This window comes from Nycticebus coucang, chromosome 8 (genome assembly GCF_027406575.1).
Source record: "Nycticebus coucang isolate mNycCou1 chromosome 8, mNycCou1.pri, whole genome shotgun sequence".
Taxonomy (NCBI): domain Eukaryota; kingdom Metazoa; phylum Chordata; class Mammalia; order Primates; family Lorisidae; genus Nycticebus; species Nycticebus coucang.
In genome coordinates, this window is record NC_069787.1 from 81,279,296 (window position 1) to 81,401,191 (window position 121,896).

At 41.0% G+C, this 121,896-nt stretch overlaps 1 protein-coding gene across 1 annotated transcript; it reads right to left on the bottom strand.

Annotated features, from left to right (window-relative positions):
• Positions 1-33,306: 33,306 nt before the first annotated feature.
• Positions 33,307-121,453, bottom strand: DCLK3 (doublecortin like kinase 3). Its single transcript, XM_053600529.1, has 5 exons — positions 121,126-121,453; positions 62,611-64,463; positions 39,371-39,503; positions 36,415-36,582; positions 33,307-33,890 (listed from the first exon to the last, which is right to left on the bottom strand). The coding sequence occupies exons 1-5, from the start codon at positions 121,205-121,207 to the stop codon at positions 33,697-33,699; spliced, it is 2,430 nt and encodes an 809-aa protein (XP_053456504.1). The 5' UTR covers positions 121,208-121,453; the 3' UTR covers positions 33,307-33,696.
• Between the last annotated feature and the right edge of the window lie 443 nt (positions 121,454-121,896).

The window sequence follows — 121,896 nt, forward strand, 5'->3', positions numbered from 1 at the left end:
CAGTAGTACCAAAGAAGATGAAATATTTGGGAGTTTATCTAACAAAGGACGTGAAAGATCTCTATAAAGAGAACTATGAAACTCTAAGAAAAGAAATAACTGAAAATGTTCACAAACGGAAAAACATTCCATGCTCAAGGCTGGGAAGAATCAACATTGTTAAAATGTCCATACTACCCAAAGCAATATACAATTTTCATGCAATCCCTATTAAAGTTCCACTGTCACACTTTAAATATCTTGAAAAAAATAATACTTCATTTTATATGGAATCAGAAAAAAATCTCGAATAGCCAAGACCTTATTCAGAAATAAAAACAAAGCAAGAGGAATCACACTACCAGACCTCAGACTATACTATAAATCGATAGTGATCAAAACGGCATGGTACTGGCACAAAAACAGAGAGGTAGATGTCTGGAACAGAATAGACAACCAAGAGATGAAACCAGCTACCTACCGTTATTTGATCTTTGACAAGCCAATTAAAAACATTCAGTGGGGAAAAGATTCCCTACTTAACAAATGGTGCTGGGTGAACTGGCTGGCAACCTGTAGAAGACTGAAACTGGACCCACACCTTTCACCATTCACTAAGGTAGACTCTCAACTGGATTAAAGATGTAAACTTAAGACACGAAACTATAAAAATACTAGAAGAGAGTGCAGGGAAAACTCTTGAAGAAATTGGTCTGGGCAAATATTTTATGAGGAGGATCCCTGGGCAATTGAAGCAGCTTCAAAAATACACTATTGGGACCTGATCAAACTAAAAAGCTTCTGCACAGCCAAGAACACAGTAACTAAGCAAACAGACAGCCCTCAGAATGGGAGAAGATATTTGCAGGTTATATATCCGACAAAGTTTTAATAATCAGAATCCACAGAGAACTCAATCGTACTAGCAAGAAAAGTACAAGTGATCCCATTGCAGGCTGGGCAAGGGACTTGAAGAGAAACTTCTCTGAAGAAGACAGACACATGGCCAACAAACATATGAAAAAAATGCTCTCTGTCCTTAATCATCAAAGAAATGCAAATCAAAACTACTTTGAGATATCATCTAACTCCAGTAAGATTAGCTCATATCACAAAAATCCCAAGACCAGAGATGTTGGCATGGATGTGGAGAAAAGGGAACACTTCTACACTGCTGGTGGGAATGAAAATTAATACATTCCTTTTGGAAAGATGTTTGGAGAACACTTGGAGATCTAAAAATAGATCTGCCATTCAATCCTATAATTCCTCTACTAGGTATATACCCAGAAGACCAAAAATCACATTATAACAAAGATATTTCCACCAGGATGTTTATTGCAGCCCAATTCACAATTGCTAAGTCATGGAAAAAGCCGAAGTGCACACTGATCCACGAATGGATTAATAAATTGTGGTATATGTACACCATGGAATACTATGCAGCCTTAAAGAAAGATGGAGACATTACCTCTTTCATGTTTACATGGATGGAGCTGGAACATATTCTTCTTAGTAAAGTATCTCAAGAATGGAAGAAAAAGTATCCAATGTACTCAGCCCTACTATGAAACTAATTTATGGCTCTCATATGAAAGCTATAACCCAGTTATAACCTAAGAATATGGGGAAGGGGTAGAGGCATGAGAGGGTAGAGGGAGGGTGATTGGTGGGATTACACCTGCAGTGCATCTTACAAGGGTACATGTGAAACTTAGCAAATGTAGAATATAATTCTCTTAATACAATAACTAAGAAAATGCCAGAAAGGCTATGTTAACCAGCGTGAAGAATATGTGTCAAACTGTTTATAAAACCAGTGTATGGTGCCCCAAGATCGCATTAATGTACACAGCTATGATTTAATATTAATTTTAAAAAACTTAATTGAACCCCCCATGCACATACACAATTATATTGTAGTCTTCGGACTGTGCAGTTTATGTGCAATTCATTTTTTTTCAGCCCTTACAAACCACATACAAAGTCAGTGCTTTTGTCACCCCAAATTCCAGAAAAAAAAATCCCTTAGTTTTAAAGGTACAAGTACTAAGTAACTTACTCGGGTTCATATCATTATTAAATGGCTGAGTTCAGGCTTATATACATATCTCTGTCAAAACTTCAAAAATGTATGATAAATTAATCACAAATTGTATGTTGCTTTGGATAAAATCATTGATTATAAAAAAAAAAAAGGAAAAGGGAACACTTCTACACTGCTGGTGGAAATGCAAATTAATACATTCCTTTTGGAAAGATGTTTGGAGAACACTTAGAGATTTAAAAATAGATATGTCATTTAATCCTATAATTCCTCTACTAGGTATATACCCAGAAGACCAAAAATCACATTATAACAAAGATTTTGTACCAGAATGTTTATTGCAGCCCAGTTCATAATTGCTAAGTCATGGAAAAAGCCCAAGTGCCCATCGACCCACACATGGATTAATATATTGTGGTATATGTACACCATGGAATATTATGGAGCCTTAAAGAAAGATGGAGACATTACCTCTTTCATGTTTACATGGATGGAGCTGGAACATATTCTTCTTAGTAAAGTATCTCAGAAATGGGAGAAAAGGTATCCAATGTACTCACCCCTACTATGAAACTAATTTATGGCTTTCATATGAAAGCTATAACCCATTTATAGCCAAGAATATGGGGAAAGGGGAAAGGGAGGGGAGGGGAGTGGGGATAATCTTACATTTGGCAATGACTTTTTAGATACATCAAAGGCCTGATCTATGAAAAAAAGACTGGATAAGCTGGGCTTAATTAAAATTAAAACTTTCTATGTGTGAAAGACACTGTCAGGAGACTAAAAAAAGAAGCCATAGACTGGGGGAAAATATTTTCAAAAGACATATTTGATAAAGGACTATTATCTAAAATTCACAAAGACACTCAATAATAAGAACACAAACAACTCAATTTAAAAATATACAAAGATATTAATAAATACTTTACCAAAGAAGATGCACAAATGGTGAATAATTATCTGAAAAGATGCCCCACATCACAGGCCATCAGAAAATTGAAAATTAAAACAATGAAATATCCAACATTAAACAGCACGTGGTGCAGAATTAGAGCAAGATGGTGGCCGAGTAACAGCTTCCTTGCATCTGGGCACCATGAGTCTGGGGAGATAGGCATCTCTGGCTGGCATCTCCAGGCATCTCTGGCTGGTGGGATCTGCCTATCATCACCCCTGCGAGGATACAGGGAGTCAGCGAGAGACTTCTGGACCCCAAGAGGAGGACTAAAACAGTGGAAAACTGGCAAGTGGTCGCATGTGCTCAATACATCTAAACCCGCCCGCACCTTCCACAGGCACAAGAACTTAAAGAGCAAGAGGAAGTGAAAGGAAAATTAGGGCAAGGAAACAGATAAAAGAAATCACTCATGAGGAAGAATCAGCAGAAAACTCCAGGCAACATGAAGAACCAGTCCAGAACAACCCCGCCAAGGGACCATGAGGTAGCTACTGCAGATGATTCCACCTATGAAGAAATGTTAGGAATGACAGAAAGGGAATTTAGAATACACATGCTGAAAACAATGAAAGAAATGATGGAAACAACGAAGGAAACTGCTAATAAAGTAGAAAATAACCAAAAGGAAATCCAAAACCAGAATCAAATGAGAGATGAATGATATGAAAAATATAAAAAGGATAAAGCAGAGCTAAGGAACTGAAACAGTCAATTAGGGAACTAAAAGATGCAATGGAAAGTATCAGCAACAGGTTAGACCATGCAGAAGAAAGAATTTCAGAGGTAGAAGACAAAGTTCTTGAGATAACTCAGATAGTAAAAGAGGCAGAAAAGAAGAGAGAGAAAGCAGAACGTTCACTGTCAGAATTCTGGGACTTTATGAAGCGTTCCAACATACAAGTTATATGAATTCCAGAAGGGGAAGAAGAATGCCCCAGAGGAATGGAAGCCATACTAGAGAATATTATAAAAGAAAATTTCCCAAATATCACCAAAGATTCTGACACACTGCTTTCAGAGGGATATCAGACCCCAGGTCACCTCAACTCTAACCGAGCTTCTCCAAGACACATTGTGATGAGCCTGTCCAAAGTCAAGACAAAAGAAAAGATTCTGCAAGCTGCCAGGAGTAAGTGCCAGTTGACCTACAGGGGCAAATCCATCAGACTGACCGCAGAATTCTCTAATGAAACTTTCCAAGGAAGAAGACAATGGTCATCCACCTTTAATCTACTTAAACAGAACAATTTCCAGCCCAGAATTCTGTACCCTGCTAAGCTAAGCTTCAAAATTGACGGAGAAATCAAATCATTTACAGATATACAAACATTGAGGAAATTCGCCACAACAAGACCAGCTCTACAGGAAATACTTCAACCTGTTCTGCACACTGACCACCACAATGGATCAGCAGCAAAGTAAGAACTCAGAAATTAAAGGACAGAACCTAACCTCCGCACTGATGCAAAAGATAAAACTAAGCAATGGACTCTCACCAAATAAGATGAATAGAATACTACCACAGTTATCAATTATCTCAATAAATGTTAATGGCTTGAATTCCCCACTGAAGAGACATAGATTGGTTGACTGGATTAAAAAACACAAGCCATCCATTTGCTGTCTGCAAGAAACACACCTGGCTTCAAAAGACAAATTAAAGCTCTGAGTCAAGGGTTGGAAGACAATTTTTCAGGCAAATGGAATTCAGAAGAAAAGAGGAGTTGCGATCTTATTTTCAGATACATGTGGATTTAAAGCAACTAAAGTCAAAAAAGACAAAGATGGTCACTTTATATTGGTCAAGGGAAAAACACAACAAGAAGACATTTCAATTCTAAATATTTGTGCACCCAATTTAAACGCTCCCAGATTCTTGAAACACACCTTACTCAGTCTGAGCAATATAATATCTGATAATACCATAATAACAGGGGACTTTAACACTCCTCTTACAGAGCTGGACAGATCCTCTAAACAGGAATTAAACAAAGATATAAGAGATTTAAATGAGACCCTAGAACAACTGTGCTTTATAGACACATATAGAACACTCCATCCCAAAGATAAAGAATATATATTCTTCTCATCACCCCATGGAACATTCTCCAAAATTGATCATATCCTGGGACACAAAACAAATATCAACAGAATCAAAAGAATAGAAATTTTACCTTGTATCTTCTCAGACCATAAGTCACTAAAGGTGGAACTCAACTTTAACAAAAATGCTCGGCCCCACCCAAAGGCATGGAAATTAAACAATCTTCTGTTGAATAACAGATGGGTGCAGGAAGAAATAAAACAGGAAATCATTAACTTCCTTCAGCATAACAACAATGAAGACACAAGCTACCAAAACCTGTGGGATACTGCAAAAGCAGTTTTGAGAGGAAAATTCATCGCTTTAGATGCCTACATTCGAAAAACAGAAAGAGAGCACATCAACAATCTCACAAGAGATCTTATGGAATTGGAAAAAGAAGAACAATCTAAGCCTAAACTCAGTAGAAGAAAAGAAATATCCAAAATCAAATCACAGATCAATGAAATTGAAAACAAAAGAATCATTCAGAAAATTAATGAAACAAGGAGTTGCTTTTCTGAAAAAATAAATAAAATAGATAAACCATTGGCCAGACTAACGAGGAATAGAAAACTAAAATCTCTAGTAATCTCAATCAGAAATGATAAAGGGGAAATAACAACTGATCCCACAGAGATACAAGAGATCATCTCTGAATACTACCAGAAACTCTATGCCCAGAAATTTGACAATGTGAAGGAAATGGATCAATATTTGGAATCACACCCTCTCCCTAGACTCAGCCAGGAAGAAATAGAGCTCCTGAACAGACCAATAAAAAGCACCGAGATCAAAGAAACAGTAAAAAATCTTCCAACCAAAAAATGCCCTGGTCCAGATGGCTTCACTCCAGAATTCTATCAAACCTTCAAGGAAGAGCTGACTCCTGTACTGCAGAAATTATTCCAAAAAATTGAGGAAGAAGGAAACTTCCCCAACACATTCTATGAAGCAAACATCACCCTGATACCAAAACCAGGAAAAGACCCAAACAAAAAGGAGAATTTCAGACCAATCTCACTCATGAATACAGATGCAAAAATCCTCAACAAAATCCTGGCCAATAGATTACAGCTTATCATCAAAAAAGTCATTCATCATGATCAAGTAGGCTTCATCCCAGGAATGCAAGGCTGGTTTAACATACGCAAGTCCATAAACGTTATCCACCATATTAACAGAGGCAAAAATAAAGATCACATGATCCTCTCAATAGATGCAGAAAAAGCATTTGATAAAATCCAGCATCCTTTTCTAATTAGAACACTGAAGAATATAGGCATAGGTGGCACATTTCTAAAACTGATTGAAGCTATCTATGACAAACCCACAGCCAATATTTAACTGAATGGAGTAAAACTGAAAGCTTTCCCTCTTAAAACTGGAACCAGACAAGGTTGTCCTCTGTCACCTTTACTATTCAACGTAGTGCTGGAAGTTCTAGCCAATACAATTAGGCAAGACAAGGAAATAAAGGGAATCCAAATGGGAGCAGAGGAGTTCAAACTCTCCCTCTTTGCTGACGACATGATCTTATACTTAGAGAACCCCAAAGACTCAACCACAAGACTCCTAGAAGTCATCAAAAAATAGAGTAATGTTTCAGGATATAAAATCAATGTCCACAAGTCAGTAGCCTTTGTATACACCAATAACAGTCAAGATGAGAAGCTAATTAAGGACACAACTCCCTTCACCATAGTCTCAAAGAAAATGAAATACCTAGGAATATACCTAACGAAGGAGGTGAAGGACCTCTATAAAGAAAACTATGAAATCCTCAGAAAGGAAATAGCAGAGGATATTAACAAATGGAAGAGCATACCATGCTCATGGCTTGGAAGAATGAACATTGTTAAAATGTCTATACTTCCCAAAGCAATCTACCTATTCAATGCCATTCCTATCAAAATACCAACATCGTACTTTCAAGATTTGGAAAAAATGATTCTGCGTTTTGTATGGAACCGGAAAAAAACCCGTATAGCTAAGGCAGTTTTTAGTAACAAAAATAAAGCTGGGGGCATCAGCATACCAGATTTTAGTCTGTACTACAAAGCCATAGTGCTCAAGACAGCATGGTACTGGCACAAAAACAGAGACATAGACACTTGGAATCGAATTGAACACCAAGAAATGAAACTAACATCTTACAACCACCTAATCTTCGATAAACCAAACAAGAACATACCTTGGAGGAAAGACTCCCTATTCAATAAATGGTGTTGGGAGAACTGGATGTCTATATGTAAAGGACTGAAACTGGACCCACACCTTTCCCCACTCACAAAAATTGATTCAAGATGGATAAAGGACTTAAATTTAAGGCAGGAAACAATAAAAATCCTCCAAGAAAGCCTAGGACAAACACTGGAAGACATTGGCCTGGGGAAAGACTTCATGAAGAAGACTGCCATGGCAATTGCAACAACAACACAAATAAACAAATGGGACTTCATTAAACTGAAAAGCTTCTGTACAACTAAGGAGACAATAACCAAAGCAAAGAGACAACCTACACAATGGGAAAGGATATTTGCATATTTTCGATCAGACAAAAGCTTGATAACTAGGATCTATAGAGAACTCAAATTAATCCACATGAAAAAAGCCAACAATCCCATATATCAATGGGCAAGAGACATGAACAGAACCTTCTCTAAAGCTGACAAACGAATGGCTAACAAACACATGAAAAAATGTTCATCATCTCTATATATTAGAGAAATGCAAATCAAAACATCCCTGAGATATCATCTAACCCCAGTGAGAATGGCCCACATCACAAAATCTCAAAACTGCAGATGCTGGCGTGGATGTGGAGAGAAGGGAACACTTTTACACTGCTGGTGGGACTGCAAACTAGTACAACCTTTTTGGAAGGAAGTATGGAGAAACCTCAAAGCACTCAACCTAGACCTCCCATTTGATCCTGCAATCCCATTACTGGGCATCTACCCAGAAGGAAAAAAATCCTTTTATCATAAGGACACTTGCACTAGACTGTTTATTGCAGCTCAATTTACAATCGCCAAAATGTGGAAACAGCCTAAATGCCCACCAACCCAGGAATGGATTAACAAGCTGTGGTATATGTATACCATGCAATACTATTCAGCCATTAAAAAAAATGGAGACTTTACATCCTTCGTATTAACCTGGATGGAAGTGGAAGACATTATTCTTAGTAAAGCATCACAAGAATGGAGAAGCATGAATCCTATGTACTCAATTTTGATATGAGGACAATTAATGACAATTATGGTTATGGGGGAGGGCAGAAAGAGGGAAGGAGGGAGGGGGTGGGGCCTTGGTGTGTGTCACACTTTATGGGGGCAAGACATGATTGCAAGAGGGACTTTACCTAACAATTGCAATCAGTGTAACCTGCCTTATTGTACCCTCAATGAATCCCCAACAATAAAAATAAATAAATATATAAATAAATAAATAAAAATGGAGACTTTACATCCTTCATATTAACTTGGATGGAAGTGGAAGACATTATTCTTAGTAAAGCATCACAAGAATGGAGAAGCATGAATCCTATGTACTCAATTTTGATATGAGGACAAATAATGACAATTAAGGTTATGGGGGGGAAGCAGAAAGAGGGACGGAGGGAGGGGGGTGGGGCCTTGGTGTGTGTCACACTTTATGGGGGCAAGACATGATTGCAAGAGGGACTTTACCTAACAATTGCAATCAGTGTAACCTGGCTTATTGTACCCTCAATGAATCCCCAACAATAAAAAAACAAAAAAAGAAGTAAATCAAGAGCAAAAATCAGAACATTGGAGATCCAAGTGTCCCCACCAGCCTGACAGCAATCAGCTTCTAATGCAAGGCTGGTCGTGTCACCACGCAGCGTCTTGCTGCCTTATCTAGGAGATGGCACTTCTTTCTGCCTGGGATCCCAGTTTTCTCTGTTACACTGTAGAGACACCTCATTTATCAACCTATGATTGAGGGTTAAGTGAACTGATAAACAGTCCTGCTGACATAATGCACAACTAATCTTGTCCATTCTCCAAGTACAAATTCAATTGTTTTAATCATCACCGTGTATCAGTGGCACCTTCTGTGACACCCACTCTTTCTATTTATATGTTGAAATAGTAATATAAGAGACACTACAAAAATTTTGGGTGGCGCTGTAGCTCGAGGAGTAGGGCGCCAGTCCCATATGCCGGAGGTGGCAGGTTCAAACCCAGCCCCGGCCAAAAACCACAAAAATTTTGATATACAGAAAAATTAAGAAATTTAAATCATTTTGATTACTGTATTTCCTCAAAATAATCACCATAATAGTCTATGAACTTTTGTATTCTTATAAACCATTTTTGAAAACACTCTTTCCACTCATTTTCTCCAAGTGCTATAAGCTCACTTTCATAGATGTGAACAGCTTCTTCAGAGCTGGAGAAGCTTCTTCTGTGTATGCAACTTTTTACTATAGAGAAGAGGAAATAATGAATGGGGACTATGGGGTGGATAGTCATAACTTTAAACCCTGTGGACTCCAGGAACTAAATTGTGATGCTGGCTGTGTAAGCAGACACATTGTCATTGGTGCAAGATGGTCCCTTCAGTCCCATCCTTGGATGATATCCTTGATTCTTCCTGAAAACATTTAGTAGGCATACTGTTGTCTACTACTAAGCCATGACAGTCCTTTGTTCCTCTAGGAGAACAGTTGCAACCTGACCACTTTTGGAGAGGAAAGTTGGCACTGTTCTCTTTCTGACACTTCGGAGATGATTCACTTTTGTTGCTGGATTTTCATTGGCCAAAAACATCCACACTATCAACTGACACTTATTCTCTGGGTCAAACTGGTAAATCCAGTTTTCATCCCCAGTGTCAATGTCTGAAATACATCTAGACTTGCCTCCATTGAATCCAACCAGCATTCAACACAGATATGCCTTTGTTCATCTGTCAAAGTGTGAGGCACCCTTTGGGATGAAACTTTCCTGATTTGAAGATAAGCAGGATTTTGGACACTGATGGTGATCTGATCTGTAGGGCTGCTTCAATGTCCTTAAATTTTGCTCGATAGTTTTTGTGAACCATTTTCTCCATAGTGGCGATGTTTTTCTCAGTCACTGCAGTCACCACACACACACTCCTCTCCTTGTCTTTCATTGAAGTTCAGCCTCTTCTAAGTTCTTGAAACCACCAAAAAAAAGTGAATCAGGAAAATAGTAAGCTCCCTAAAAGCCTGTTGCAAATGCTCATGGCTTTAAGACGCCTTTAATCCACTTTTAAAATCCTAGAAAGTCATCACACAAAAGTGCTCTCTTCCCCGCTCCCTGGCTGATGCCTACTGAGTGCTGTGTGGACAGAAACAAATGAGGCCCTTCCAGCAATATCAATAAGCCAAACAAGTTGGAACTTGCATGGGTGAATCAGAAAGGACACTGTTGTTGACTCTATTTCTTGGAAGTGAAATAATTGACCATAACACACAGTCTGCCTCAAAACTTTTTTAGTGACCTTTGTACATTGTCTTATGTCCCTATGATTGTACCCACAGCAGGTACATAGCTGAACATAGGGGCAAAGCTGAATAAAATCCTGTGTCTTCCTTGCAATGTCCCAAAGGGAAAGCATGGCAAAGACACATGATTAGCTGCTAAATATACTGAGCGGAGAGCAAAGAGCTTCAGGAGCCCAGAGATCCGTGGATGCTAGGAAAGAGAAGGAATGGGAAAACATTTGTCTACAGACTTTAAGAGTGAAATGATAGCATGTTTGGGATTTGTTTAAAAACTCTCCAACAAGATTAGCAAAATGTTGCTAATTATTAAAACTGAGTCCTAAGTTCTTGAAAATTATTATTTTCTCTATTTTAGGACGCATCTGAAATGTTTTATTATGAAGGGGCAGGTCTTTTAAGCAAACTATGCATCATGCTCATCCTAAACACTTGGCACATTACCTCGTTCAATCTTTAAAAATTAAAAATCTAAGAGTGAAAGTGAGCTTTCTAACTCTAAGAAAACCTTCATGGAAAGGTGGATTTTGAATTGGACTTTGACTTATAGGTATAAAGGCATTCCAGGGGAAAGAGTATCATGTATAAACCCCCTGAGATAAGACCCAGGAGTTGGGACTGGTGCTATGAGGAGATGATTTCACAACTCATGAATATACATTTTATTATCCAATTACCACAAGCCAATTGTCTCATCACCTAATCCTAATTAGCCATGAGTAAACTAATACAGGCAGATCAGTGAGGCTGAGAGTCAAGTATTGGAATAAAAGAAAAAATGCTCATCATCTTTAATCATCAGAGAAATGCAAATCAAAACTACTTTGAGATATCATCTAACTCCAGTGAGACATGCTATCATTTCACTCTATATCACAAAATCTCAAGACCAGAGATGTTGGTGTGGATGTGGAGAAAAGGGAACACTTTTGCACTGCTGGTGGGAATGCAAATTAATACATTCCTTTTGGAAAGATATATGGAGAACACTTAGAGATCTAAAAATAGATCTGCCATTCAATCCTGTAATTCCTTTGCTGGGCATATACCCAGAAGACCAAAAATCACATCATAACAAAGATATTTGTGCCAGAATGTTTATTGCAGCCCTATTCATAATTGCTAAGTCATGGAAAAAGCCGAAGTGCCTGTCAATCCATGAATGGATTAATAAATTGTGGTATATGTACACCATGGAATATTATGCAGCCTTAAAGAAAGATGGAGACTTTATCTCTTTCATGTTTACATGGATGGAGCTGGAACATATTCTTCTTAGTAAAGTATCTCAAGAATGGAAGAAAAAGTACCCAATGTACTCAGCCCTACTATGAAACTAATTTAGCTTTCACATGAAAGCTATAACCCAGTTACAACCTAAGAATAGGGGGAAGGGGGAAAGGGAGGGGAGGGAGGGGGAAGGGGGAAAGGGAGGGGAGGGAGGGGGCAGGTGGGTAGAGAGAGGGGGATTGGTGGAATTACACCTGTGGTGCATCTTACAAGGGTATATGCGAAACTTAGTAAATGTGGAATGTAAATGTCTTAGCACAATAATTAAGAAAATGCCAGGAAGGCTATGTTAACCATTGTGATAAAAAATGTGTCAAACGGTCTATGAAACTAGTGTATGATGCCCCATGATCATATCAATGTACACAGCTATGATTTAATAAAAAAAAAAGTATTGGAATAGAAGAATCTATTCAAGTGTCTTAGAGAATAAAAGAAGGACTTGAAAATATGCCATGATTTGCTCTGTCTCAGCCATGTCCTGACTCCAGTATGAGAACAAGGGGGAAGCTCTGGCCTCTCCTAACTTCTAGAAGAGTAACAGAGTAACTTTCCTTTCTCCTTCCTTTTTCACTTCCAGATCCTAGGCAAAAAGTATTTCCTGAGCACTTAACAGCATGCCGGGTACCAGGCTGGATGCTGAAGATCTGGGGGTCCTATACACAGGTTCAGCCCTCCAGAGCTCCAAGAGGAGATTAGCATCCAAGAAAGGTGAGCAGCAACACAAGTGCAGAGGGAGGGGCTGCCCGGGATTGGGGCTGCGTGGAGCAAACAGAGCCTGCATTCCACTAGGAAACACAGACAGGGCTTAGGAAGTCAACAACAACAGACAGGGCCACTCAGAAACAGGTAGGCATGTTGAAGATGTGTTTGGCTGGGAAATGAAGGTAGGAGGTTTTAATTGAAGGGTGGTAAAAAAGAAGGTTACAAAGTAAAAGAAAGATTGCCATTCTAAAGGTAATGTAAAGCTACTGATGTTTTCTGACCACAGTGTAGAGAAGTGTTCATATGCATTGTTGTAGATCACACAAAGGCCAATTTTTTATACCTCCCCATGTCTACACTCTTTTCTATGTGACTTTTCAATTCCCCATGGAGGCATGAGTAGAGCATATTTTCCTACACTTCAACTTTGGAATGAGCTATAAAACTTGTTTTGACCAATGGGATCTGAGCAGATACATGTATGACACAAAGCTGGGATATGAAATACGCTTTTGTAGTAGGGCCTTTTCTCTTGCACTTCTGATGTCACCATGACAAAGACATCCCCTGGATAGACTGATGCTCAAAAGAGAATGAGAGACCCACAGACTTGCAATGAGAAGTGAAGTTGCCCAGCCATTGCAGCCAAAAAACCACTCAACCACTCAACCATGTGCTACTCAGATCGGTCAACCTCCAGTCAGCTCATGAAACATGAGCAAGCCCAGCTGAGATCAACACAGCTGGGGTCCCCCAGTGTGCAGGGGTCCCTGAGCTAAATAAATGCTTTTTGTTGCAAGCCACTGACATTTTTGTGGTTGCCCATTGCACATAATAGCTGTTTGATATGCTTACCATATTTCCCTCCAGAAAAATCATGGAATATCTTATCAAAGAGCCTAGTCACTTCATGGTCAACCATGAGCACTAATGAGAGGCTAAGGCTAGAAAGTATTTCTCTCTCCTCTTTTCTTTCTTTTTTTTTTTTTTTTTTTTTGTAGAGACAGAGTCTCACTTTATGGCCCTGGGTAGAGTGCCGTGGCATCACAAAGCTCACAGCAATCTACAACTCCTGGGCTTACGTGATTCTCTTGCCTCAGTCTCCCGAGTAGCTGGAACTACAGGTGCCCGCCACAACGCCCGGCTATTTTTTTGGTTGCAATTCAGCCGGGGCCGGGTTTGAATCTGCCACCCTCGGTATATGGGGCCGGCGCCTTACCGACTGAGCCACGGGCGCCGCCCTCTCTCCTCTTTTCGTGGAAGGAAAGACAAGAAAGAGTTGGGAACAACTGTGGAAAAGGGATATTAGACAATGTGCTTATACCCTCCTATGTACTTGACCTGACCTAAGTCTCTCCAACAATCATAGAAGTTGGGAACGTTCTAGAAGGATACTGGGAAAATTTCAGCCAATCCTGGGGAGTTGACAAGCAAACTGCCCTAGAAAGGTAAAGAGTATAAGTCAGTAAAACTTTGACACCCTTATATACATATAGACACAACTTTGAAACCTAAATATTTTTGAGGCTTTGCAGTGTACATGGATAAAAACATTTTCATCATATAAAGGGAAATTTCTTTTATAACAAATTGATCTTTTTCAGCATATTGAAACTCACATATCTGAAGTGATAATAGAGTATCTTGGGCATATTTAACACATTTTAGTTTTCTAATTTTACACTATTGGCTGACCTTTAATATTTCAAAAGGTTAAAATGGCACAGGCCACACAACTATCAGCAACTCTGTTATTAGGGGAAAAAAATCTGTACAACTTGAACATTTCAGTCCTGAGATCTTATCTCCTTTTTGTGACAGCTAGTTCCAAGCAAGCTTGGGTAAATCAGTCTTTCATATCTCTTACTTTCCTAATCCAAAAATTGAGGCCATTAGCTGGTGAGAGAAAAGGAGAAAGAGCGAGAAAGAAAAAGTTAGTTGTCCCTGTTCAAACCCTAACAAATTTTCTCTTTCTCACACAGATTGGGCAGACATGAATGCAGAGTGGTTTGTAAAGCTCAAGTGTGGCCACAGCCTCAGAGTTGGCTCCATGCCCCTGGCCCATCATCCTTCCAGAAATTCCATGACAGCAGATGTGGCTCAGCTCATGTCCTGCTTACTTCCAGAATGGATACTCTCTCTGGCTGAATCTGCCTATGGGATGAATCAGAAAATTCCAAGGCAGCAATTTGCCAAAGCCCTTCTAACTTTTAGGACAGTTTTATGCAGTTTTTAAAGTAGCATCTTAAACAAAATGGACCTTGTCAAAGTGTAAAAAGCACTCTTTTGTGCTTTTCTGTAAGCTCCTCCATGGCTTTACCTTATCCTTCAGCGTTGTTCAACCTCTAAGCCTTTTCTCATTAATACCATCATCTTTTGACCACCTGACAGCCTCAGTTCATCCCACTCCCCCCACCCTCTTGTCCTAAGGACATGGACCACTCACGCTCTCTCTCACCTGATCTCTGGGATGGAGTGCAGCCACATCAGGGAGACTGTGTGTGCATCAGGGACCAGGGCTGCACACTTTAGAAATTACCCACCAGACTTGTCATTGCCATGAGCAAGAACATCTTGTGATGATGACATGATCCTTATCTTGTCAGATAGAAATATCCCATTTTGAGAAACTAAGCCTAACAGGGCAGAAAATGAGAAAGATACCAAATCCAGATTGTCAGGGAAAGTATTTATCAGAAGCCAATATAGCTCCAACCCCTTGGATTTAAGTTCAAAGAGCAAGATGCAGGCCCGGGCATTGTTGTGCTTAGCAAAACTCAGTCACTCCCTGATCAGAGACCAGCTAGCTCCCCAGGCCAGATATTAAGTGCCCTGTTGACCTGGACAGATTCCCAGATAATGTCTCACCTCACCTGGGGAAGGAGGGACCTGATGCTGTCTACAGCACCATCTGGTGGTTTCTACGTGTTGTGCTAGCCTACAGAGCCTGAAGATGCTAACAAAAACTGAACAAAAGGCTACTCCCTGAAAGTCAAAGCTTCATTCTGCCTTTAATTCTTTCTCTCACCTCTCACCCTTGTTTAATTGTTAAGATTTCTCTGCTCCTTGTAATGAGCATGGTGAGAAAAAACTTAGACAATCTCCAGTTGAATTTGAAATAAGGCAATTTACTCATTTTCTTTGCTAGGGTGCATTAAACATCAAATCAGCCAGACCCACTGTTGGAATATACAAGGATATGTTCTTTTCAGCTTTACTGGGTATAGACAATGATTATTTCCAGGTACAAGTATTCACAAGGCCCCTGCCATGATAACTCCTGGTCTTCCCAGAGAAATCACAGTAGACAAAAGGGGCACGGAATGTTCTGAAAGTGAGCAAGAAACAGAACTCTGGAGCATCATAAGCAAAGCAGGCCATTAAGATACTGCAAACACTTAGCAAAGAATACTTCCTTGAGATATTGACCCATGTTTAGCTCAGTACTGTTTTTATCTGCTTGAATTTCATGCAAACAGCCTTTATAATTCTTGCCTCAGGGTATATTTTGCAGAAAAGGATGCAAAAGCTACTGAGGTTGGGAGCTCCTCTTCTTGTCCTCTGCAATGGCCTCCTGAGGAGGAAATAATGGGTGTCCCACAGATGGAGGGGAAAGAGGGAATTCTGTGGAGAGAGAAGGGAGTGCAGGGTAGAGTTCCTTATGTTGGGGACTGCATTCCATGTAGTCCATAAGATTCCAAGGGAATACTAGGGTAAGGGGGATGGATCAAATGACCCAAAGCACCAGGGCCCCTGGCCTCACCAAAGAATCTGGTAGCTCAAGCTAAATCTGAACAGGTCCTACAGACTGGAAAAATGAATTAACCAATGTTGACTCATGACTCATGAGTGGTGAGGCCTCGCCTTTGCTAATCATTGTGAATGACCCCAGAACTTTGACACGACCCTAGGGTAGAGAGATGCCCACAGTAACATCTGAGGTGAAATTTTCTGTCAACCCAGCATAATGAGGCTTGAACATTGGAAAATAAAGCAAGATGATCTTTCCTGCACACTCTACAGTCTACATCAAAGACTCAGATTTATACCACCCCAAACACATTGGCAGGATTTTGCCAAACATGCCACCAGAACAGTGATTCTCAACTTCCTAATGCCATGACCCTTTAATACAGTTCCTGTGGGTCACAACAGGAGAGAACAGCTGCACTAGAATTACAGGGACCCAGGAGGAAATATAAAATGGAGACTTAGCACAAAGATTCAAAAGTAAGAAATTAAAATCCAAGAAGCCTGTGAGGGCTTCCAGTGTCTCTGAGATTTCAGTTTCTCATCTTTTCCAGACAGATCTAAGGAGAGCAATTTTCTTTCCTTCTGATACAAATTGTGTTATTCCATTCCCCTTAAGATCTATAACCAGTTTTGCTCTCAAAAAGCAATTATTTGATCGTGAAAATTCATCAAACCCAACGCTTGAGATCAGTGTGTTTTATTATATTTAATTAGCTGTCAACTTAAAACAAAAAGCCACACTTGCTACGAGAGTCCCTAAAATCTGGAAACCTAAACATTTATATGTCATCAAAGATCTCTTCAATCTTCAGAAAGTAAACTACATACATAGTAGCTATACTTCCACACTTTAAGATGCCCTGTATTTGAGTTAGGTTATTGGAAACTGAATATATATAATATTCTCATTCTAGAGCATGGCTTGAAGCAGTTTCGACAACAAGGATTACTTGGCAAGACAGACCCAGGGAAGCAGACCGCAGCACAATCCTGGTATGGCAATATACATAGGATTTGTGCTGTGGTGAAAAAATATGTCCATTCTGTTTTTTAAAAAAACTGGATTGAGAGAGGAAGGTCTACGCTCTATTACCTATCCCCTGTATTCTCTTGAGAAAGTTTATTTCTCCTCCCTGGGCATTAGATATTCATATGTAAAGGAAGTAAGACAAACAAGGTAATTTCAATGTGTTAAATTTTATGATTCTGTATTTATTCTCTCCAGAAAAAGACTCAAGGTGATTTTCTTTATAAATCATGTAAGTGAGTCATCCTATAAGTGAACATCCCTAATAGAAACCAACAGTTATTGAGGGCACATAGTAAATTGAGAACAAAGTGTCTTACCACCTCTAATGCCATTGAAGAGAAATGTATGCTGGGATTTTCATGTTGCTAAGGTTAAAATGACCATATTTTCATATTAGTGGCCTCTTCAACTGATTGTGGAACAGAACAGAAAAGACTTAATCCTCTGTGGTACCACAGAATTGACTCACTAGCCTGTAAGCATGGGCTGCTGGAAGAGGACTTGCTTAGGAAAGTCCAGACTGCCTGTGTCAAGGGAGGAAACCAAAGTCTCCCCAGCAAACCACTACCTACCAGGCTGAGGCCAGCATTGCTTTTACAGCCTAGGAAAAAAACTGAATGTAGCCCCAGGACCAAAGAGCAGCCCTGTCATCTGCCTGTGCTTCATCAGGCTAAGATTGGTTGGCTCCACGCAGATAAGATCATCACAGAGAGAGTTTTTTTGTTTGTTTGTTTGTTTGTTTGTTTTTTTAAGATTTAAAAGCAACTAACCCACTGCAATGCAACATAAGCAAATTGTATCCCTTAGCACACCAATACACCCAAGACAGCAGGTCTCAGTGTGATTCCAAATGTCAAGAGCACCACCTGCTGCCCAGTCTGTGAAAAGTTCTCATTTGTCCTTCCTTTCTTTTCATCATCAAAAAATACTTTCATGGAGTGAGCCTCAACTGGATGAGTATGATGGGGATACAAAGTTCTCCCCATAAGATTTGTGAGCTGTTTGTATGCTTTTGAAATTTTAGGATAACTTTGAAAAGTTAAAACAAACATATGCCAGGTTACCAGACTGATAAAGGAAAGGAAAATCATCAAATCATATTCCAAGCTTTTATTTTGAATTATTAGGACAATGCTAGGAGGTTGTGTCAAGTGCTACTATTAATAGTTTTGCTGTTGCAGGTTAAGGAAGTAGAACAGAGATGGACTAACTCATTAAGGCAGCATTTACACTGACAAAAGTCAAATGATTCAGCTGTAAGCTTTATGATAAATACAGAAAAGTGATGTTAAGAATTAAGTCACACAGAGTTCACGAGGATATAAGCATATCTAACTCAAAGGAACCTAAGACAAAACAGTAAGGAGCATATGTGTAGATCAAAAGATAATTTACTGAAAGCAAAACATCATCTATCCCATTAAGTTGATGTAGAACTATTGATGTAGTTTTATTTGAAATTAATGTGTAACTTTGTTTTGCTATTATGATATATTATTAATTACAAGGATAAGAAACATATACCTACTGTTTTTGAAATATTTGTTTCATTATATAAAATTATTTAGTTCCTTCTAACTGGTTTTCCTCTCCCCCCCATACACACACACACATACACACAAAGAGTATTATTTGTTCAATGAGCTAATAAGTGATGTCAACACAGAGGGTTTGCTAGAATTTTCTCCCTCTAAAAGGATCTAAACATGACTCAGTATTGGTCAGATTTGGGCTGCAATAGTGCTATGCTGTGTAACAAACAACCGCAAGGTTTCAATGGCTATGATAACAACCACTTGTTTTCTCATTCACAGGCTGCAGGTCACATAAGACCACTCTGCAACAGTCTACAAGCCAAGATCAGTCAGCACTACGTGTCTCTCATCTGTGAACTGGAGCTTCTCAGAGCACACTCTTTTTGTGGTCCAAGGGCAGAAGTATAAGAGCCCAGACTAAACAGGCAAAACACATTTAAAGCCTCTGCTAACATCAGACCTGCTCACATTCCATTGGCCAAAGCAAGTCACACAGCTGACATCACTAGGGTGGGGGGCAAATTGCTTTCATAGAGGCTAGGGGGAAGCCAGGACAAGGGCTAAGAGTAAAGGTAGAAATGTGAGCAAATAATACAATTTACAACAAACCCACATTTTAGAAATACTGCTTTTTTTTTTTTATTTTAGAAACAGAGTCTCACTTTATCACCCTCAGTACTCCTGGGCTTAGGCAATTCTCTTGCCTCAGCCTGAAATACCGCTTTTTTAAGAAGGAAATATTTATATTCTCATTTTAAGAAGTATCTATGTAACAAGAACATTTGTACCACCTTAATAATTTGGGAAAAAACTTAGTACATCCAACCAAGTGGTAAATTAAGTTCATGCATTTTATTCTCTTCTCCCATTTTTTTTTCTTTTTTTTGAGACAGAGTCACTATGTCGTCCTGGTTAGAGTGCTCTGGCGTCACAGCTCACAGCAACCTCAAACTCTTGGGCTTAAGCAATTCTCTCACCTCAGACTCCCAAGTAGCTGGGACTACAGGTGCCTGCCACAACACCTAGCTATTTCTGGTTGCAGTTATCGTTGTGTAGCTGGCCTTGGCCGGTTTGAACCCGCCAGCCTTGGTGTATGTGGCTGACGCCATTAACCACCGTGCTACAGGCGCCGTGTCCTCTTTTCCCATTTCTGAAATCTCTATCAAAATAACGAAATAAGTGTAGGGGTAAAAATTCTAAATCATAGCAGCTTTCACAATAGGAAACCTGAGAAGGGTAAGCAACCACATGCCTAAAACTGAAAAACTGCAGACAAGCAGTTCTAGAAGAAATGCTAGTGCTATGTGAAGTTCTGAGAAGGGCCCAATCCAAAATCAAGTGATGGGATTCCAGGAACCTGGATTTCACCTCAGCTCTGGGCCAAAATGGCTAGAAGTGGAGGTGGATGATGTAGTAATAGGTAGTGGAGAACAAAGTCTTGCAGAGTAGCCCCGTGGCTTGCTGTCATGGTCTTATGGAATGGGACTCTCACCCATTGGGACTCTCGCCCATGGGACCTCAACTATTATAGGAGGTCACCCTGCACTCTGCATGGAGATAGCCAGCCGTAGGGTACATGAGCCCAGCCAAGAACGGTTCCTGCCATGGTGGCCAGGATAGGTGTAAAAGGACCTTGATCTTGGCAGCTTTGGGCTGCTGAAGTAGACATAGAAGGAGAAATACTCAAAGGTGGCACTCTCATGATAAGCTGCATAATCTGAAGAGAGGAAACCACCCACAGACTTTCATAGGAATTGCCTCAGTATCCAATATTATGCAAATGAGACCAGTCTTGTCTATGAGGATAAGCAATCAGAATAATCCCAGGATGTACAAAATGACTCCACAGTTTAAAAGAGATATCCTGTAGTAATTAAAATATTGTGGTTCTGGCGTGAGAATTAACAGGTTAATGAAACAGAATATAATCTAGATATAGAATTAATGAATAATAAAATAGAGTATATAATATATGTAGTCTTTAATTTTTTTTAAAAAAGAGTAAGTTGAAAAAAATTATATCAGGACAAGTGGTTAACCGCTTGGAGGAAAAAATAAAGCTTGCTTCCCTACCTAACTCCTTGTACCAAATAAATTTTGGATGGATGAAATATTTATTTAATAAATGTATACATAAAAGATATTTAAATATTTAATCTTGGTGTAGGAAAGGCCTCTAAGGAACATATTAAAGTCAAAACCCAAAACAGAAGACTGGAGATTCAGAGTATTTGAAGACGACCATGTTTTCTTGAAAGGAAAGCTTACCAGGGGTGTGCCCCTAGGTGATGGACAGATAGGCAAAAATGGCACTCAGGGATGCACTAGAGATACCAATCATTCCCTGCTTTCCCTGCACTCTCCTTTTCTTAGAAAACTCACTGTGCCCTGCACAGGCCAGCCCAGGTACCTGTGGCTACTAGCCAACACAGCTGATTAGACTGGAGACGGACACCTGACCCGAGCTGAGCCAATCAGAGTTTCTACCCCAGGAATTTAGGAACCGGGCCACGTAGCTCTGAGGAAACACGCTGTGAGGTAATGGGCCGAGGGGGCTCCTTGACTCCCATAAGTGAGAAAGAGCAAGAATCAGGAAGCTGGCGTAAAGTGCGCTGGTGTGCAGAGAGGGCACACCCGGTCCAAGGCCTGAGAGCCCACTGGGCCTCCGTGGGAGGGCGGGGCTGGAGGATACGCGCAGGTGACCTATCTCATGATGACCTTTTCCTGGCGAGTCTCCTGGAAATAAGCCCCTTTTCTACCTGAGTGGTTTGGGCTGCTCGTCTTTCTGGAAACGTCTCGATTCCCGACGAAGATGCAGCTTGTCTGGATCCCCGTGTTGGGATGGGGCTGGTGCCTTCCCAAGGCAGGAACAAAGAAGGGGAGTGTGTGGGCGGGGGAGGGGAGGCTGCCGGCTCCGTTCTGTTTGAAAGGGACCTGAACTAGCAATGAGAGCACAACTGGGGACACAAAAAAAGGGAGCACACGGAAGGAAGACGTCTGAGGGCGCCGGCCACGTACACCAAGGCTGGCGGGTTCGAACCCAGCCCCTGCCAGCTAAACAACCACAACAACAACAACAAAATAGCCAGGCGTTGTGGCAGGCGCCTGTAGCCCCAGCTACTTAGAAGGCTGAGGCAAGGGAAACACTTAAGCCCAAGAGTTGGAGGTTTCTGTGAGCTGTGACACCACAGTACTCTAGCCAGGGTCACATAGTGAGACTCTGTCTCAAAAAAAAAAAAAACTTGGTAAAAGAAAACCCTCAGAAACAGCAAATGTGAGACAAAATCTCCCACGGTACTTATGTTTATTTGCGAGGGAGTAGACAAAGCAGAGAAAACAGAGAGATGTTCACTCTTTAACAATTTTTCTGAGGGCTAAAACCCAGGCCCCACTGATTCCCAGCAGAAGAACAGCTGGCTGACTTTTCACAGCCTCATATTGTTTCCCTGATGTTCAGATCTTCCCCGCTGAGAGGAAGATGGAGAGAGAAACACAATGAAAGGAATCACCCCCAGGTTTGAGGACTCTGCTTCCTCTGTAGGATAATAATAGTGCTGGGCTGGAGCCACCTTGAAGTTGAGCCTCTGATTGCAAGAGGGACTTTACCTAACAAGTGCAATCAGTGTAACCTGGCTTATTGTACCCTCAATGAATCCCCAACAATAAATAAATAAATAAATAAATAAATAAATAAAAATAAAATCAAACTTCACTAATCTCATTTTGGGGAATGGAGGGTCTTCTGGAAAAAGTGTTTCTGCTTTTTTCTCTTAATGAGAGCAAAAGTGCCCAGCAGCCTAGAGCCACAGCCAGAAAGTAACAACTGAAGCCTCAAAGAAATGAGAAAAAATAAGAGACCTCCAGTGGGTCATGGGCCATTATCATTTCTGCTGTGATTTTTTTTAGTAGTAAGAGTTTATCAGTTGGCCATGTCTCCATAGCCACAAATCTGAGCAATTTTAATTGCTGCTGATGATTGAGGTGAGTGAGTGAACAAGTGTCCCTTTTTATATATTTATTGAAGACATCAACCATAGTCTCATCCTCCCCCTGGTATTAGAAGCATAAATGTGAGAGTTGGAATACGCTTTAGAGATAAAGCCCAACACTGTAATTATATGTGTGGCTAGATAATGTCTAGAGATAGAAAATTATGGTTTTTCCTTACTGGGTTTCCCTTCCTTCTTTCCCTTAGTTCAAGTTGGTTCTCAGGGTACGTGGCAAGACAGAAAAGAGAAGTAAGCCACAGGATGTATGGTGTTTGTATCCAAAATCCACAGCAGGAGTCATGGTGAAGTGAGTGAGGCATTATCCTCAGGTGGAAAATTTGAGAAGTTACTAAAAAAATTCAAATAAGTACCCAAAAATCCATAATCTTTAAGATATGCCTTTAAATTTAGTGGCTAAGGAAGATATATGGTTGAGCGCACTCTGACCCCAGCCCTACCCAGGGTAGAATTTGGAGATCCATGGCAGGTAGGGAGAGAGAAATGAGTTTACAGAGAGAAATGGAGGAAGGAAAGGTTCTCCCAAGGATCATACAGAAAATGTCTTCCTAGCTTAAGGAAATAGAGAGAGAGAGCATTCTAGACTCTGGAGACTCAGGAATCAATGTGGAGACATAGCAAGGGGTCAGAACCCCAAAGACACATAACCAGCATGACCGTGGAGATAGGACCATATACAGTTGTGCAAAGAATCCTTGGGTCCTAGAGTGACAAAGAAGCAGCAGGCAGCCACTGGGCAAGGACAGTGGGTGAGTCAGCAGTAACCCCATGGGCACTGATGGCTAAAGGATGAGTCCAGTGAGTTAGCACTTCACAAGATACCAGAACTGTGGGCCAATGTGGAGTGACAGCTGAGATCACCACCTACCCACCTGCAGGTTCAGGATACATAGTCAAAATATAACATAATTACATTTACATAAAATAAAATCAGGCAATAATTCTTGCATACCTGTCATTTCAGTTTAATATTAATATGCCTGCTATATACAGAGAAACCAAGGTCAAAAAGTTAATTAAGCAGCTTGCATTAAGAGTGGATGAAACTGTATTTGCTGGGGGAAATGTTAATTTAACATGACATCCTAGGTTTAGGAAGAATTCCTATTACAATCATACTTTCTGTTTCTAGAGTTGGCTCCGTGATGTTCCTGTGTAAATATCTCACTGTCGAATGCCTGGGTGCCTCTGATGATGGTTGACAGGAAATGAGAGCAATCTGAGAGCCATCTGTCTTCTGTTAACCTCACCTCCCACCAATGTTCTTTTGGGAAGCTAGAACTGAGAATGTATACAGCATGCTTCCTTCTATCAGATCAAGAAAGAGCCCAAGATCACATAAGTGAAATTTATTTTCAGATCATGATGAAGTTACTGGCTTTCTCTTGACATAAATTACACAGATTACAATAGAAGACACATCATTTTTTCTACCCTGAATGGTTTTTATAATAGCTAGATTTCTCAATGTAATTTTTCTTAAGGTCAAATTTTCTTCTCCAAGTATATTCAGTGATATGAAACTTGTCAGAACAAATCTAGATATATCTTTATGTTCTTATGCTATTTGATTCCAAGATTCCACCAGGAAGATAGACAGGGATAAAAACACTATAGTATTAACAACAAAATAAATATCTGATGTACTATGTACAGTATCTGTGTAAAACAAAGAATACAACCTAAGGAAAAGAAAGAAACTTACACTATTTATCTCAAGTACCACTGCTTTATGGAAAACAATTACAGGGTTTTCACTGCATTTACTTCTAGATTCTAAGACACCATCACTGGAAGATATACCCTAGATTTAATAAGAGCTTTCAAGCGGGAAAGGAAAGAATATTAAGTATTTATCAATTGTAAAATGCACTCCAATTGAAGAAATGGTAAAATGTGAAAAAGTATTCATGCAATGAAGGAAAACTAGCAGTAGAGATTCTGTCTCATAGAAACTCAGCCATTAGTATCTACCTTAGAGGAAGGGCCACAGGATCCTATACTGGGACCAAAAGCAGAATCATAAAAACTTAGGATCAAGATACAAAAAGGGGACAGGTAAGCTTTTCCAGGTTTCCTAGGCAGGGTGGCATGGAAGGAAGATCCATGGACTTTGATAATTATGGATTCAGATCTCAGCTCTGCCATTTACTACCTGTGTGACATGGAGCCTCAGTTCACTCATCAGAGAATTGGGGATTGCCTCATGTACACAGAAAATGTTTTCTGTGACCCTAGATTTCTCCAGGCACTGATGATAGAGAAGGAACAAAACAGAGAAGGTCCCACCCTCCTGGAGCTTACATTCTAGTGGGGGAGCAAACAAGCAGACAAACAGGATGAGTGCAATCATCTCTGATAATGAGCAATGCATTGAAGGAACTGAAGCAAGGGAGCGGGACAGATCTGAGGGAGGCAGCCTCTCTGCGGAGGCAGTAATGGAGCTGAGACCTCAAAGAGTGGAGAGTGGAGGAAAATCATTCTAGAGAGAGTAAACAACTGGTACAAAGGCCCCTAAAGGAGATGGCTGTGTATGAGACACCACTGAAGTGTTTGTGTGGCTACAGCAGCGATATCATGGGGCGAGGAAGAGGAGCAGAGATGAAATGAGTGAGATAGGAAGGGCCAGGCATTCATCTCTATAAGACACAGTGAGCAATTTGGTTATGTTCTTTTTTTTTTTTTTGCAGTTTTTTGGCCTGGGCTGGGTTTGAACCTGCCACCTCTGGCATATGGGGCTGGCGCCCTACTCCATTGAGCCACACACGCCACCCAGTTTGGTTATGTTCTAAAGGAAGCCATTTTAAGCTGAGAGTGATATGATTAAATTTTTGTTTTAAAAATTCACTCTAGCCTGTGGCTCAGTGAGTAGGGCGCAGGCCCCATATGCCGAGGGTGGCGGGTTCGGACCCAGCCCCGGCCAAACTGCAACAGAAAAATAGCCGGGCGTTGTGGCGGGCGCCTGTAGTCCCAGCTGCTCGGGAGGCTGAGGCAAGAGAATCGCGTAAGCCCAAGAGTTAGAGGTTGCTGTGAGCCGTGTGATGCCGCAGCACTCTACCCGAGGGCGGTACAGTGAGACTGTCTCTACAAAAAAAAAAAAAAAAATTCACTCTAGCTATGGTCAGTAATGCAAGAGATGCCAGGATGGGATAATAATGCCTATACCATGAGGTTGTTTGGGATTAGCTGAGAAAATATGAAGGACCTGTGATAGTGCCTGGCCCCTTATGCATGCTGCTGGCAGTTATTAACTACAAAATACATGAAACTCTGTGCACATACCTTATATGCCATTCAATATATTGCATTTAATTAACAGCTTAGAGGCTTGTCTCCCCAACAAGACTGAGCTACTTGATGGCAGATACTATTCCAAAATACTGACTAGAATTCTAATCAGTATTCTTAGAGCCTGGTACAGGCTTACCTCATGACAAGCACTTCACTCTCTTTACTGAATAAAGGGCTAAATGCATGAATGAATCTTCCTGATGACTGAGAAGGAAACTGCCATAGTCTCTGCTCCTCCAACGTAAGTGTTAAGGCATGGAGCTTCTCCATTTTCATGGAGAAAAATGACTGGGTTATAGATATGGTAGAATGCAAAAATAATCACAAATCCTTTAGCTCCTTCTGTCATGAGGTAGGGCATATTTTCCTACTCCTTGACCCTGAGCTATGTGAATTGCTTTAACCAATAGAATTTAGGGAGAGTGATGTTATTAATTCCATGGCTGAGCCTCAAGAGACCTTGCAGCTACCAATCTCATGCTGGGGAACCCTTCTGCCACCATGTTCCAGGTTAACAAGTCCAGGTTAGGCTGCTAGAGTGTGAGCAGCAGCCATGTGGAGGGAGGCCTTGGCCATCCCACCTATTCCAGTCAAAAATAGCATAACAGAGCCTCAACCAGGACTTCCCAGCTGAGCTTAACCCACATTCCTTACCCACAGGTTCATGAGAAATAATAAATTGTTGTCATTTTAAACCACTAAGTTTGCTTATTATGCAGCATGAATGAATTAACACAGCAGACCTACAGTAAAGACAGAAATCCAGGGCGGTGCCTGTGGCACAAAGGAGTAGGGTGCCAGCCCCATATGCCAGAGGTGGCGGGTTCAAACCCAGCCCTGGCCAAAAATCACACACACAAAAAAAAATAATAATAAATAAAGACAGAAATCCAACCTAAAAGCAAGTCAGCAAAAAAAGAAAGACCAATTTGAAAAAGAGGAGAAAATTCAAAAGGCCATGAACTCCAAAGAATGATAAGACCAAGACTCCTCTTTTAGTCTGAAATGCCAGTAGCATACCACCAAAACAATCTTTTAATGGAGAGGGCCCTCATATTCTGCTGATTTTCTGAGACAGCTAAATCCCCTTCTCTCAGCATTGCTTCAGTTTGCTAAGTACCCATCCTTCTCCCATGAAATGCCCTGCCCACCCCCCTCCTACCTACTCATGTTTCTATAAGAGGTTAATCAACCCTAAGGTGTCAACAATGGCACCAACATTTATTCTCCATCACAAGGAGTAAAACTCCCTGTGTAGCTGAATTGCAAGAAATATAAACCATCACTTTTCCAAGCTCTCGGAATCGGTCTCCAAAGAACACCCAGTCTCTCTGGGCCATTTAAAAACTGTCACAAAAACAGTTCACCTCCAGGGAGTCTATGTGCCCCTGATTTCACATGTCCATTGACATAGACTGACAACATCTGTGAGTGACAGTCCCAGCCAGAAGATAACAGCATGTCCAGAAACAACCCCTAAATGCCACAAACCTCATTTCAACTCCTTGGATTTATAAGAATCATAAAAATCTCCCCAGAGTTATTTTGATCTAGTGTTTTGTCATCTTTATTGTTTTTACAATGCTCCTGCTGTGCCTCCCATGACTCTGAGGTTACAACCACTAAAATAAAATCTCAGTACCAGTACAAATAGTACTGCTCCTATGTTCTGCAACCCCACACCCACACCAAAAATGTGCTGCTTCTCCTTGAATCCTGGAGGTCCTGAATCCTAGGTTGTCCAGGTATAGCAGCATCCCACAATATCCCATAAGCTGGCCCAGGGGTTACCTACAGATAGCTGCTGCAAGTGCCCATGGCTTCCCACTACTCTCCCTGAGGGCATCCCCAGCTATGGAAGCTGGCTCAGGTCAAATCAGGTCAGAAGCAGCAGGGTATTAACATACCAAGAGAATCTCTCAAACAACTAAGGATAAAAGTTGGTGAAAAAAATCCTGACTTTCTTGCCTAGTAGGTGGGCAATTTTGAAGTGTGTTCTACAGTCTCTCAGAACATTCCTAGTGTGTGTAAACTCCACTTACCCACAGAGATCCTAATTCATCAGCGCACCCTTTCTTGACTTTACTCCCTTCTTGGACTTACTTCACCACTCCCTAACCACACTCCCTAGCATTGTCTTCCAATCAAACCATCCACCTACATCCTTGTCTCAGGATCTGCTTAGGGGAACATCATGTCCCCAGAACTGTCCCAGGTGGGCTTATCTTCCTTCCACTCTGGCCAGAAGCATTGCCCTCGTATGCTTCTCTTTTTTTTTTGTAGAGACAGAGTCTCACTGTACCGCCCTCGGGTAGAGTGCCGCGGCGTCACACGGCTCACAGCAACCTCTAACTCTTGGGCTTACGCGATTCTCCTGCCTCAGCCTCCCGAGCAGCTGGGACTACAGGCGCCCGCCACAACGCCCAGCTATTTTTCTGTTGCAGTTTGGCCGGGGCTGGGTCAGAACCCGCCACCCTCAGCATATGGGGCCGGCGCCCTACTCACTGAGCCACAGGCGCCGCCCTCGTATGCTTCTCTTAACTCCTTACTACACCCTAGTTAATCACACAGGCTCAGACCTTCTTGTTGAAACACTAGAACCAATCTCCCCCTTTGAATAACAGAAACCAAAATAAAGTCTGCAACCCCTCTTTGCATTTGCTGATACCCTGGATTATATAACCGAAAGCTTCCTGAAAGCCATCAGGGTTCATGCATTTAGAGAACCCTGGAACAAGAGACTTCTCTGGGATTTGCCTCAGTCTGGGAACCAACCATCATGAGGTCTGCTCCAGATATGAAGGAGTCCAGTCAGGAAGGACTGGGGAAGGCACAGTTGCCTCCTGCGTATACTAACTGAATGTAAGAAATTCACAGGCTGGTTTTCCTGAGAAGCAGACACTGAAAGAGAGGTCTGCATGCAGAAAGTTTATTGGGGACTGTGCCCAGTGTCTGTTGGAGAAGGGAGTATAATGATGTAGCACTGACCAGAAGGCGCTAACTGCGATAACTGAAGCAAAGGCCTCATCCGATCCCACGGGGAGATAGGGGTGGCTCTGCAGAGCTGTCTTGAATTGAGCAAAGAGACCAACTTTTGTAACTCAATTTGACCAGTTATTGGATGGGAGCTGCCCCAGAAAAGGTCATGACTTTGAATGTGGAGACTCAATTTAGCCAAGGACAAGACCAGGAGAACAAATATATTTCAGGGAACTATAAGGCGACCACAGTATCCCTCATATTGGTGTTAATGAGTTTTCAGGGGGAGAAAGGATCATAAACTCCTATGCCACTTGCAGAAGCTAAGGAATATAAGTGATTGTCTCATGATTTCCCAACTTGAGAGGAATTGGAGCCAAGCCACTTGACAGTGGAAAGAACACAAGTCACTCAACAGTCATTTGAAGTGTCTCCCCTGAAAGGACCGACAATGGCTCTAAGCCACTTGTAGATCCACCATCAACTCCAAACCAATCTATAGGTGAGTGGGCTGCATAAGATGTCTAGTGGCCACTGGTATCAAACATAGTCTTTCAGCTTTCATGAAATGGAAGGATTGGGGTCCAAGTTAAAGGACCTTCAGGATAAATATTTCTGTTGCAGAAAGGAATCTTGTTGGTATCACTTATCTACAGGCGTTTGAGATCTCACCTTGCAGGATCATACACAGAGAAGCAGCTGGAAAATAAAGGGGTGATGCCGCTCTGTACTGGCGTCCATACTGGCATCTAGCATTTTTGGTAAAACAAGCAATGACAAGAAAGTCGGGTGTCTTCTCTGAGCCTCATCCTCCCTATCTGTAAAATGGGGCTGATAATCACACCTCTTGGTGCCATTTTTCTAAGGTGGACATGAGATACACATAGAAATTCACTCCAGGAGCTATAAAGAGCTGCACAACTGTCCAATTTTAGAACACAACTTATACATTGTTACTTCTCAGTTATACCCAGATAGTAACATTTGAGTAATTAAAAAACAAACCATGTGGGAAACCATAAGAGAAAAGAAGAAACTTTCATCACTCTTTATGGGAATATAAAGTAATTAAAAATTAAGTTGGCAATATCTGGTCAAGTTGAAAATATTTTCTCTCTACAAAAACAAACTCTCCCAAACATGCGCAAGGAATGCTTATAGGATGATACATATGACGTATTTGGAGTAATAAAGAATTGGTGAGAAACAGCTTAAATATGCATCAGGAAAGAAGCTAAGGAAGCTAAGTGGATTGATCCAAACAAGGTTGAGGAAGTAAAATCCATGGGGATGGACTGGATTCAAGAGTCAGAGACTGAGGGATCAGGGTTGATGCCTGTGTTTTGAACTTGCTCAACATTCCCATTCCCTGAGTTAGGAAGGAGGACAAGGCTTCTGGGTGTTGACTGTGCACTCTGCCCTGAAGAAGTCTGATACCTACACCTGATGTGTAGGCAGCTGGACAGATGGGTCTAGAACCTGGAGGAGAAGTCTTAGATAGAGGTATAAATGGGCTAAGGAAGAAGAGGATCATCTGCAAACAATGAGTGTAAATGAAGCTGCCAAGGGAAGAGTACAGAGCAAAAAGAAGAGTCTATTACTGGTCTTTGAGAAATTGCAACTATATTTTTAACAGATTATTCAAGTATAATTGACACACAATAAACTTCATTTATCAGAAGTATATAATATGATCAGCTTTGATATATGTACACCCATGAATCCAAGATAATGGATTACATTCAAGATAATGATAATATCGATCATTCCCAGAGTTAGCATCTGTCCCTTTGCAGTCTCTACCTCACTTCCTTCTTCATGTCTGTCCCCAGGCAACCCTTGATTTCTATAGATCAGGTTCTATAGAACCTGTTCCTATAGATTAGGTTGTATTTTCTAGAATAGTATATAAATGTCATAATCAGAATATAGTCCCTTTTTGTGACATTTTTCATTTAACCTAATTATTTGAAGGTTCATCCATGCTACTCATGTATCAATCATTCCTATTCTGTGGCTGAATGTTATTTATTGTATGGACATACCACAAATTCTTTATTCTTCATTCACCAGTTTGTGGATATTTAGGCTATTTCTACTTTGGGGCTACCACAAGCAAAGCACCTGTGAATATTGTGAAATCTTCATAGGACATATGCTTTAATTTCTCCTAGGTAAATACTTAGAAGATAAATGTCTAGATCATGTGGGAGATATATATGTTTAATTTTTAAGGAATTACCAGACCGTTCTCCAAAGGGGGAGAATTATTTAACATTCCAAACAGCAATGTACAAGAGTTCCAATTGCTCTACATCCCTGCTAATAGTTAGCCTTTTCATTTTAGTCAGCCTTTTCATTTTAACCATTTAATTTTACCCATTCTAATGAGCATCTAGTGATATTTTGTTGTGGTTTTAATTTTTATCTCCCTAGTAAATGAGGATGAAACTACAACTTTTACAAGTGAAAGAAGACTGAACCTATACAGGAGATCCAAAGGAGCAGACAAGGATGTAGGAAATAACCAGAAAAATGTGGCATTGCAGAAGTCACCAGGAGAAATGACTCAAAGACAGCAGTCAATAGGGTCAAATGATGCAAATTTTGAGGATTTAAAATTCTCTTTTGGATTTAGTGACATGAAAAGATGTTCTGGTAGCAATGGATTCAGTTTCCAAACTCTTTCCACATTTTCAGAATGTGTAACATTTCACTGCCTAATGGGCAGCACCCTTCCCTCGGGGGTCTGAGTCCCAGTAGCACAGGGCCCCTTCTCTGAGCTCCTGAGGTTAAAGCACCAGCTGGTACCTCTTTTCAGTGGTTTCAAGTTTCTAGGGGGCATTATGGGTTTGAATCCCCAGGAAGTTAACTCTGAAATCCAGATTAGTGGGCAAAAGGTTTATTAGGGAGTGGTCTTAGGACCAAAGGGAAAATGTAAGATTGGACTTGGGAGAAGTTGGGCTGTGATGAAGTCCCAGCCAAGGGGTCAGCCAACCCCCACAAGGAGTTCTAAAGATGGAAAGCCCTTCAGCATTGCCCCTAGTTGGGGCCAAGGGGCCAGGCCTTCATACCCTACGTGAACCACTCATTAAATGGGATCTGCCAGGGAAGGAGTTGCAAGGTGACTCTTACCAGCTAAAGTAATTCCTGCAGAGAGCTCACAGCTGAGAGTTTTCAGCCAGCAGCACCCCAAAAAGTTTATATCCTTTGGTCTTGAAGGAGGATCTGGGTGGCACATTATAGCATCCACTATAAGGGTTTCTCCTCCAAGTCCATGGTTCTAATAACCCAATCTTCCCTTGGTTGTCTACCTACAAGTGAAAGACTCTTTCTGCAGTTATTATCTCTAAGTTATTCCAGTCTCTTCTGTGCTTTTCCATTTCCCAACACTCATTTAAGCAGTTCCTTACACTAAATTCTCTAGTGCTATTACTGTTTACTAATACACTCCTCCACCCCAATGCCTCCAGAACTATTAGGGAAGTAGAATAGAAGTAAGAAATCCATACTTTTGACTGATTCTGTGGCCTACTATCCAGGCCAACACAATCTAGAAAGGTCAATTTGTATATATCAAGATATGTTTTTGCTTTCAGCTCCCACATACTTCCAGAATCATCTGAAAAGACCAACATTTTGGTACAGAAATCTAGAACATGTCTTCTGTGTCCTAGAATGTACGCATCACAAATAGGAATGTACCTGAACTCGAATTCCAGTGTAATCCATTCACTGCATTTCTAACATATTAATGCACTGAATGGTCCCTCATGATCTGAAAACATTAACATAGTCACAGCCTGAGTGCCTGACGTCATGTAAAAGTGACTCTAACTCAGGGATAAGTTGGTTGAAAAGTTATATAATTGGGTATTGCAGGGGCAAAACTAATTCTTTGATTTCTTCTTTCCATTTTTCAGATTGCACTAAATCCGATTTTCACTAAGAATGAAATGCTAAACACCTAGATTGGCACATCCTACACAAACAGATCTTGTCAACTAATCAAGTGTTCATCATAACTCTATTTGGTCATGTTGTCTTTAAGAAGACACATCTGAGCTATAATTCCCTGGCTCTCATCACCACCATTAAGAAATAATCGGAATACAGACCCATTTCTGTTATTCAGAGCATGTTTTATTAACACAGAAAGACCACAGTGCACCTTATTAATCTCACAGGGGGAGTTTAGACCCTGATAAAGCACCACTCCTGTAGTACAGCATGAATGTGATTACAAAGAGAAAGCAAAACAAACCATTATTACCAAAACCCCTCACTGATGATAATTCTTACAAAAAAAAAAAAAATGTATTAAAGGCTTCAAATATACAATCTAAAAATTTTACAACATTTAACATTAAAACTCATTTTACTTTTGTAATATGCTTTAAAATCTACTAAGTGTTTCTTCCTCTGACTCTTCAATTATGTGAAGAAACTTCTTTCAATGTTTTTCTCTTGACTTCTATCCTTTTCTTTGTCCTTGAGCAAAACTGGGGGCTGAACAGATGCCTGAGGTGGTGACTACAATGTCTGCTCTGCAACCCTCTTGTGCTGGCTCCGGCAATGGCCCTCGCTGCTGGGGGACACTTCCTTTTGTAGGTTCACCGTGCTGGTCTTGCCACCTGTTTCGATCCAGGGATGCTGAAGAACCTGGTGGGCTGTGTAGCGCTTTTTGGGATCTACCACCAGCAACCGGCTCACCAGATCTTTGGCAGCTATTGAAGGGAAAGAAGAAGGAGAAAATTTGAATGAAAGTGGTTCTGAATTTTTCTTCCCCACATATGAAACAGAACACAAACATCCACATTAGCACTATGTGTTGGCTATAAGGTTCTTTTGTGTTTTAGAGTAGAACAGTCCAATAAAAGGTGGGAATGTGCTATATCTATACTACCCCTGGACTACTGAGAATTTGAAATCTGGCAAGACTGAGGGCCTGAACTTTCATTTACTTTGAATTAATTTACATTTAAATTTAAATAGCTGTGTGTGCCCAGGGACGACCATGCGGGACAACACAGCTCTAGAGTATGTCTGTTCATTTCTCTAGAGCCATGAAGGCAGCCCCACCCCTAACATCCATGGCACTCATGGCAAAAGAACAAATGGAGGCCATGTGTCATATGTTCAGAATATTTTTAGGCTTTAAATGAAAACTAACAGATTGTTAAATAAAATACATTCAATCTTCCTAAGTCAATAAGTATGCCTTCATATTCGTAATACTAAAAAACACGTAAAGAAATCTAAGGAGTAAATAGTGCAAATTTGAAATTAACTACATTGCAAACCTAAGACCATGACTGATTCTAGAATGCTATGGTGACAACTGGTTTCTCTCTGGCTTGCCAGCTCCTCTATCCTGGCTCACTGAGCCTGCTCTTCCAATCACTCAAGAACTAGACAAGAAGAAAACATCCCCCCACTTTTTTACCCTTATTGAGGGGTGCCTCTTGCTCAATATCAGTTGCTCACTCACCAATCACCTCCTTCCCTACACCCATGTCCAGCCACTTCTTGAGTATGGAAGCCCCAGAGTTCTCCTACCCTCTCCATTTCAAGCTGGAAAAAATTCTACCCACAAAGTGCCCCAGCCTACCCTGACCAGCATCATTCCTTCAGCATCCTCAAAGGACCCAGAGGCTGGAAGGCCAGATTTAAGTTGAGAATTCTCAGATCCTTGTCAGATTATGGACAACTCTATACCCTAGCCAACATATCCAAGTTATTCTGCACCCTCCAAACGCTTTGGCACTGTGGGAAGAGGCTGGAAAGAGGTCTCATAAACCTTGGAAATGAGCTTGGGCTATACGGACAGGGAATTCTGGGGTCCCAATGTTGTGGCCTAGATGTGGCTGTAAGAAGCACATCCCACTCACCCCATAGTCTCATTACTCTGTGAGGAGGGGTATGACCAGAGCAGGATCTTTTAAGACCTGAGGCCCAGGACAGGCCACCTATGCCCAAATCTAAATATAGTGCTACAAAGAATTCCCTTCCCCTTCCCCTCCACCTCTTTCTCTCTTTCCTCTCTCTTTTTCTACCTCCCTCCCTCCCTTTCTTCCTTTTTTTCCCTTAGAAACAGGATCTGTCTCTGTCACCCAGGCTGGAGTACAGTGACTCACTGCCACCTCAAACTCCTAGGGTCAAACAATCCTCCTGCGTCAGCATCCTAAGTAGCTGAGGATTATTATACACATGTGCCACCATGCCCAGCCAATTTTTTTATTTATTGTAGAGATGGGGTCTTACTATATTTCCCAAGCTGGTCTTGAACTCCTGGCCTCAAGCCAGGCCTACCTGGAGGCCTACCTCGGCCTCCCAAAATGTTGGGACTACAGTTGTGAGCCACCACACCCAGCTTAGAATGTTCTAAAACAATTTTTGGTCCTTCAATTCCTCAGTTGCCACTGCCTTGATTAGCTCAAGACCCTGACCCTACCTGCAGCAAGCTACCCAGTCCCTACCTTATTTAAGAATAGGGATGGAATGAAGCTTTTTCCCTCCCTCATCCTCCAATACTAGGGAGGAAACAGAAGCTGGGGATGAAGGCAGCTTAAATGGCATGGTTTGGGGAAATGGAAAAAAAAATTATCATTCTTATTCTACTTTTTAAGCTAAGGACTCAAAGACACCAAATACCCAATTATCTAGTTCTCAATTTTACAGGAGTAGTGAATAGTATAGACAAATCAGTAGAGACAAGGGGAAAGATTTCATTTGGAATCAAATGGAATCAAACAGAATGGAGGGCCAAAAGGGAGGAGAATCATGCATGCTTCTAGGTTACTAAAAAGTAACTGAGACTTTCACCCCAACCTTGCAGAGCCCCTGGCTCCAAGTATGTGTGTGCTCGCCCCATAGGACCTTTGATGATGCACATGTAAAATAAGCATTTTCAGTCTGTTCCATTCAGAGAAACTTCTGTATATAAGGCGGCCTTTCTCTTTCCAAATGAGAATTATAATGTTTCTGATATTTCTCAGTTCAGATGTTCTTTAATTGACTTAAGGAAAAGCACTTGGTGATTAGACTATTTTTATTATATCTCAAAGCAAGTGTGTTTTTGGAGTGCTGCGCAAAGCTATATAAAACTACTGAGGAAGTAAAGGATGAGGCATGACATGATGACAGCCTGATTCCATGCCAGGCACTGTACAGGTCCCCTGCGTACCTATTACACATCCAACCTGAAAAACCTAGCTCCCCTTCTCCTACATGGGGAATGCCAAATCTCACCATCAGAGATATTGTCCCAGTAGGGGGGTAGGAACTCAAAGTGGCCCAGCTGGATGATATTAAAGAGTTCATCTTGGTCCCTCTCTGGGCTGCGGAAGGGGGGGAAGCCACACAGCAAGATATAGAGGATGACGCCTGCAGCCCACATGTCCACCTCCAGTCCATAACCTGCACAAACAGAGGCAGAGACACAGTGAGCCTAAGACCAGCAGGATCAAATGTGATGAAATAAATGATGCAATAATGTGGTTCTAAATAGACCTAATAGATCCAAGTCACAGAGGACCTCAGCTCTCAATAACCAAGTGCCACTTCCAAACACGTGAGTGGCCTTTACTAGTGAACCACAACTTGTCTTAAAGCCCACTCCCACAAATGAGGGATACCACTATACCAATGTTACTATACCAATGTTACTCAAAGTTTAGTCCATGAACCACTGCCACTTTGTGATCTTTTATTACTGGTTCTGTGATAAAAAATAAGCACAGAAATTGAAAACAAGTGTTTGGAAACTCTCAAAGCAATCTGACGTGACTGTGACACTCAAATGCCTGATTGGTACACAATCTTGTTAAATAGGGCATAGATCTGGCATTGTCAAAGATGCGGTGTGAGATGAGGTGTGTTCCAGTCACATGCATCAGGACCATGTCTGGGGTGATGCTGCACTGGAAATTTTAAAACTTGGCCCTTCACCAGAGATAGTTTGAAAAGCTCTGGTCTACACCAGCAGTTTCTGTCTCCTATCTATTCATTGCCTTCTCTCTTATTTAAAACATATCACTTACTGGCTTTTTAAATGATTATTAAAAGACTGATGTTTATAACTGTATCCCCTCTCTGTGCACACAAGCACACATGTGTGCCCCCAGACACAGGTAAGTATACTTGTTAAAACAAAATTAGGATCAGACTGCATATATTTTATACACCATTTAATGTAAAAAAAAATTCTTCACAGACATTAGTATTATTACTAATAATACTAATTATTACTACACAGTAACAGCTGTTAGTATTCTCTTTACATGTTGAATCCCTATGTGGTAATTTATGTTTCTAATTTTTTAACAACTGTAAGGAATTTTCTGATGAACACCCATGTATATTAAATATTTGTGCATATCACTATTATATTCTGAGAATAACTATCTAGGAATGAAAATACATGTAATAATATATGGTAAAAGTTCTTTATACATATTACCCAATCATCTTCTCAAAAGTTGTAACAGCACTATATAATATGCTTCCAAACACTTTCTAACATTTTATGTTTAGGAAAAGAATAACACTTGTCAGCTTTAATGTGGAAGTTAGATATTCATTACTAAGCCCCTGAATAAGTTTGTCAAAATATTAAATCATCAGGAAAATATTAAAAGAATAAGTCAGCAATGACCTCTTTTAGCCCATGTTAATAGCCTTTTCTTAGTTCTCCACCATCTTTCATTCTTAGGAGAGACTGAATTTTGCCAGGCCTCCCCCCATCCTCTTGAATTGTCCCTTTGGCCTCTGTGATATTGCACTTTCCAGACCTTCCCTATGGGCTTCCTTGTCCTCTGTTGATCCTGCCCCTTCCTTCCTTCATCCCTGAACTCTTGGCCTCCTTCAATAATTTGTCCTTGGCTGTCCTTCGTGGCATCACTAAGGAGTTCGTTATGTCACCAGGTCAGCCAATCCTGTTTCAGGGTCTCAAAATTCCATACTCAACCTTCACCTCCTTGCCAACTGGACAACTCTGTGTATCTACCTTGATAAATCTACAAAGTTCAAAACATAACTCACTGCACCCCCACATTCCAAAAGAGCTTTCCTTTCTAACAACCTAGCTGGTGCTATGACTAGTGTGTGGCTTTCCCAAGAGGTCATGTTGCCTATCTGCTTTCCTTTGCCTCTTACTCCAGCTCCTCAATGCTTCCATTTATATCTCTGAATTATGCTAACCATATCGTCTGAACACCTCTGTCCAGCCTTCCCATTTGTCAGAATCCAGGCTCAACCTACTCAATCAATGTGTGCTTCTCTCTAGTTCACTGAGGCTAGTCTCCTCAATGTTTCTACCACCTCACCTCATACATGTTATTCTTATCTTGTTTTCTTGATGCTTCTGCTGCTGGGAAACTATCCCTCCCTTCCTTCCAACCACCAACTAGACAACCCAAAGCTTTCCCATCTTACCTAGGGTGGGTAAACTGATTTCTCCTGGAGTGTCACAGTAGTCAAATATTCATATATATTGAGCCATAAAATAATTATTATAGTAGAACCTCTGTAAGTTGACCACCCAAGGGACCATAACAAACTGTTCAACATATGGAGGTGGTCAACATAAGGAACTAGGCCTACTGTACTGGTAAGTACATGTGGTACATGTCTGGTTTAGGAAAAGTAGGTTAAGATGGTCAATATAGAGAGGTAGTCACTATGGAGGTTCCACATTTCCTTTTTATATATTTTATAGAATATGTCAGTAAAATAGCTCATTATCTCCTCACATGAGATACAAATAGGTAATAAATATTCATGGATTTTGAAATGGGATACCCTTTTCCTCTAAATGCAAGGTTGGTGAAGGAATTTTTAACACAATTACCATAATAACTATTTCAATCCTCTCCCATCAGAGGTTGCCACTTGGGTCAGTGGCACAAAGGACCTTGCTTGCTTGAGTTCCTCACCCAATTCTCCACTATCTTTCACCTCATTGTCCTACCAACAAACACACATACACAAACACATACGCCAATGTGTCTTCTGTAAGAAGCTATTGAAGAAACAACTCTCATGTTTTGTTTAGGAGACTGCTTTAAATATTTTCATTAAAGTCCAAGCCCAAGTACCAATTATTTGAAATTTCTGACTGTTCTATATTGAAAACTATTAAATCTTAAAAATAAAACATTTGATAGTAAGTAAGCCAAAATCCCACAGAGTGATATGAAACACTTACCCTTCTCAGAAAGAATTTCAGGAGCTACATAAGTCGGAGTACCACATACAGTAAATATAGGTCTCACCACATGCTTTGCAAGTCCAAAATCAGCCAGTTTCAAAGTGGTAGATTTGTCCTCATTCCGCTGAACCTGTAAAAGACCAAAATCCCCCAAAGCATAGAAATAGTAATGAGAACAAAGAAGAAATATTAAGGAGATGACAAGTATGCAAGGTCAAAATAACCAAACAATAAACCTACATAAGTTTAGGTTAGCCTAACACGGACAAATAAATTTGACCTCAGTGACAAGTGCTCTCACATTTACAACTAAAATACCAATGAGTTTGATTTACTGTGTCTAATATGGTAGCACCATATTGTCATAAGTGGCTATTTAAATGTATTAGTTAAAACTAAACTGAAAATTCAGTTTCTCAGCTGCACTAGGCACATTTCAAGTGCTATGGCCACTCTGGCTTATGTATACCATTTTAGATAATGCAGATAGAGAATGTTTCCATAGTTGTAGAAAGTTCTATTGAATAGCATTAAGTCGAAACAAAGAGAAATGACACTTTTAGCATAGACTAGCTTTAATTAGAACTAGAAAGTGCCTATGAGTGCTGCAAAGGCTGAGCAGGAGGAAAAAAAAGAAAGGAAAAACAGTTGGAAATTAAAATGAAGATGCAGACTAATAAGCAGGAGAAGGATGTTAAATACAGGCTCTAATTAGGAGCCATGGGTTATTAAGAATTAAACAGGCCAGGAGTCTTTGAGTAATTATAGATCCAAGACTATAGTTTAATAGTCTTGTACAAATTTCTTGACTCATCTGAGCCTCTGTTTCCTTATTTGTTAAACAAAAGGAGTGGATTGGAAGTGATAATTTCCAATAAATAGGCTTAAGTCAGGAATTCCATTCAATGTGTGTAGTCTACCTAGCAAAGTACCTCTAGGGTGACCAGTAGTCCAAGTTAGCCTTAGCTTTCCACCAGGCTTTTGGGGAGAGTAGCATTAGTTATTTTTTTAAATAGAAAAAAGACCCAGATACTCTCACTGTGAATGAATACAAAGACTCAACTCTTCCCTTCTTGACCCATCAAAACTTATTCCCCCTGAGTCTCAATCCTTCAAACAAGCCCAGGTAACTGGCCTCCTAATGTCTAGTAAACCAGTTCCCACTGCCAAGATAGTATGTCCTCTCCTCCTGCACCCTCAAGGTATTTGTTAATAAGATGATGATTATTAGAAAAAGTCGGGTCTTAACTTAAACAAATGAATGTCAAGAAGTAGGCAAGCATAGCAACCATTTATTTCACTATGCAAGAAATAATAAAACAAAAGGTATGTCATGTTTCTCATGAAAAAAGAAATAAACCAGCAAACAATGAAGGGGCAAACCCAGTATATCTCATAGCAAATAAAAGACACACTGATATCCTATACCATGGAAGCAGTTTTCCACTTAGGGGAAAGGTTAAATAATTAGGCACAAATCTAACTCTGGCCTCCTTCAGTACTAGCTAGCACCCACACAAGTAAGGTTGAAGAACAACTGTTCAGTATCTCATCATTGAAGCTGATTGCTCAGATTAAAGGTGAACTAACCAGTTAATTAGACCACTATGTGGAAATTTACTGGGATAAATCTGGACAATCTTATCCACTCTAACTGGTGCCTCCACAGCTAAAGGAGAATTTATCAACTTATCTGCAGGTACACACTGTCACACCTCTACTGGAACTGGAACAAAGGTTCCCAACCCTGCTACCACATTCCCAGGCAGCAATGGTGAACTGTGCTTCTCCTTGAGCCCCATCAGAGCTGACAATGGTGGGGGTCGGCCATTCTCCCAGTTGCTCCAGGCCAGAATGAGCTCTCCACACTTGCTTTGGTTCCTTCTAGTGAGTTTGCATCTCTATAAGCAGCATGTGTCTTAATTACTGAGCCTGACTCATTACCAGACAATCTAATCAATGTCTCCATAATTAACCTAAATAAATGGACAGCCATAAATTTAGAATTTATATGAAAATCTGTCTGATGTGGGTATAGAGACAAGCATATCCCAAAAGGGGATCACAGGGGTAATTATCAAAATAATTTAGGCTAGAAAATCTAGTTTGGAAGGAAAGGAAAACAAAATAGTGTGGTGTCTAGAATTACCAGACAGATGATCCACATTAATCAAATTTGCTGAGTAATTTCTGAAACACTATGTCCCTCATGAATATTTGTAAATATTCCCAACCAAATAACCAACATTAAAATCATTTGGCTGATTTAATATGCCAAAATAAGATGTGTATGCCTGTTGCAAAATAACTGAAACATTTTCTTCCTCATGAAAACTCCCAATTCCAAAACCTGGCTCCACTGACACAGTAGCAGATTAAATACTTTGAAAACTAGGACTTTTCTTTTGAAAATTTATTACACCAAATGTCCAGATACTGATGGATATATTTTCAAAATGCCTAACTTCTTTTTAAATTATTTTATGGGCTATCTAAAAATATATTATGCCTCCTCTTGCCTCTTCATGGTTCAGCTTTTCTCTTTGAGTCTCAGGGTCATTTCTTGAGCATTAACAATCACATATGCAGAACCCAGGAGTGGTTAAGATCAGTGGTGTCATTTGTCCCTTCCAGAAAGTGGCTCCATACTGCTTAGTGTTTTTAATTATTCTGTTTCCAGCTTGTCAGAAGTTATTTAATATTTTTCAGTGTTATTGTTTATTTCACCTATATAAGCATTTTAATACACTTAAGGGCATATACTGCATGAGTTCTTTGGTTTATTTTTTTCAACAGGTACCTCACATTCTTAGCTTCAGAATAGTTCCTATCTTAATCCTTGAAATTAAATGAGTGATGTTCTCCTGGAATAAGTTTTCCTCCTAGAATCTGTGGGGCTTCTTAAACCGTCAAATTCAAACCCCCGCCTAAACCAAGATCCGTAAGTCCTAGGTTGTGGACTGGTACCAGTCCCCGGTCCGTTGGGAATCTGGCCACACAGCAGGAGGTGAGCAGCAGCCAAAGGAGCAAAGATTCATCTGTATTTACAGACACTCCTCAAAGCATCACCACCTGACCTCTGCCTCTTATCGGATCAGCTGTAGCATTAGATTCTCATAGGACCATGAACCCTACTATAAATTGCACATGTGAGGAATCTAGATTTGTGTAGTCTTCATGAGAATCTAACATCTGATGATCCAAGGTGGAGCTAAGGTGGTGATGCTAGTGCTAGAGAGCAGCTGCCAATGCAGAGAGATCTGACTGCACGAGACCATAAGTCAATTGCCTGCAGACACTTATTAAAACCCTGTCAGTAAGTGGCAAGTGACAAACTGCATCTGGTGGCAGGGTTTTAAATGGCAAATGAGCATCTTACTTCAATTGCAAAGCTGCATCTGTTAGCAGGCTTTATTGTGGCAAGTGAATTGATGTACTTCAGTTGTACAGCTATATCTGGTGCCAGGCTTTAAGTCAAAACCCAACACTTATTTTAGTCTGCACATGGCCCGCCCATTATTTTATTTACTACTTCCATCCACACCTCTTCCCCATGCTTCACATTTGTCTCAGTCATGGTTTTGGTAAAAAGCTAACCCCAGCAAAAATGAATGAAAAACAAGCATCTCTGGAGAGCTTCTTTGAAGAGGGAGGTAGCCCAATGATGAGACAGCTTCAGAAAACTCGAAGAATGCCAACAAAATAAAAGTTTCATTAGAAAGAAAATACCAAGAGTCCTACTTAAATAATGGGTTCACTGCAATAGGTGATTCATATTCTCCAAGCCCATTTCGTATAATAGGTGGCAACCAGCTATCTAACAAAGCCAGGAAACCTTCAAAACTGCTTTGCCACAGGGACACCAAGCACCCTGCATTAAAAGACAAGCCCTTGGGATTTTTTAAAAGAAGAAAATGTGAACATGAAGAACAGCAACAATTTCTTAAGGCTACCACCACTCCATCAAATGTGTCTGCACTGAGAGCATCAATTGCTAAAGCTAAGAAGCCCTTTAAAAGATTTGGTCCTAGGTGGGCATTGTGGCAGGTGCCTGTAGTCCCAGCTACTTGGGAGGCTGAGGCAAGAGGATCACTTGAACCCGAGAGTTTAAGGTTGCTGTGAGCAAATTTACCATCGCACTCTACCAATCTACCAAGGGTGACCAAGTGAGACTCTGTCTCAAAAAAAAAAAAAAAAAGAGTTGGTCCTGCCTGTCGGTAAAGGATGTTATCCATGAACTTTTAGGACAGGCTGCAATACAAAAGGTGGCACATGTTCCTCCTTTAGAGCATAGTGAGGCATAATTGTTAGAGATGATTAATAAGTCACCACAGTACAAAATCCAGGTTTGACAAGTCTACCAATGTTGACAAGGCAACCATGCTTTTTGTGTGTGATATATTTTTCAGGAGAATGTGCATGAGGATATCCTATGTGCACTTTTATTGCCAATCTACACCATGCTGCAGAACTATTCAAGTCTTTCTGAATGATTACATATCAGGAAAACTGAACTGGTCATTTTGTGTCAGTAAATGCACAGATGGAGCAGCCACCATGACATAAAGGCTTTCTAGTTTCACTACTTGAGTCAAGGATGTCACTTCTGAATATAAGTCAATGCACTGTGTTATCTATAAAGAAATGCTGGCTAGTGGAAAAATGTCATCCAAATTAAGCAATGTTTTGCAGGATACAATGAAAATCATCAGCCACATTAAAGTACATGCCCTTAACTCACATCCATAGTGCAGCTCTGTGAGCAGATGGATGCAGAGCACACACACATCTGCTCTTACACACAGCAGTGAGGTGACTTTCTAAAGGGAGATCACTGGCAGCACATTTCAGTGTCACACAATGGGTCACAAAACTTACTTGTATGACATATTCAACCTGCTCAATATAGTCAATCTGCCACGTTAGGGAAGAATGGCAACTAGGTTCAAGTCAACAGATAAAGTAGCTGCATTTGAAGCCAAACTGGAATTACAGGGCCAACAGCTGAACACTGGGATTTCTGACTTGTTTCAAACATGAGCAGAGATTTTGAAAAAGAATGAGCCAGGCCCTTCTTTCTCTTTTCTTCTTTCTCTCTGATCACCTATCTCAGCTTTCAAAGGGATCTAAGCTTTACTACCCAACCATGAAAGACCCCTGAACTCGGAATAAAGGGATCTGTGACCAGTTTGTGAATTAAAAAAACAGGTGAATTGACTTTGTCCATGCTAGAAGAGGATCAACTGCTTGAGATCACAAATGATGGTGACTTTTAAAGTAGGTTTGAGACAATTTCAAACATCCATACATTCTGGATTAAAGTCAAGGTGGAATATCCTGAGATTGCCACAGAAGCACTGAAAAGCCTTCTTCCATTTCCAACATCCTAGATAGCAGGGTTTTCTTCAATGACAGCAACAAAAACAAGATTATGGAGTAGACTAGATGTAAGTAACACATTTTGGGTATCACTGTCTCTCATCACCCCTAGATAGACTATCTAGTTGCAGGCAAATAAGCTCAGAGCTCCCACTGATTCTACATTATAATGAGTTGTATAATTATTTTATTATATATTACAATGTAATAATAATAGAAATAAAGTGCACAATAAATGCAATGTACTTGAATCATATCAAAACTATCCCCTTTCAGGGATAAAAAAAAAAAAAAGTCTTATATGTAACTGATCACTGACTCCAAAAAGGATTAGGACCACTGATCTAAACAGAAAACTTGTCTAAACATTTTCCTACAAGACTATCATCCATACCTAAATGAAATACCAAAATGGAAAAGATTCTACAACTTCATGCAGTAGTCCATCTCATTTATGGCCAGCTTAACTTGTAAGAAGATCCACCCCTATATTGATTTGGAATTCCACCCCTACCCCTGTTTTCTAAATGTGCCTTTTGGAGTGACCCTGAATAAGGTCACATCCCTCCAAAGATAGGGAATAAGCACCACAATCTCTAGCTTGCTTTCTGTCTTCTGCAAGTCAGCATCTGGGATGGTTAATGTTAACTGCCACCTTGAGTAGATTAAGAAATACCTAGATCTGGTAAAGCATAATTGGGGGGGAGGGGGGGTTGAGGGTGCTTCCAGAGAAGAATGTCATGTGAGTCTGAGTGGACCAAGTGGGGAAGATCTTCCCACTCCAATTGCTGGGGACTGAGACAGAAAAGCAACAGAGGACAAGCAAACTGGTGTCTCTCTGTCCCTCCCCTCCCCTCCTCTTCTCTCCCCTCTCCTCTCCTCTTCTCTTCTCAGAAAAGCAACAGAGGATAAGCAAACTGGTGTCTCTCTGTCTCTCCCTCTCCTCTCCTCTCCCCTACCCTCTCCTCTTCTCTTCTCTTCCCTCCCCCCTTCCAGCTCCACCCACCCCCATATCTAGGATATACTATTCTCATCCTTTTATATGAGAACTCCAGGCTCTCCGGCCTTTGGACTCCAGGACTTAAACTGGTTAGACCCCTCGGGTTTTAAGGCTGAGCTACTGGCACCCCAGGGTCTCCAGCTTGCAGACAGCCTGTCATGGGACTTCTTGGCCTCCATAATCATGTGAGCCAATTCCCCTAATAAATCCCTTCTCACATATCTCTATAATATATCAGTGTCAGTAAATACAGTAAAAATTCTCCAGGTTCTGTCTCTGGAGAATCCTGACTGATACAGTATCTTAAGTACCCTCCAAATATTCCTGACCTGGACTCCCCCCTGACCCATCACCCTCTTCCATTCCTTGCTACTCTAAGAGCATCCCCTGGACCAGCACCATCAGCATCACTTGGGAGCTTGTTAGAATCTTGGCTGTTGCATATGCCCTATACCAGAATTTGCATTTCTAGAGACTCCCAGGGTGATTCATGTGAATAGTAAAGTTCTGGACAGTCTCTGAGTGCCTCTTTTGAAAAAGAATGCCAGAACTAAACACCACACACCATGTATGATTTCATGAAGTCAGTAGACCTCAGGACTGTCAGTGACCGTTACTAGGTGGCCATCGAAGCAGTCAAAGAACCCATTAAATGACCAACATCAATGCCCCAAATTTGGAAATCCTTCCCAGACTTGCCTAAATTGCACTGAGGGGCCCACCTATAGCCTCCCTGCACAACACCTCACCTGCCCTCATGCTACATCACCTTGTCTCTATCTTCTAGTAAATCTAAACTCACTGCTCTGGGTCATGTTCCTGCTGTGGCTCTGTTTTCAGCTGTTCTCTGACTGAGAAGGTGTTAAGATATTACATAGCACTGTAATGACTTACCTGTCTGCAAATATGACCCCTTTCTTTGGCCACACCAAAATGTTCTCCGTTTAATCCAGATGTTCTATCTTATTTATGTCAGTCTCCAAATAACATCTGGATAATCTTAAAACTTTAAGAGGAATTTTTCTTTATTTTTCTGGACAATTAGCTTCTATTTTCTCCTTGGATGGTGCCTCAATTTTAATATGATCTTGCAATTTTCAGCTCTAAGCAGATGATGACAGCAGAAGACAGAGCAAACAATGAACAGCTACCTTCAGAAAAACTAAGACACAGGTAAAAAGCTTGTTTATCTTTGCCAATTATCTTTCCCCGACTGGAGTACAGTGGTGAGATCACAGCTCAGTGCAACCTCAAACTCCTGGGCTCAAGCAATCCTCTGCCTCAGCCTCCCAAATAGTTGGTACTACACGCAAACACTACCACACCTGTCTAAATTTTTTTCTTAATTTGTGTAGAGATGGGGTCACTATGTTATTCAGGATGGTCTCAAACCCCTATCCTCAAGTAATTCTCCCACCTCTGCTTCCCAAAGTGCTAGGGTTACAGGCATGAGGCACTGCACCTGGCCACCAACTTCTTGATCCTTCATGATTCCTAATACTTTTTCCCTCCAATATCCATTTTCAACTGGCTATCAGGATTGATATAATCTTAGAAACCAATTCACATTAAAATGCCAATATCTAAAATCAATTTGTATTTCAACTGCAAAAGACACCATAGTACAAAAGAATGACTGAAAAAATCAGTGAGGACAAAGTATTCCCTGGGACTTGTCATATGACATGCCTATGATATGTCTTTGTTGTCTATATATCATGCCAACTTTTTTTTCCACTTAATAACCCATATCCACTCCATACATATTAATGATATGCCTACTATGTGCCAAGCACTGTCCTAGGTATTAAGAATACAATAGTAAATGAAATAAAATCTTTTCTCTTATGCAACCTCAGCTCTATTAATAAACAATATTCAAATAAATATGTAGTATCAGTATCAGATAATGAATAGTGTTATAAAAACTAAAAGTAGTATTGGGGAGCAAGATGGTGGACTAGAGACAGCTCTTCAGCAGCCACTTGTGGTAAGACCAAGGAACGAAGACTCCAGCCACCTCTGGCTAGGGTGCCCTGCCCAGAAACATCACTTCAGGGACACAGGGAAATAGCAGGGGACCCCAGAAGCCAATGAGGAGGTCAGGACAAGTGGAAGATTGGCACAGAAGGCAAGTGCTTAGGTAGCAGCAGAGGTAACCTGGCCCTCCAGCAGTAGGCTAAAGACAGAGAAGGCCTGTCCTGAAGTGCTTTTTTGGACTTGGGTACTCAATGGAGCTACTTTGGGAGAGCTTAAGCAAGCAAGTGATCTTGAAGAGTACACAGTGGCCAGGACTGAGCCCCTGGGCAGGGTAGAGCTTCCACTTTTTGGCTACTATCAGGGTGCCACCATTGTGGGAGGACTGCCTAAGAGGAAGAGCCCACAGGGCCCTACCACAAGGCAAATTCTGGAATGCCTGCTGAGCTGGACACTCTTGAGAAGACTTGGGGGGGGATCCCACTCCCAGGGAAAGCCACTTTATGCCCAAGAGGCACTATTTGGAAAGGTCAAAGTGTGTCCTTAAGTAGGCTGATGAAAGCTTCAGGCTTCCAGCCCTACAGGGATTGAAGGCAAATAAATCAGGAAGATAGGACCAGGTCTCCTTGGCAACTATATAGTAGCTTCCAGAACCTGTCTTACACAGCAAAATAAGTGGTATGATTAGATCTCCTAACCCCAGAATGAAACCTGTTGTCCAGGCAATGTGTTGCTATACAATTTTTTTTTTCCTTTTTTCAATTTTTTCCCCAGGATTTCTTTTTTCCTTTTTGTATTTTTATTTTTCCATTTATACGTTCTTAAATAATAAGGGCTCCAAGGCTATGGTTTTTCTGCTCCTTTTATTATGTCTTTTGTCAATTTTTCCTTTAGGGTTTGTTATTGTTGTATTATGTTTTGTTTTATTTTATTGTATTTTTATTTTTCCATTTTTACTTTCTTCAACAGTAAATGCTTCATGTTTGCTATGGTTTTTCTACCCCTCTTATTCTTTCTTTCCTTTCCATTTCTCTCCTTTTGTCTTTTTGTAGAGATTTTTCTACTTTTCGTTCCTATATAAATTTCTCAAACAATTAAGATATCCTTTTTTTTACAGCTTATGTAATGTTATTTTCAATTTTCCTTATATACTTTTATTATTATTCTTTTATTCTGATCTGTTTTATTCTATTTCAATTGTATTCCATTTATGGGACAGAGCCTCCCTCTGAGGCCTAGGCTTGGGTGTTCTTGTAGTTTTAACCTTTTGAAGGATGGTATTTGTACCTCCCAACTATGATATATTGCTGATTTTTTTTCTATATTTGGCAAAGGTGGGGTCTTGCTATTCCTCAAGCTGGTAAGGAGCTCCTGACCTCGAAGGACCCACCCAGACCAGCCCTCCAGAGGCCTTGGCAACTATACTTGGCAATTGCACGTGTGGGTCAAAGCACCCTGCTGAAAACTACCATTACTCCCATCACTCTCTTTCTGTTATTCTTCTCTCCTTTTTCCATTTTTTTCCATTTACCCCCCTTTTTTCTCTTTGGCTTTCTTTTCTCCCTTCTTTTCCTTTTGGCCCTATACCAAAAGGAGACTTCAACACCTAAGCAGAGAGACAAGGTAATTTAAAGAGAAGGAGGAAGTGAAAGAAAAAAAGTAGTAGAAGGAAGTGAACAAAAAGAAAACAGTCCTGAGGAACCAACAAAAAATTCCACCTATAAAGAATTCTGGGCAGCTGCCACCACCTCCAGAGCTAGGAATGGCCATGTGGGACAGGCCAAGCTGGAGGCTGGCTCAGCAGTCTCAGGTGCCAGCTTCAGAGGGGGAGCCACACCTGCCCACAGGCCGGGAGCTGGCTGAGGCCAACCACTTTGACTATGCCACCCTCTGTGGCATCTCCCTGTCCCAGCTATTTCCAGAGCCTGAGCAAAGAGGCTCCCATCCAAAAGGAGAGTTAAAGGACAGAAGTTTAGCAAGTAACCTGTGGATTATAGCTTAGCCAAGAGAGAAGGTTGAAGAACATACATCAACCCTGCTGAGGTGAGCCGCAACCCCAGGAATACAAACAAAATGTACAAAATCCATCACCAAGTGAACATGAGTCCCCTCCCCCATGAGAACAGCTTGCAGTACTCCATACAAACAAGTGAGCAGAGTTCAAAAGTCCTCCCATTATATCCCACCATGGCACTCTCCTGCCAGGCATAAAACCATATAAAACTCCATATATTCTGTACCTGCAATTCTGAACTCCCAGCACTCCCTTCCACTCTCACTCTGAGGTCTGGAAGCCTGTCCCCCAGGATTCCAGATTCTTGAGTATTTTCTCTAGAGGTGTGGACAGGGCATGGACTGCTGCTGGTCAATGCTGATTCTGCAGCACGGGAGTAAGGAGAGGATGGTCAGCTGAAAGGGAACCATACAGAAGCGGCAGTGCCCCAAGGCACAGAGCAGCAGCTGCAGCAGCAACAATAAGGTTCATCCCTGGATGCTCCGGAGTCACACCCCCTGTCTCCCTGGGCAACCAGAGGAGGCCAGGCTTCTTCTCTGGTGGCAGCCACTGGCGGAACATAGCTGGGATGGAAACCTAGGCCCCATGAGTAAAGTGTTTGCCTGAGGCGGTACAGGCCTGAGTGGAGCATGGGGACTAGAATACGCACGCAGAGAGCCAGCAGAATCCCAGGGTGGGGCTGACCCAGAGGACCACTATGCTGAGCTGAAGACACACCCGGCCCTCAAGGGATCATTAGCTGAGACAAAGGTGGGCAGGCAGAGGCTGGAACTGACAGCTAACCATGCTGCTCCAAAACAAACCATAGCCGAGACCGGGCAGTGGCACAGACAGGGCCTAAGTCATAGGTTCTGTGAACTCAGCGTCCATTCTGCAGGGGAATATAGCTGGGACAGAAACAAATTCTGCAAAGTTGTTCTGTTCTGTCAGTAACATCAATCAGGGGCAGGGCTGAAACTGAGTGAACAGCCCGAGCCTCCATTAAGCACCCGAGGTTGTCAGGCCTCACCTCGCCCTGCTGGATAGTGGCAAAGAGCAGCGGCCTGGCTGAGAAGACATAGATCTCCTTGTGATTCAGGCAAGCACAAAACCCCAGAGTATCTGCTCATTGGAGGCAACTGAGTCACAGCCCTCCAGGGTTATCAGTGACTGGGTGTGACAGGGGTGCAAGGTGGAGAAGGAGGCATCAACCTTCCCAAACGAATCTATTTGCTGGGTGGGTCTGCCTGACATCATGGAGCACCAGACCGAGTCATATTTGAGTTGTCAACAGGCCCCTGTGGTCTAGTTGCCAGAGACCTTTTGAACTCTCCCACCTGAGACAGGTGCTAACTGAGACAATTGATTTGGACCTCTTGAACTGGGCCAATAGCCCGAGGACTATCCAAGTGGAACCCTGGGTGTGTGGTTGTGGGAAGGTTTGATTTTCCTTTTCCAATCATTGCCTGTCAGGGGCAGGTGAACTATTGCTGGTATTTCTCAACAGCTGAGACTTCAACCCAGACTAACTGATTCACTAGGGTAGGACAGAGACCAGCTGAAAACAAGACAGAGCCACTTAGCCCCACCATACCAAGTAGGTCCCCGGTTTCTCAGGCTGTAGCACTGTACAGGTCCTTGGCAAAGCTCCAGCAGAAAAGGTATAGACACCAGTCCCAGCTTTTGGACAAAGGGCTGGTTAAGCACTACTCCTGGAACCCCAACCCAACTTCTCTTTATCTGCTCATCTAGTCAAACAGTGTAAAATAATCATGGGGTGGAATCAGTGGGAAAACTCCGGAAACATGAATAACCAGAGTACATCAACCCCACCCCCACCCTCAAGGAAAGATATGGCAGACACAACTGAAGATCCCATTCATAAACAGATGGCCGAGATATCAGAAATCGAATTCAGAATTTGAACTACAAATAAGATTAATAGCATAGAGGAAATGTTGGAATTAGAAATTCCAAGAGCATTTCAAAAGTTGTCTCAAAAATTGAACAAATTTAAAGACAAAATCACCAAAGATTTTGATACATTGAGGCAAGAATTTGCAGCCCTCAAAGATCTGAAAAATACAGTAGAATCCCTCAGTAACGGTGGAGAAAGCAGAAGAAAGGATTTCTGACATTGAAGACAAAGCTTTTGAACAGTCCCAAACTCTCAAAGAGGAAAAGAAATGGAGAGCAAAAATAGATCATCCTCTCAGAGAGCTCTGGGATAATTCGAAGAAAGCTAATATTCATCTCATAGGAATCCCTGAAAGTGATAAAGTGACTTTGCAAGGCACAGAAGCTCTTCTCCATGAAATTATGAAACAGAATTTTCCAGACATGCCAAAAGATTCTGAAATTCAGATAGCAGACAGTTTCAGAACCCCAACACAACTCAACCAGAATAAGACATATCCCAAGCACATCATAATTAACTTCATTGAAGTTAATATGAAGGAGAAAATTCTCAAAGCACCCAGACATAAGAAAATCATAACCTACAAATGGAAGAATGTTAGAATGACTGCAGATCTCTCTGCTGAAACCTTTCAAGTCAGAAGAGGGTGGTCATCGACTTTTAATCTCCTAAAACAAAATAACTTTCAACCCAGGATCCTGTATCCAGCTAAACTGAGTTTCATTTATGATGGAGAAATTAAATACTTTAATGAAACTCACATGTTGAAGAAATTTGCCATAACTAAACCAGCTTTTCAGGATATTCTCAGATCTGTCCTCCATAATGACCAGTACAATCCTCTACAACAAAAGTAAACTCACTCAGAAATTTTTGATCAAACTCTAACTTCTACAGTGGCGAAAGGATTAAAAATGTCCACTGTACTTTCAAAGACTCAATACCCAAAATTTTACCAGACTTATCAATATTCTCCATTAATGAGAATGGCTTAAACTTTCCTCTAAAGAGGCAAGGTTGGCTGACTGGATACAAAAGCTCAGGCCAGATATCTTCTGCACACAAGAATCTCATCTTACCTTAAAATATAAATATAGACTCAGGGTGAAGGGATGGTCGTCTGTATTTCAGGCAAATGAAATCAGAAAAAAGGAGGTGTTGCAATTCTATTTGCAGACACAATAGGCTTTAAACCAACAAAAGTAAGGAAGGATAAGAATGGTCACTTCATATTTGTTAAGGGTAATACTCCATAAGATGAGATTTCAATTATTAATATTTATGCACCCAACCAGAATATGCCTCAATTTATAACAGAAACCCTAACAGACATGACCAACATGATTTCCCCAGCTCCATAATAGTCAGAGATTTTAACACTCCTTTGGCAGTGTTGATAGATCCTTCAATAAGACGCTGAGCAAAGAAATTTTAGATTTACACTTAACCATCCAACATTTGGATTTAGCAGACATCTACAGAACATTTCATCCCAACAAAACTGAATACACATACTTCTCATCAGCCCATGCAACATACTCCAAAATCAATCACATCTTAGGTCACAAGTCTAACCTCAGTAAATTTAAAGGAATAGAAATTATTCCTTGCATCTTCTCGGACCACCATGGAATAAAAGTTCAACTCAGTAACAAGGAATCTGCATACTCCTACAAAAACATGGAAGTTAAATAACCTTATGCTGAATGATAGCTAGGTCATAGACGAGATTAAGAAGGAAATTACCAAATTTTTTGTACAAAACAACAATGAAGACATGAATTATCAGAACCTCTGCAAAGGCAGTCCTAAGAGGGAAATTTATAGCACTGCGAGCATTCCTCAAGAGAACGGAAACAGAGGAAGTTAACTACTTAATGGGACATCTAAAGCTACTGGAAAAGGAAGAACATTCCAACCAGAAACCCACTAGAAGGAAAGAAATAACCAAAATTAGAGATTAATTAAATGAAATTGAAAACAGAAGGATTATACAACGGATCAATAAATCAAAAAGTTGGTTTCTTGAAAAGGTCAATAAAATAGATAAACCATTGGCTAACCTAACCAGGAAAAAAAGAGTAAAATCTCTAATTTCATCCATCAGAAATGACAAAGATGAAATGATAACAGACTCCTCAGAATTTAAAAAAATCCTTAATGAATATTACAAGAAACTTGATTCTCAGGAATATGAAAATCTGAAGGAAATTGACCAATATTTGGAAGCACGTCACCTTCCAAGACTTAGCCAGAATCAAGTGGAAATGTTGAACAGGCCTATATCAAGTTCTGAAATAGTATCAGCTATACACAATCTCCCTAAAAAGAAAAGCCCAGGACCAGATGGCTTCAGGTCAGAATTCTACCAAACCTTTAAAGAGGAACTAGTACCTATATTACTCAACCTTTTCCAAAACATAGAAAAAGAAAGAATACTACCCAACACATTCTATGAAGCAAATATCACCTTGATCCCCAAACGAAGAAAAGACCCAACAAGATAAGAAAATTATAGACCACTATCACTAATGAATATTGATGCAAAAATATTCAACAAAATCCTTAGAAACAGAATCCAGCAACACATCAAACAAATTATACACCATGACAAAGTCGGTTTTATCCCAAGGTCTCAAGGCTGGTTCATTATATGTAAATCTATAAATAGAATTCAGCACATAAATTAAAAAACAAAGACCATATGATTCTCTTTGATGCAGAAAAAGCTTTTGATAATATCCCTTCGTGATCCGAACACTTAATAAAACTGGTACAGAAGGGACATTTCTTAAACCGATAGAGGCCATCTACAGCAAACCCACAGCCAATATCGTATTGAATGGAGTTAAATTGAGATAATTTCCACCCAGATCAGGAAGCAGGCAAGGTGGCCCATTGTCTCCACTGTTCTTTAACATTGTAATGGAAGTTTTAGCCATCACAATTAGGGAATAAAAGGCAACCAAGGGCATCCATATAGGGTCAGAAGAGATCAAACTTTCCCTCTTCACAGATGATGTGTTTGTATATCTCAAAATCACCAGGGATTCTACTACAAAACTCTTAAAAGTGGTGAAGGAATACAGCAGCATCACAGGTTATAAAATCAACATTCATAAATCGTCAAGCTGAAAAAACAGTCAGGGACTCTATTCTGTTCACAGTAGTGCCAAAGATGATGAAATATTTAGGAACTTATCTAGGAAAGGATGTAAAAGATCTCTATAAAGAGAACTATCAAACTCTAATAAATAGCTGAAAATGTTAACAAATGGAAAAACATACCATGCTGATGGCTGGGAAGAACCAACATTTTTTAAAATGTCCATACTACCCAAAGCAATATACAATTTTGATGCAGTCCCTATTTAAGCTCCAAAGCCATACTTTAAAGATCTCAAAAAAATAATACTTCATTTTATATGGAATCAGAAAAAAACTCGAATAGCCAAGACATCACTCAAAAATAAAAACAAAGGAGGAGGAATCACACTACCAGACCTCAGACCATACTATAAATTAGTGATCAAAACAGCATGGTACTGGCACAAAAACAGAGAGGTAGATGTTTGGAACAGAATAGACAACCAAGAGATGAACCTAGCTACTTACTGTTATTTGATCTTTGACAAGCCAATTAAAAACATTCGGTGGGGAAAAGATTCCCTATTTTTTTTTTATTGTTGGGGATACATTGAGGGTAAAATAAGCCAGGTTACACTGATTGCAATTGCTAGGTAAAGTCCCTCTTGCAATCATGTCTTGCCCCCATAAAGCGTGACACACAACAAGGCCCCACCCCCTCCCTCCTTCCCTCTTTCTGCTTCCCCCCCATAACCATAATTGTCATTAATTGTCCTCATATCAAAATTGAGTACATAGGATTCATGCTTCTCCATTCTTGTGATGCTTTACTAAGAATAATGTCTTCCACGTCCATCCAGGTTAATACGAAGGATGTAAAGTCTCCATTTTTTTTAATGGCTGAATAGTATTCCATGGTATACAATGGGAAAGGATATTTGCATATTTTCAATCAGACAAAACTTGATAACTAGGATCTATAGAGAACTCAAATTAATCCACATGAAAAAAGCCAACAATCCCATATATCAATGGGCAAGAGACATGAACAGAACTTTCTCTAAAGACGACAGACAAATGGCTAACAAACACATGAAAAAATGTTCATCATCTCTATATATTAGAGAAATGCAAATCAAAAGATTCCCTATTTAACAAATCGTGCTGGGTGAACTGGCTGGCGACCTATAGAAGACTGAAATTGGACCCACACCTTTCACCATTAACTAAGATAGACTCTCACTGAATTAAAGATTTAAACTTAAGACATGAAACTATAAATATACTAGAGGAGAGTGCAGGGAAAACCCTTGAAGAAATCAGGCTGGGTGAGTATTTTATGAGGAGGACCCCCCGGGCAATTGAAGCAGCTTCAAAAATACACTACTGGGACTTGATCAAACTAAAAAGCTTCTGCACAGCCAAGAACACAGTAAGTAAAGCAAGCAAACAGCCCCCAGAATGGGAGAAGATATTTGCAGGTTATGTCTCTGACAAAGGTTTAATAACCAGAATCCACAGAGAACTCAAACGCATTAGCAAGAATAGAACAAGGGATCCCATCGCAGGCTGGGCAAGTGATTTGAAGAGAAACTTCTCTGAAGAAGACAGGCGCACGGCCTTCAGACATATGAAAAAATGCTCATCATCTTTAATCATCAGAGAAATGCAAATCAAAACTACTTTGAGATACCATCTAACTCCAGTGAGACTAGCCTATATCACAAAGACCAGAGATGTTGGCGCGGATGTGGAGAAAAGGGAACACTTTTGCATTGCTGGTGGGAATGCAAATTAATGCATTCCTTTTGGAAAGAAATATGGAGAACACTTAGAGATCTAAAAATAGATCTGCCATTCAATCCTGTAATCCCTCTACTGGGCATATACCCAGAAGACCAAAAAGCACATCATAACGAAGATATTTCTACCAGAATGTTTATTGCAGCCCTATTCATAATTGCTAAGTCATGGAAGAAGCCCAAGTGCCCATCAATCCATGAATGGATTAATAAATTGTGGTACATGTACACCATGGAATATTATGCAGCCTTAAAGAAAGATGGAGACTTTATCTCTTTCATGTTTACATGGATGGGGCTGGAACATATTCTTCTTAGTAAAGTATCTCAAGAATGGAAGAAAAAGTACCCAATGTACTCAGCCCTACTATGAAACTAATTTGGGGTTTGCACATGAAAGCTATAACCCAGTTACAACCTAAGAATAGGGGGAAGGTGGAAAGGGAGGGGAGGGAGGGGGAAGGTGGGTAGAGGGAAGGAGATTGGTGCGATTACACCAGCGGTGCATCTTACAAGGGTATATGTGAAACTTGGTAAACGGTCTGTAAAGCTAGTGAATGATGCCCATGATCATATCAATGTACACAGCTATGATTTAATAAAAAAAAAAAAGACATGAAACTATAAATCTACTAGAAGAAAGTGCAGGGAAAACTCTTGAAGAATTCGGTCTGGGCGAATATTTTATGAGGAGGACCCCCGAAGCAATTGAAGCAGCATCAAAAATACACCATTGGGATCTGATCAAACTAAAAAGCTTCTGCATAGCCAAGAACACAGTAAGTAAAGCAAGCAGACGGCCCCCAGAATGGGAGAAGATATTTGCAGGTTATGTCTCCGACAAAGGTTTAATAACCAGAATCCACAGAGAACTCAAACGTATTAGCAAGAAAAGAACAAGTGATCCCATCGCAGGCTGGGGAAGGGACTTGAAGAGAAACTTCTCTGAAAAAGACAGGTGCACAGCCTACAGACATATGAAAAAATGCTCATCATCCTTAATCATCAGAGAAATGCAAATCAAAACTATTTTGAGATATTATCTAACTACAGTAAGATTAGCCCATATCACAAAATCCCAAGACCAGAGATGTTGGCGTGTATGTGGAAAAAATGGAACACTTCTACACTGCTGGTGGGAATGCAAACTAATACATTCCTTTTGGAAAGATTTTTGGAGAACACTTAGAGATCTAAAAATAAACCCGCCATTCAATCCTACAATTCCTCTAACCGGTATATATCCAGAAGACCAAAAAACACATTATAACGAAGATATTTATACCAGAATGTTCATTGCAGCCCAATTCATAATTGCTAAATCATGGAGTAAGCCCAAGGGCCCATTGACCCACAAATGCATCAATAAATTGTGGTATATGTAAACCATGAAATATTATGCAGCCTTAAAGAAAGATGGAGACTTTACCTCTTTCATGTTTACATGGATGGAGCTGGAACATATTCTTCTTAGTAAAGTATCTCAAGAATGGAAGAAGAAGTATCCAATGTATTCAGCCCTACTATGAAACTAATTTATGGCTTTCACATGAAAGCTATAACCCAGTTATAAGCTAAGAATAGGGGGAAAGGGAAATAAGTGGAGGAGTGGAAGGGGGCAGGTGGGCAGAGGGAGGGTGATTGGTGAGATTACACCTGCGGTGCATCTTACAAGGGTATATGTGAAACCTAATAAATGTAGAATGTAAATGTCTTAAGCAATAACTAAGAAAATGCCAGGAAGGCTATGTTAACCAGTATGATGAAAATGTGTCAAACAGTCTATAAAATCAGTGTATGGTGCCCCATGATCGCATTAATGTGCACAGCTATGATTTAATAATAAAAATAAATAAATAATATGTCAAATGGTATATAAAACCAGTATATGGTGCCCCATGATTGCATTAATGTACACAGCTATGATTTAATAAAAATAAATAAATAAATAGGAAAAAAATGAATCATCTCATAAAAACTTCTGATTTAGAGCTTGAAAACCAACCAATCAGAGTTCACCTTCCCTGGCCAATCAGGACTCAGCTGTATCAACCAACCAGGGCTCAGAGGCATCAATTAATCAGAACTCAGCTGTACTGAACAATCAGAACTGAGTTCCAATCCTTCATTTGTGTAAACAGACTTGATTAAAACGCAACTAGGATTTTACTATAAAACTTGAATTCTTTGTTCGCTGGAATGAACTTTCATTTTACCCCAATGGTTCCCTTGCCCTGATTTGCAAACTGTTCACTAGAGTACAGTCTCTTTCCTCCAAATTTCTTTTTTGAAAGCTCTTGTTCATAGTCTAAAAGAAATTAACAGAAGAAAAATTTTCAATCATCAAGATGACCCAATATGTAGAATTTGGAAGACTAAGAAATTTCCTGAAACCTCTGTGGACTACATAGGCAAACCCTGGAAAATAAATAGGTTCATTGAATGAACAGATACTATTATTGTCCTGGAAATTGCTGAAGTAAATACTAGGAGCCACTCTCACTGACATAAACCTGAAGTCATAACTGCAATGCATCTTGACAGAATACATCCTGTAGTTTTTGAGACGAGTATGTCTCTCATATAATGGTATTTTCGCTGTATCACTGTACTTTTTTTTCAGTGATTTCATGTTATTACTAAAATTCACATTTCTTTATTTTATTAAATATAACTTTACATGTGCTTCATAGTTGTTACCTTTATAAAATTAATGTGGCTAACGTGTAAAATGCTTGGACTCTTGATGAGAAGAGATGGAAACCTTTATCTTAGAAGCTGAGGGTAAAAGAGGTTGAAACTGGAGCTGGTAGAAGTCTTACTGATCAGAGAAAGTAATACATTACAGAACCACTGACAAACACACAATAAGTGAGTCCTTATTTAACAAAGTAGAAGTGAAAGAAGACGTTAGGGAATTCATATCAACAAAATGTCTGAACAGGTTTATTGTAGAGAGAGAATGGACAGGGAGTGTGGCCACTTTATTTCCCTGTAGATTTTCCTTGCCACCTATCAGGACACCAGTCATTGCCCCATCCTACTCATATTCAACAGCTAAGTATCCAAACAAGTTTATCTCTTCCTAGAACCAACAGAAGGCCAGAAAGAAAGTTCAACCTCTGCCTCCAACAAGCTGTGAGCTGTCCCCACAACCCCCACCACCTGGCGTCCAAGGGTCCCTGCTCCAAGCACTCCAGAGCTATAGCACCTAGGCTAGGGGCAGTGAGGGAAATGGAGAAATCAGCACCCTCTATGCCTGCTGAGACGCAGCAGACTGAGCATCCATCTCATTCCGTTCAACCATGTTTCAAGAACGGGAACCCTTCCTTTCCTTCCCTTTATTGTGGAAGAAATTTTCTCAAATGACCCGACTCATATCTGACATCTCCCCACCCAGTTCAACAAGCTTTCTTTGCTCTGGATGTGATCTCTTGGCCATTGGCTATAAATAACCTGGCCTATGTCCTTCACACTCTGTGTGAGCTGGTCTGATCATCATCATTTCTCCAGCTCCTTTTTGCTTCCTCCCCACCTTCCCCAGGGGCCCAGCCAACAACACAGCATATTCCAACCCCTCTAAGGGAGTACCTACTGGCAGAAAAAGCAATTAATACTGATATTTCTGCAAGCTGGAAATTCTTATAATTAAAACTTCTTTTGTGAGATCTCAGGAGTCTAAATAATCCTAAGGGAAGAAAAGTACGAGAATCTTATCAGGAAATGTGACCAGTAGAAATAGATGAACTCACTAATACAGGACTAAAATTTTACTCTAGAGCCCAATTATCAGATATAAATATGTGTTGATTAAAATAACACCATAGGCTTGCTATATTCACTAAAGGGTTTTTAGCAAATTCTGAAGTCTTTAGAAGTAGCAACAGTTACAATCAGCCATGTAATCAAAAGTTATTTCTAACATAATCACTTTCTTAAGCTTAGCAAAGACAGGTCCTAATAGTGACAGAGGTTATCCATTCAAGGAAGAAACAATTAGTTTGATAATACAAAGCTCAAAGCAAGTGAAAAACAATTAATTCCATTCAAGAACATTAATTGATGGATAATAGTCACCATGGTGATATTCATTAATATTGAATCTTAGAAGACTAAACAAATTTGCAATGTAAATATACCAGCAAGTTTAGAGATGGCTATCTTTCTAAACCCAGACAACTATCAAATCCAACATTATCTCTCTCTGAAAAACCAAAAGCGTTGGTATTAGATAAAAGTTAAACTTCTACCATGACAGTATGTTGAACTTTACTCACCTAGAGAAAGAATAAACATGTTTTATATATCTGACAAACCAATTTTGATAAAATGCAAGCTGATGAATTGTCCACAGGAGGGCAAATATATTAAAAAGAATACCACAGAGTTTTTAATTTGTAAAAAAAAATAGCTTTCTTTCACATCAGAAAAGAGAAAAAGGTCTACATATCAATTAGGATCAACACCAATAAATAACTCACATATTTAGACTGAAAAATTTTAGCTACATTGTAGTTTCTCTCCCTCTCTCTCTCTCTCTCATACACAGACACAAAAAATATATTTCATTGTCCCAAATGACTAAAAGTACCTATGTACTGACATTTAAATCCACAAAGAATTACCAAATGATTTTTCAGAGGCAATTAGCTTTGAATATAAATGTATTTCCTTCCAGTTTTTCCACTTCCTCACACAAACTTCTCTATGCAATCTAAAATAATGCTAAACTTTCTCCATTTCAAAAATCACTGACAAGTCTTTCACACAAGTGATAGCCTCAACAGACTGGCTCTAGGACCTTGCCAGAAAATGCAAGCTTAAGCTGTCTCCAAAAGGAAACAATACTATAGCCTAAATGATCTCATTCCACAGGTTGAGACCTTGTAAATCTGTTAAAATGCCTGAAATGTTCAGCTAATAGGACCTATCCAGGCCTCTAATCAGAGTCTCTCCTCCTCAAATTGCTGAAAACAGAAGCGTCATTAAAGAATGCTGCTCTGTGGCAATTCCAAAGTGTCCGTGATAAACAGTGTGCAACACATTGCACATGGAAAATACTTGGGCTCTGACTCAAAAAGTGAGTGAAAAAAGGACAAGGAAACCTAACTAACACAAAAATGAAATTTTTCAGAGAGAATTAGGTGATGGTAATTTTCAGCTCACTCAGGAATCCAGTCCATCGCTTCTATAATTCTATGAATATGGGCAAAAACAAGGTTTCAGATAAGTTGTCAACATAAACCTCGTTTCACCACATAGTTAGCTTGACTCAGTATCAAGCAGTGTTTCATCCTATTTGTAGGAGCAATTTACAGGCAGGCGAATGTACTAGAATTATGTTTCCAGGCTGGGACTACAGCCATGGAAATTAAAGGAAACAAGTTAAAAAAATATGTCCAATAGCCGGGCGTTGTGGCGGGCGCCTGTAGTCCCAGCTACTCGGGAGGCTGAGGCAAGAGAATCGCTTAAGCCCAGGAGTTGGAGGTTGCTGTGAGCTGTGTGAGGCCACGGCACTCTACCAAGGGCCATAAAGTGAGACTCTGTCTCTAAAAAAAAAAAAAAAGTCTAATTGAGATCATTGTCTCTATTGCTATATCAGCAGCAGTTCAGCTTTGAATGCTTACTCATGATATCCACCTCGATATTAGGCATAAAAATAATGCTAGCTGCCACTGACGGAATGCTTGCTGTTTCCCAGGCAGCATGCTACAGTCTTTATGCATTCATTCAAATATTTATAAAGCACCTACCACGTGACCTACCATGTGACAGAACTCCTGTAGTGTTCAGGGTACAGTTTCAATAAAAGAAAGTCCCTGCTATCATGGGACTTTCCAGTAAGAAAAGTAGGAAAATAGAGAAGTAAATATAGACCATATCAGTTTTATTTTTTCAGTAATTTAATCAAAACCAATATATGAACTATAACCAAAATTTTAAATACCGCAACAAACATGTTACTATAACACAAAGGTCATGTTTTGTTATATAAAGGCAGCAGTATGAAGCCATTAATATTTTATTTTATTCCTTATTTTAAAAACATCCTGTCCCATAGCATCAAAAATCAGGACTTACCAAAAGGTTTTCCGGCTTGAGGTCCCGGTGGACGATGCTCTTGCCGTGCATATGGACGAGGGCCTTACATAGGTCCATGATCATGAGGGCAGCGTCAGGCTCGGGGAACTTCACACTCTCTATCAGGGCGTCAAAAAGGTCCCCACCCGGCACGTACTCGAGAATCAGGTAGATCTCAGAGTCCGTCTCGTAGACTTCGTGCAGCTTCACAATGTTGGGGTGGGAGAGGCTCTGGATGATGAGAATCTCACTGTCAACCATGTCCTCTTTGCCCTTGAGCCGGGCCTTGTCGATGATCTTCATGGCGTAGGCCTGCCTGGTAGCGCGGTGCCTGCACTCCTTCACCACCGCGAAGTTGCCGTCGCCGAGCACCCGGCCGGTCTCGTAGTGCTTCTCCACGTCGGCTGCCAGGACGCCTGCGGGCCGCGGCCTCCGGCCACCCGGCCGCTCCAGCCGGCCCTCTTCCAGCCTCGTCTTGGGCTCCTTTTCTGCCCTCACAGGCTGGTCGTCTCTGAGAGGCAACTTTCTCCCCGCTGACATGCATGGCTTCTTCTCCTTCTCCGCGTCCTTCTCTTCTCCCCGGGTCCTAGGGAGCCGCTCGGCGTCGGCCTGGTGCTCTCTCAGGAGCCAGCCACCATGCTTGCTCCTGCAAACATGCCTGGTGTCTTTCTTCCCCTCCTCCGTGACTGGTACAACGTCCCCGAGGTCCTTCTTGGCCTTGGCTGCCCCCTGAGGATGGCCTTCCTGACCCTCGGGGTTTCTGTCCTCTTTCTTGTCAGCACTCTTGCTGGATCTCCTCAGTTCTTGAGTGGGGTTCCTGGGGATGCTCCAGTGGCCGTCACCCTTCCACCCTTCCTCCTCACCTGCAGGGTTTGCCTCGGACGACCTCCTGCAGCTTCTGGTCCTCACTAGCTTCTCCACGTCATACCTTGGGCACTTCCCCAGGTCCAGCTCGCTGGTCCCCAGGGACAGCTTCTCCCTCTGCTGGAGCTCCCTCTCTCTCTTGCACTTCTCACATCTGATAATTTCACCCGAGGTTTTTTCGATCTCCACCCCCAGGTGCTTCTCTCCCCTGGCATGCCTCTCCTCCAGAGTGACTTCCCTGGGCAGCTTGCTACCGGGTTCAGGCTCCCATTTCCCCCTCGCCCACTTCTGGGCCCTCACCCGATCTTCCAGCGCCAGCTCCACAGAGGTCTTCCTGTGGAGCCTGATGCCTGTCTTGCAACTCGCTGGCTCACAGCAGCTGTTGGCGGTTTCAGACTCCCCACACTGGTGCTCCCCTTTCAGAGCCTTGCTATAAAGCCTGCTCCTCAGCCGTGGAGAAGGGACACGGCTGTGCTGGGTCAATGTCAGTGCACGGGCTTTGTTGGGGTATAGTTCTTCTATAGCAACCTGAATGCTCTTCAACGTCAACGGTTCTTTGCCCATGGCAATGAACGCATCCCCTTCCCTGAAGAAATCAGAGACACTCTTGATTTCCTTGCCCTTGAGGTTAAATAATTTCCTCACACGATCATTCTTCCATCTTGGAAAGCCCAAGGCTTCTGAGATGTCTGCTATGAGTTGCTCGAAAGTCTGCACTGACCTCCTGTTGAGGAGCAGGGTGATCTTACGGAGGGGCTGCCCCCCTAGCTTCACCACAGTCACGACCCTGGGTTTCAGCAGGCTATTCTCTCCATGGGACAAGTGATGGTCATTCAGAGGACTGAACAAGGGCACGACCGGGCCCCGGGGCCCCAGGAATGGTTTCTCCAGATTCCCTCTGCCAGCAGGCAGCCAGGAACCTTGCCGTTTCCTCTCTGTGATTCTGGAGCTTAAATACTTTAGAGAATGGTCACATAGGCTTCTATGCCCTGCAAAAGGGAAAAGACAACAGAACATTAGTCAAGATAGGTTCAGAGAGCCCTGGTATTCACCAAAGCTTTACTAAAGATTGCTCATTCTACCATTGCAGTTTATAAGTGTGGTCACAAGTGTGCCTTTATATTATAGGTCCAATCCCTAGCCTCCTCTATGAGACACCAGGTGTGCAGAATAGAGTCAACAATGGGCCTTGAACTACTGCAGGCCTCACAGGGACTCCCAGGATGGACCAGGCCTCAGCAGCCTTCTCAAGGTGATACCAGGCTCTGTGAATACAACTACCACAGCTGCTCCAAAGTGAAATGACCTTCATGGATCTAAAAAAGTACCAGGTTTGCTGCCCAGGAAGCACCAAGAGGCAGGAACATTCTGGAACTTTATTTTAAAAAAACTATCCTTGCCAAGAATAGTTTCTTCAGCTTGGCTTTCAGCTCACTCAAGGTGAGGCAATATGTGAAGAGGTTATGATCACAGGGTTTGAGACAGATGTGGATGTTAATCCTCGCATGGTACACTGACCGTTTATGTGAAGCTGGGCAAATTAATTGCATTTCAGTTTTTTCATCTCGAAAGTATGAATGATACACCTTCCTCCCAGGATTTTTATGAAGAATAAATGAGAAAATGATTACAATTAACACAGTAAAGGTACAGTAATTCCCAGTTACTAACACTGTTCTATGATTGTAATATCTATTTTGAGTTATAATTTCATTTTATCCATAACAATTTATTGATAAAGTAGAAGTCTACTGTGCACAGCTTGATGGACCAACATAATATGACAGGTATTTCTTAAAAGCTCTGACTGAGATTCTCTTGAATTAGCATAGGCATTGAAGGAGGTTTTAATCTAGGTATAGAAACTTCCCTCTCCAGATTGTTTTTTTCTCCTTATTGAAAAAAGGGGGTGGGGAGAATAAGGACATATTAATGTTTAAAGCTTAAATAATAAGAATATAATGAATAAGATAAGACTTTGTATTTCCTTATTGACTACACCCAGCCAGAATTAAGTATTTGAGGCAAAAGGGATTTAATTTCCCCAATTCCTATCCAGGTCAGGTTAGGAAACTAGAAAACAACAGAATGTATAACCTAGTTAAACCATAAAAGTGGGCTGAGAATTATTAAAGTTACCCCACAGGATCCATGTGTCAAATCCTACATGTAGGAATCTGTTGTTTATGCTTCCTTTAAAAAGAATTTTAAAATTATTATTTATAAGTATATTTTAATCAATTTTAGCAGAAATCCCAGTTGTTCCAGGATGAGCATTTTGGCTTAGCATACCAACACAAAATGTTTTTTGTTTTTTTAATTATAACACAATCTGTTCTAAGATGATTTCCATCCAGACGCAGGTGTCAGATGAAATGACAAGGTAGTGGCTGGTACTTATCTTCCCACATGCCACAAATTTATGATCTTAGCAGTCACATTTACAGTTAAACTCTTTATGGACATCTGTTATCCCTTTTCTTCTCACAGTCTCTCTAATCACTCTGCCTCCATTTTTGTCTTAAAGATTAGAGAAAGAGATCTACAGCAATGATACTAGTTTGTGTTTCCTGTATTGGGTAATTAAGGAAGGGTATAAAGGAAGGTGACCATCAACTGCAAGTGCACAATGGTGTTCTCATTTGTTATTCTTGTGTACTTCATACAGAGTAGGACCCTTGATACATATTTGTAAATGAAATCCTGATTATTTTCTCAGAAGATTAGTATAGGGACAGAAAAGGGAACACCTTAACCTATATCCTAGACTGGGGCTTTTCCAAGCAGATGTGGGGAAAGGCTAGGAAAGCCCAAGGGATCAACCACTGGCTGAGGTCATAAGAGGGAGGAATCACTGGGAAAATTCAGAGGCATCAAGAGGCAAATCAAAAGGAAATACCAGGAGAAAAAGCAACCAAGACCGCTTGGAGGACAAGAGTTGAGTTGGGCTTTCAACACTTGATGATGTGGAAGCCACCTAATACAGGGGTGAGGAATCATGATGCACAGATGGACAAATTGTCTACATGGCCATCAAGGTCAGCAGATGAACGTATAACTCAGGTTGGAGAGGAAAACACTGGTAACATGGAGAAATGGATGAAAAGTTGCTACATAACAGTGTCAAAGCCAGGCAGCATGTTGTATTACTGGAGTCTATCTAAATTAAGGAAGAGTGCTATAAAAGAGAAGAGAAATCATTGCTCTGAAGCATCCCTGTGGAGTTAAATTCTGAGCTCTGCCTTCAAAATCTACAGTCCCTGGAAAAGAAGAATTCTCTATTCCACGGAAGAAAGAGGAGAGGGATCCTCAAGGAAGACCAGGAAGACAAGACAGCAATCAGTGACACATTATGGATGCTGGAGCATTTAGCATAGAAGGAAGTTCAAGAGGGCCCCTGAACTCTTCTGAAAGGTCCAGAAAGTGTTGTCAGGGAAGCATAAAGAGTACTCAGAGAACAGAATGAATGCAGGTGGAGTCCAGTATGGTGGTGACTTAGGATTACAAGGATGCAAACCATGAAGGAAAGTGGCCTTAAGGTCCCAAGCCTTAGAACCGTAGGATTATAAGGATGCAAACCATGAAGGAAAGTGGCCTTAAGGTCCCAAGCCTTAGAACCATAGAGTCTGGATATGGCACAGCTGTGGTAGGAGGAAGAGGGGATATCCTCTCTGATCAGCTGTGCTCGCCAGTTTCAGGCAGACCCTTCCTCAAAACTTGCCCTGATCCTGGGTGGTTAGGAGAGCAATCTGCACAATTGAACAAGAAGGGTCTCTACTAGAGCAGTCTCTATCCCAGTGCATGTTCAAAAAGGATATAAAGAGAGAATAGCTTAGCCTCCACTGCACCAACCTCAGACGTGCTTAGTCCACAGCCCAGACATTCACAAACTCATTCCAAAGCTCCACTTTCCAGAGGCAAAAGTGAGAACTCAGCCCCTCATCTCCCCAGAAAAACTGGGACCTACAGAAATTGCACTTCAGAGTCCATCTATATTGCACTACAGGAGAGCACCAGAAAAATGCAAACTTGGGGTGAACCAATTTTTATCCTGTCTCTCACAAGGCCTTCTTCCTCCTTTAAAATTCTTTAAAATAGTACAGAGCAAAGTTTTCTTCTTTCTAAAGTAAGAGAAGGAGTGAGTCAGGAGACTCTGAGTCTCCTGAGGCAAGGAAAGCAAACATTAGAGAGAAGAAGAACACAGCACAGCCCTTGGTCCCTAGGCTCATTCTTCAGGAACATTCTTGTCCCTTATGAGTTAGTACCTTGAGGCCTGGCCTAGAGCCACATGGCCTTGGTACCTACCCCAGTCAATAAGACTAGAAAGCCAGGGCCATCCAAATCTACTCATCTGCAATAACAACATCACTTACAGAATCAGTTAAATAGAAACACATGAAAGTGCCAGTGGTTCTACCAATTTTGACCTATATAAAACAGAACTGTCATACAGCTCAACCTAACACAGGTTGAGCATCCCAAATCTAAAAATCTGAAATGCAAAATGCTCCAAAATCTGAAACGTTTTGAGCACTGAGGCTCAAAGGACTAGTGCAGCGATTCTCAACCTTCCTAATGCCACAATCCTTTAATACAGTTCCTGTGGGTCGCAACTGGACTAGTGGATCATTTCAAATTTGGATTTGCAATGCTCAACTGGTAAATATAACACAAATATTCAATATTTAAAAACAAAACTCAAAATCTTATCACCTCTAGTCTCAAGCATTTCAGATAAAGGCTAGATAAAACCTATAAAATCTGGAGTAATAATCCATACTCTGTCCCTACATCAATAGTAAATAGTTTATGAAGATATAGATAGTAAAGCTTAAACATCGTAATTCCCAATCCTCAGCCACCAAGCCATCTGTTTCCCAGGAAATAACACAGGGAAAAGATGCTTTGTAACAGTCTATGATTCTGTTAACTTCCTATAGCAATACAAATTGGCCTGGACTTGACAATACTGCTGCTTTTGCTTCACACACCCAAAATACAAAGGGTTATAGGGTTTCTTCTCCATGCCAGTCTAGCTCCACACATACAGCAGAATAAGCATTGCTTTTGCTAAGCCACTCCTATGCTCAAAAATCTCTGTAACTCCTTATTACCATCCTCAAGGGCCAAATTCCTCAGCTTGACGTAACCCAGCAGCCTCACCTACCCCAGCCCCACTCTACTCTCACTTGCCCACCCATACAAGCTTCACCATCTAATAAGGCCTAAGACCACATATCTACCCCCTAATTCCCCCATCCTCACAAGTTCACTGTGATAGCTCCCTCCTTGAAGCCCTGCTTATCCATTGAAGCAAGACTTTGCACAAATGCTTGAGACCCAGTTCTAGTACTGGAGTGCAGAACACGTGGTCTTGCCCGCTGTACATCTTGGCTATTTGTTACTTCATCTTAGTAGGTGTCAATATTCTCCCTCTCACCTAAACCACTAAGCTCTCCAAAAGCAGAGACCATGGATTATGAACCCCACACCTTTCTGCCCTAATACAGAGAGAAAGCACTTAAGATTTGGGGAATAAGTTCCTAACCCTAACATCAAACATAAATATCTGGTCTCAGTCTTCCAGCTCTCCCTATAAATAATTGAGTTACTACTTTCAGCACCAGTAGACATCATGCAACAGACCTTCTAAATATATTAAATAAGTGAGGTTAAAAAAAACATGATCAGGAAGGAGCAAGATGGCGGCTGAGTCACAGCTTCCTTACAACTGGGCACAGTGAGACTGGGGAGAGAAGACTCCAGGCATCTTTGGCTCATGGGATCTGCCCAGAAACATCCCTCTGGGGACACAGGGAGTCAGTGAGAGACTTCTGGACCCCATGAGGAGGACAAAAGCAGTGAAGAACTGGCAAGTGGTTGTGTCTGCTCATTCAGTCTAATCCTGCCAATAGCTGACTCATGGAAACCCTAGGCCAGAAGCACGATAACTTAAAGAGCAAGAGAAAGAGAAAGGAAAATTAGGGCAAGGAAACAGATAAAAGAAAGCACTCATGAGGAAAAGTCAGCAGAAAAATCCTGGCAACATGAAAAACTAGTCAAGAGCAAACCCCCCCAAGGGACCGACCATGAGGTAGCTACTATAGAGGATTCCACCTATAAAAATATGTTAGAGGGGAGGCGAAGCATGATGGCAAATGGGACGTACATGTAGCCCACCTCTCCCAAGTAATCAGGTGAGAGGAAGGGGGATCTGGACCTTTTCCCCATGTGGATTATTGGTGTGGACAGACAGCTGGAGACACGCAGCAAATTCACAGATTGCTGTAAATGAGGTGTAATTTAAAACCACAGACTCTGTTGTAGAGATTTTCCCTGCTCGTCCGTGCTGGCCAGCAGGCCCCTCCCTCATGGAGGACAGCAACTTGTAATTCCTGGCAAAACCCAATTGACGAAAATTTATTCCTGAGACGAGTTTAGCTCCCCAAAAGGGGTCCCGCTCAGAGCCACAAGGGGCTAGGCAACCCAATAGAAAATTGAAGGGAAGGGATCCTGCCTAGGAAACAGACATTTTGAATTGTCTGAAATGGCAGACACCTTCCCCCATTAAATAGACTGGACCATTCCTGGTGGGGAATATTGGTGTGGGCTGGCAGTTCAGGCTGTGCGATGAACTGGCGGGTGGCTAGACTCAAAAGTCCAGATTCAAAAGTGAGACTCTGATCCACAAAACCTAAAATAAGGTCTCTGTGCGATGCAGCCGTGGAAGTCAGCAGCAGCTAAAACCGGTGCAGCCAGCACCCTCTGCCACAGCTGATTGCAGTTGCCAGTTTACAGGAAAACGTGGGAGCAGAGTGGAAAGATTTGTGAAGCGTGGACTCCTGCACCAAGTTGGGAGGTTGGATAGGAGTGCTGTCTGGAACAGAGTAGCTGAGATTGGAAAATAATTAGACAATAAACTTTTACAGAAACTCCAAAATGGCGATCAGCCAAGTAGTGTGGTTACGGTGGTAACAGTGTAAACTGTGAACCAGGTATAAGCCTAGGAACCGCTCATAGCGCCACCTGGTGTCCAGAAAGTATATTGCATTATAAATATATTCCTACAAAAGTTGATCCCTAAGTCATACATATAGATGTTAATTTCTACATATATACAAGAATAATATTTTTGTAGTTGGTGCCCTTTCTTTTTTTTCTTTTCCTCATCATTTTGTTGGAGGAGCTATTGTTAATTTTTTTATAATTTTTTTATTTTTATATTTTCTATTTTTAATGTTTTTCCTTCTTTTTTAACTTTTTTATGAACACCACTTTTTTTTCCTTTTTCCCTTCTCGCTTCCTCTTCTTCCCACCTTATGGTTTCTGAGAGTGCTTACATCAGATTTTTAGAGGTTTCTTTGTTTGTTTTTTTGTTTTGTTTGTTTCTTTTTTACCTTTTTCCAATTATTTTACGATTACCATTATTTTTATTGTAGTTTGTTGTTGTTGTCTATATGTCTATGCGTTTCTGATTCTTTGTGCACCTGTGGGCTTGTGTGTCTGGTAGCCTTTTTATCTGTTTATTTGCTCATTTGGTCTCAATGAGTTTGGTGCTTTGCTAAATCCTCAGGTTGGCTATTTTCCCTAACTCCAATTATCACATTCAATAAGAACAAGGGGGCATGGAAGATGACGGCTGATTGGAGCCAGCTCTCAATAGAATCCCCAGTCCAGAGAAAGAGATAATGAACAGAAAGAACCCATCAAAGCCACAGGAGGAGAGCAGAGCTGAGAGATCACACAGATAATTGCTCATCTTCCCTGCTGAGGCAAGCTTTGACTCCAAAGAACACAATTTTCAGTGACGGAGACAAGATGGCTCACTGAAGCCAGCTTTCCACAGAGGCTGCCATCCAGAAGGAGAGTTAAAAGACAGAAATTTAGCAAGTAAACTGGTGGATTAGAGCTGCACCAAGAGAGAAGGTTGAAGAACACACAACCCCTCTGAGACAAGCTGTGGCCCTAAGGGTACAAACAAAAGGTACAAAATCCATCACCAAGCGGATGGGAGTCCCCTCCCCCATGAGAATGGCTCAGAGTGCCCCACAAACAAATGAGCAGAGTTCAAAATATTTGAGTTGTCAACATAACCCTGCGATCCAGTTGCCAGAGATCTTTTAAACTCTCCCACGTGATTCAGGTGCTGACTGAGACAATTGATTTGGACATTTTAAACTGAGCCAATCGCCTGAGGACTATTCAACTGGTGCCATGGGTGTGTGGTTATAGGAAGGTTTGATTTTCCTTTTCCAATTGTTGCCTGCAGGGGGCGGGGTGACTTAATTGCTCATATTTCTCCACAGCTGATACTTCAACCCAGAGTAACTGTTTCACTAGGGTCAGACAGAGACCAACTGAAAACAAGAAAGAACCAATTAACCCCACCACATGAAACAGGTCCCCAGTTTCTCAGGCTGTATCACTGTACAGGTCTTCAACAAGGCTCCAGGGAAAAGTCAAACGGTGTAAAATAATCGTGGGGCGGAATCAGTGGAAAAACTCTGATAACATGAATAACCAAAATAGATCAACACACCAAGGAAAGATTTGGCAGATGTAACTGAAGATCCCATTCATAAACAGCTGACCGAGATGTCAGAAATCGAATTCAGAATTTGGATTGCTAATAAGATTAATAGAATGGATGAAAATTTGGAATTAGAAATTTGAAGAGCAATTCAAAAGTCAGAATTAGAAATTTGAGGAGAAATTCAAAAGTTGTCTCAAGAATTTAACAAATTTAAAGACAAAACTAACAAAGATTTTGATGCACTGAAGCAAGAATTTGCAGGCCTCAAAGATCTGAAAAATACAGGAGAATCCCTGAGTAACAGAGTGGAGCAATCAGAAAAAAAGATTTCTGACATTGAAGACAAAGCTCCCAAACTCTCAAACAGGAAAAGAAATGGAGAACAGAAATGGATCATTCTCTCAGAGAGCTCTCAGCTAATTCGAAGAAGGCTAATATCTGCCTCTTTGGAATCCCTGAAACTGATGAAGTGGCCTCACAAGACTCTGAAGTCCTTCTCCATGAAATTATAAAAGAAAATTTTCCAGGTATGCCAAGACATTCTGAAATTCAGATAGCAGACAGTTTCAGAACCCCAGCATGATTCAATCCAAATAAGACATCCCCCAGGAATATCATAATTAACTTCACTAAAGTTAATATGAAGGAAAAAATTCTGAAAGCAGCCAGATGTAAGAAATGCATTGCCTACAAAGGGAAGAATATTAGAATGACTGCAGATCTCTCTGCTGAAACTTTTAAAGCCAGAAAAGGGTGGTCATCGACTTTTAATCTCCTAAAACAAAATAACTTTCAACCCTGAATCCTGTATCCACCTAACTGAGTTTCACTTATGATGGAGAAATTAAATACTTTAATGACAGTGATATGTTGAATAAATTTTCCATAACCAAACCAGCTCTTCAGGATATTCTCAGACCTATCCTCCATAATGATGACACCAATCCACTACCACAAAAGTCAACTCACTCAGAAACTTTTGATCAACTTAAATTTACACAATGGCGAAAGGAATAAAAATGTCCACTGAACTTTCAAAAAACTCAATACCCAAAATTGTACCAGATTTATCAATATTCTCCATTAATGTGAACGGCTTAAACTGTCCTCTAAAGAGGCACAGGTTAGTTGATTGGATACAAAAACTCAGGCCAGATATTTGTTGCATACAAGAATAACATCTTACCTTAAAAGATAAATATAGACTCAGGGTGAAGGATGGTTGTCCATATTTCAGGCAAATAGTAATCAGAAAAAAGCAGGTGTTGCAATTCTATTTGCAGACACAATAGGCTTTAAACCAACAAAAGTGAGGAAGGATAAGAATGGTCACTTCATATGTGTTAAGGGTAATACTCAATATGATGAGATTTTAATTATGAATATGTATGCACACAACCAGAATGCACCTCAATTTATAAGAGAAACTCTAACAGACATGAGCAGCTTGATTTCCTCCAGCTCCATAATAGTTGGAGATTTCAACACTCCTTTGGCAGTGTTGGATAGATCCTCCAACAAGAAGCTGAGCAAAGAAATTTTAGATTTAGTGGGGAGGAGACAAGATGGCTGACTGAAGCCAGCTTTCCACAGAGGCTCCCATCCAGAAGGAGAGTTAAAGGACAAAAATTCAGCAAGTAACCTGGATTTGAGCTGCACTAAGAGAGAAGGTTGTAGAACGCACGTCAACCCTGCTGAGGCGAGCTGCGACCACAAGGATACAAACAAAAGGTACAAAATCGGAGGGAGAGACAAGATGGCATGTGGAAGACTGACACCACAGCATCTATTTTGTAGGCCAAGTGCTATTTCCAGTACTAATGGACTTAAGTTTCTATTTCCCTGCAAACACTAGGCCTAGGTTTCTATTTCCCTGCAAACGCCAGGCCTCTTCTCGTAAATCACGTGAGCAAAACTTGGAAGCTTGCCGTTTGGAACTTATCTCCACCAAGGCCAGGTTGCTTGGATACCTGGTGATGCAAACTTCCTCCTTCACTTACCCTTATATACCCTGGAAGAACTTTGCAATAAACGAGACTTGATCAGACTCCTGTCTTGTCTCCATTCTTCGCGCCCCTTGCCCCTTCCCATTCTCACCCCCTCCTCCAGGTATCCCTGTCGACTGACCCACGGGCCGGGTTATGTGGCGCCCGACCAGGGATCTGGATACGAGGGAAAATGGTGAAGAAGCTACTGGAGGCAGCCGGCCGGCTCAGAGAAACATCAGGACCTGGCCACGCAGTAGCCTGCTGCGCTGGAACGAGGATCTCGGTGAGTAGTAGCGATCATGGGGCAAGAAGTCAGTCAGCATGAGTTATTTGTGGAACAGTTAAGAGATGCACTCAAGACGCGAGGAGTAAAGGTCAAAATTAAACAGCTATTTCAATTTTTTTGACTTCTTAAAAGAAGTCTGTCCTTGGTTTCCTCAAGAAGGAACCATAGACGAGAAAAGATGGAAAAGAGTAGGTGATGCTTTAAATGACTTTTATCAGATATTTGGACCTGAAAAAATACCAGTCACTGCTTTCTCGAACTGGAATCTCATTAATGATATTATTAGCTATCGCAGTGTCTGTCCCGCGGTTGCGGATGTCATAAAAAAGGGAGAAGAACTGTTACATCAGCACAAAGAAAGGGATATTAAATCCCAAGATCCATCCCAGGATTTTGGGGCTGCTGGAGGCACTCCTCCTAGCTGTCAGCTTAATGAGCAAGAAGATCTTATCTCACTAAAGAGTGATGAGGAATCGAACAAAGAGGAATCAGGCATTCCCAGCCCTTTACAAATTACTGGAAAAACAGACAAAAAAGGGCTAGGAAATTTATCTTAAGGGCTATTGACATTCCTGCACGCCATGCAGATAGGATCACTTGGAAAAGTGACGAGCCTGTATTGGTTGATCAATGGCCCCTCTCAAAAGAAAAATTAGAAGCCACTCAGCAGTTAGTACAGGAACAACTAAAAGCTGGGCATATAGAGGAAAGCAACTCCCCATGGAATACTCCAATCTTTGTCATAAAAAAGAAATCAGGGCGATGGAGACTATTACAAGATTTAAGAGCTGTAAACTCCAGTATGGTCCTCATGGGGGCATTGCAACCAGGATTACCCACTCCTGTGGCCATCCCTCTTAGTTACTATAAAATTATCATTGATCTTAAAGACTGTTTTTTCACTATACCACTCCATCCATTAGATCAAAAAAGATTTGCATTCAGTCTCCCCTCTATCAACTTCAAGGAACCTATGAAAAGATTCCAATGGAAAGTTTTACCACAGGGCATGGCCAACAGCCCCACCTTATGCCAAAAATTTGTTGCCGCAGCTATTCAGGAAACTAGGCTTCACTGGAACTCCATGTACATCATTCATTATATGGATGATATTCTTATTGCTGGACAGAATGCTCAGCAGGTTTTACTATGTTACAGTGATTTATCATCCTACCTTACAAACTAGGGACTTCAAATAGCCCTGGAAAAAGTTCAACTAAAAGATCCCTACCTTTATCTTGGTTTCTACCCAACTGAACCCAGAATTACTAATACTCAAGCTACCCTCAGATTGGACAAATTAAAAACACTAAATGATTTTCAAAAGCTCTTAGGGGATATAAACTGGCTTAGACCTTACTTAAAACTAACCACAGGGGATTTAAAACCTTTATTTGCTATTTTACAAGGCGATAGCAACCCCAATTCTCCTAGAACATTAACAGAAGAAGGCCATCAGGCTTAGCATTACTGCAACAAGCTATTCATTCACAATTTGTTACAACCATAGATTACACTCAGCCCCTGAGCTACATCATTTGTAAAACTTCTCTTACACCCACAGCAGTATTTTGGCAAACTGCCCCCATAATGTGGATCCACTTACCTGCTTCTCCCACAAAAGTTATTTATCCCTATTATCAGGCTATCACGGATATCATCATTATGGGAAGGAAAAATAGTAAAAAATACTTTGGTAAAGAACCAGATATCATTATACAGCCTTATTCTCAGGCACAAATTAATTGGTTATTTCAAACTACAGAACATTGGCCTATTGCTTGTGCTTCTTATTCAGGTAAACTTGACAATCATTATCCACCCAATAATAATTTATTAGTACACATGACTTTGTATTTCCCACAAGAACCTCCAATTCCCCATTGCCCAATGCCTTATTAGTTTTCACAGATGGCTCCTCTTCTGGTCATGCAGCTTACACCTTTAATACAGAGATTGTGCAATTTCAGGTAAAATCAAATTCTGCACAAATTGTAGAACTTCAAGCAGTTATCGCAGTTTTCTCCACATTTCCCAATCGAGCTTTGAATATTTATACTGATAGTGCTTATTTAGCTCATTCAGTTCCCTTATTAGAGACAGCAGCGCAAATCAAACATGTATCAGAAACTGTTACCTTTTTCTTGCAACTTCAAAATCTTATACACCAAAGGACCCTCCCCTATTTCTTTGGACACCTTAGAGCTCATTCCAATTTACCTGGCCCCCTAACTGATGGTAACCGCAGAGCGGACGAAGCCACTCACTTAGTCTGCACTGCCCAAACCACCACAGAGCCTGATCAGATCGCATTAGCCTCCGCTGCTCACCAATTACATCATCTAAACACTCACACCCTTAGACTCATGTTTCAAATTACCCAGTAACAAGCCCACCACATTGTAAAGCAATGCCCTTCTTGTGTAATTCTACTCCCTACTCCCCATCTAGGAATAAATCCTCGAGGTCTCATACCCAATGCCATCTGACAAATGGATGTTACTCACCTACCGGAATTTGAAAAACTCAAGTATGTTCATGTAACCATAGATACCTTCAGTGGATTTATTTATGCCACTGGCCAGTCAGAGGAGGCCAGCAAACATGTCATTGCCCATGTACTAGCCACCATGGCTGTACTAGGCACCCCTAAACAAATTAAAACTGATAATGGTCCAGGATACACAGGACATGCATTTAATGCCTTCTGTAAACACCTCAGTATCAAACACGTCACTGGTATACCATTTAACCCACAAGGGCAGGGCATAGTAGAATGTGCCCACTTATTTCTTAAAAACACTCTAGAAAAAATAAAGAAGGGGGAATGGTACCCTGTTAAGGGGTCCCCAAGAAATATCTTATCCAATTCATTACTCATTTTAAATTTTTTCACACTGGACCAAGACGGCCGGTCTGCAGCAGACAGCTTCTGGCACCCAGATACTAAACGGGATTTTGCCACTGCCCTATGGAAAGATCCATTAGATAATAAATGGCACGGCCCCAATCTGGTTTTAATCTGGGGTAGAGGTGCTGTATGCATATATTCACAGAAGATGGAAGCAGCACGATGTTTACCTGAATGACTGGTCAAACAAGTAGATAACATCATCACCTCTAAATCCAGGGAGCAAGAGACCCCCTGAGAAGGCTTTCTTTCCTTTTCTTTGCAGGTAACTATGACCACCTGGATGTGGCTACTGCTGGGAATCTCTCTCCTGATATGAAAAAATGAAGGTGGTTTCGGTAATCCCCATGAGGTTCGGGCACTCTTAAAAAAATTAACTGGTACTCCTTGCGAGTGCCGTGGTGGCACTTGGAATGGTAAGACAACCCCTCTCCTAAATGTAGATTGTGGTGATAAAACAGCATACTTGGTAATGAGACAAGGTGTTGGTGGAGCACAGGCATGGGTCTGTAGCAAAAAGGCTAAAACTATCCCCACCTCTAATAACAAGCCTGGACCATACCCTTGTATAGAATTCCATCCATCTGTACATAATACCTGTTATGAGCAGGTTCAACTATGTACTGGTACAGATAATAATACCTATTTTACAGCAATCTTGACCAGACATTTTTTGGGGACATTTGGAGGCGAATGGGACACAGTCCCTCAGGTCCAGGGGACCTCAAATAAATATGCCCAATCTGGCTGTCCCGATACAGTAGGAAAAACAGTTTGCTGGAATAAGACTCCACCTGTGCACGTCTCTGATGGAGGTGGACCCCAAGATCAGGTAAGACAGAATATAGTCCAAAAGCAACTGGAAAACATTGAAAACATTTAACTACCATCCAATAGCTTTACCCAAAAATAGGGATGCGAATCTAGACTCCCAAACCCTGAAAATGCTAGACATCACACATAGGTTACTTAATCAATCCAACCCTTCTTTGGCTCAGAATTGCTGGTTATGCCTTCATTTAGGACTATCCATGCCTATTGCTATCAATATTAATTCCATTGAATTATCATCTAATAACTGCATGCCCATCATGCCTTCACCAGTACAACCTGTCTTTTCTGAAGCACCCTGTATTGTCTCCCCTTATAGAGACGACAGTTATGCTATTGATATTGGCATACTCTCTTTGACCAATTGCACTGACATCATCAATATTACTTATTCCCCATGTGCTCCCAATGATATGGTATTTGTTTGTGGCAATAACTTGGCATATACCATTCTGCCCACTAATTGGACAGGATTAGGTACTATTGCCCTTTTACTACCCAATATAGATATAGTCAATGGAAATGAATCTTTACCTATACCATCCTTTGATTATATATCTGGCCGTTCTAGAAGGGCTATCTAATTTCTCCCTCTCTTGGCCACTCTGGGAATCACTGCTGGCATGGCCACTGGTACCGCCAGTATGGACATTGCTGTACATAAATATACTGAACTATCTCAACTTATGGCAGAAGACATATACAAGTCCTATCAGGCACAGTTAAAGATCTTCAAGATCAATTAGATTCCTTAGCTGAAGTAGTACTACAGAATAGAAGAGGTTTAGATCTTCTAACGGCTAACCAAGGAGGCATCTGCTTAGCATTACAGGAAAAATGCTGCTTTTATGCAAATAAATCAGGAATTGTTCAAGACAAAATAAAAAAATTGCAAGATAATCTAGAGGAAAGAAAAACAAAAATCATGGACAACCTGTTTTGGAGCGGGCTAGATGGATTTCTGCCTTATCTCCTTCCATTTTTAGGACCTGTCCTTGGCTTACTAATATTGCTGTTGCTAGGACCTTTTCTTTTTAACAAAGTCATGGCCTTTATAAAACAACAAATTGATGCTATTAAAATGCAGCCCCTTCAGGTTCATTATCACAGACTTGCTATGGAAGATGAACGCATAACCATAACTACTTAGGGGACTGGCTAGTCAAGCCCTACTTAGGGCTCCAACCTAAGACAGGAGCCCGGTCAGATAGCTACCGTGTATCCCATGATGGGTAAGAAGGATCAGCTGAGATGGTAAGGTGGTCCCAACCTAAGACAGACACAGTCACCTCGCCCTCTCGGTTGAGAGCTGGCAAAACTTTAAAGATAAAATGTACATTTAAAAATATTATAAAAAAGGGGGACCTGTGGAAGGCTGACACAACAGCATCTATTTTGTAGGCCAAGTGCTATTTCCAGTACTAACAGACTTAAGTTTCTATTTCCCTGCAAACACCAGGCCTAAGTTTCTACTTCCCTGAAAACGCCAGGCCTCTTCTTGTAAATCACGTGAGCGAAACTTGGAAGCTTGCCATTTGGAACTTATCTCCGCCAAGGCCAGGTTGCTTGGATACCTGGTGACGCAAACCTCCTCCTTCACCTACCCTTATATACCCTGGAAGAACTTTGCAATAAACGAGACTTGATCAGACTCCTGTCTTGTCTCCATTCTTCGCACCCCTTGCCCCTTCCAATTCTCACCCCCTCCTCCAGGTATCCCTGTCGACTGACCCGCGGGCCGGTCAATGGCGGACTGAAGCCAGCTTTCAACAGAGGCTCCCGTCCAGAAGGAGAGTTAAGGGACAGGAATTTAGTAAGTATCCTGGTGGATTTGAGCCGCACCAAGAGAGAAGGTTGAAGAACGCACATCAACACCGCTGAGGCAAGCTGTGATCACAAGGACACAAACAAAAGGTACAAAATCCACCACCAAGCGGACGGGAGTCACCCTCCCCCATGAGACCGGCTCAAGAGCCCCACAATTAAACAAACGGGCAGAAATTAAAGGCCCTCCTACTATACTCCACGGGAGAGACCTTCTAAAAACTGGACCTACCTCCCCTACTAGGGTGCCATGGCGTTCTCCTGCCAGGCATAAAACTGTATAAAACTTTAAAAATCCTTTGCCGGCAACTCTGAATCCCCAACACTCCCCTCCCGCTCACTGAGATCTGGAGGCCTGTCCCCCAGGAGTTCGGATTCTTGGATGATTTCTCAAGGGGAGTGGACAGTCCCCAAGCTGCAACTGGTCAGCGCTGACTCTGAGGCACGTGAGTGTGGAGAGGGCACCCGGCTAAGGCGGAGTCATGCCTCAGCAGCACTTCCCTGTGGTGTGGTGCAGCAGCCCTCCCCGTGCAACAATACGGCCAGGCATAAAACTGAATGAAACTCTAGCTTCCCCCCACTCTCACTCGGGGTCGGGAGGCCTGTCCCTCAGGAGTTCGGATCATTGGGTGATTTCTCGAGGGGAGTGCACAGTGCCCGAGCCCTGACTGGTCAGCGCTGACTCTGAGACACGCGAGTGAGGAGAGGGCACTCGGCTGACGGAGAGTCACGCCTTGGCGGCACTTCCCTGCGGTGCAGTGCAGCAGCCCTCCCTGAGCAACAATACGGCCAGCATAAAACTGAATGAAAATCTAGCTACCCCCCACTCTCATGCGGGGGTCTGGGGGCCTGCCCCCCAGGAGTCCGGATTGTTGGGAGATCTCTCGAGGGGTGTGGACAGAGCATAAACTGTAGCCGCTCAGTGCTGACTCTGGGGCGTGAGACAGAGGAGAAAAGGGTCGGCTGGGTGCCCGCACCAGAGCGGCAGTTCCTGGAGGCAAATCAACAGCTGTTTTTTCTTTAACAGCAAAACGGCTCACTTCTGGATATTCTGAAACCACACCCCCTGTCTCCCTGGGCAACCAGAGGAGGCCACCAGTGAGCAAAGGATTTGCCTGACACTGCTCACAAACCTGGGAAGCTTCCAGGGCAGGGCCAACTCAGAGAGGTAATCGGACACAAACCTCCAGCAGCAAAGATGTTTGAACTCAAAACAGCCTGTCTTCTGTAGGCGATTTTAGCAGAAACAGAGACAGAATCCCACAAAGTTGTCTGTTCTGTTCTGTTCTGTTAGCAACATCAATCAGGGACGGGGCTAAGCCTGAGTGAACACCTCCCTCCCACCACCTGCATCAAGCACTCAAAGATGTCAGGCCCCATCTCCTCCTGCTAGATAGCGGCAGACCGCAGGGGCCTGGCAGAATTCCTTGCAATTCAGGCAGATGCAAACCCCTGGAGTATCTGTTCACTACAGGCAACTGGGTTAGCCATCTGCAGAGATACCAGTGACTGGGTCCGATGGAGGGGCAAGTTTCTATTTCCCTGCAAACACCAGGCCTAAGTTTCTATTTCCCTGCAAACGCCAGGCCTCTTCTCGTAAATCACGTGAGTGAAACTCAAGAAGCTGAGCAAAGAAATCTTAGATTTAAACTTAACCATCCAACATTTGGATTTAGCAGACATCTGCAGAACATTTCATCCCAACAAAACTGAATACACATACTTGTCATCAGCCTATGGAACTTACTCCAAAATCAATCACACCTTAGGTCACAAGTCTAACCTCAGTAAATTTAAAGGAATAGAAATTATTCCATGCATCTTCTCGGACCACCATGGAATAAAACTTGAACTGAGTAACAACAGGAATCTGCATACTCATACAAAAACATGGAAGTTAAATAACCTTATGCTGAATGATAGCTGGGTCAGAGATGAGATTAAGAAAGAAATCGCCAATTTTTTGGAACAAAACAACAATGAAGACACGAACTATCAGAACCTCTGGGACACCGTAAAGGCAGTTCTAAGAGGAAAATTTATAGCACTGCAAGCCTTCCTCAAGAGAACGGAAACAGAGGAAGTTAACAACTTAATGGGACATCTCAAGCAACTGGAAAAGGAAGAACATTCCAACCCCAAACCCAGTAGAAGAAAAGAAATAACCAAAATTAGAGCAGAATTAAATGAAATTGAAAACAAAAGAATAATACAACAGATCAATAAATCAAAAAGCTGGTTTTTCGAAAAGCTCAATAAAATAGATAAACCTTTGGCCAACCTAATCAGGAAAAAAAGAATAAAATCTCTAATCTCATCAATCAGAAACAACAAAGATCAAATAACAACAGACTCCTCAGAAATCAAAAAAATCCTTAATGAATATTACAAGAAACTTTATTCTCAGAAATATGAAAATCTGAAAGAAATTGACCAATACCTGGAAGCACATCACCTTCCAAGACTTAGCCAGAATCAAGTGGAAATGTTGAACAGGCCCATATCAAGTTCAGAAATAGCATCAACCATACAAAACCTCCCTAAAAAGAAAAGCCCAGGAATAGATGGTTTCACGTCTGAATTCTACCAAACGTTTAAAGAGGAATTAGTACCTATATTACTCAACCTGTTCCAAAAGGTAGAAAAAGAAGGAAGACTACCCAACACGTTCTATGAAGCAAACATCACCCTGATCCCCAAACCATGGAAAGACTCAACAAGAAAAGAAAATTATAGACCGATATCACTAATGAATATAGATGCAAAAATATTCAACAAGATCCTAACAAACAGAATCCAGCAACACATCAAACAAATTATACATCATGACCAAGTTGGTTTTATCCCAGGATCTCAAGGCTGGTTCAATATACATAAATCTATAAATGTAATCCAGCATATAAACAAATTAAAAAACAAAGACCATATGATTCTCTCAAGCGATGCGGAAAAAGCTTTTGATAATATCCAGCATCCCTTCATGATCAGAACACTTAAGAAAATCGGTATAGAAAGGACATTTCTTAAACTGATAGAGACCATCTACAGCAAACCCACAGCCAATATCATATTGCATGGAGTTAAATTGCAATCACTTCCACTCAGATCAGGAACCAGACAAGGCTGCCCATTGTCTCCATTGCTTTTTAACATTCTAATGGAAGTTTTAGCCACTGCAATTAGGGAAGAAAAGGCGATCAAGGGTATCCATACAGTGTCAGAAGAGATCAAACTTTCGCTCTTCGCGGATGATATGATAGTATATCGGGAAAACACTAGGGACTCTACTACAAAACTCTTAGAAGTGATCAAGGAATACAGCAGCGTCTCAGGTTACAAAATCAACATTCATAAATCGGTAGCCTTTATATATACCAACAACAGTCAAGTTGAAAAAATAGTTAAGGACTCTATCCCATTCACAGTAGTGCCAAAGAAGATGAAATATTTGGGAATTTATCTAACAAAGGACATGAAAGATCTCTATAAAGAGAACTATGAAACTCTAAGAAAAGAAATAGCTGAAAATATTAACAAATGGAAAAAAATACCATGCTCATGGCTGGGAAGAATCAACATTGCTAAAATGTCTATACTACCCAAAGCAATATATAATTTCAATGCAATCCCCATTAAAGCTCCACTGTCATACTTTAAAGATCTTGAAAAAACAATACTTCGTTTTATATGGAATCAGAAAAACCTCGAATAGCCAAGACATTACTCAGAAATAAAAACAAAGCAGGAAGAATCACGCTACCAGACCTCAGACTATACTATAAATCAACAGTGATCAAAACAGCATGGTACTGGCACAAAAACAGAAAGGTAGATGTATGGAACAGAAAAGAGAATGAAGAGATGAACCCAGCTACTTACTGTTATTTAATCTTTGACAAGCCAATTAAAAACATTCAGTGGGGAAAAGATTCCCTATTTAACAAATGGTGCTGGGTGAACTGCCTGGCAATCTGTAGAAGACTGAAAGTGGACCTGCACCTTTCACATTAACTAAGATAGACTTTCACTGGATTAAAGATTTAAACTTAAGACATGAAACTATAAATATACTAGAGGAGAGTGCAGGGAAAACCCTTGAAGAAATCAGGCTGGGTGAGTATTTTATGAGGAGGACCCCCTGGGCAATTGAAGCAGCTTCAAAAATACACTACTGGGACTTGATCAAACTAAAAAGCTTCTGCACAGCCAAGAACACAGTAAGTAAAGCAAGCAAGCAAACAGCCCTCAGAATGGGAGAAGATATTTGCAGGTTATGTCTCTGACAAAGGTTTAATAACCAGAATCCACAGAGAACTCAAATGCATTAGCAAGAATAGAACAAGGGATCCCATCACAGGCTGGGCAAGGGATTTGAAGAGAAACTTCTCTGAAGAAGACAGGCGCGCGGCCTTCAGACATATGAAAAAATGCTCATCATCTTTAATCATCAGAGAAATGCAAATCAAAACTACTTTGAGATACCATCTAACTCCAGTGAGACTAGCCTATATCACAAAATCCCAAGACCAGAGATGTTGGCACGGATGTGGAGAAAAGGGAACACTTTTGCACTGCTGGTGGGAATGCAAATTAGTACATTCCTTTTGGAAAGAGATATGGAGAACACTTAGAGATCTAAAAATAGATCTGCCATTCAATCCCGTAATCCCTCTACTGGGCATATACCCAGAAGACCAAAAACCACATCATAACAAAGATATTTGTACCAGAATGTTTATTGCATCCCAATTCATAATTGCTAAGTCATGGAAGAAGCCCAAGTGCCCATTGATCCATGAATGGATTAATAAATTGTGGTACATGTACACCATGGAATATTATGCAGCCTTAAAGAAAGATGGAGACTTTACCTCTTTCATGTTTACATGGATGGAGCTGGAACATACTCTTCTTAGTAAAGTATCTCAAGAATGGAAGAAAAAGTACCCAATGTACTCAGCCCTACCATGAAACTAATTTAGGGTTTTCATATGAAAGGTATAACCCAGTTACAACCTAAGAATAGGGGGAAGGGGGAAAGGGAGGGGAGGGAGGAGGGAGGTGGGTAGAGGGAAGGGTATTGGTGGGATTACACCAGCGGTGCATCTTACAAGGGTATATGTGAAACTTGGTAAACGGTCTGTGAAGCTAGTGAATGATGTCCCATGATCATTTCAATAAATTAATATAAAATAAAATAAAATTAAAAAAAAGAAATTTTAGATTTAAACCTAACCATCCAACATTTGAATTTAACAGACATCTACAGAACATTTCATCCCAGCAAAACTGAATACACATACTTCTCATCAGCACACGGAACATACTCCAAAATCAATCATATCTTATGTCGTAAGTCTAACCTCAGTAATTTAAAGGAATAGAAATTATTCCTTATATCTTCTCAGACCACCATGGAATAAAAGTTGAACTCAGTAACAACAGAGATCTGCATACTCATACAAAAAATGGAAGTTAAATAACCTTATGCTCAATGATAGCTGGGTCAGAGATGAGCTTAAGAAGGAAACTGCCAAATTTCCAAAACAAAATGACAATGAAGACACGAATTATCAGAAACACTGAGATACCACAAAGGCAGTCCTAAGAGGGAAATTTATAGCATTGCAAGCCTTCCTCAAGAGAATGGAAAGAGAGGAAATTACTGAGTTAATGGGACATCTCAAGCAACAGGAAAAGGAAGAACATTCCAACCCCAAACCCAGTATAAGGAAAGAAATAACCAAAATTAGAGCAGTATTAAATAAAATTGAAAACAAAGAATTATACAAGAGATCAATAAGTCAAAAAGTTGGTGTTTTGAAAAGGTCAATAAAATAGATAAACTTCTCGCTAACCTAACCAGGAAAAAAAAAAAAGATTAAAATCGCTAATTTCATCAATCAGAAATGACAATGACGAAATAACAACAGACTCCTCAGAAATTCAAAATATCTTTATTGAATATTACAAGAAACTTTATTCTCAGAAATATGAAAATCTGAAGGAAATTGACCAATAATTGGAAGCACATCATCTTCCAAGACTTAGCCAGAATCAAGTGGAAATTTTGAACAAGCCAATATTAAGTTCTGAAACAGCATCAACCATACAAAATCTCCCTAAAAAGAAAATCCCAGGACCAGATGGCATCACAAAGAATTCTACCAAACCTTTAAAGAGGAACTAGTACCTATATTACTCAACCTGTTCCAAAATGTAGAAAAAGAAAGAAGACTACCCAACACGTTCTATGAAGCAAACATCACCCTGATCCCCAAACCATGGAAAGACTCAACAAGAAAAGAAAATTATAGACCGATATCACTAATGAATATAGATACAAAAATATTCAACAAGATCCTACCAAACAGAATCCAGCAACACATCAAATAAATTATACATCATGACCAAGTCAGTTTTATCCCAGGATCTCAAGGCTGGTTCAATATACATAAATATATAAGTATAATTCAGCACATAAACAAATTAAAAAACAAAGACCATAAGATTCTCTCAAGACACAGAAAAAGCTTTTGATAATATCCAGCATCCCTTCATGATCAGAACACTTAAGAAAATCTGTATAGAAGGGACATTTCTTAAACTGATAGAGGCCATCTACAGCAAACCCACAGCCAATATCATTTTGAATGCATTTAAATTGAAATCATTTCCACTCAGATCAGGAACCAGACAAGGCTGCCCATTGTCTCCATTGCTTTTTAACATTGTAATGGAAGTTTTAGCCACTGCAATTAGGGAAGAAAAGGCGATCAAGGGTATCCACATAGGGTCAGAAGAGATCAAACTTTCACTCTTTACAGATGATATGATCATATATGTGGAAAACACCAGGGATTCTACTACAAAACTATTAGAAGTGATCAAGAAATACAGCAGCGTCTCAGGTTACAAAATCAACATTCATCAGTCGGTAGCCTGTATATATACCAACAATAGTCAAGCTGAAAAAACAGTCAAGGACACTATCCCATTCACAGTAGTGCCAAAGATGAAATATTTTGGAGTTTACCTAACAAAGGACATGAAAGATCTCTATAAAGAGAACTATGAAACTCTAAGAAAACAAATAGCTGAAAATGTTAACAAATGGAAAAACCTACCATGCTCATGGCTGGGAAGAATCAACATTGTTCAAATGCCCATACTACCCAAAGCAATATACAATTTTAATGCAATCCCTATTAAAGCTCCACTGTCATACTTTAAAGATGTTGAAAAACTAGTACTTTGTTTTATATGGAATCAAAACCTCGAATAGCCAAGACATTACTCAGAAATAAAAACAAAGCAGGAGGAATCACGCTACCTCACACTACATGACAAATCGATAGTGATCAAACAGCCTGGTACTGGCACAAAAACAGATAATTAGATCTGGAACAGAATAGAGAACCAGGAGATGAGTCCAGCTACTTACCATTATTTGATCTTCGAAAAGCCAATTAAAAACATTCAGTGGGGAAAAGATTCCCTATATAACAAATGGTGCTGGGTGAACTGGCTGGCAACCTGTAGAAAACTGAAACTGAACCCACACCTTTCACCATTAACTAAGAGAGACTCTCACTGGATTAAAGATTTAAACTTAAGACATGAAACTATAACAATACTAGAAGAAAGTACAGGGAAAACCCTTCAAGAAATCGGTCTGGGCTAGTATTTCATGAGGAGAACCCCCTGGGCAATTGAAGCACCTTCAAAAATACACTACTGGGACCTGATCAAACTAAAAAGCTTCTGCACAGCCAAGAACATAGTAAATAAAGCAAGCACACACCCCTCAGAATGGTAGAAGATATTTGCAGGTTATGTATCCATCAAAGGTTTAATAACCAGAATCCACAGAGAACTCAAACGTATAAGCAAGGAAAGAACAAGTGATCCCATTGCAAGCTGGGCAAGGGATTTGAAGAGAAACTTCTCTGAAGAAGACAGACGCACAGCCTACAGACATATGAAAAAATGCTCATCATCTTTAATCATCAGCGAAATGCAAATCAAAACTAGTTTGAGATATCATCTAACTCCAGTAATTAGCCCATATCACAAAATCCCAAGACCAGAGATTTTGGCGTGGATGTGGAGAAAAGGGAACACTTCTACACTGCTGGTGGGAATGCAAATTAATACATTCCTTTTGTAAAGATGTTTGGAGAACACTTAGAGATCTAAAAATACATCTGCTATTCGATCCTATAATTCCTCTACTAGGTATATACCCAGAAGACCAAATATGTGCTATAATCACATTATAACAAAGATATTTGTACCAGAATGTTTATTGCACCCAATTCATAATTGCTAAGTCTTGGGAAAAGCTCAAGTGACCATCAATCCACAAATGGATTAATAAATTGTGGTATATGTACACCATGGAATATTATGCAGCCTTAAAGAAAGATTAAGACTTTACCTCTTTCATGTTTACATGGACGGAGCTGGAAAGTATATAAGGGAGGGTGATTGGTGGGATTACACTGTGGTGCATCTTACAAGGGTACATGTGAAACTTGGTAAATGTAGAATATAAATAACTTAACGCAATAACTAAGAAAATGCCAGGAAGGCTATGTTAACCAGTGTGATGAAAATGTGTCAAACTGTTTATAAAACCAGTGTATGGTACCCCATGATCGCATTAATGTACACAGCTATGATTTAATAATAAAAAATATAAAAAATAAAAATATGTTAGAAATGGGTTGGCACCTGTGGCTCAGTTGGTAGGGTGCTGGCCCCCTATACCAAGGGTGGCGGGTTTAAACCCAGCCCCGGCCAACCTGCAACAACAACAACAAAATAGCCAGGCATTGTGCAGCCACCTGTAGTCCCAGCTACTCAGGAGGCTGAGGCAAGAGAATTGCCTAGGCCCAAGAGTTGGAGGTTGCTGTGAGCTGTGTAATGGATGGATGGAAGGAAGGAAGGAAGGAAGGAAGGAAGGAAGGAAGGAAGGAAGGAAGGAAGGAAGGAAGGAAGGAAGGAAGGAAGGAAGGAAGGAGAAAAGAAAAAGAAATGTTAGAAATGACAGTAAGGGAATATAGAATACAGATGATGAAAACAATGAAGGAAATTATGGAAACAATGAAGGAAACTGCCGATAAAGTGGAAAATAACCAAAAGGAAATCCAAAAACAGAATCAAATAAGAAATGAATGATGTGAAGAATATAGAAAGGATATAGCAGACCTGAAGGAACTGAAGCAGTCAATTAGGGAACATAAAGATGCAATACAAAGTATCAACAACAGATTAGAACATGCAGAAGAATCTCAGAAGTAGAGGACAAGCTCTTGAGATAACTCAGATAGTTAAAGAGGCAGAAAAGAAGAGAAAGAAAGCAGAACGTTCACTGACAGAATTATGGGAGTTTATGAAGCATTTAAACATATGAGTTATAGGTATCCCAGAAATGGAAGAAGAATGCCCCAGGCGAATTGAAGCCATACTAGAGAATATTATAAATGAAAATTTCCCAAATATCACCAAAGATTCTGACACACTCCTTTCAGAGAGATATCAGACCCCAGGTCACCTCAAATCTAACCAAGCCTCTCAAGACACATTGTGATGAACCTGTCCAAAGTCAAGATAAAAGAAAAGATTCTTCAAGCTGCCAGGAGTAAGCACCAGTTGGCCTACAGGGACAAATCCATCAGAGTGATTGCAGACTTCTCTAATGAAATATTTCAAGCAAGAAGACAATGGTCATCTACCTTTTATCTACTTAAAGGTAACAATATCCAGCCCAGAATTCTATATCTTGCTAAGCTAAGCTTTAAAATTGACAGAGAAATCAAATCATTTACTGATATGCAAAAACAGAGGAAATTCACCACAACAAGACCAGCTCTACAGGAAATACTTCAACCTGTTCTACGCACTGACCATCACAATGAATCAACAGCAAAGTAAGAACTCAGAAATTAAAGGACAGAACCTAATTTCCACAATAATGCAAAAGATAAAACTAAGCAATGGACTCTCACAAAGTAAGGTGAATAGGACACTACCACACTTATCAATTATCTCAATAAATGTTAATGGCTTGAATTCCCCACTAAAGAGGCATAGATTAGCTGATTAGGATTAAAAAGCACTAGCATCCATTTGCTGTCTGCAGGAAACACACCTAGCTTCAAAAGACAAATTAAAACTCTGAGTCAAGGGTTGGAAGACAATTTTTAAGCCAAACGGAATTCAGAAGAAAAGAGAAGTTGCAATCTTATTTCCAGATACATGTGGATTTAAAGCAACTAAAGTCAAAAAAGACAAAGATGGTCACTTTATATTGGTCAAGGGAAAAATACAACAAGAGGACATTTCAATTCTAAATATGTATGCACCCAATTTAAATGCTCCCAGATTCTTGAAACAGACCTTACTCAGTCTGAGCAATATGATATCCTATAACACCATAGTAACAGGGTACTTTAACACTCTTCCTACAGAGCTGGACAGATCCTCTAAACAGAAAGTAAACAAAGATATAAGGGACTTAAATGAGACCCTAGAACAACTGTGCTTGATAGATGTATATAGAACACTCCATCCCAAAGACAAAGAATATACATTCTTCTCATTGCCCTATGGAACATTCTCCAAAATTGATCATATCCTAGGACACAAAACAAACCTCAACAGAATCAAAATAATTGAAATTTTACCTTGTACTTCTCAGACCACAAGGCACTAAAGGTGGAATTCAACTCTAACAAAAAGCGTTCAACTCCACACAAAGGCATGGAAATTAAACAACCTTCTGTTGAATGATAGTTGGGTGCTGGAAGAATTAACCAGGAAATCATAAACTTCCTTGAGCATAACAACAATGAAGACACAAGCTATCAAAACCTGTGGGATACTGCAAAAGCAGTTCTGAGAGGAAAATGTATCGCTTTAGATGCCTACATTCGAAAAACAGAAAGAGAGTACATCAACAAACTTACAAGCCATCTTATGGAATTGGAAAAAGAAGAACAATCCAAGCCTAAACCCAATAGAAGAAAAGAAATCTCCAAAATTAAATCAGAGATCAATGAAATTGAAAACAAAAGAATCGTTCAGAAAATTAATGAAACAATGAGTTGGTTTTTTGAACAAAAAAAAAAATAAAATAGATAAACCTTTGGCCAGACTAACTAGAAATAGAAAAGTAAAATCTCTAGTAACCTCAATCAGAAATGATAAAGGGGAAATAACAACTGATATACAAAAGATCATCTCTGAATACTACCAGGAACTCTATGCCCAAAATTTGACAATATGAAGGAAATGGATCAATATTTGGAATCACACCCTCTCCCTAGACTTAGCCACTAAGAAATAGAGCTCCTGAACAGACCAATTTCAAGAACTGAGATCAAGGAAACAATAAAAAATCTTCCAACAAAAAAATTGCCCTGATCTGGATGGCTTCACACCAGAATTCTATCAAACCTTCAAAGAACAGCTATTCCTGTACTGCAGAAATTATTCCAAAGAATTGAGGAGGAAGGAATCTTCCCCAACATATTATATGAAGCAAACATCACCTTGATACCAAAACCAAGAAAAGACCCAACTAAAAAGGAGAATTTCAGACCAATTTCACTAATGAATATAGATGCAAAAACTCTCAACAAAATCCTAGCCAATAGATTACAGCTTATTAACAAAAAACTCACTCATCATGATCAAGTAGGTTTCATCCTAGGAATGCATGGCTGGTTTAACATATGCAAGTCCATAAATGTTATTCACCATACCAATAGAAGCAAAAACAAAGAGCATATGATCCTCTCAATAGATGAAGAAAAAGCATTCCATAAAATTCAGCATCCTTTTCTAATTAGCACACTGACGAGTATAGGCATAGGTGGCACATTTCTCAAACTGATCGAAGCTATCTACAACAAAACCACAGCTAATATTTTACTGAATGGAGTAAAACTGAAACCTTTTCCTCTTAGAACTGGAACCAGACAAGGTTGTCCTCTGTTGCCATTACTATTCAACATGGTGCTAGAAGTTTTAGCTAATACAATTAGGCAAGACAAGGAAATGAAGGGCATCCAAATGGAAGCAGAGGAGGTTAAACTCTCCCTCTTTGCTGATGATATGATCTTATACTTAGAGAACCCCAAAGACTCAACCACAAGATTCCTGGAAGTCATCAAAAAATACAGTAATGTCTCAGGATATAAAATCAATGTCCACAAGTCAGTAGCCTCTGTATACACCAATAACAGCCAAGATGAGAGGCTAACTCCCTTCGCCATACCTTCAAAGAAAATGAAATACCTAGGAATATACCTAACAAAAGAGGTGAAATACCTCTATAAAGTAAATTATGAAGCCCTAAGAAAGGAAATAGCAAAGGACTTTAACAAATGGAAGAACATACCATGCTCGTGGCTGGGAAGAATCAACATTGTTAAAATGTCTATACTTCCCAAAGCAATCTACCAATTCAATGCCATATCTATTAAAATACCAACATTGTACTTTCAAGACTGGGAAAAAATGATTCTGCGTTTTGTATAGAACCAGCAAAAACCCGTATAGCTAAGACAGTTCTTAGTAATAAAAATAAAGCTGGGTGCATCAACATACCAGATTTTAGGCTACACTACAAAGCCATGGTGGTCAACACAGCTTGGTACTGGCACAAAAATAGAGACATGAACATTTGGAATCGAATTGAAAACCAGGAAATGAAACTAACATCTTACAACCACCTAATCTTTCATAAACCAAACCATGGTGGAGAATTGGATATCCACATGTAAAAGACTGAAACTGGACCTGCACCTTTCTCCACTCACAAAAATTGATATGAGATGGACAATGGACTTAAATTTAAGGCATGAAATGATAAAAATCCTCAAAGAAAGCATAGGAAAAACACTGGAAGATATCAGCCTGGGGAAAGACTTCATGAAGAAGACTGCCATGGCAATTGCAACAACAACAAAAATAAACCAATGGGACTTAATTAAATTGAAAAGCTTCTGTATAGCTAAGGAGACAACAGCCAAAGCAAATAGACAACCTACCCAATGGGAAAGGATATTTGCATATTTTGAATTAGACAAAAGTTTGATAACTAGGATCTATAGAGAACTCAAATTAATCCACATGAAAAAAGCCAACAATCCCATATATCAATGGGCAAGAGACATGAATAGAACCTTCTCTAAAGAAGACAGATGAATGGCTAACAAACATATGAAAAAATGCTCATCATCCCTAATTATTAGAGAAATGCAAATCGAAACCACCCTGAGATACCATCTAACCCCAGCGAGAATGGCCCACATCACAAAATCTCAAAACTGCAGATGCTGGCGTGGCTGTGGAGAGAAGGGAACACTTGTACACTGCTGGTGGGACTGCAGACTAATACAACCTTTTTGGAAGGAAGTATGGAGAAATTTCAAAGCACTCAAGCTAGACCTCCCATTTGATCCCGCAATCCCATTACTGGACATCTACCCAGAAGGAAAAAAATCCTTTTATCATAAGGACACTTACACTAGACTGTTTATTGCAGCTCAATTTATAATTGCCAAAATGTGAAATATAATTCCAAAATGTGGAAACAGCCTAAATGCCCACCAACGCAGGAATGGATTAACAAGCTGTGGTATATGTACACTATGGAATACTATTCAGCCATTAAAAAAAAATGGAGACTTTACATCCTTCGTATTAACCTGGATGGAAGTGGAACACATTATTCTTAGTAAAGCATCACAAGAATGGAGAAGCATGAATCCTATGTATTCAATTTCGATATGAGGCCAATTAATGTCAATTAATGACACAGTGGGAGTGGGGGAAGGGAAGAGCAGAGAGAGAGAGGAGGAGGAAGGAGGTGGGGGAAAGGAAGAACAGAGATAGGGAAAGAGTGAGAGGGGTGAGGTCTTGGTGTGTCCCACACCTTTTGGGGGCAAGACACAATTGTAAGAGGGACTTTACCAAACAAATGCAATCAGTGTAACCTGGTTTCTTGTACCCTCAATGAATACCCAACAATAAAAAAAAAGAAGAAAACATGATCTCAGACATCCATTTACCACAGGAAAGTTGCCAAAATAGCACATATAAAGAATGACAGATACAGGTAGGAGAGAGCAGTACATTGCTTCAGAGTTGAGAAAGTTTCACTTTCTGAATAGTGAAAAGAACATTGAATGTGGGGGTCTGAAGACCTCATTTAAATCCTGGCTCTGCCAGGCTCTCACTGCTGTGTGACCTTAGGAATGTTACATAACCCCTATGAACCTCAATTTCCCCCACCTGCCAAATGGCATTTATATCTCAGTCATGCTGAAGGTGCCCAGCATACCACTTGGCATAAGCCCCCAACCTGTACTTATTTTCTTCCCATTCCAAAAGAAAATAAGTCTTCCAACCTTGACTTTCCCTCAGATCCATATACATCTCAAGGCCAAAGAGAATAGGATGCTAAATATGACTTAACAGGATGAATTTGTCATCCACATAGCGACCGAAAAAAAAAAAAAACAGTAGATATGGGATAATAAAAGAAGCCTCCAGCAAATCTATGAAAACAGGTCTTTCAGGGAAATAAACTGACTTTCTCTCACTGATCCCAGGATACTCTGACTCTAACGCGAGCCAATAAACTCAGTAACTGTGCTGGCATGGCATGCCATTAGTGCCTCTAATGGGTTTGGCCACCAGCAAGCTGGTCTCTTATCTGCTGCCACAATTCAGATTAATTAGTATATCCTGATTCCATAATAATCAGCTCTACACTTTACGCTGAAAAGGCTACCAAAGTAATTGGAAGTCACATTATCTCAGTTTCCTGTATAATCATTTATTATTACTTTTTTTTTTTGGCTGGGGCTGGGTTTGAACCTGCCACCTCCAGCATATGGGGCTGGCGCCCTACCCCTTTGAGCCACAGGCACCGCCCTATTATTACTTTTTTTCGTTATATGATTAGCTACTAATACCATCATCAATTTTAGATCCAGGAAGAAAAAACAATGAAATATTTATCTTTTACATTGTCTTTTTTTAATCACAAAGGGAGTTTATCATTTTTTAATCATAACTCATATGTCTAAAAAAACAAAGAAAAACTAAGTCTGTGATCGCTATTAACTTCAGAATTCTTACCTTGGCACCTAGAATTCTTATCTTGGCACACTAGAAAAAGAAATGGGAGAATCACATTGAAATTGCTATAAGACACAAGTAATAAACCCATCTACAAACAGAATCTACAAATTACATGTAATAAAAGAAATGGAAATTGGTGTTTCCAATTTCTGGTAATAGCCAATACCACAAAAAAAATGACTAGAAAAGTCAATTTGTCTAACAGCACATTATTAAAACTCCCTGTACCTAGAAAGGAAGCTCCCTTAAAAGACTTCCTCTTTTGTCCATTTTATATTTCTAGTTTCACCAAATTAATCACTTGTAGCCTCAGTATGGAGAGACTGTTCACTTTATATTCTCCTGTGGAAGATGAAGAGAGACTGACTGAAACAATTTTACTTTTCACTGAGTAATCATTTGTCCTCAGCATTTTCCAGGGGCTGTTTGGGAACAAACTCATTTTGCTCATATGCAGATAGGAGGCAGGACAAACATTTGGGAGCTTACAGTTGATTATGCAAACATCCCAAAGAGGGTTTTGTAAATGAATTAAAAATTGGAAAGCAGCTTCTTACTAAGACTCAAAAATGCTACTGTTTGGTAACCAGAAGCTTGGCCAACGCCTGTATTGATCAAAGCTGGAGTTAGTAATAAGGGTACAGTAATAAAACGAAACTGCCATGCTATTTCTTGGCCATCACCACTGATTACACAGCAGTCTCTAATTAACATTGTCACTACCTGTCTTCTTTATTACCAACATGACATTAACTGAAGCATCAGAAACAGTAATTAAAGAGACTCTCCTGTCTTATCTCAGAAGTGCCCCTGTTCTGAGTTGACTTTTATCTGCTTACTTACAACTTCCCTAAATGCCTCTGGCATACTGGCAGGGAATTCTATGTGGTCTCTGACTAAGGGATATTTGCCAGTTAGCCTGTCCTGCCTAACAGATGCCTGGTGTTTTGTTTTGTTTTCTAAGCTACTCGCTGATTTAGAGGTAGGATTACTACCCCAGCAACTTTGGAGTTATCATGAGTTTTTTGTATTGCCTCAGTTTACAAGAATATTTTTAGGTGGACATCTTTTCCTTGCTTTAAAGCTCACCTCTGACCCCTGCAATAATCCTCCTCCCTTCTCCCTAGGTTTTCCACTCACCCTGGTCTAGTCCTGCACAGCTCACTGGTTTCATCATCACTCCCAGTTCTTCCTCAACTAGTTTTATTATGTCTAGAAAACTTTATGCTCCCATGCAAATGAGAAAGCATTTTCCTCTCTTCCCACAGGGCCCAAGACATCATGCCATACTATAAAGACACCCATGAGAAGGTAGGAACTTCTCTCTGCACTCAATAACATATCTCCTTTCAGCATACTGCTAAAGCAGTTTAACCAGTGGCTCCCATTTCCAGTGCACTGTGTTCTGCAAAGCAGGACTGCTCTAATGTTAATGTGCACACAAACCACCTAGGCATCTTAAAGTACAGGTCCTGATTCAGTCAGTCTGGGTTAAGCCTCAGAGTCTGCATTTCTAACAAGGTCCCAGGTAAGGCTGATGCTGCTGGATCCCTGGACCATACTTTGAGTAACAAGGATATGGAGAGAAATCCCGGAGTATCTTTCTAGGCGTGCAGGTCACCTGTAAGAATTATTTTCATAAAGTGAATAATTAATTTATGATGTGTTATCAAAACATTGCCTCATCGGGGCAGTGAAACAAAAATGTCTAGCCATGTTTTACTTGCCAAAGGGTTTTCTTGTAAGTATAGTAAACAGAAATGGCAGGGGGAATTGTCTTGAATTTGCCTACTGTAGGAGAAGAAAAAATTTTTTTCTCTATCTTCTTAGGTTCAATGATTAGGGCCTTACCAAAAAAAAAAAAAACACCATGAAAAAATGCTCATCGTCTTTAATCATCAGAAAAATGCAAATCAAAACTACTTTGAGATATCATCTAACTCCAGTAAGATTAGCCCATATCACAAAATCCCAAGACCAGAGATGTTGGCACGGATGTGGAGAAAAGGGAACACTTCTACACTGCTGGTGGGAGTGCAAATTAATACATTCCTTTTGGAAAGATGTTTGGAGAACACTTAGAGATCTAAAAATAGATCTGCCATTCAATCCTATAATTCCTCTACTAGGTATATACCCAGAAGACCAAAAATCACATCATAACAAAGATATTTGTACCAGAATGTTTATTGCATCCCAATTCATAATTGCTAAGTCATGGAAAAAGCCCAAGTGCCCATCGACCCACAAATGGATTAATAAATTGTGGTCTATGTACACCACGGAATATTATGCAGCCTTAAAGAAAGATGGAGACTTTACCTCTTTCATGTTTACATGGATGGAGCTGGAACATATTCTTCTTAGTAAAGTATCTCAAGAATGGAAGAAAAAGTATCCAATGTACTCACCCCTACTATGAAACTAATTTATGGCTCTCACAGGAAAGCTATAACCCAGCTATAACCTAAGAATAGGGGGAAGGGGGAGAGAGAAGAGAGGGAGGGGAGAGGATGGGCGGAGGGAGGGTGATTGGTGGGATTACACCTGCGGTGCATCTTACAAGGGTATATGTGAAACTTAGTAAATGTAGAATATAAATGTCTTCTTAACACAATAACTAAGAAAATGCCAGGAAGGTTATGTTAACCAGTGTGATGAAAATGTGTCAAACGGTCTATAAAACCAGTATTTTGGTGCCCCATGATCGCATTAATGTACACAGCTATGATTTAATAATAAAAAATATATAATAAAAAAACTGACAAAGGATTGACAGGAGAAAAATTTTTATTTCATATGCATATGAGGGCCTCACAGAAATGAAGTAAAAAAGTAAAAATCCAAAAAGAGGTGGTCAAACCCAGAGGTTTATATACCATTTTAAGAAAGGGTAATACATTTGCAGAGAAATGACAAGACAAAGGAAAAAGGTTTTGAGTTCTTTGAGGAAACTAATGGAGCGTAAGAGTTCTTTTGGTAAGGCTCAACATTCAGGTTCCTCTTAGAGACATCTCAGTAAGAGTCTAGAGTCCTATCTAGTGGTTAAGTTGTTCTGTCCTTCCTGGTACTAGAAAAGTGAGAGAGACAACTTCACAAACGGAAATTTATGTCCTGCTTTTTGGCAAATAGAGAAAATATAGAGAAATCTTTTCTGCATCTGCTGTTTCTTAACTGCCTTCCCCTTAAAATAATGTGCAAAGTGGCATGTTTGGGGGTGGCATATTTTAATTCCCTGAGCTACCCAAAGATTGGCAACATCAGTATCACCTGGGGGCTTCTTAGAAATGCAGGATTTCAGACCCCTCCCCAGACCTACAGAATCAGATTGTGCATTTTAACAAGACTCCCAAGTGTTGCGGTACACATTAGCTTGAGATGCACTGCTACAGAATATCTCTTTCTTTGCCAAAGTGGTTAATGGATCCCAGTGGGGGAGATCATCAAGGCCTTACACTCTAGTGTGTATCAATTTGACTTGCCCTTAAAGTGTGGTAGCATGACCCAACTAAATCCAAACTGAGCACCAGGGTCAGCTTTGGCCCAGTGGTGGGTTTATTTCTCCAGGATCTAATTACACCAGTTGCCAAATTGTCAGGCAAGGGGGTGGAGGAAAGAGGAAGAAGGAGGTGTTTGTGCACAGGCATCCACAGACCCCAGGGAGGAGATGACACTCCTAGCAAGCAATGAGGAACAGGGCACAACATGGCCTCTGCCCTGGAGTTCCCAGTCCCAGAGCAGCTGGATTAGTGCCCTAGGAGCTCAGGGTTAAGGGTGGATGCTGAAGGAGGTGTGTTTCAAAAGCCTGTGTGAGTCTCCAGCACCCAGGTGATAAGTCACAACACAGTAAGAGGAGGACGAGCCACCCACCTGCCCCAGGGCCCCCAGACGGCCTCAGCATAGGAGTGGAGGGAACAGGAGGGACTTAACACTGGAGGAAGAACCGTAGCCACAGTGTACTTGATCATAGGTAACATCCTGTCCTGGGGACTCAGAAAACACTGCAGGGGGCCTGCCAGTTGGCCATTAATATTAACGTGGCCTCATTTGCTCCTCAGGCTGATGAGGCCTCAGACCTCCCAGCCACTATAGCAACTGCCTTTCTCTCCAACTGCTTTTCCTCCAGGTGAACCCTTCTGCTTTCCACTCATTTCTTCACATGCAGCCTTTGGGTTCCTCCCTTCTCCCACAAATTCTGAAGCAGATTGGCCCTCTATCCCTTTCTAACAGGATTCTCTTCACCTGAACCCTGTGTGCCAATGTGTGGGAGCCTCTCCAGATGCTGCCCACCTTGAGCCCCGCGTTGTCCTGCTCTGACACTGGTTTGCTTTGACTGGGGCTCTCCCTAGAGACAGCTTATCTTTCATTCTCACCCCTGGGTTTAATGTTTCCTCCCAACTCTCCCGACTCACCCACGATTTCACCCCTGGGGCTTCACCGCTCACTCAGTAAAATTCCAAGAGGGCATGGCTCCCAGGCCAGGTAGTTGTTTCCTATGACTTAGATTTTTAATCTCAATTGTCTATTGCAGGGAGGAGATTCACAGTAACCTTGATTTGGGCTGAGTTTAGCTTTTCTTGTTGCTGTACAGGGAAGCTCTTTGTAAATGCTCATTTGGAAGAAGGGCACTGAAGTACCACTGGTCATCTTTCTCTTCAGCTGAATAATGTTTGCAAGACTTCATGGTTTCCTTTTTCTACCAATTATCACACCACAAGGGGCCTTCACCAGTACCGGGGTCTCCACTGATCTGTTATAGTACACTTTAAAATCAACTGGGCTAGACAGAGCTTCACCACATTCCATTCCTATTGATGAGATTACAGAAATAATTCTATTTTAAAAAAAAATTTTTGAGACAGGGTCTCACTCTGTGCAGTGGCATGCTTATTAACTCACCGCAGGCTCAAACTCCTAGGCTAAATGATTCTCCTACCTCAGCCTCCCAAGTAGCTGGGACTGCAGGTTCAAGCCACCACTCACATACGCCTGGCTAATTTTTCTTTTTCTCTTTCATTTCTTTCCTTTTTTTTTTTTTTTTCCAGTAGAAATAGGGTCTCACTCTTGCTCAGGCTGGTCTCAGACTCCTGACCTCAAGCAATCCTCCTGCCGTGGCCTTCCAAAATCCTAGGATTATAAACAGGCGTCCTCAAACTGCGGCCCACGGGCCACATTAAGCAGTGTGAATTGTATTTATTCCCGTTTTGTTTTTGTTTTTTTTATTATTATTATTGTTGGGGATTCATTGAGGGTACAATAAGCCAGGTTACACTGGTTGCAATTGTTAGGCAAAGTCCCTCTTGCAATCATGTCTTGCCCCCATAAAGTGTGACACACACCAAGGCCCAAACCCCTCCCTCCGTCCCTTTCTGCTTTTCCTCCCCTCCATAACCTTAATTGTCATTAATTGTCCTCATATCAAAATTGAGTACATAGGATTCATGCTTCTCCATTCTTGTGATGCTTTACTAAGAATAATGTCTTCCACTTCCATCCAGGTTAATACAAAGGATGTAAAGTCTCCATTTTTTTTAATGGCTGAATAGTATTCCATGGTATACATATACCACAGCTTGTTAATCCATTCCTGGGTTGGTGGGCATTTAGGCTGTTTCCACATTTTGGCGATTGTAAATTGAGCTGCAATAAACAGTCCAGTGCAAGCGTCCTTATGATAAAAGGATTTTTTTCCTTCTGGGTAGATGTCCAGTAATGGGATTGTGGGATCAAATGGGAGGTATAGGTTGAGTACTTTGAGGTTTCTCCATACTTCCTTCCAGAAAGGTTGTTCTAGTTTGCAGTCCCACCAGCAGTGTAAAAGTGTTCCCTTCTCTCCACATCCACGCCAGCATCTGCAGTTTTGAGATTTTGTGATGTGGGCCATTCTCACTGGGGTTAGATGATATCTCAGGGTTGTTTTGATTTGCATTTCTCTAATATATAGAGATGATGAACATTTTTTCATGTGTTCGTTAGCCATACGTCTGTCTTCTTTAGAGAAGGTTTTATTCATGTATCTTGCCCATTGATATATGGGATTGTTGGCTTTTTTCATGTGGATTAATTTGAGTTCTCTATAGAAACTAGTTATCAAGCTTTTGTCTGATTCAAAATATGAAAATATCCTTTCCCATTGTGTAGGTTGTCTCTTTGCTTTGGTTGTTGTCTCCTTAGCTATACAGAAGCTTTGCAGTTTAATAAGGTCCCATTTGTTTATTTTTGTTGTTGTTGCAATTGCCATGGCAGTCTTCTTCATGAAATCTTTCCCCAGGCCGATAACTTCCAGTGTTTTTCCTATGCTTTCTTGGAGGATTTTTATTGTTTCATGCCTTAAATTTAAGTCCTTTATCCATCTTGAATCAATTTTTGTAAGTGGGGAAAGGTGTGGGTCCAGTTTCAGTCTTTCACATGTAGACATCCAGTTCTCCTGACACCATTTATTGAATAGGGAGTCTTTCCCCCAAGGTATGTTCTTGTTTGGTTTATTGAAGATTAGGTGGTTGTATGTTAGTTTCATTTCTTGGTTTTCAATTCGATTCCAAGTGTCTATGTCTCTGTTTTTGTGCCAGTACCATGCTGTCTTGAGCACTATGGCTTTGTAGTACAGACTAAAATCTGGTATGCTGATGCCCCCAGCTTTATTTTTATTACTAAGAACTGCTTTAGCTATACGAGGTTTTATCTGGTTCCATACAAAACGCAGAATCATTTTTCCCAAATCTTGAAAGTACAATGTTGGTATTTTGATAGGAACGGCATTGAATAGGTAGATTGCTTTGGGAAGTATAGACATTATAACAATGTTGAGTCTTCCCATCCATGAGCATGGTATGTTCTTCCATTTGTTAATGTCCTCTGCTATTTCCTTTCTGAGGATTTCATAATTTTCTTTACAGAGGTCCTTCACCTCCTTCGTTAGGTATACTCCTAGGTATTTAATTTTCTTTGAGACTATGGAGAAGGGAGGTGTGTCCTTAATTAGCTTCTCATCTTGACTGTTATTGGTGTATACAAAGGCTACTGACTTGTGGACATTGATTTTATATCCTGAAACATTACTGTATTTTTTGATGACTTCTAGGAGTCTTGTGGTTGAGTCTTTGGGGTTCTCTAAGTATAAGATCATGTCATCAGCAAAGAGGGAGAGTTTGACCTCCTCTGCTCCCATTTGGATTCCCTTTATTTCTTTGTCTTGCCTAATTGTATTGGCTAGAACTTCCAGCACTATGTTGAATAGTAAAGGTGACAGAGGACAACCTTGTCTGGTTCCAGTTCTAAGAGGAAAAGCTTTCAGTTTTACTCCATTCAGTAAAATATTGGCTGTGGGTTTGTCATAGATAGCTTCAATCAGTTTTAGAAATGTGCCACCTATGCCTATACTCTTCAGTGTTCTAATTAGAAAAGGATGCTGGATTTTATCAAATGCTTTTTCTGCATTTATTGAGAGGATCATATGATTTTTATTTTTGCCTCTGTTAATATGGTGGATAACGTTTATGCACTTGCGTATATTAAACCAGCCTTGCATCCCTGCGATGAAGCCTGCTTGATCATGATGAATGACTTTTTTGATGATAAGCTGTAATCTATTGGCTAGGATTTTGTTGAGAATTTTTGCATCTATATTCATGAGTGATACTGGTCTGAAATTCTCCTTTTTGGTTGGGTCTTTTCCTGGTTTTGGTATCGGGGTGATGTTTGCTTCATAGAATGTGTTGGGGAAGATTCCTTCTTCCTCAATTTTTTGGAATAATTTCTGCAGTACAGGAATAAGCTCTTCCTTGAAGGTTTGATAGAATTCTGGTGTGAAGCCATCTGGACCAGGGCATTTTGTGGTTGAAAGATTTTTTTATTATTTCTTTAATCTCAGTGCTTGAACTTGGTCTGTTCAGGAGGTCTATTTCTTCCTGGCAAAGTCTAGGGAGAGGGTGTGATTCCAAATATTGATCCATTTCCTTCACATTGTCAAATTTCTGGGCATAGAGTTTCTGGTAGTATTCAGAGATGATCTCTTGTATCTCTGTGGGATCAGTTGTTATCTCCCTTTTATCATTTGTGATTGAGGTTACTAGAGATTTTACTTTTCTATTTCTCATTAGTCTGGCTAATGGTTTATCTATTTTATTTATTTTTTCAAAAAACCAACTCCTTCTTTCATTAATGTTCTGAATGATTCTTTTGTTTTCAATTTCATTGATCTCTGATTTGATTTTGGATATTTCTTTTCTTCTACTGAGTTTAGGCTTAGATTGTTCTTCTTTTTGCAATTCCATAAGATCTCTTGTGAGATTGTTGATGTGCTCTCTTTCTGTTTTTCGGATGTAGGCATCTAAAGCGATGAATTTTCCTCTCAAAACTGCTTTTGCAGTATCCCACAGGTTTTAGTAGCTTGTGTCTTCATTGTTCTTATGCTCAAGGAAGTTGATGATTTCCTGTTTTATTTCTTCCTGCACCCATCTGTTATTCAACAGAAGATTGTTTAATTTCCATGCCTTTGTGTGAGGTCGCGCATTTTTGTTAGAGTTTAGTTCCACCTTTAGTGCCTTATGGTCTGAAAAGATACAAGGTAAAATTTCAATTATTTTGATTCTGTTGATGTTTGTTTTGTGTCCCAGGATATGATCAATTTTGGAGAATGTTCCATGGGGTGATGAGAAGAATGCATATTCTTTATCTTTGGGATGGAGTGTTCTATATGCGTCTATCAAGCACAGTTGTTCTAGGATCTCATTTAAATCTCTTATATCCTTGTTTAATTTCTGTTTCGAGGATCTGTCCAGCTCTGTAAGAGGAGTGTCAAAGTCCCTTGTTATTATGGTATTATCAGATATCATATTGCTCAGACTGAGTAAGGTCTGTTTCAAGAATCTGGGAGCATTTAAATTGGGTGTATAAATATTTAGAATTGAAACATCTTCTTGTTGTATTTTTCCCTTGACCAATATAAAGTGACCGTCTTTGTCGTTTTTGACTTTAGTTTCTTTAAATCCACATGTATCTGAAAATAAGATTGCAACTCCTCCTTTCCTCTTAATTTCATTTGCCTGAAAAATTGTCTTCCAACCCTTGACTCGGAGTTTTAATTTGTCTTTTGAAGCCAGGTGTGTTTCTTGCAGACAGCAGATGGATGGCTTGTGTTTTTTAATCCAGTCAGCCAATCTATGTCTCTTTAGTGGGGAATTCAAGCCATTAACATCTATTGAGATGATTGATAAGTGTGGTAGTACACTATTCGTCTTATTTTGTGTGAGTCCATTGCTTAGTTTTGTCTTTTGCAGTGTGGAGGTTAGGTTCTGTCCTTTAATTTCTGAGTTCTTACTTTGCTGCTGATCCATTGCAGAGGTCAGTGTGCAGAACAGGTTGAAGTATTTCCTGTAGAGCTGGTCTTGTTGTGGCGAATTTCCTCAATGTTTGTATATCCGTAAATGATTTGATTTCTCTGTCAATTTTTAAGCTTAGCTTAGCAGGGTACAGAATTCTGGGCTGGAAATTGTTCTGTTTAAGTAGATTAAATGTAGATGACCATTGTCTTCTTGCTTGGAAAGTTTCATTAGAGAAGTCTGCGGTCACTCTGATGGATTTGCCCCTGTAGGTCAACTGGCGCTTACTCCTGGCAGCTTGCAGAATCTTTTCTTTTGTCTTGACTTTGGACAGGTTCATCACAATGTGTTTTGGAGAAGCTCGGTTAGAGTTGAGGTGACCTGGGGTCCTATATCCCTCTGAAAGCAGTGTGTCAGAATCTTTGGTGATATTTGGGAAATTTTCTTTTATAATATTCTCTAGTATGGCTTCCATTCCTCTGGGGCATTCTTCTTCCCCTTCTGGGATTCCTATAACTCGTATGTTGGAACGCTTCATAAAGTCCCAGAATTCTGACAGTGAACGTTCTGCTTTCTCTCTCTTCTTTTCTGCCTCTTTTACTATCTGAGTTATCTCAAGAACTTTGTCTTCTACCTCTGAAATTCTTTCTTCTGCATGGTCTAACCTGTTGCTGATACTTTCCATTGCATCTTTAAGTTCCCTAATTCACTGTTTCAGTTCCTTCAGCTCTGCTATCTCCTTTTTATATTCTTCATATCGTTCATCTCTTATTTGATTCTGTTTTTGGATTTCCTTTTGGTTATTTTCCACTTTATTAGCAGTTTCCTTCATTGTTTCCATCATTTCTTTCATTGTTTTCAACATGTGTATTCTAAATTCCCTTTCTGTCATTCCTAGCGTTTCTTCATAGGGGGAATCATCTGCAGTAGCTACCTCATGGTCCCTTGGCGGGGTTGTTCTGGACTGGTTCTTCATGTTGCCTGGAGTTTTCTGCTGATTCTTCCTCATGAGTGGTTTCTTTTATCTGTTTCCTTGCCCTAATTTTCCTTTCACTTCCTCTTGCTGTTTAAGTTTTCATGCCTGTGGACTAAGGGTTACAGGACCAGAGGGGTGAGAAGGTTGAAGAGCAATAAAGGGATGAAAGAAAGGAGGACCGAGTGAGAAGAAAAAAAAGAAAAATAGAGAAAGGAGAGGGGGTGGGTAAAAGGAATATTGACAAAAAGAAGAGAGGCACAGAAAGAGGGAGACAGAACAATATAAGTGTACAGTAAGGTACTTTGACACAACCTTAAAAATACCCCACCTTCTGGGGGTGCCCTGTTGGGTGGTTCCCTTGAGGTCAGCAGCTCTTTGCTAACCTGATAAGACACAGTACCCCACCTCCACCAAGTAGAGAGGAAAGACAAAAATGCTATAAATCAAACCAAAACAAGCAAACGGAAAACTTTACGGGATAAAATTGGGTGAAAAACCAAATAATAGCAGTAGAAACACTAGCAAAAATGAAGTTCTAATTATTGAAAAAGACAGCAATGGGAAATTATAATTAAACTAGAAAAATTGAGAAAGAAAAAGGATCTGTATGGAAAAGGTTGAACTTATAAAACAAAATAACATCAACAACATCAAAATAAACAAACAAAAAAAAACAACCAAACCAAAAAAAGAAAGAAAGAAAAAAACACAACCAAAAACAAAGCAGTATGTATATGTTATTGAATATTGTCTGGGCAACACGTGGTCTTCTGGGGTATGAGATGTTAATCACAGTTCTGATATGACTGGACGGTGCTGATTTCTCAAACCCCAGCAGGTAGACACCCTAAATCTCTCTTCAGCCCACTTAAAAGGCACTTTGAACTTGTTCAGTTGCTGAGCAGAAGCTTTCCCAGGAAAGTGCTTGTCACTGGAATCACTGCTGAAGTGGCTATCCACTTACCCAGTGTGCCAAAACTGGTCTCACTCTGCCCCTGAGGGTTAGGGCTGCAAGGTGGCTCAGACCCCTCCCTTAGGCTACTTGGTCACTGGGTTACCAGCTCCCACCCAATTCTAGCTCTGCGACCCTGAGGGCAGAGCTTGCCGGGGCAGATCCTCACAATGGCTCCCTGTGACCCAACACCAAACACCATTAGCTCCGTCTGGCTCAGCGGCTCAGACTGGGGCCCTAGACAACGGCCAAAGTTCTCCGCACTCCCGCTCAGGCTCTCCCCAAGGCAGTTCAACTGAGTGCCAAGTCCAAAGAGACCAAAACAGTTCACAGGTAAGGCCTTTCTGGTTTGCAGTCTCGCTGCTACTGAACTTACAGTTGCGGGCGGGTTTAGACCGATTGAACACATGGGACCACTTGCCGGTTTTCCACTGTTTTAGTCCTCCTCTTGGGGTCCAGAAGTCTCTCGCTGACTCCCTGTATCCGCGCAGGGGTGATGATAGGCAGATCCCACCAGCCAGAGATGCCTGGAGTCCTATCTCCCCAGACTCACGGTGCCCAGATGCAAGAAAGCTGTTACTCGGCTGCCATCTTCGGCACTTTGAACTTCTAAACTTGTTGAGCAGAAGCTTTCCCAGGAAAGTGCTTGTCACTGGAATCACTGCTGAAGTGGCTATCCGCTTACCCAGTGTGCCAAAACCGGTCTCACTCTGCCCCTGAGGGTTAGGGCTGCAAGGCGGCTCAGATCCCGCCCTTAGGCTACTCAGTCACTGGGTTACCAGCTCCCACCAGCTTCTTGCTCTGTGACCCTGAGGGCAGAGCTTGCCAGGGCAGATCACTCACAATGGCTCCCTGTGGCCCACAGCCAAACACTATTAGCTCCGTCTGGCTCAGGGGCTCAGACTGGGGCCCTAGACAGCAGCCAAAGTTCTCCGCACTCCCGCTCAGGCTCCCCCCAAGGCAGTTCAACTGAGCGCCAAGTTCAAAGACACCAAAACAGTTCACAGGTAAGGCCTTTCCAGTTTGCAGTCTCGCTGCTACTGTACTTACTTACAGTTGCTGGCGGGTTTAGACCGATTGAACACACGTGACCACTTGCCGGTTTTCCACTGTTTGAGTCTTCCTCTTGGGGTCCAGAAGTCTCTCGCTGACTCCCTGTATCCTCACAAGGATGATTATAGGCAGATCCCACCAGCCAGAGATGCCTGGAGTCCTATCTCCCCAGACTCACGGTGCCCAGATGCAAGGAAGCTGTTACTCGGCTGCCATCTTGCTCTCTCCCCTCCTGTTTTGTTTTTTACTTCAAAATAAGATATGTGCAGTGTGCATAGGAATTTGTTCATAGTTCTTTTTTTAAAAACTATAGTGCAGCCCTCTCACAGTCTGAGGGACAGTGAATTGGCCCCCTGTTTAAAAAGTTTGAGGACGCTTGATTATAAACATAAGCCACTGAACCTGGCCCAGAAATTATTCTAAAAGCAAACTCTTCCATCTTGTTTTTTCCAAAGACTAGGCACACCTATCTCATTTCTCCATTCTCATGCTTTGGTGTAGATAGATCTTTGATAGATGTGAAGACCGTCTGTCAGTGGCTGGACCTGAGGACGCTCACTCCTCACTTGCCAGATGTATATCAGAGGCAGAAACTTCCACTATCCATTATTGAAAAGGACAAAGGAAGCCAAAAGCCTGAAGATTCTTTGAAATGGTATTTATTTTTTTTTTTAGATTTTTTTCCTTTATTAAATCATAACTGTATACGTTAATGCATTTATGGGGGTACAATATACTGATTTGATATATGTACAATGTAGAATGCTTACATCTAACTGATTAACATAACCATTTCCTTGCTTACTTATTTATGGTGGCTAACTGATTTTGATTTCTTGCTAAGACAACCTCCGCGTCCAACATATAATTAGCAACAAATAGCAAAAAGTAAAATAATTTGAAGAGAAATGTTCAAAAAAATATATAGCTCTTACTTATATTCAGGAGAGATGATGCTTTGGGGAAACACTAGGGCTTTTGATATAAAATAATAAGAGAGTATCATGGAGTAATCCAATACCAATCAATAAGACAACTTAAATGAAATGGATGGATTCCATGAAAGACACATAATACCAAAGTTCACTCAAGAAGAAATAAATAACCTAAATAGTTCCACTGTACTATTTGAAGCTTAGACTGAGGAAGAACTTTCCATAAATATTCAAGACATGGTCATTTACAGGGTCAATTTGATATACTGGTAAAAGTTCTTACTAATTGCTTATGTTGAAATATTCATTCTTTGTCAACAAAAGCAATACCACAGATTCGATCAAAGGATGACATGGGTGTTGGATGCAAAGGCTGTGTTGGTGCAAATCTTTAGATGTTAGGACTGAAAGGACATCATTGCCAACCATCAGCTACAACTGTAGATCAGAGAAGTTAGGCAATTAACCCAAGGTCACATAGCTAGTTAGAACTAAAAAATCCTTCCACAGACCCTAAATTGTTTTAATCAATGGCCTGGACAGGTTTGGGGATGTCTCTTGCAACCATGGAATAAAGTAAAGATCATGAGGACATCCAGAGGAAATAGAGCATGGTTCAGATGCATCAACAAGCTTCAATACCTAAGCAGCCTCAGTTTATCTCTACCTGAGTTATTAAGCCAGCCAACATCCCCGCTGGGCAAAATAAAGTCACAGTGTTCCTGCAGCTGACAATAAATAAGTGAGCTTTTCCCTGGTATCCCTGTACACAAGAAGATCTAAAAAACAACTCTCTTAAGTGTATTAAGATTCAAAAAAAAGAAGAGTGATACTGGGGCAAAGCAAATTAAGGTGAAAACTCTTCTTCCTTTTGGAAATTCAGACCAGCTTTGGTTTTCCTCTAATTTAAAAATAGGGAAGGCATGGTGCCAACACCCTGACAGAGATGGGCAACCAACAGGCACCACAAAGCTCAAGCAGCAGCTTCCACTACACCCTCCACTACCACCCAATAGGGGTGAACAACACATCTCTGCTGGCAGAGCACCTAGAGGTCCTCACTACCATGCAAGCCTGCAGGGCCCCCACCAGCCCACCCTCCCAGGATCTCTGTAAAGAGATGGTGGGCATAAGGTCACTTTCATGTGGTATGCACTCTGTATGTTGTGGTGGCATCAGAGTAACAACACTGGCACCAGGGCAGAGCTCATCCTCAGCTGGAAGCCAGCTTCAGTAGGCAGAAACTGGCACAGTTACCCCCAAACATCCCAACTGCTGCATCTAAGCCTTTTGAGAACATCAGTCACAAATATTTTAACAAAGACTGCTGCCTTCAGAGTCTAGATAGGGGTAAACCTTGGCAGCTTCTGGCTTTTCCGGGACTATAGTTAAGCTTCTCTGGGATCTCTTGCAATTCTGTCTCTTGGCATTTGCCAAATACATGCAATTTGTTGGGATGGAGTCTACTAAATAAATGGACCGTGTCTGGCAAGATTCTAAACAGAGATCTAGAGCCAGGCACATGGTAGGCTGGCAATGAACAGGTGTTATGTGAAAGAATCCAATAAAGCCATATTAGTGCTGATGAAAACAGACTATCAGATGAGTCATCAGAATGTCCCAGGTGACCAAATCAACCATGTACTCTGGACTTTTCATCTGTTTCTTCCCTAAAATCTATTTAAAGCTGCCTGGTCAATATTCTATAAGGCCAGCACATGTCATGGATGCTGTTCATGCCTACCACATCCTTTTAAGGAGCAAATGCCCCCTCCACCAGCTCTTGTAGGTACTGAAGGCTAAAGGCCTTTTATTGCCCAGTTTTCCAAAGAGTCACTTCACCAAGGAAGTTGCACATCCAACTCTGCCTTCACAAAGGCAGCCCATAATCAATGACTGACTAAGAGGGGTGAAAAAGACCAGCCACTTGGCCCACAGTGAGACAACTCAGTGGTGCTCTGCAGGCCCCAGAGCTTCCTGTGAGCTCAGGCTAAGACCACATTTTTGCTTGCCTCCAGCCCTGCCCCTCCTCTCCCCCAGTTCTCCTGAGAGTTCTTTCTCTAGTAATCACATGCATGAGAATCTGCATCTGAGGTTCTTCTTCTAAGGAACCTAGACCCACACCATTGCCCAAAATTATGAAAGGCCTCTAAATTTTGCAATAAGAATGAGCACTGACTATAGTGGCACTGTTAGAATTTTAGAATTCCTGAGTAGGAGGTATTCCTTCTCCCCTGCTTCATTAAAAATAAAAGATAAATAATTACCCCAGAGGTGTCTGGAGCACCACAGTGGTATGTAGGAGATAACAAATAAATGCGATTCAACTGATTGTTTTCGTTAACATTCTATGGACTTACTGGGTTCTTGCATGCAACACCTGTTCATTGCCAGCCTACTACATGGCTGGCTCTAGGTCTCTGTGTTTGGAATGTTGCCGAACAAAGTCCATGTATAGTAAACTACATCCTAACAAATTAATATATACATATTTTATATATACATAATATATGTATATATATACATATACATATATAATATATATACACACACACACACATATCACACATATATATATTTGACAAGAGAAAGCATTGCAAGAGATCCCTCCAGAAGAAACAAATGGTTCATGGTAATCATCAGTGATTTCTCTGGTATCTAATTTTACAGCTTTTAAACTAAAATTTGATATTGTCAAAGGTAGGAAAAGAACTGTAAGAACAGTTAAGAAAAAAAATATTCTTAAAAAGCTATGAAAGGATATGACTATTACTGGCTGAATTTTTAGGAGATGGTAGTTAATTGTAGGTTAAAAAAACACAATGCCAACCTCCAGATGGAGACAGCCAGCTAGCCAGAAATTGCTGAGAGTTTTTGACAGTTATTCAAGGCAGCATGGAAAATATAAAACTTTCCTTTTTCTCCCCTGAGATGAGCAGATATTTAAAGCTCCCTCCTCCCAAAAGAATAAAAATCTAACACGTATATCTTCTCTTTGATTGCTAACATGCCCATTTAAAACTATTTAAAAGCCTACATGCCTGTCTGTGGCCATGAGAACATGCTGGGGGCAAGATAAAGAGATACCAGTCTGTCTCCTTACCAACCCCTCTACACAGCCCCTCAATGCTACCATTCCACTTTCCTTTCTAAGGCAACAGCTGAACAAAGACATTTCCTTTGTACTCATGATGAAGAAGGTCCAAGTAGGGAAACATAAGGAAAACCAGGCAATCACTGCTTTCTTTGCTTTGTCACATAGACAAAGCAACTAGAAATGTTCCTGAGAACATGGGAACTCCAGGGGTCTTCAGGTGGTTCTCAGATTCTTTATTTGTTCCCCATTTGTCTTTAATATGAGTACACACTCCTGTTTTCTTTCATGCTACAGAACATCTGGAAAAGTATCATCTTCAAAGCCAGTAAAACATTTTTAGTTGCAGTCCTTATAGAAAATGGTAGATTCCTTTGAATTCTAAATTAATATTAATGGCATTAAAGAAAAAGCACTACAAGGTTCCACTAGCCAATGCATGACATACTTACATCCTTATACCTCAGAGCTTCCTTATAAATCAGATTACTGGGGAGGTCTCCCACCCTTGGGGAGTTTACGCCAAGTGTCAAAAAGAAAAGGGAGCTTCAACCTAGTGCACTTGATTTCTTTACATTTCTTTTTCAATTAAAAAGCCCATGGATTTGGGTTTTTTTAACTGGAACACAGAGTGAGACCCTGATCAGGGATGTGGTGTCCTTTCATCTTATCTTAACAAATCTGACATGTCATGCCTGTCCTTAATATCAGTGAAAAGATAGTGTCCTCTGATATCATCTTCTATTATCCAGACTCTACATATAAACATGTTATTACTGACAAGTGTTAATCATCTAGGAGAAGACCGTGAATTGGGGCTAGTGATGTCTAGGACCAATAAAAGATACTACAGGTACCCTGGATCTTAACTGTCTTGCATGAGAAGTAACACAGCGATTCCACCCAAAGTGCCAGCAAGTTGTGGATTTATGTCTCAAAGAGAAAACATACAATGAACCCAGGATGCTTGCTTTCTTGGCACCTGTGACTATGCATTTGGTCTGTGGGGTGACATCCTGTGATTCCCACCACATGCCCAACTCCTTTGTGTACCTCTTCTCTCTGTGTACCCCTCCCTCCTTCCATGAATTTATTTAAATTCTAGACATGCCCATTTGTTTTTGTTTATTCTGAACCACTGGGAAAGGCAGAGCATGTGGACTCTCATGAAATAGTCTGTTTATCCTTCAAAATGTAATTAGAAGATGATCAACAATAAGTCAAAAAAAAATTTTACTAACATATATTTGTATTAATTATACATGAATTTTTTACATGTATAGGGAAGCTTATATACACATAAAGCTTTCTGGGCGGCATCCTTAGCTCAGTGGGTAGGGCGCCAGCCACATACACCCAGGCTGGCAGGTTCGATCCCAGCTCAGGACTGTTAAACAACAATGATGACAACAACAACAAAAAATAGCTGGGCAGAGAATTATGAAACTCTGAGAAAAGAAATAGCTGAGGATGTTAACAAATGGAAAAACATACCATGCTCATGGCTGGGAAGAATCAACATGCAATCCCTATTAAAAGCACCACTGTCATACTTTAAAGATCTGGAAAAAATACTACTTCATTTTATATGGAACCAGAAAAAACCTCGAATAGCCAAGACATTAAACAAAAATAAAAACAAATTAAGAGGAATCATGCTACCAGACTTCAAACTATACTACAAATCTATAGTGATCAAAACAGTTTGGTATTAGCACAAAAGTAAAGAGGTAGATGTATGGAACAGAATTGAGAACCAAGAGATGAACCCAGACACTTACCGTCATTTGATCTTTGATAAGCCCATCAAAAATATAAATTGGGTGAAAGATTCCCTATTTAACAAATGGTGCTGGGAGAATTGGTGAGCTGCTTATAGAAGACTGAAACTGGACCCACACCTTTCATCATTAACAAAAATTGACTGTCACTGGATAAAAGATTTAAACTTAAGACATGAAACTATAAAGATTCTTGGAGAGAGTGCAGGAGAAACACTTGAAGAAATTGGCCTGGGAGAATACTTTATGAGGAGGACCTCACCCCCTACTCCCGGGCAATTGAAGCAACACTAAAAATACATTACTGGGATCTGATCAAACTAAAAATCTTCCACACAGCCAAGAACACAGTAAATAAAGCAAGCAGACAGCCCTCAGAATGGGAGAGGATACCCTGTTTCCCCTAAAATAAGACATCCTCCGAAAATAAGACCTACTTACAGGAACGATAAGACGTCCCCTGAAAATAAGACCTAGCGCATCTTTGGGAGCACACCAAAGACAGTGTCTTATTTTCAGGGAAACAGGGTATTTGCAGGTTATGCTTCTGACAAAGGTTTGATAACCAGAATCCACAGAGAACTCAATAAGAAAAGAACAAGTAATCCCATTTTGTTGTGGGCAAGGAACTTGAAAAGAAGCTTTTCTAAAGAAGATAGGCACATGACCTACAGACACATGAAAAAATGCTCATCATCTTTAATCATCAGAGAAATGTAAATCAAAACCACTTTGAGATATCATCTAACTCCAGTAAGAGTGGTTCACATAACAAAATCCCAAAACTACAGATGTTGGTGTGGATGTGGAGAAAAGGAAACACTTCTGCACTGCTGGTGGGAGTGTAAGCTAATACATCCTTTTGGAAAGAAGTATGGAGAATACTTAGGGATCTAAAAGTAGACCTGCCGTTTGATCCTGCAATTCCTCTACTAGGTATATATCCAAAAGACCAAAAATCACTTTATAACAAAGATATTTGCACCAAATTGTTCACTGCAGCTCAATTCATAATAGGCAAGTCATAGAAGAAGCCCAAGTGCCCATTGACCCATGACTGAATTAATAAATTGTGGTATATGCATGCCATGGAATATTATGCAGCCTTTAAAAAGGATGGAGACTTTACCTCTTTTACATTTACATGGATGGAGCTGGAACATATCCTACTTAGTAAAGTATCTCAAGAATGGAAGAAAAAATATCCAGTGTACTCAGTACTGTTATGAAACCAATTTACAATCACTCACGCTTTCACATGAAGAATAGATCACAACTATGGCCCAGGATGAAGGAGGGAGGAGGGGGGATTGGGAGAGAAGGGGGGAGTTCTGATCGAGGGAGGGTGAATGATGGGATCACACCTATAGTGTATAATGCAAGAGTACATGTCAGATCTATTAACTATAAATGTCTTAACACAATAATTAAATAAATGAGATGAGGTATATAATAACCAATGTGATGTAAGCATTCCTAATTCTATATGAAATCAGCACATTTTACCCCATAAATGCATTAATGTATACGTGATCTATGTGTTTATGGTTTAATTAAAAAAAAGAAAAGAAAAGAAAGAAATCATAAAAAAAAAAAAAAAAAAAAGCTGGGCATTGTGGCAGGTGCCTGTAGTCCCAGCTACTTAGGAGGCTGAGGCAAGAGAATTGCTTAAGCCCAAGAGTTTGAGGTTTGTGAGTTGTCAGCTGTGACGCCATGACACTCTACCCAGTGTGACAGCTGGAGATTCTGTCACAAAACAAAACAAAACAACAACAAAAAATCTTTCTATATAACTGCATCTTGGAAAATACCATTAAAAAGTAATAACATAATGTTAACATATAGAAAAATAGTAGGAATAACTTTAACAAAAAATGTGTATGAGCAACATAAGGATAACTACAAAACTGTGAAAGGAACTGGAAGAGCCATTTAAATGACTGCCCATTTTGGAATATGAAATATTAAAAATTTAAACATATCAGTTCTTCCCAATTGTAATTTTTAGCTTTCATGCGATTTAAGCACTAACACAATTTTTGAGGGAGGACAGGAAAGAGATGAGTAATGGAGATAGTAAAATATATTACAGAGCTACAATTACAATGTTGTGGTATTTGCACAAGAATTTAAAGAAAAAAAAAACTATGGCCCTCCAAATAGATAGTACTTTACATGATAATTTAATGTATAATGAAAGATGATCACAAACCAATCAGGAAGATAAGCATAATTTTTATTCAACATTGGAATAATTGGTTAATAATTTGGAAATAAATGAATTTAGTTTTTTATTTCATATGTAATACCAAAATAACTTCCAGGTAAATTACAAACATAAAAAAGTACAAATTTTACTTTATTATTAAACTACTGAAGAGTGGAGAAGTCTAGAAATGAAAAGCATTAAAGGGTAAAAGATTCCGAGGTTCTTATGGATCAGTACAGGATGGAGAAATGGAGGATAAGCTGACATAAGGGATGACACCCAAAAAGGACAGTGTGTAACGTGCAGGTAGGTGCCACAACTAATAAATGCCACACAACTTAAGGGTGATCACAGGGAACATTTCTTGTTCATACGAATTCCAGTGTGAACTGAGCAGCCTTCCTCCAGCTCAGATCCTCCAATGTGAAACATGGCCACAGCAGGGCAAGAGAAAGCCAAGGCAGTGCCCTGGCTCTTAGCTGCCTTGCATGAGGAATGACACATGGCACTTCCACCTACAGTCCATTGGCCAGAGCTGGCCATGACCCCAACCAACCCAAAAGGGTCTTGGGATAGACTTTCCCAAAAGCAGAGCCTGGGGCAAGGATTTGAGTTGATTTGGGAGGTGATCCCAGAAAGCACTGGGGCAGAGGGAAGAAATGAGGGAGCAGAGCTGCATGAATGAGCAGGTTACTGCTGTGGGCAGCCCAAGCCCAGCTCTGCTGGGAACCTCTGGGGAGAGTGGATAGAACATGCCTCAGAGCTGTCCCACCTGAGGGACAAGGAAACTGTGATAGTCACTCACCTGTTCCCCTCCATTAGTGGTGAGGGCTGCTCTCAGGGGCATTAACTACCCAGCACTTCTGTCCTACACCAAGTATAAGCTAACCATGCCCCTGAGACCAGAGAAAGCCCTCAAACAGGGTTGCAGCAGCCCACAGTGGGAACCATCTGAACAGGAAAGGCACTACAGCATCATGGGCAAAGTCTTATAGCAAGTGTTAAAGAAGGGGCATATGGATATCTAACCAGACAACTGTCTCTGCCACATATTTAGAGAGTTGGGCTCCTGGAAACTTCAGTTGCAGCCATCTAAAAAGCAAAACAACATCTAAAACAAATGACCAGCCTTATCTAGCCCACTCCTGGAAGAGATGCTCTTAAAATCGCAGCTATTATTGCTAGGAGATCTGTTCCCCCAACAAAGCCCAAGACCCAGAGATGCTTCCAAAGTGGTTCCCTGTGTGAGAAGATCACTGTTGAGGGAAATGCCCCACTAGTTTAGGGGGATTCCAAGATGAAAAAAACATGGCCCTCAAGTAGCATGTGGTATCTGGGGGGTGATTAGTACACACTGGCTCACAGAAACTTCATCAAAAGTTCCAAAGAAACACAAAGGAGAGGAGGCTATAGGCCTCCCTGAGGGCCTCAGAGGCTCTACTATATAAACAATGTCGGAGAAAAGTTTGTCATGAGTGGGAACAGAACAGTAAAAGCCGCTTCCCACAGCTTGCCAGTGGTGCTTCCATCAGCTGGTGCATTAGGTTAATTATTCATCTAAAAAGCAAACACCAAGTTACATTTTAAAATATTTGATGCTGAAAATTTAATTAACACAAGATTTCACTCTATAAATCACAAGGATTTATTTTCAGTTTGTGAAATATATATATATATATATATATATTGGTGTGGCTTCACGTTCTCTGCTCTCTGCTTCCCCAAAGTGCAGAGTTTCCATATTCCTCGTTATGTAATTATCCAGAGATCATTGAGCCTGCACTGTGTCTGCTCACTCCTCAGAGAATTTTGAGCACCTTTCTCCAAAACACAGAGATGGAAAGTAGATTGTGTTCTTTAAAACCAAAGGCAGCTAACTAATCTCACATGGACTAAGCAGCCTTCCTCCAGCTCAGATCCTCCAATCTGAAACATGGAGCCTCAGAGATGGCCACATCAGTGGAAGAGAGAGGCCAAGGGGGAGCCTGGCTCTTAACTGCCGTCATCACAGTTTTTAATGTCTCATCTCACCATATCTCCACTCTGCTTCATCACACTGTGGCAGAGCAGTGACCAGCAAATGGTTTCTCTACCTCCTCAAGGCCAGCACTCAAGAGCAGGGAGAATTTGGCCACTGGTCCAGGAAAAACTTCCTGTAAGGGGCTGGTCCTTGGGCATTTGAAGGAAGCTGGCTAAGATTCACTACTCCCCAAGGGGAACAGCAGCAGTCCCCACCTGTCTCTGCCCCAGGAGGCCTGACCTATCCTCCAATCTTTCCCCAAACACAGTGCTCTTCAATCCCCTACAAAGGATTTGGATTTGACCTGGGAAGGAGTAGACTAGGGCCTTGGACTCAAAATGTAGACCTTAGGAGCCAGTGAGAAAAGCAGAATTTCAGGCCTCACTTCAGACCTTTGAATTGGAATCTGCATTTTAACAAGATCCCAAAATGATTCACATGCCCAGCAATATTTGAAAAGCACTGGCACAAGGCAGCCAGCCAAACATAATCTCCTCCACCTATAAAAGGTAACTTTAATAACAATACTTTCCATTTTCCATTATGTTTGTAATATCTGGTAAATGCTTTACATCGCTAAATCCTCGGAACAATTTGAACATGTTTGTTTTACCAGTAAGGAAACAACTGAGCCTCAGAGTGATTAGGTACCTTGCTGAGGATCACAGTTTTTAAGTGTCAGAGCCAGAATCTAAAGACAGTTCTGATGGACTCAAAAACCCTTACCCCCATAACCACACACCGCATAGCATCTTGCCCTTTGCAAAGTGCTGTGAACATATAGCCTTCAAGACCTGGACCAAGACCTCCCTTTTCCTTCATGCAGCCACTGACTTAGTGCTTATCTCTCTCTATTCTATCACTTACTACCTACATCATGGTGACTCCACATATACCACTGTCCCCAAGAGGTTGCCAGTTGTCCCTGGGTAAAGATTTATGGGCTTGCTCAATAAATGGTGAGGCAATGAAAATGCTTTCCCTTTGATCATGAAAGAACACTCTAAGGTCAGCTGGACAATTATTATTAAGTAAAGAAAAGTGAAAACTAAGGTTCCTAGAAAAGTTCAGTGACTTGCCCCAGGGCACCTGGAAGCCTAAGACCTCTGTCAATGAAACCCAACTCCCCTCCCAGACTTTCAGCACAGATTTCTTCCCACTCTTCCAATCTCCCTGGATTTCCCTCTTCTGACCTACATTACCAGGCAGTTAACAAAAACATCCTTTTCAAAGAACTCCCCCACATACACGCATCTTCAAAAGGGGCTCTGCTCCACCACCAGATGGGCCAAATTTAGACACTGTCAGGAAGCCACCAAAGGAAAAAGTGAGGAAACTCGGGATACTTGAGACAATGGGCCCCCTGGACCCAAGGGGGAAAAAACCCTTTAAGCAAGAGCCTCCAACTAAAAAGCCCATCCAAGCCTCTACCCAGTGACCCCAATGCCAAGAAAGGACCCTCCAGGGAGCTCCTAGTAGGCCAGGCTAGTGGAGACCAGCCCACCCTCCCTGACCAGGCACCACAACCTTCCTGAAATCTGTGGGATTACCATTCCACTAGCCAAGACAGCCCTTTCTGTCTCTTTATTGGCTTTAGAAAGAAGCTAAGAGAGGTAACCAACTCATCCAGAGGAAAGCAAAACATTTGCCTGAAATATCCAATACTTAAAAAAATTTCTCTTGAACTGAGAAAAAAATGGGATGAAAGAAGCCAAGTGGGATAGCCAAATAACTCTGTTTTGTTTTTGCTTTTCTGAGCATGATTCCACTATGTCATTGAGCGCTGTTTTCAGGCCTGAGATGCACCAATGAGGGGCTGGGGCTAAAAGGCACTGCACCCCTGCTTGCCAACCCTGGGCCTGGGAACAGGGATCCACCTGCCCAGAAGGGGCATCTTTTGTGAATTCATACAAAGGCATCCTATAGGCTAGTGCAGGCTACTCAAGATACCATGGAAAGAAAAAACATCAAGAGTGAGAAGGGTCTGTGTTTTCATTTTGGTTTCTTAGAATCAGATCCTGAGGTTCCTATGAAAGTGTATTCATACACACAGGAGTAACTGTTAGCCCACTGAAGAAATGAGACAAGAAAAAAAGCAAGACAAGCAAGGGAAGCAGGCCAAACAAACACCCACAGAGGCCAATCTGACCCAACTCCACAGTGGATCTTTAGAGACAAAGGATGACATGCCTCAGACTGTCCCAAGTAAAGGCAAAGGAGCCAAACTATACTCCAGCACCCATCAGTCATTGGTTAGGGGCTACCTCTCCCCCTCCACCCACACTCACCACTGCCAGGGAGATGTAAAATCCTAAGCACAGCTTGTTCTCATTTCCTACAAACAAAGCAGGATCCTGCAGCCCAAGGGTCATCCTCCAACGAAGAGAGGGAGGGGCTGGCAATTGGGAGTGAAGACACCCAGGATATCAATATGCACAAAAATGGCAAAACTCACCATAAAAGAAAATGACTCAAAAATATTTCAAATTTAAATGAAATGAGTTACAGGGCATCTTTCAGAAATCACTTTCTGCCCCTCTCTGTTCTTTCTCTCATTCTGTAGCACCATCCAAAGCTATCCAAATATTAAATTGAAATGCTTTCCTAAAGTTGGGCTGTCCGGCAATCCCGACAACCCTTTCTTGTTTACCTCCTAGTGCTCCTGTTTCATGCTATCTTGTCCTAGGGATAAGCACAATGCTTGCCTGTTTCTCCAGATGCCTCTTTCATTATGATCACTAGCTCAACACTACCCCAACACATGACCTCTGTGAGCAGTAACACAGATTGACTTCACAGCTCCTAACACAATCATCAAAGTGCAGGGCCACATAATGCCAAGATGTTGAATGACAACCAGGGATGAAGGTGGGACAATTTGACAGCTGTCATCTTGGACCATACATCAAGAAAAGTAAAGGGAATGGAATCAACCAGGAGGGGGTGCGGTGTCAGGAATAAATAACCACCAAGTTCCCTCAACTTCTCCTCACTCCCCACTCCCAGCAGGCAGATACTCTGCAAAGGTGTCCCCAGACGCCTCTGCCTAGCGCTGGTACAGCCTTCTCCCTTCCTTACCACACCTCGCCCCCAGAGCCAGACGTGGAAAGGAGTGTAATGTGGTCCTATATTTGAAATTAATGGATAGGATATTTCACAAGCTCCAATTTTTCCCCCTGCTAATTCCCAAATGCTCTGCCTGTATCCTTTTGCTTAATCATCTTTGGTTCTTCTGTGTTTTTCTATCTAGTTTTAAGAAGAGTTTCCTTTCATTTAGCTGGGTCAGAGAGTTCTAAAGACCTGGGTTCCAATTCCAGCTCCACCACTATCAAACCGTGTGAATTTGGGCTGGGGTGGGGGCTCAGTTTTCTCATCTAAGAAATGAGATGATTCCACCTTCTTTGCAGGCTTGTGGAGAGGATAAAATAAGGTCAACTATAGTAAAGTGCCTAGCATGTTGAGATTAGCACCTTCCTGGTGCCTTCTCTCTTCTGCAGCCTCACACACCTCGAAAGATACCCAGTGCGTTTCCCAAGAAGGGCCCTCAGGCTGGCGAGAAAATTAAACCAGCTGACAGCATTATCCCCCCACAAGCAACTTTCAGGGGGTGTTGACGTGCGAGCGCGCGTACATACACACACACACACCCCTCCCACACCCCCACATTACTGTCCCATTCTGCACGAACAGGGTCTAGAGTTAGGGCGATAAAGTCCTCCCGCCCACGACAAGGCTGTGCCCCAAAACAGGTTGGCGCCGGAGCGCGTTGCACTTACCCGGGGCAGGCCGCGCTGGGCAGCCTGGGGCTGGCCCAGCCGGGGGCGGCGGGGGGCGCGGGGTGGGAGCGGCCGCAGGCATAGCGCGGCGGCTGGCTCTGGGAGAGCCTGGAGCAGAAGTGGCAGCTCGAGGACCAGGTTCGACGGCCGAGCGGGTGCGAGAAGGCGGGGCACGACGAGCAGCAACGATCCCGCACCGGCTCTCCCTCTTTCTTCTCTCCCTCCCGCGGCCCGCCAACCAGCCCAGCGCCGCGCAGTGCCCGACCACAGCCACCGGAACGTCTCCGGGGGCGCGGGGCTTAGCAACCGTGCACCAGCAGCAGCTGCCTCTCTGCGCCGGCCCGCTGCCGTGCGCGGCGCGCCTGTCCCCGGAGGCCGGGCGGGGCCAGGCTTTGAACTTGCGCCCACACCCCCTACTCCTGTGAGCCTCCGAAGGCAGCCCTTGGGGACCCTTAGGCGGCCCCGCCTCTCCCCGCCCTGCGGAGTCTAGCCTTTCCACTTCCCTCCTTCCCCACGTAAGTCACTGCCATGCGCGCCGTGGAACCTGGTGAGACCGGGTTTTGAAGGCGTGCTTCGCCAGGGTTCTGTGTGGTTGGCAGCCAAAGCCATCCTCAGAACCCCCAGCAATCATGGCGCCTCCCTGCTGGGCAGGGGCCAGACTTCTGGCACAGACTAGGGCCCAGAGCATCCCTTCTATAACAGCCTTGTCGTTCCCCAGATTCAGAGATCTGCCCACACTCACGGCCTCAAAGACAGACGCTGCAAAGCGGT

Excerpts from the sequence above, each read along its gene's own strand:
- DCLK3 (XM_053600529.1), bottom strand. The coding sequence starts at position 121,207 with ATGCCTGCGGCCGCTCCCACCCCGCGCCCCCCGCCGCCCCCGGCTGGG. Across the intron at positions 64,464-121,125 it reads CCCAGCGCGGCCTGCCCCGG|GGCATAGAAGCCTATGTGAC; the intron begins GTAAGTGCAACG and ends TCCCTTTTGCAG. Across the intron at positions 33,891-36,414 it reads CTGGGACAATATCTCTGATG|CTGCCAAAGATCTGGTGAGC; the intron begins GTGAGATTTGGC and ends TCCCTTCAATAG.